Consider the following 144,179-nt stretch of genomic DNA (forward strand, 5'->3'; position numbering starts at 1 on the left):
TGACTATTTACTTACCTGTTTTTGGATACTAGTGTATATATTTTGTAATTTACTTACCTCCTAAGGGAGTATAGTTTCCAGAGTATTTTTGGCCTTGTGTCACTAAAATAAAGTAACACTGAGTATTGTCTTTCATTTGTGTGAGTACTGTGTGACTACAGTGGTATTGCAAGAGCTTTGCAAGTCTCCTAGTTCAGCCTTGGCTGTCCTGCCTGCAGCTACCTCTAGACAGCCTGGCTTCTAGACACTGACTACATTTCACAAATAAGGGATAACTGGAGCTGATATAAGGTGTAAGTACCTGTGGTACCCACTACAAACCAGGACAGCCTCCTACACCTTGCACATATCCACCCATCCCTTCTTCCATCCCTCCACCTTCCCTTTTACTCATCTAGACATTTTTTCACTCATCCACCCTTAAATCCGTCTTTTCACTCATCAATCCACCGATCTATAGATCAATCATCTATCCATACTTTCCCTCATCCGTCCTCCCTTTAACTCTTCATCCCCTTTCACTTAGCCATTCATCAACCCTTCACCCATCCCTCCATTCATCCACTCATTAATCCATTCATTGACCCTATTAATTATCCATCCTTTCAGTCATTCAACCATACTTTTTCTCATCCATCCATCCACCCTTTCACTCTTTCACTCATCCTTCCATCCATCCATTCATCCATCCATCCACGCATCCTTTTGTCCATCTACCCTCCCTTTCACTCACTCATCCATTCTTACATCTGCCCTTTCACTCATCTGTCCATCCAATCACCCTTTCACTTATCCATTCATCCATCCATCATTTCACTCATCCACCCACCCTTCCACTCACCCATCATCCACCCTTTCACTTCACCCATCCACCCTGGGTCTCACCCATCTATCATTCACCCTTTCACTCAGCCATCCATCCTTCCACCCATCTATCCACCCATCCACACTTTCTCCCAGCTTCGCACCCTTCAATACATCATCTACCTATTTACCCTTTCACTCATCCATCCTTCCAATCAGTCATTCATCCATCCTTTCATCTCCATCCATCCACCCTTTCACTCATCCATTTATCCATTCACCCTTTCACTCTCTCACCCTTTATCCATCCAGCCATCCACCAATCCCTTCTCTTACACACCTACCCTTTCACATTAATTATGAGCTGAGCCTTTGTCTGCAGAGTTGCTGACAGAAGATACCTATCAAGAACTCCACCTTCGCTGTAGTTCCTAAAGCAAGGAGGGGGGGTAGGGGGGGTAGGGTGTACAATGCCCCTGCGCATAGGCAATCAGAAAACTTGTAAATCATGAGTCATGCATGATGCACAGTGCCAGGACATGAGGTGACTGAGACATGGTGTTTTTAGTTTTATATAGCACAAACTCGGACCAAAGTCTATGGAGCGCTTTACATGTGTACCGATTACATTACAATCACTTTTTTTTTTAGGCATGGGGAAATTTAAGTGATTTGCTCAGACCCCCAGGATGTAGAGCCAACCCTTGGCTCTATTCTTGGTTCCTTAGTTCTATAAAAACTACTCCATGTGGGGTGAGGCCCAGGCGAGGGAGTTACATCTCCTGGGCATCACTAGAGTGAACAGGTGTCCTGGATTTACCGGGATAGTCCAGTTTTTTCACTAGCTGTCCCGGCAAATTTTGGGAAATTTAGCACATATCCTGGTTTTTAGAGAAGAGCATCTGAAAACTGTGGGAGTTGCATTTATTTTAGTTTTCCAAAACAGAGATAGCAGGTGTTAAAAGAAAGCAATTTAATTATCAGGCATTATACTGGCCTTAAAAATTGTATTTTATTTATATTCTTAGTGCCTCTTCTGTAATTCTATGCTGATGAGGGCTGTCATTCTGTGCGCTTGGTTGAAGTAAATTTGTAGTCCTTCTTCTATTTTTGTGCAATGTCCCGGTTTTTGGTTTTAAAATCCTAGTCACCCTAGGCTTCACAGAAATTGTGTAGCACTCTGAGGCCTAGGAGGGAGGGCCCCTTGACCTGGGCCTCGCAGCACTGGATAATGGCTTGAAGGCCCAGGGAAGGGGACCCCTACCTGGACCTTGAAGTCTGATCCAGTGCTTCAAGGCCCAGGGAAGTGTGCTTTGCTAAACACTGCTGCCATGCCAGACTGATCTTGTTGCCCCGTCTTACCCCAACCTACCTTTCCTCACCTGAAAATGTCCGCTGGTCCTTGGAACAAAAGGGATCTTCCGTTGCCTGGCAACCCAAAACAGAAAGGGCAGACAAGGCTTCAGGGCAGACTTTTAGGAGGGGGCCTGTCCCTACCATTGTGAGCATACACAATTGAGAGCTGTACTGCTGCCCACTTTCACACTCACTGTTTCCCTTCCCACTACCCTGCACCTCCAGCAATGCCACCACGCCCTGGGGCCAGCAAGTTCAAGACACTTCACTTAAAAAATACATTTGCAACATGATCGGATGGGGGAATGGGCACAGGTGGAGCAGGGTGCTGACTGCTACTGTGGCCTTTCACAGGGAACTGGGGCCCCACTTTTCTTACCTGAATGTGGGGCCCTGGGCAGCTGCCCACACTGCCCATGCCTACAACCGGACCTGGCTACATGCATAAGTTAATACCTTTAAATTTCTTCATCAACATTATTATACACTTGCACAGGTTTCCAGATTTGGAGAGACGGCCCATTTGACGTGTAAAAGATGTGGGTTCAAGTGGGCTGATTTCTTGCCTTTATCTTGGGGGTGTTTGAAGATTTTACAATACTGGCATGAGGTCTTCCATGTGCTGTGTGACATGACTGTGAATAGTGTAGGAGGCTGGCCTGGCTTATAGTGGATACCTTGTGGTACTTACACCTCGTGCCAGGTCCAGTTATCCCTTATTGGTAGAAAACAGGTGTTTCTAGCAGCTTAGGCTGTTAGAGGTAGCTATGGCAAAGCAGCTTAGGCTGAACTAGGAGACATGCAAAGCTCCTACTATACCACTCATATCATATAGCACAATATCATTAGAAAACACAATACTCAGAGTTACTAAAAATAAAGGTACTTTATTTTAGTGACAATATGCCAAAAGTATCTCAGAGGATACCCTCACTTAGGAGGTAAGTAATATACACAAATTATATGTACACAAACCCAAAACAGGTAAGTAACAGTAAGAAAAGTAGTGCAAACAATGTAGAATCACAATAGGATGCAATAGGTAGACATAGGCCTAGTGGCAACACAAACCATATACTCCAAAAGTGGAATGCAAATCACAAATGGACCCCAGGCCTATGGGAGATTGTAGAGGGTCACTGGGACTGTGAGAAAACAGTAAGGGTATCCAAAATACCCCACCCCGAGACCCTGAAAAGTAGGAGTAAAGTTACCCTACTACCCCAGAAAGACAGAATAGTCGTGATAGGGGATTCTGCAAGAAACACAAGCACCAGCAAAACACTGAAGACGGATTCCTGGACCTGAGGACCTGTAAAAGAAGGGAACCAAGGCCAAGAGTCACGCAAGTGTCCGGGGGGGCAGGATCCCACTAAACCCCGGATGAAGGTGCAAAAGGGCTGCCTCCGGGTGGAAGAAGCTGACGATTCTGCAACAACAGATGGTGCCAGGAACTTCCCCTTTGGTGATAAGATGTCCCACTGCATGCTGGAGGTTGCAGAAGTGTTTCCATGCAGAAATACTGCAAACAATCCTTGCTAGCTGCAAGAGATGCGGTTAAGGATTTTGGGTGTTGCTGGGGCCCAGGAAGGACCAGGATGTCGCCCCTTGGAGGAGGAGACAGAGGGGGCACTCAGCAACTCAGAGAGCCTCCACAGAAGCAGGCAGCACCCACAGAAGTACCAGAACAGGTACTTAGAAGATCTGAGGACAGCGGTCGACTCAGAGTCACAAAGGAGGGTCCCACAACGTCGGAGTCCAACTCAGCGAGTTGGGCAATGCAGGAAGGAGTGCTGGGGACCCAGGCTAGGCTGTGCACAAAGGAAGTCCTGGAAAAGTGCACAGAAGCCGGAGCAGCTGCAAATCATGCAGTACACAGGTTTGCTGTCTGGCGTGGGGAGGCAAGGACTTGCCTCCACCAAATTTGGACAGAAGGGCCACTGGACTGTGGGAGACACTTGGACCCAGCTCCTGTGTTCCAGGGACCATGCTCGTCAGGATGAGAGAGGACCCAGAAGTTAGGTGCCTGTGTTGGCAGAGGGAAGATTCCGTCGACCCACGGGAGATTTCTTCTTGTTTTCCAGTGCAGAGTGAAGGCAGACAGCCCTCAGAGCATGCACCACCAGGAAACAGTCGAGAAAGCCGGCAGGATGAGGCGCTACAATGTTGCTAGTAGTCGTCTTGCTACTTTGTTGCAGTTTTGCAGGCGTCCTGGAGCAGTCAGCGGTCGATCCTTGGCAGAAGTTGAAGAGGGAAGTGCAGAGGAACTTTGGTGAGCTCTTGCATTCGTTATCTGAGGAATAGCCCAGAGGAGAGACCCTAAATAGCCATAAAAGGAGTTTTGGCTACTAAGAAAGGAGGCTTGGCTACTAAGAGAGGTAAGCACCTATCAGAAGGGGTCTCTGACGTCACCTGCTGGCACTGGCCACTCAGAACTGTCCATTGCGCCCCAACACCTCTGAATCCAAGATGGCAGAGGTCTGGGACACACTGGAGGAGCTCTGGGCACCTCCCCTGGGAGGTGCAGGTCAGGGGAGTGGTCACTCCCCTTTCCTTTGTCCAGTTTCACGCCAGAGCAGGGCTGGGGGATCCCGGAACCGGTGTAGACTGACTTATGCAGAGATGGGCACCATCTGTGCCCATCAAAGCATTTCCAGAGGCTGGGGGAGGCTACTCCTCCCCAGCCCTTCACACCTATTTCCAAAGGGAGAGGGTGTAACACCCTCTCTCAGAGGAAATCCTTTGTTCTGCCTTCCTGGGACTGGGCTGCCCAGGCCCCAGGGGGGCAGAAACCTGTCTGAGGGGTTGGCAGCAGCTGCAGCTGCAGTGGACACCCCAGAAAGGCAGTTTGGCAGTTCCCGGGTTCTGTGATAGAGACCCGGGAATGCATGGAATTGTCCCCCCAATACCAGAATGGTATTGGGGGGACAATTCCATGATCCTAGACATGTTACATCGCCATGTTCGGAGTTACCATTGTGACGCTACATATAGGTAGTGACCTATATGTAGTGCACGCGTGTAATGGTGGCCCCGCACTCACAAAGTCCGGGGAATTTGCCCTGAACAATGTGGGGGCACCTTGGCTAGTGCCAGGGTGCCCACACACTAAGCAACTTGGCACCTAACCTTCACCAAGTGAGGGTTAGACATATAGGTGACTTATAAGTTACTTATGTGCAGTGAAAAATGGCTGTGAAATAACGTGGACGTTATTTCACTCAGGCTGCAATGGCAGTCCTGGGTAAGAATTGTCTGAGCTCCCTATGGGTGGCAAAAGAAATGCAGCAGCCCATAGGGATCTCCTGGAACCCCAATACCCTGGGTACCTAGGAACCATATACAAGGGAATTATAAGGGTGTTCCAGTGTGCCAATGAGAATTGGTAAAATTAGACACTAGCCTGCAGTGACAATTTTAAAGCTAAGAGAGAGCATAAACACTGAGGTTCTGGTTAGCAAAGCCTCAGTGATACAGTTAGGCACCACACAGGGAACACATAAAGGGCATACATTATGAGCACTGGGGTCCTGCCTGGCAGGATCCCAGTGACACATGGGCAAAAACAAACATACAAACAGTGAAAATGGGGGTAACATGCCAGGCAAGATGGTACTTTCCTACAAATAGGGTTGAACCTTCTCCCCAGGTGGCCCTACTGGGGGACAGGATGTGAGGCCCTCCTGCTTACAGGCACTTAGCATTGGTTTTGCTGGTCTTGGCTAAACGATGGGTGGCAATGGTCTGGATGCAAACTGGATGGCCCATTGTTGCGCAGTGGCTCCGAGATGTTGCATACTGTCGGGATCTGGAAGAGCAACATGCTGAGGAGCTGCTCCTTCTGTCATGCCCTAGAGATAACTGGTAGCCCTGCATTACCTACTTTTTCTGCTCCAACTCTTACTCACCTCCACTCAGTTCCCCGCCCCCGGATGAGGAGGAGATCACTGGCGCTGTGCCCCTGCCCCTCTTTGTGCAGTTGTTTTCTTCTATGTGCTTTATATCTGTTTTTTGCCTGCTGAGCTCTGGGGGTATCTGTCATTTATATTGCTTCATTCTATGTATGCTGTAAGTCTGTGGACATTGTTAGATGGGAGAAACTCTCAGGCTGTCAGGGCCATTTCTATTTTATTTGGCAAATCAAACTCCCACTTTGGAAATTTATTTTTGTAAACCAAAATGTTTGCATAGTGGGCTGTCTGAAATATAGTGGCCCTTCAGCAATTCTTTGTGATGTGCCTTTAAAGCCCCACGGTGGTGGTGAAACTCATGTGAAGGCACAGAGATCTCTGCCAGCAGAGATTATTAAATATTCTGGGTGGTATCCTCCAGGGAAGTGAAGGTTATTACCTCTGATTCACTGGCAGATGGTGGGCGCCCTCCCAACTCTAAACTGGGCTCTATGTTTCCAGTTGTGGACTTTCCTGTTAGAATTTATTACTGGGTATGATTCATAAAATTGGATCAAAGGAAGCAACCAATTTCCAGTGAACAATAGGTTGTTAAATGGAAGCATGGTGTTAACATGATGTTTGGACAAGGTGGCCACCCAATATCTAGTCAAGGAAGAGGGGTAAGAGGAAATTGCCATTCTACCAATGGTCTTTTGAAAATCAAGGTACAATATTATAAGGTGCATTAAAGTTAATGTGAAGGCATCATATGCCGTATTAAATTATCATACTCTCTGGTGTGCTTTTATTTTTGCAAGTTGCCAGCAATACTTCTGGTATTGCGAGAAAAAAGAATGGTGGGGAAAATGTCTTTATTGTCACTTGTAGAAAGAAGAAATATTACAGGTGATTGACTTCACCGGTTTAAAGGAGTGTTTCGCCTCAGAATAGCTTCATAAGCGGCAATGGTATCATAAACATTTTGATTGACAAGCCACCACTTTTTAACATCAATGGGTCAAAACAAATAAGGTCATCTAAATTATGATAGGTTTCCTGGCATCCCGCCAGGTCATGCGAGGCCAGCACATCCACCATCCTGGCAGAGAACTGCCTGTCATACTTAAAGATCCCCACTATGTCAGCAGTGATCATTTTGACAAAAGTGCTAGAACCAATGAGGTGGAAGCACCTTTGGCGAAACTTGACGCTGGATCGGCACTATGTTACACTGGTATGATACCAGTGTATCAAATTCTAAGTATCATGCTACAGAAATATCTTAGCAAAACATTGACAACAAAAACATGGTTGAAGTAAATAAGGATAGATTTAATCTACTGTACTTAACATAAGAGTACCTTGATGAAATATATATCTACAAGGACAAGAAAAAAGTGTGTTTGACTGACCACGCAAAATAAACCAGATTTTCTGATGCTCTGTCAAGTCAGCATCCCTATGACAGACTACCTGCCATCAGAGGTTTTCCCATGGTAGAAATGATTGAGGCTCTGCCAGAGGAAACCCAGTGGTTCCCCCACCAATAAATAAAGTGGGGAACTGTGGGTTTGGTGGGTGGAGCATTACCGATTTATGGCAGTTGTCCCTCCCACCAAATTCTAAATCACCCCCAAGCAGTCTGGTAAAAATGTTTTGATTATGTATTCTTTGCATCAATAAGACACCATACTTTAGGCAGTTCGAAGAGCTTCATCATTTTTAGGTCAAGCATAGCAGTGCTTTTCGGAAGCGTTGGTATGTATGTGGGCTTTTAACCACACCCACCTCACACTCATCCCTTTCACTCGTTCATGGGTTTGTTTTAAAAAATCCTTTGTTATCATTGGTAAATGATTTATGTTTGTCCCTTCTTGGGGTGGTTTTGTTACTGCCTTGGACACCAACCCTGTTACATGGATAGTTGCACGTTTGCCGATACATTTGACTGCGAGCAAAATCCTGTTTCCTTTTGTGTCTCTTCTTCGCACTCATTCTCAAGATGGCCGTGGCACTTTGAATTCACTTGCTTGTCTCAACTGTTTTACTTTCCATTTTCAATTTATGTGGCAAGAAAAGTCCCGTTAGGAATTTACAACACTAATAGCTCTAACTCGAGCAAACACAAGACCCATTACATTGCAAATGCTGTTACTAAACAGCTTCTGACATTCTTTCTCTTCTGCCCATACATGTAGTAAATCTTGATGGTGTTAACCTCACCATAAAATGATGACTGAGGGTCTGATTTTGATCTCGGTGGTGGACTTGAAAAGACCGTCAAGTTTGCGGTGTTCCGCTTGCCGTATTTAGATATTACAGCTCTGCAAGCAGATGGCTGGCGACAGATTGCTGATGGAGGGAGATGGCGGCGGGACCAAATGGACTTTGTACAGTGGCCGTGGCTCTGGAATCGAGGTAAGGAACACACACACTGTACCTTAGCCATATGTGTCCCCCTGCACTACACACTACACCAAACACCAAATACACACCATCATTCATCACAAGTCCAACACAACACAACCCGTACAAGCCAAAAACACACTTTGCCATACATCGTCACACCTTCTGCCACACAACAACAACAATCACCTGAAGGTCTCACATGACAACACAACATGCACAGCAACATCGGTCTCACATGCATGTGACACACATACAGACACAACCACATCACCCACTCCAGCCCTCTCCACCTTAAACCAGCCAATCCCCCCACACACACAACCACGTACAGACTCACATAACAGATAACACAAACCTACCAGTACAGGTCCCCTTGCAATGCGCACACATAGGCACCATTGTCAAGCAGGAGTCTACCGTCACTGTTGTGCCAGCATTAATTTTGCAAAGAATAATGACACCACAATGACAGTTGTGTATGTGTGCGATATGCGTGTTGTGCCAGTTTGTTCCTAGCCATGTGTGACACAATTGTGTCCTCGACATATGCATGTTTCAGTGATTTAAAAAAATTACTTTGACATGTACATGCCTGCAGTGGTCCCGACCTACTGTGCAGTGTCCACCCAATGTACCCTAGCAATATGATGCCCCTACCTTCGAGTGCGACGGGGGATGGTTGTGTTTTCTCCATGGGTCGGTTGCAGCAGTGACAGCAGGTGTTGAATCTGCTCGGTGGGAAGGGTGAGTGGGGTCCTGCCAGCATCCATTTTTAAGTCGAGCATAGAAGCACGTAAGCGCTGCTTTTCTGTCATCTTGGTATGTATCTGGGCTTTTAACAACGCCCACCTCACGCCCATCACTAACACTCATTTGTGGGTTGCCCTTCAAAAATCATTTGATGACATTGGTAAATGGTTTACGTTTGTCCCTCCTTGGGGGGGTTTTGTTACTGCCTTGGCCATCACCCCTATTAGATGGCTAATTGCTCTTTTGCCGATAAGTTTGACTGCAAGCAAACTTCTTTTTCCTTTTGTCTGTCTCTTCAGGCTGATGCCGTGAATCGACTCGCTTATGTGAAACTGTTTTACTTTTAATTTTCAGTTTATGTGGCATGAAAAGCCCGGGTAGGAGTTTACAATGCTACTAGCTCTAACTCGAGCAAATGCGAGACCCATTGCATTGCAAATGCTTGTTCTTCTCCTGTCGTTGATACAGGGGTGTTTCTTGGAGGAGACAGCGGTTCCAATGTGAGCTTTAGGCTATGGGACCACCAACATCTAAATACAGGAGGCGGACTGTAATGGTAGCAGACTGGTTTTCAGTAAAAATGTTGACGGGGGGACCAGTACCTCCTACACTTAAATTAGGCCCAAAATCATTACTACTTCATTGTCTGCTACTGCATGTTGAATCTAGTTACTTGCAAATGCTCTACAAGGTGTTTACAGGTGACGAAGGTGTGGCTTTGTTTGCTGGTACACCAGAACATAGAAGGCTCCAGATTCTCGCAGCACATGCTGTAACAGTCCAAACATCTTCTGAAGCAGTTAGCCATCACAACAAACTTTTATTTTGCTCTCAGCAATGAATATGGTCCTTACCAATGACATTCCATCTGCTGTGCAAAGCAATCTCTGGACAGTTGGCCCAAGCAAGGAAAGTCGTGTGGAGGTCACACAATCACCACAATGTCCTTGCCGTGAGATTACCAAAGCAAAATTCTAGCTTACATCAATTTTCTGTTTTTGGAGAATTTTTTTTTTTTTTACAGAAGGAACACTACGTGTCTTGAACTGCATTGATCACCATGTAGGTGAAATTACAAGTGAATTTATAAGGTGGCATGTCATGACAAGTGTAAAATATATAAGAGAGATTGCAGGGGGTAGAGAAGGCAGTGACCAGAATGGGATTCATGCTGCATCAATCATGCCTAGACAGTGCCAGAAAGCGATCTGTGCAACAGTTCTGTGCATAAATTAACTAATTCCTATCAGAGACATATTCAAACTACACAGGAATCTTCACAGCGGGAATTCAGATCAACCAAATATTTTAGCGCAGGGTGCAGCTGCATTTGGAAATTTGTGCAGTGACAAGCAGCACATGTGACTCTTCTAATACTGCTTTTAGAATTAATTCATTGCGTAGTGGGAGTGTGCCACATACCTAAATACCTGTTGCAATAGTAAAGTATGTAGGGAGCCATTGCAGTGATGTGGCGCAATTGCACATCCACGTAAGAGACACCGATAGCAGTTTCCCAATGGAAGTGCCAATATCGGCAATCATTTCTTTACAATGTGGAGATGATTACATTTGGGGTAGTGGGGTAGATTGAAGTGGGGTAAATTGGGGTAAAGTGGAATGGGGTAAATTTCAGTAGAGTGAAGTAGAGTAAAGTGGGGGTTGAGAAGGGTAGAATGGAGTGGGGTAGATTGGAGTGGGGTGAAGTGGGGTAGATTGGAAAGGGTGTTGGTTAGATTAGCCTGGTAGATTAGAGTGGGGCAGAGTGGATTGGGTGGATTGAGGTGCAGTGGGGCAGATTGGGCTGGAGTGAGGTACAGTGGAGTGGAGTACATTGAGGTAAATTAGAGTGGGGTAGATTAGAGTGTTAGGAGTAGGGTAGGTCAGGGTAGGTTTAGGAAGAGTGGGGTGGGGTGATTGGGTAGATTTGAGTGTCGTGGGGTTGACTGGAGTCAGGTAGAATGGAGTATGGTAGGTTACTGCTTGGTAGAACAGAATTGAGTGGAGTGGTGTAGACTGGGGTAGAGTGGAGTGAGTGGATGGGGGAGTGGGGTATATTGTATTGGGGTGGGTGGGGTAGATTAGAGTGGAGTAGGTGGAGTTGATTAGAACTGGATGTACTGGAGTGGGGTAGATTGGAGTAGGGGAGTGAGGTGGATTGAACTGGAGTAGATTGGGGTGAAGCGGGGTTAATTGGAGTGGAGTGTGGCAGACTGGTGTGGGGTATACTGAAGTGGGGAACATTGGAGTGGAGTGGGATAGAGAGGAGTGAGATGGATAGGAGTATGGTAGTGTGGAGGGGGTTGACTGGAGTGGAGTAGATTTGAGAGGAGTTGGAAAGAGTGGTTGGGGTAGATTAAAATGGGGTAGGATATTTTGGAGTGGAGTGGATTGGAGTGGATTACATTGGGTATAGTGGAATGGTGTGTGGTAGTTTGTGCTAGAGTGGAATGTGGTAGACTGGGTAGAGTGGAGTACATTGGAGGGGGTAGATTGGGGTAGGATAGATTGGAGTGTAGTCAAGATTGAAGTGTAATGAGATAGATTGGGGAAGAGTAGAGTGGGGTAGATAAGAGTGGAGCATAGTGGAATAGATTAGGGTGGATGAGAATAGGGTACATTGGAATGGAGTGGGGTAGATTGTAGAGAGATAATTTGAGTGGGGTAGTTTAGAGTGGGGTAGATTGGAGTGGAGTGGGGTAAATAGGAGTAGGGTAGATCGGGGTAGATTTGGGAACAGTGGAGTGGATTGGGGCAGACTGGAGTAGAGTAAGGTAGACAGGAATGGAGTGAGGTAGTATTGAGGGGAAAGGAGTGGGGTAGATATGAGTGGCGTGGATTGGAGTTAATTAAAACAGGATAGATTGGAGTGGGGAAGTGGGGTAGATTGAATTGGTGTAGATTGGGGTGAAGCGTGGTAGATCAGAGTGGGGTATACTGGAGTGGGGTAGATCAGGGTGTAGTGGGATATACTGAGATAAATTGGAGTGGGGTAGACTGGAGTGGGGTAGATTAGGATGGAGTATTATAGACAGGAGAGGATAAGATTGGATTGGAGTGCGTAAATTAGGGTGGAGTGGGGTGGAGTGGAGTAGATTGGGGTGGGATAGATTGGGTTGATTATGGCAGGGTAGATTGGAGTGAAGTGGGGAACATTGGAGTGGAGTAGGATACACAGGAGTGAGATAGATAGGAGTATGGTAGTATGGAGGGGGTAGATTTGAGTGGAGTTAGAAAGAATGGATGGGGTAGATTGGGATGGGGTAGGGTATATTGGAGTAGATTAGATTGGAGTAGAATGGAGTTGGGTGGATTGGATGGGGTAGATTAGAGTAGGGTAGTTTGGGCTGGAGTGGGGTAAGGTAGGTTGGAGTGGGATGGAGTGGGGTTGGTTGGGGTAGAGTGGATTAGATTGGACTGGAGTGGGGTGGATTTAGGAGGAATTTGGAACACTGGAGTGAAGTGGAGTGGGGTACATTGGGTGGAGTGGAATGGAGTGTGGTAGTTTGGGGTAGAGTCGAGTGTGGCATATTGGGTAGAGTGGAGTAGATTGGAGTGGTGTAGATTTCGGTACGAGAGATTGGAGTGTAGTCGAGATTGGAGTTGAATAAAATGGATTGGGGAAGAGTGGAGAGGAGTGGTGTAGATTAGAGTGGAGCATAGTGGGGTAGATTAGGGTGAAGTTAGATAGATTGGTTAGATATGAGTAGGGTATATTGGAATGGAGTGGGGTAGATTGGAAAGAGATGATTTGAGTGGGGTAGTTTGGAGTGGGTGGACTGGAGTGGAGTGGCATAGATTGAGGTGGAGTAGATAGGATTTGGGTCGATTGGGGTAGATTTGGGAAGGGTGAAGTGGATTGGGGTAGAATTAAGTGGAGTGGAGTAGACAGGAATGGATCGGGTAGGATGGAGAGGAAAGGAGTGGGTTGGGTTTAAATGGGATAGACTGGGTAAATTATAGTAGAGTGAAATGGAATGGAGTGGAGTAGATTGGGGTAGTTTGGCGGTAGGTCAACTGGGGTGACGTACAGTGGGGTAGATTGGGGGAGTGGGGTAGATTGGAGTGCTGGGGAGGGGTAGATCGAATTTGGGTGGATTGGGTGAAGTGTGGTAGATTAGAGTGCAGTAAAGTAGACTGAAGTGGACTGGGGTAGATTGGAGTAGGGTAGAACCGGGTGCAGGGGATGCATGGGAGTACATTGGAGTGAAGTGAGGTAGAGTGGGAAACACTGAAGTGCAGTGGATTGGGGTAGATTGCAGTGGAATTGGGTAGACTGGATTGGGGTAGATTGGAGTGGAGTGTTGCAGATAGGAGTGGAGAGGAGTAGACTGGAGTGGGGTAAATTAGGGTGGAGTGGGATAGAGTGGAGTGGGGTAAATTAGGGTGGAGCGGGATAGAGTGGAGTGGGGTAAACTGGAGTGGGATAGAATGGGAGGATTATGGTAGGTTAGATTGGACAGAAGTGGGCTAGATTTGGCATGGAGTGGGATAGACTGGCATGAGATAGATAGAAGTCGGGTCGTTTGGAGAGGGGTAGATTGGGGTAGGGTGGAGTGGAGTAGGTTTGAGTGGAGTTGGATAGAGTGGTGTGGGGTAGATTAGGATGGGGTGGGGTAGACTGGAGAAGGGTAGATTAGATTGGGGTAGATTGAGTTAGGGTGGGGTAAACTGGAGTGGAGTGGAGTAGACTGAAGTGGAAAAGACTGGGGTAGACTGGAGTGGGGCGGATTGGATGGGGTAGATTGGAGTACGGTAGTTTGGAGTGGAGTGGGGTGGGGTGGGGTGGGGTGGATTGGAACGGGATTAAGTAGGGTGGAGTGGGTTAGATTTGACAGGAGTGGGGTGGATTTGGGTGGCATGTTGTAGATTAGAACAAAGTGGAGTGGGGTACATTGGGTAGATTGGAATGGAGTGTGGTAGATTTGGGTAGAGTGGAGTGTAGTAGATTGGGTAGAGTGGAGTGGGGTAAAATGGAGTTGGGCTGGATTAGGGTAGGATAGATTGGATTGGAGTCGAGATTGGAGTGGAGTGAGATAGACTGAGGAAGAGTGGAGTAGAGTGGGGTTGGGTAGATTTGAGTGGAGTGGAGTAGATTAGGGTGACGTGGGGTAGACTGGGTGGATTAGAGTAAGGTAGATTGGAGTGGAGTGGGGTAGACTGGATTGGAGCAGACGGAAGAGGAATGATTGGAGTGGGGGAGTTTGGAGAGCGGTAGACAGAAGTGGAGTGGGGTATATTGGAGTGGACGACTAGATTGGAGTGGACTTGGATACAGTGGTATGGGACAGATTGGGATGGGTGGGGTGGAAAGAAGTTGAGTAGACTGGGGCAGGTTGGAGTGGGGCAGATTGGATGGGGTGGATTGGAGTAGGGTAGTCTGGGGTGGAGTGGGTAGGACTGTGAATAAGAGTAGGGTACATTGGAATGGACGCAGTCAGATTTGTATGGATTGTTTGAAGAGGGATGATTGGAGTGGGGTAGTGTGGAGTGGGGTAGATTGGAGTGGAGTGGGGTTGATTGGAGTGGGGGACAGTGGCCTAGGATAAAGTGTGGTAGTGTTGGGTAGATTGCAGTGGGGAGGGGTACAAAGGGGTTGAGTGGGGTGATTGGGGTAAAGTGGGGTATATTGAAGTGGAGTGGGATAGATTTGAGTGGAGTAGATGGGGTAGATTTCACTGGGGTAGATTGGGGAGAGGGAAATCAGAGTAGGGTAAATTGGAATGGGGTGAAGTGGAGTGGATAGGGGTAGATTTGAATGGAGAATGGTAGATTAGAGTGGGATAGATAGGTGTGAAGTGGAATGGGTTAGATCTGGGTAGAGTGGACTGGGGTGTATTGGATTGTGGCAGATCGCAGTGGAGTGGGGTAGATTCAAGTGGAGTAGATTGTGGCAGAGTGATGATGATTGGGGTGGAGCAGGGTAGGCTGGAGTGGAATGGGGTCGATTAGTTTGAGTGGTTAGATTGGGTTAGAGTAAGGTAGATTGAAGTGGGGTGGAGTGGGGTAGACTGTGGTGAGTAAATTGGGGTGGAGTAGAATGGAATGGAGTGGGGGTAGATTGATTGGAGTGTAGTGGGGTAGATTGGAGTGAAGTAGAATGGGGTAAATTGTAGCGAAGTGCAGTGGGGTGGGGTAGACTGGCATATATTGGAGTAGAGTGCAGTGGTGTTTTGTGTCGTGGAGTGAGTGGCGTATATTGGAGTGGCATGAAGTTGCGTGATGTGTCGTAGCATGTCTTTGAGTAGTGGGGAGTGGAGTGGCACGTCGTGGAGTGTTTTAGACTAGATTAGTGTGGCATAGAGTGGATGCACATAGAGTAGAGTGGAGGTGCGTAGGGTGGAGTACAGCCAACACATTTTTAAATGAAGTGATCATTACATTAGCACCAAAATACAGTTTTACTGCACGCAAACGACAATGTGTGCAAATGTCATCACCTAGTGTATTGAAGTGTTTTGATTGTATTCAAATATTTGTTTCCACCACACTTCATAATTACACAAAGAGGTGCTTCATATGAACTAATTCTGATATATTCTGAAATATCAGCATAGTCATTTTTTTGTTCTCTGCTAGAAAAATAACAGACCACACACTCTCCTCTTACATGGACAGTCAGCACGACTGTCACATAAATTCTCTCACTTTAAAGTCAAGGAAAGAAAAATATGCACCAATCTCCCTGGAAGAAAGAGTCTGACATTTGACCTCTGTCTTTGAATGCACAGCAAATGTGACAAGATAAGAACAAGATGTAAAGGCCTATTTACAGAAAGCGATTTTGTGGAAAAATACAGTAAACATGGTTTAGGCAACAGAGGGATGAACTCACACTGGACAGCCAAAAGCAAATAAAGCCAGCAAACAGAAAGCCAGAAAATGTGAGTAACACACCACAAAACGAATGGTAATCAACAGACAGAATGCATTCCTAGGTCAACTTTCTGAAAGTACTCAAGATGTCTTTAGCAAACTATAGAGCTGCATTGTTTAGTAGGATGGAGCACAAAAAGGGCTACTTGGCACAAATGAAGATAGGGCATTCAGTGACATCTTCACCAGAGAGCAGGATCCCTGGTTACAAAGGCACTGAGGGTGTACTCCAGCACCGCCAAGCAGAAGACAGTTGAGGCCAACTGACCTTCCAATGCCAGGTTCTCAGACATACACTGACACGCGCTTCTTATGCTATGTGGCAACAGATGGACGTCTCTGCCACATAGCAGATCCAGACAGAAAAAAACATTATACTGGTCAGCCTACATACTGTGCCCTCAATAGAGTCGACAGTGTAATGCTCTTCCTCAATCAATCAGGAATTTGTAAAGCGCGCTACTTACCCGTAAGGGTCTCAAGGCGCTGAGGAGGGGCGAGGGGGAGGTGCTGCTACTGCTCGAACAGCCAGCGTGCACACTGGTTTGACATTCCTTCGTCACAGGAATAAGCTAGGTACATTTTACCTAATGCAGAGACAATGGCTTTGCCATACTGTTCTAAAGTGTGCTTTTCATGTAAGAAAAAAAGCATACACAAAATATTGAAGAGGTAACGTGAACTGGATCAGTATACATTAAGATAGAGAGAAGTAACACAAGGGAAGGGAAATATGATTAGTTGAGGTAAAGTTGTAATAGGATGAGTTTTTCATATTTTTTCTGAAGGGGAGAATGTCTGGTTGTGTCCTTAGCAAGGGCGGGGGACAATTCAGGCACTGGTTGTGGCTCCCATAAAGAACTGGTTTAGGGCTGAATTAGTGCCAGACTGGCCTCAAACACAACAAACAAGAAAAGATTCCTCATACACACAGGTATTAAAAGACAACCATATGAGAATCCTTACCTGTCTGCACTGCCAACATTTCATGAAAAGCAAATGAAACAGCGCTGCAAAACCCACATTTCATAAAAATACATTGCAGAGTTTACAAATAGAAATGTTACTTGTTACTCAGGGTTATTAACAGTCTCTTCCAGTGTGTTTTTTTCTTCCCTGTCTTTTTTTTCTCCCTTTTACTGTGAAAGACGTTTATGTTTCACTTGCCAACATTTCTGCAGAACTAATGTGGGTGGATTGTGACAGATATAATTCTGCATCCTACAGTTTCATCAACTTGAGTTCTGCTAAAGCATACCCGCTGGGCTCGGCTCCTTTTAAAGTTTCCGCTTTGACAGGTAGATTTATTACTCTTGAAATTTGTACAAATCAGACGTCACTCATGGCACGCTGTCAAGATGTCAGCCTGAGGAGGCTGCATTAAGGGTTTGCTGGGGAGAGGCAGGCAAAGAGAGCCAGCCCTGCGAGAGCTTCTGCGAAAAGCCTTGAGACAGAAACTGGGAGGAGTGTTCTACCAGCCTCCCTGCCCAGGGTTTCACAGTTGTGTGTTTGTGTTATTGACTTTACGAAGCGGTAGGGCGGGAGACTCGGGAGGGACGACTCGTGGTGATTGCCTGCCAACCAAATGCGTCATGTTATTGGGTTTGTTATGTATATTTGCACAGCGTGTGCACTTGAAAAAAATAAAATACCTAAATATTAAATTAGTTTTTTTTAAGTTTGCTTACAGAAGATTTACACATGCAGATTGTTGGTAAGTCAAGATCAACTTTTGTCTTCAAAAATGAAGCGCGGGGACAAAGAGTGATAAAGGCCCAATTTGAGAAGTAGTGCGTGAAATGCGCGAACATTGCATTGTTTGCAGGTTTTTTATAAAGGGGCTGTAGTAAATTGGAAGATTAAACTAACTGGTCTAGGTTTTGGGCAGTTAAAAGCACTTCTTTCAATTCTGTTCATCAGACGCAGCTACTACATGCCACATTTCTGCTTCCCCCCAATGCTTACAGGATGTGGGTGCAAGGATGACAGGACGGTGTATTTCAAAATATTGGAGGGTGTCCAATTGTGCTAATTCACAGGATTCGGCATGGAATCCTTGACGGCATCTTTGAAGTTTTGAGTATGAATGAGAAACATTGAGGCCCGCATTTACAAGGGCATTGCGCCACCGGAACGTCACTTTTACCGACGTTCTGTAGGCACAATGCCCACAAAGTGGCAATAAGTGACATTTTGTGACTTAACGCCACTTTGTAAATACGGCCCTTTTACACACATGGCTTTGAGTGAAATGGGCGTGCATTAGCTGTTGCTGAGGGCGTTCCACTGCAACAGCCATTGCATTGTGACGCTGCCCGAATTTACGAAGATTTGTAAACTTGAGGCAGCACCAAAAACTAACGCCACCCCAGGGGTGACATTAGCATGGTGCAGAGGTCTTCAAACTGGGTGGCGGGCCCCCCTATGGGGGCCTGAAGTGATCCCAGGGGGGGGCCCCAGACTCTGGCCAAAATAAATATTATACAGATAACAGGCCTTTGTTTTAAGCAGAAGCATGTTATTGCAGTTTTAAAAAGGTAACAGTACTTAACTGCAATGTTTAAATAGGTTTAGACATATTTAAACATTGCCATGTTTATAAAATAATTGTGAAAAGTTGTGAGGGGGGCCCAATGATTTTTATTTTTCAACTGGGGGGGCGCAGCATTAAAAAGTTTGGAGACCTCTGGCATGGTGGAACAAGGGAGAAATACTTTTATTTCTCATGTTTGCTGCATTATGCAACACACAAAGGAACAGCAAAACACCAATAATGATTATTAGTGTGCAAGAAGGTGTCCCTTCCTGCACATAAACAATCATTAAATAATGACAATTTTCTACTCCTATGTGGGCTGCATTGTGCAGCACACATAGGACTAGCAAATCACCATTATTGATTGTTTATGTGTAGGAAGAGACACCTTCCTACACATAAACAATAATTCCCTGCAATGCAGACACCCTTGCACTATGGTGTAAGGGTGCCTGCATTGGTGTTAGGCAGCTAATTTTAGCACCAGGGCTAAGAAAAACACAGGGGTGCACACTATTGTGTTAAATACGGTGCATACCTGTGTCACTTCTTAGTAAATGAGGCCCTGTGTGTGGAAGCCAAGGTGACAGAGACTGGTCTTTGGCCTCTGAATGGCTGATGAGTGAGTACATGATGTAATGTGCATGGCATGATAAAGTCGTTAAGGCTGTATGAAAAGCCAAAGAAGTTTGTTTTTAGGTTTCTCTGGAACTTTAGGAAGGTCTCTTCAATTCCTAATGGAAGAGAAAGGGTGTTCTGGACAGTGGATCCCTGAACACGCAGAGATCTTTTACTAGATCTTTTGACATTGAGTGGCTGGTCGGATGGAAAGCAATGAACAGGGTAATCTCAGATGACTTGATTGCTGCTGTAGCTGGAACAATTTGACCACATAGCTTGTGACTCAGTTATGGAGGGACTTGTGCACTATGGAGGGGGTCTTTGACCAGAAGCCAATGGAGTGTTCCACAAACTGAAATTAAGGAGAAGGGTACTCTGCCCCTTCCCCAGGTCAATTTTTGCATGGGGCATCCAATCTCCAGGACCCCCATCAACAAAGGGTGGGTGCCCTGGTGCCAACCCAGGACACCCACCACAGTATAGTTGGGGGCTGCTGTGGGAGCCCCAAAGCACCTGCGGCCCCAGCAGGGAGGGTGCAGGTTATAGCTATAGTTATAGTGACATCAGGTTGTGAGTTATAGTTACTTGAATTAACTCAAACTGTAACAGGTGAATTTCTATGGTTTTATATGTGTAAGATGTAAGCCTAACTATATAACGTCCCTATAACCTTTGGTTTTTAAAGTGAATTTCTATGTTTTTTGTAAATTCAATTTCCTAACTCTAACATCCCTCTAACCTTTGCTTTGGTTTATTTCAGGACCAATGAGGGAAAGGAGCCCATTCATGAGGAACTCTTACTTCAACAACAAGGATTGGATTTGTATGAAAGTCCCAATACACAGTTCAAGCTGAGATCTACTTTTACTGCAGCACTGCCCAAAGATGCTACTGAAGAGTTCTCAGAGGTGGTGACACGGGAACTCAGATGTTTGCAGAATCATGTGGGTATGCAGTGGAAAGGAAGGAGATCATGTGAAGTGTTTAAGTACAGGCTATTAATGACTAATTTGAAAATAGGCAGGATGTGGCAATTTGGCAGGCAGACAAGGGGCGGAATATAGTCCTCTGGCCGCTCTCTAAGTATGCTGATGAAGCGCTAAGACAGTTGAACGATGAAAGCTGTTATTGTACAATAGACCTGGGGTAGTGAAGAGTGTCTACTTAGCTTTTTTGTCTGAACTTGGGAGTTGGAGCGGGTTTGGTTTGATCACCCAGGAAGAGTATCAGTTTTTGAAAACTGATCATCCCATTCTGCTGATTTTTTACATCATCCCGAAAGTACACAAAGATATTACCAATCCCCCAGGGCATCCTATTATCTTTGCTCGGGGTGGGATTTTTGAACATACCTTAAGGTTCACTGATTATTTCTTACAACCATTAGTGAAAAACCTGCCATCTTACATCCAAGATACAAGGAATTTCTTGAGGAGACTCTATGACAACAGTTGGGAGGATGATTTTGTTTTAATGACTCTCAATTAGACTTCCCCGTACACCAGCATTAAGCATGGAGATGGACTGAGAGCATTGCAGCACTTTCTGAGTACTAGACATATCGCCCTATACAAGCACACCCAGATGGTGTTAGAGATGGCACGTTGGTGCCTATGCAACAATTTGTTTCTATTTGGGAAAAGGGTCTACAAGCGGCTGAGAGGTACCGTGATGAGCATCTGCCTCGCCTCCAGCTATGCTAATTTGCATATGGGCTGGTGGGAGGAGCTCGCTGTTGAGTATAAGTCTGAAAGTGCAGACAATATTGCTTCATCAACAACATTTTTGTCATATGGAAAGGGACTGAGCAGTCAATTCACTGTTTCGTAGAGTGAATCAATTAGAACAATTTTAATCTTCATTTTACTGCCCATCTGAGTAAAGAAAGTCTGTTTTCTAGACCTCACTATTTTTGCGAGGCAGGGTAAGATACATACTAAAACTTACTGCAAGGCCATACCAGGAAATACCATACTACAAGGAAGCAGCTTTCATCTGAATAAAGTGAAACACAGCATTCCATATGCTGAGCACCTACTAATGCATAGGAAGTGCAGTGATGCAGACTAACTCAAGATGCTCAGGATGAGCTGACCAGTGGATTCGTTGAGAGAGGCTACAATGAAACAGTGATTGAAGGAGCTAAAGTGAGAGCAAATCAAAAACTGAGGGATGAGCTCCAGTTAGGCAGAAGGTATACAGAGCAGATAGAAAACCAATCATTGCAGACGATCACAGGTTACAGTATGCAACATAATCAATTGAGAGCCATCTTTGCTAGAAATTGGCATTTGATTAAGAATGACCCGTTGTAGGAGACATGGCACCTCATAGACCATTGTTGACTTTTTGCAAAGCCAAGCCCATGAAACAGGGCCTAGCAGTTAGTAGTCCTGAACCCACTCCAGGGTTAAAGAAGTGTCACAAGTGCAAGGCTTCTGAGTTTGGTGTCAATACTGCGTTTGTGTCTTCACAATTATCAGAGTATCCCATACGCATTACTGAGAGTCTTCACTGTAAGACTGAATTTGCCATTTATGTACTCAGATGCCCCTGTCCTTAGTTGTACGTAGGAAGTACAATGCTGAAAGTCCACCTCCGCACCCTACAACACATTAGAGCAATCAGGAATAGGTACCTCAATTGTCCTGTAGCCTATCATTTTGAGAAAGTCCACAATAGACAAGAGAGGGAACTCAGGTACTTTGTGCTGGATGCTGTTCCCACGAGAAAGTGAGGAGGTAACAGAGAACAGCAGTTGAGGAAGTTAGAATCCAGGTACATCCTCATGTTGGACACTAAAGCCCCAAGGGGACTTAACATTGATGAAGATCTGTATGTTCATTTGTATTGAGAGTTTAAATTTTAAACATCCTTGGCCACTGACCGGTGTGTCAGGTAATTTTGTTGTAGTATCGCATAGCTACGTCTCACATTTGTATTTCACAAGTTTAGATTTACTGTCTGATCAAGTAATCACTCAATGGGGTTTAAAATAGAGTATTTTATTTTTATTCTGTTTTGTTATTTCTATTCTCTTATTATTTTTATGTTTTTTACATTGATTCCTTTGTTTGTTTATTGTGACACAAGGGTTGTTGTATGGGAAGCACATATTTGTGGCACTTTAGCACTGCAGTACGTGTTGAAGCACCCTCTGTGATTGACTCAGCAGGGAATAGCCCACTGGGACTGATGGTTTCAGAGAAGATGGGTGCAGTGGATGAAATTGCATTGCAGTACTGGACTACTTCAATTGGATGCTTGTTTTTATTTATAAGAGGTCTTGTTAATAAGTTTTCTAATTAAGGACAATAGCAAGTGTTATAATTATTTTGATGATTTAGAGTTAACATGAATCAATTTTTGTTTTCATGTATAGCAGCAGAACCGGGCTGAGCCTGGATATTTATACTTTGTTTATGTTTATTAGTCAGGCGGAAGTCAGGCAAAACGTCATCCAGGTGGGACACGGCTGCTCAATATAATGAATTTTTAACTATGGCTGTTTTGAGAAAGGCTGCATTGTCGGCCAAAAATGGTCAAGCCTTTACTATCCGCACCATCAACTGGAATAAAGACTGAACTTTTATGATCCTGAGCGTGCTGGTGCTCGTTTGTTATTGTCAAGAGTGAGTGGTTTTATGAAAAAAATATATATATATATATTTATGTATATATGTATATATGTATATTTATATATACATATATATGTGTGTGTGTGTATATACATATGTTACCTACTATTACCTTGTGGCAGTCACCACTAGGTAGTTATGGGTAGGACCTTTTTTTCCACAGATGGAGAATTTGTTTGTTTTGCCAATAACTTTGGCGCCGTTTGATGAATCTTCATGAAATTTCACAATGCAAATTTTGGTCAGTTCAGCTGCTGTCTTGAAAGTTTTGGGGTCATCTATGAAATGGGGGCTGAAATAAAGGGGGGGGGTGTCCCAAAACACTTTTTCCCCATTTTGTGTCTATGGGGATTTTGCATTCTTTAGACACAGCTACAGCCTGAACCACTTAACGGAATTATACCAAATTTGGCAGGAAGCTACATCTTAGCCTGCAGATTGTGTTTTTTGTGATTTAGTGTAAATCCGTTCAGTAGTTTCTGAGATATTAGAGTTTTAAAAATATAGATATCTAGAGCAGGGGATTCAGATTAGCGGATTTGGGGGGAAACAAGGCCCCGATTGGCTGCCCTCAACCTGACAGAAAAGTTGTGGCTGACATTTTGTTTGTCGGATCAACTTGGGGCTGGGAAAAGAAGAGTCAAAAAACACATAAGGGGTCAGGATACAGGTATCCTGACCCTATAGGACACATAGAGGGGTCCCATAGTGGGCAAAAATTGTCCAATTATTTTTTTTGTCCATATCGCGGATCCCAAATACATTGGTGTAGCCAAGGATCCGGAATACACAAAAACACTTGTGGATCCGCAAATCAAATGGAAAAAATTGAGAAAAAAACACCAACTGCATCCAAACTCATACTTGGGTATTGCATTTTTTAAAATAGATGTTTTAAAAGTATTGCTTTAATAAAAAATGTAGTTTCATTTTAAAAAATAAAAATAATATGATTTAGGAATGGAATGCTAGTGATATAGATGTATTCCGATTGGAAGTGTATGAATACTCAGCTATTAATTAATAAACATAGGTATTCATTTTTTATAAATGCATTTATTTGAAGGTAGTGTTTTTTAAATAAATAAAATTAATGTTTTAAATTGCAAATAATAAGTTTTAGGAACAGTATGTAAGTGATATAGAGGTGCTATGTGGGGAAGTCTACTACTGCTAAGTTGTTAATTAAAATACTTGGGATTACTTTTTTTACTTGAGCATTAATTAAATAAACTATATTTATTTAAACGTAGTGTGGAAGTGTATTAATACTTGGGTTTTAATTAAAATATTAAGGTAATATTTTTAAATATATGTTTGCCAACTACTGCTATATAACAAATCTATAATTTCATATATTTAAATTAAGAATAATAAGTTTTAGGTTTGAGGGTGGGAAGGTATCCCACCCTCAATAATACCTTGGTATTTATTATTGTTTAAAATGTATATCTCAAAGCATAAACATTATTTAAAATTTAAGAAAGACTATTTTTAGAAAATTCAAATATTTTAAAGTTTGTTTCAAATATTTAGGGTTGACATTTTTTATAAGTATAATATTTAGAGAGAAGCTTAAAACAACAATAGAAAGACAAAACAATATTTATTCAAGTGAATAATTGATAAAAAGTGGCAACACAAATAAAAACATTGAAAATGTTATTTTCCCTAAATAATATAGCGTTTTTAATAGTAGAAATTAGAAATCTATTATAGAGCACTAAAACAGTTTTTTATACTTTTTCCAACACCTTTCAATAGAGGAAATTGTCCTTTTTTTAGTTTTTACTATTCAGGCTGACATTCTTGATTGTGCAGGTGTTCCTTTAATTGGTGGAGCGTCTGGTAAGTTTGGAAGCAACCAAGAGCTGCCGTCAGGCAAGACTGATATTTTGTAAGGCAAATATCATATAGGTTAAGGGCCTAGCTTCGAGTTTGGCAGTCCGAGGACCACCAAACCCGTGGTGGCATTTGGACTGCCATACTCGTGGCTGTCTGACTGGCAGATTACGACCCTGACGGGCAGACTGTCAGGGGACCACTGCCAGGATCATGGATCCCGACGGGGTGGCAGCTGTCAGAGTCGAGGTCAGCCACAGCAGCGCTGAGTTCAGTACTGCGGTGCTGACCATGAGCCCCCTTTCCGCCAGCCTTTTCATGGCGGGGTCCCTGCCATGAAAAGGCTGTCAGAAAGCCAGTGCTGGGAACTTCTGGGGGAGCCCTGCACTGCCCATGGCATGGGTAGCTCAGGGACCTCCATGTCAGCACCCTTGGAATGTGCTCTGTCTGCTCTGCACACAGTGCGCATTCCAAGGGTGCTATTGTGCCACTGCATTAGCTAATGGATCCGCAAATCAAATGGAAAAAATTGAGAAAAAAACACCAACTGCATCCAAACTCATACTTGGGTATTGCATTTTTAAAAATAGATGTTTTAAAAGTATTGCTTTAATAAAAAATGTAGTTTCATTTTAAAAAATAAAAATAATATGATTTAGGAATGGAATGCTAGTGATATAGATGTATTCCGATTGGAAGTGTATGAATACTCAGCTATTAATTAATAAACATAGGTATTCATTTTTTATAAATGCATTTATTTGAAGGTAGTGTTTTTTAAATAAATAAAATTAATGTTTTAAATTGCAAATAATAAGTTTTAGGAACAGTATGTAAGTGATATAGAGGTGCTATGTGGGGAAGTCTACTACTGCTAAGTTGTTAATTAAAATACTTGGGATTACTTTTTTTACTTGAGCATTAATTAAATAAACTATATTTATTTAAACGTAGTGTGGAAGTGTATTAATACTTGGGTTTTAATTAAAATATTAAGGTAATCTTTTTAAATATATGTTTGCCAACTACTGCTATATAACAAATCTATAATTTCATATATTTAAATTAAGAATAATACGTTTTAGGTTTGAGGGTGGGAAGGTATCCCACCCTCAATAATACCTTGGTATTTATTATTGTTTAAAATGTATATCTCAAAGCATAAACATTATTTAAAATTTAAGAAAGACTATTTTTAGAAAATTCAAATATTTTAAAGTTTGTTTCAAATATTTAGGGTTGACATTTTTTATAAGTATAATATTTAGAGAGAAGCTTAAAACAACAATAGAAAGACAAAACAATATTTATTCAAGTGAATAATTGATAAAAAGTGGCAACACAAATAAAAACATTGAAAATGTTATTTTCCCTAAATAATATAGCGTTTTTAATAGTAGAAATTAGAAATCTATTATAGAGCACTAAAACAGTTTTTTATACTTTTTCCAACACCTTTCAATAGAGGAAATTGTCCTTTTTTTAGTTTTTACTATTCAGGCTGACATTCTTGATTGTGCAGGTGTTCCTTTAATTGGTGGAGCGTCTGGTAAGTTTGGAAGCAACCAAGAGCTGCCGTCAGGCAAGACTGATATTTTGTAAGGCAAATATCATATAGGTTAAGGGCCTAGCTTCGAGTTTGGCAGTCCGAGGACCACCAAACCCGTGGTGGCATTTGGACTGCCATACTCGTGGCTGTCTGACTGGCAGATTACGACCCTGACGGGCAGACTGTCAGGGGACCACTGCCAGGATCATGGATCCCGACGGGGTGGCAGCTGTCAGAGTCGAGGTCAGCCACAGCAGCGCTGAGTTCAGTACTGCGGTGCTGACCATGAGCCCCCTTTCCGCCAGCCTTTTCATGGCGGGGTCCCTGCCATGAAAAGGCTGTCAGAAAGCCAGTGCTGGGAACTTCTGGGGGAGCCCTGCACTGCCCATGGCATGGGTAGCTCAGGGACCTCCATGTCAGCACCCTTGGAATGTGCTCTGTCTGCTCTGCACACAGTGCGCATTCCAAGGGTGCTATTGTGCCACTGCATTAGCTAAGGGAGCCGAGGCTAATGTCGTGGCACTGTTTCCGACGGTCTGACCAGTGAAAATGTTATAATAGGATTTTTCTGCCCTTCATCCCGGTGGAAACATTGTAGTACAACTGGGGTGGAGGCTGTCGGTATGATGCCAGCCTCCTCCACGTGGCTTTGGCAGTCGGCTTGGCAGTCCACCAAAGTCGTAATCAGGCTCTAATCACATTAATGTAAGTAGAGAGGGAGGGAGGTAGGTTGTTGTCAAATGGTGTTTACATGTATGAAATGTTACATTTAGCCAGTTTTACATCACAATCCAGGTTGTTTGTATGCACACGTCAAAATGGTTATGATTTTTTACATTTCAAGTTTAAAAAGAAGGATAATTAAATTGGAAATTCTTCTTTTTACACTGAGGGGCATATATGTAACCCCCTTGCACCACTTTTGTGTCAGTGTTTGTGACGCAACAGCATCTCTTTACTTGCAACCATATCTTTGAGGCCGTGCACACCACTTTGTGTGGCTTTGTATGGCCTCATAGATATGAAGAAAGGCAAGGCAGAGCAAATCTCTGTGTTGCCTTACTCGTAAAGGAAGCATTCCATGGGCGTTGTGGTGGGTATTTCCATGCAACACCCATAAATTTTTAGGCATCTCCAGATTTAGCAGTAAATATGAGGTTGCGCCAAACCTTTACACCTTCCCTGGTGAGGTGCAGTAAAGACGAATATCTGCATTTCTTCACGTTTTTTCCTCATTGTATGTGTGCTGCATTCTGCATCACACATACAAAGAGAAAAAAGCCTCCCAGGATTGGTTTTGTGCAGGAAGATGTCCTTTCCTGCAAAAAATCAATCCTGCTTTCAACACACCATGGTGCAAGGATGCCTGCATTGGTGCTAGGCAGTCCATTGTGCACCAGCACCAGAGGAAAGGACAGGAATATTAGTAATCCTTAAATACAGAGCATTCCTGCCCTTTCCAAGTGACACAGCGCAGCACAGAAAAGTGACTTACTGCACTGCACCACTTTTTCATAATTCTGGTCCCTAGATGAAAGAAACAAACTACTTTCACATTTCTTGTGTCCTGTTTCAGTATCAGCTACTAACTGTCACTGAAGAAGACAAGATTCAAGATGAGACCGTAATTTTTGGATGATTTGGATTTTTTGGGGGGGCTTATGGAAGTCGATTTTTGAAAACACATAAAAAACATTTCAGGTTTTTATGGATTTTGGTGGAAGAATTTTTTGATGCAACTAAGAAGGAGTAGTAAAATTAGTTTTGCGTTTTCTCGATTTATATCTTTTTTAGGGGGGTTTGACACTATTTACATCAACTGGATTATTGAATCATCAAAGACTCTTGATGAGTGAATTGTAAAACAAATCACCTAGAGTTTAAGAAAGAAGACTTCTATAGATTGGACATCTAAAGAAATATATATATATTTGTAAGGGGAATTTAGAAAATTCCAATTTAATAAAAATATTGAGCAAAAACAGAAGAGTAGTGCACGTTAAAGATTTGTCAGATTAATTGTGTAGGATGTAAGCAATGCTTTCCGGATAGTCTAAACCTCCTAACATTGAAACGTTTCCTCCTTTGACCTGACCAATCTAAGTATTATCAAAATAATATAAAGCACCCTCGAAATGGGCACCGATTGCTTTGTATACATTGCGCATTCCAAGGGTGTTGTAGTGCTACGGTGCCATAAGGGAGCCGAGACCAACATCATAGCACTGTTCCTGCTGGTCTGACTGGCAGGACCATTGTAATACGATGTTCCCGGCAGTCAACAAAGCAGAAACATCTTAATATGAAAGGGGGGAGGCAGTGGGTATGACGGCTGCCTCCTCCCTGCAAGTTTGGCAGGCAGACTTTTCCGACCTCCAAACTCATAATGAGGGCCATAGTGTAAATTTGGGTGACTGGATGAGGTGTGGATTTAAAGGTGCCATCATCCAAATGCCATTGTTTTCAGAGCAACTGTGTTATGAAGGACAGCAATGATTAGTATTCACTTTTGATGGTGATTGGTGTCATAGAGAAGAAAAGGTTCATGGTTGAACGTCTCTGATAAATCTGGGGGAATATTAATATCAGAGACGGTGTCAGGTGCTCACCAGGATTACTCACCTGTTTCTGATGTTGCACTATTATTTTAAGATTAGAAATTGTGGGCATACTGTGACAGAAATTAAACCCAGGCACCAATATGAAAGTGACCTCCATTAGCGAGTTCAATAGCTAAAAAAGTTGCTCATGTATTCCAATAGGGGCAGTGTTTTGCGTGATATGAAAGACTGCATGCATATGTGTTTGCTGCACGCAATGTTTGTGGTAATATCAGGGAGATTAACAGTCAAATTTGATCCAACAGACCATAAAACAGTCGTACATACAGCAAGAAAAATGTCCCAAACACGGACCTATCAGTCCAGCCCATCAGGCACTGCCTGATTGCACTATAGACGAGTCGGACCCTGCATACTACTGGCAATATATTAAGGATGTTGTGGACAACATCACTCAATATTGAGCAACACGGATCATTGGAGGAGCCATCAAGTGTTTTCATGTGTTTTACATTTTCTCTTACTTCCAACTTTGTTGCAGAGGCAGAGTGCTTATGTTTGGCGGTTCTATCAACTAAGTCCCCTAGTCTAACATTTCTGCGTTTGCAACATATTAAGAAGTAGCCTTTAGCGTTGCTACATAGCCCACACACCACTATTGACTCCTGGGTTCAGTTAGTAAGTAAAGGTAGCACCCATATTTGAGACGTTTTTTTTTGTTTTGTTTTAGAACCGATGTATGCAGCTTGCCTTGTATTTTCCATTGGAGGGGCCCGCGGGAAGCAAGAGCAACGCTCTAGTCTTCCCGCGGGTCAATTCGGGAAAGGAAGTGACGGCGAGGGACAGGGATTGGGAAAGGTAAGTGGGGGCGGGTCTAGGGGGAGGAAATAAAAGGGGTTGGGGTGGAGGGACCGGCCTCTTTTCCGCGCTTCCATCGCGCGTTTTAATTTGGAGTGGCCGGTCCCTGGGGATCTTTTCATAGTGGGAGTTTGTGGTGCAGGTAGGCTGGGGTTTAGGGCAGGGAAGCGGTATATGGGCTTCTGCCTTTGGGTTTAATACTAGGGGGCCGGGGCACGCTTTCAGCCCGCGCGGCCCCCTTCACAATTACTGGGGGTGGCCATGCGCTCCTTTCGAGCGGCTGCCCTCCCCCCCCCATTTCAGGAACAAGACGCGCGTTTGCTGGCCAGCAGGCCTGCACTCGCGGCTCCACCACAGCAGCAACAAGTGGCTGTTTTGAGCCACTGCGGCCCCCTGGGGGCCCCGACAGCAGGCTCCCCCCCTCCTCGACATTTTCAATTCATTCAGCGGCGGTCCAGACTGTCTGGCTCTGACCGCGTGGGGCTAAAAAAAAAATAATATATATATATATATATTATGAAAAGTAATAGATACAATTTTATACAGGGAGGCTATTACGCAAGGAAAAATTAACGTGCTCACAGGCCCCCTCCCCTTTGGCCAGGCTCCACGTCAAGACCCTGGGAGGCGGCAGGTTACGCAAAGGCCACGTATCCCTTATCAACACTCCCTCGGTGGGCCGCAGCAAGGGGGCACAGGCAGGCAAGTGTAGGAGGGACCCCCGCCCTGGACATGTCCGTGCCATGCGGCCGGCAGCTGGAGAGGCCAGCAGACAGTACAGGCAACGTAGGAACCATGCCCCAAGACAGAGGAAGGGGCAGCTGGGTACGGGTCCCGAGCGGAAGGGGACAGGAAGTCGGGGAGGATAGTGGTTTAGGTAGCACGATGGGAGCCAGTGGCGCACACGGCCATGCGGCGCGCGGAAGGTCAATGCCAACGCAAGAGGTTGGTAGAAAGAAGGCGATTCCAACGGGGCGCAATACGGCCCCGGCACGTTGGTCAGAAGTGCTAGAGGGGCCTCCGGCGGCCTTCTCTACTCCGCAGGATCGGGGACAACACAGAATGGCGGACGCCATGTGGGTCAAGATGACATGTCTAATAAATGCATGAGGATGAGTGGGAGTGTTTGAAAAACGGATGTGTGCGAATAGGAAGTGCTAGAACTGGACTATGAATAGGTTTCTGGAAGAATGGGAAAAGGGGGAGATCTGGGAAACAGAGGTACACAGCATAAGGGGGAGGGGAAGAGGACGCAGGAGCGGCGCAACCCCTCTCTCCGTTTCTATTTTTAGGAGCGGGACAACAGCATGGGTCCACAGGAAAGAAGGCAGGACCAAGCACGGGGCCGAGGGGCCCAGAAGGTTTCGCGGCTTTCGGCTACACGTGGAAGAGGTAAAGGGCAATGGTGGTAGGTTTGGGGGACGGCGAAAAGGGGATGTCATTTCAACTTACAAGTCCGTTGGGGTGGGGGAAGGTTCGACAGTTGACACACTGCTGCGAGCCAGAGCTACAACTGAGGGCGAGGGCGGGAACAAGATAGCAGGAGAGAAGTCAGGCACAGGAGAGTAGGAAGGGGGAGAACACAAGAAGAGGCTACCCTACATGGGTCTGGCTATGCCATTGTGCTCACACGTAGCGGGAAAAGCGAAGGCAAGAATATGGAGACCCGATTATGTAGACGTTTTTAAACTATTACATAAGGACATACAAGCCAAAGGAGGGTCTAAGGAAGAGGAGTAGGAGTTGGCCCGTAGGCCGAGGGTGCCAATTAATATGGTTGTCAGCGTTTTTAATTTTGCAAGCATTTATTGCGAGAAATACCCTGACATAGGCTATAGCGTTATTTAAATACATGGACATCATTAAGCCATGGGGGGGATGTAGACCCAGAATTATGGATGCAGGGGATGACATCATCACAATCCGCAGCAGCGACACATACGGCCAGTGGGTTACCGGTGGTATATAAGCCTTTTCAGGCACGTCCAGCCCTGGGGGGGGGGCAAAGAACAACATTTAACACGACAGGAGCGTGCGGGATTTTCACCAAGGGTTTCTGCTCCAGACATCCTTGTAAAAATGAAACAGGACTGCTCCAAGTGCGGGGGCCGTCACCAGGTTACTCAATGTTTTTCACTCTCCAGTCCCTCCGTACTGCTCCAAAGGGGGCCTACGCCAGTTAGGTTAGTCTTTATCTTACCAGGGCTGCGTATATACACGGATAGGGCAGATGCTTTGAGTTAGCAGAAGGGATTCAAGAAGGTTTGAGGGTCAGTGACCACGGCCCACGGGTGAGACACTGGACAGACAACTTGCGGTCTGCAAGGGAATTACCACAGGTGGTAAGTAAAAAGCTGGACAAGGAACGGTCATTGGGCAGAATTGCGGGCCCATTTTTTATGAGCGGCCAAGTCAGATTTTGATGATATCCCCGCTGGGAGTCGTGCCGAAGAAGGCCCCGGGTGAAATCAGGTTGATACATCACCTCTCATGGCCGGAGGGCACATCTGTTAACGATTTCATGGCAGCGGAAGACACCAGACTGGTGTATGCATATGTGGATGATGCCGTAAGATTGGTCAGGGCGTGCGGCCATGGGGCAGAACTGGAAAAATGCGATATACAATCAGCCTTCAGGTTATTGCCGATACACCCCAGGGATTTTTTGAATTGCTGGGGATGCAGCTTGAAGGGGCAATCTATGTGGACAGGGTCCTGCCCAGGGGTCGCGCGATCTCATGCGCGTTGTTCGAAGCTTTTAGCACCTTCATGCAGTGGGTCTTTGTCAAGAGTAGTGGGCATTATGCGGTGACCCATTATTTGGATGACTTCCTTTGTGGGAAGGAAGGGTTCGTGGGGAGTGCCGGACGGCTCTGGAAGATTTTCAGGATATGGCACAGCAGATGGGAGTGCCGTTGGCACCCAGAAAGACCAAAGGCCCCTCATAGGTTCTTACCTTTCTGGGTAGGGATTTAAGACTCCAGTATAATGACGGCCAGATTACCGGCACAGACAGTAACGGAGATGCTGTTTTTCTTGGTCACGGTGATAGGGAGCACAAAAAATCGATTTGAGACAGCCCAGAAGCGGTTGGGGTACCTTAACCTTGCTTGTAGGACAGTTAAAGGGGGGAGGACGTTTTGCACGTGATTAGGGTCGTACATGTCAGGCGCAGTTTTGCCACACCACAGAATAAGAGGGTCAAGGGGACTCGGAAGATGTTAAGGTGGGAAATATTTCTGAAACAATTAATTGGGGTATCCAGGTGGTTCTGGGAAGAAGAGACAGTATGGCAGGTGCAGATATTTTCAGATGCGGCAGGAGCGCATGGTTTTAGAGATTTTCGGGGATGGCAGATGGTGCCCGGAGGCGAGGCCAGCATTTTGTTGACAACTAAGGAGGAGCATTGCTTTTCTGGAAATTATTTTCCTTGCTGGTGGCCATGGCAGTATGGGGGCGCGAGTTAGCAAATAGAACAGTTTTCTTAAGAACCAACAACATGGCTGTCGTGGAGTTAGGAACGGACAGAAAGCGAGGGATGTGAAGGTTTTTTGCGCTGGTTGCGCCGATTCATGTTGCAGGGCTTATCTCGGAATTGTGATCTTTAAAGCTGTCCATATACCAGGAGTTGTCAACGAGATTGCGGTTTCCCTGTTCCGTTCACAGGGGCAGCGTTTCAGCAACCTGGCGTCGGGAACAGAGCGGACCAAGACAGCGGTCCCGGCAGACAATTGGGAATGGGGGGTATGATGATCACGGGTGGGTGGAGATGTTTTTAGCGGACTCCACTCGGCGAAGTTACCGGCTGGCCTGGTTGTGGTTTTTTCAGATTTTGAGCGGTTACAGGAAAGTTTTGGGGCAGAGTGACAAACAGCTAGAGCATCAGGAGTTTTGAGTTTTTGTACGGTGCATGATTCAGAGAGGTTATCAGCGGCTACTATTTGGGGGTAAACTGGCAGGTGGATCTTTTTATGGCAATTGTTTTTGATCACGACCCAGCAAGAAAGGATCTGTTGGAAGAATGTTAAAAGGTTGGGGCAGAATTAGAGCGGTGGGGGGGTAGAACGGCCAGGGAAGCCATTGATTTTGAGTCGTTACTAGAGTTGTTACACGAATTGTCGGTATGTTGCGCAGATGAATACGAGCTAGCATTTTTTCCGCTTAGGCAGGGTGGATGTTTTTGGAGCTTTTAGTCAATCCTCACGGTTGTCAAATAAGGAAGCCGGGGTTTTTGTGCACAGATCAAGGTCCAAGCTCACTAGTTTTCAGCTCTTACGAGTGTTGAGGATGGCGTTGGGACGTGTGGGCCGCCGGGCCATGGTTTTTTTCGCCACGCATTCGTTTAGGATTGGGGCAGCTACGGCCGCAGCGCATTTGGGTTGGGACTGGGCAAAAGATCAAGGCGAGAGTCCGCTAGCGATCAAGGTGTTGTGAACTTTAAGTTAAGACCCTGAAAGGTGGGGCGATACAGTTGGAGGGGGTTTCAGAAGGGGGGGGGTTGTTCTGTCAAAAAAAAGTTATTTTTCCATTGCAGGAGATGCGTTTGGTCCATCACAGAGCAAGATGGTTACATGGCTGGTCGGCCATTCATTTGTCCACTGGGCAGCGAAGTTCGCGGAGAAAACAGATATATGGTCGGTCCTGGGACTATCCAGCAGGCGGCACAAGGTGCTATGGTGGGAAAAGAGCAGAAGGCGGTGGGGTAACCTGCTTCCTTTCATCACTGCTAATTTATTGAACTGGGGATGTGGCGGAATTGTTAATCATACATTTGGGAGAGGATGGCCTTGTGAAATTGTCAGAACTCACGTTACTGCAACACATGCAGAGGGATTTGGAGATTCTCAAGCAAAAAATGGCATGGTACATACTTGGGTGGACAGAATTTGTTCCGCGTAGAGGGTGGAGAGGGGCAGTTAAGTATGGAGCCATGGAGCGGGCTCGAAGGAGTAAAGGTTTTTTGCTAGGCGCAAGGGCTAATAATTACTGAAACATGAGAACATTACAGAGCAGGAGGTTGCACTGTTCAGAAACGATGGTGTTCACCTGTCCACAATGGGAAACGCATAATATCTGACAAATCTGAGACTGCTGGTGGAAGATTTGTGGGGAGAAAATTGGTGGATTACAAACAAGAAATGAGAAGTACTGGGTCGCAGTAGCGTGGCTTTTGGGGGGGTGGGGCAGCAAAACGCCAAATGGGTTTGTGCTGGTTGGCAGTAGATGGGGGAGGGTGGTGAGTCAGATGCGGGCTTGGCCACCCTTCCAGGGAATAAACAAGCAGGTGAAGGCTCTGAGTGGGGGTACGCACAAACCAAATGGGGCATGAAAGGAAAAGGGGAGTGCGTAGGGGAATGGAAACGAGATAAGGGTTTGAAGAAGAAGGATGAGCGAGGAGATGTTAATAGGAGGGCGTTATTAAAGTTACGGTTACGTTTGAAAGTTAATGGTTATGTTACTTATGCAATCCTGTCCTAATAAATGACCTTTTACACTAAAACAGCTGTCACTGAATTATTTCCCGATGGAGGGGCCCGCGGGAAGCAAGAGCAACGCTCTAGTCTTCCCGCGGGTCAATTCGGGAAAGGAAGTGACGGCGAGGGACAGGGATTGGGAAAGGTAAGTGGGGGCGGGTCTAGGGGGAGGAAATAAAAGGGGTTGGGGTGGAGGGACCGGCCTCTTTTCCGCGCTTCCATCGCGCGTTTTAATTTGGCCTCCCACCCACCCGGCAATTTGAAGAGCGATTGGAGGGACGGAAGTTAGAGTCGAATAGCAAGGAGGGGAGAGAAATTGTCAGTTAGGGCAGGTTGCAGGGGTGAGCGAGCAGTAGATGGGGGAGGGTGGTGAGTCAGATGCGGGCTTGGCCACCCTTCCAGGAAATAAACAAGCAGGTGAAGGCTCTGAGTGGGGGTACGCACGAACCAAATGGGGCATGAAAGGAAAAGGGGAGTGCGTAGGGGAATGGAAACGAGATAAGGGTTTGAAGAAGAAGGATGAGCGAGGAGATGTTAATAGGAGGGCGTTATTAAAGTTACGGTTACGTTTGAAAGTTAATGGTTATGTTACTTATGCAATCCTGTCCTAATAAATGACCTTTTACACTAAAACAGCTGTCACTGAATTATTTCCCGAGTTAATAATCTGAAGGCAGAAAAAGGAATATATATTGGTAATGGGCACTGAAAATTGTTTACATTTTCTACTTTGCCCTGTGTGAAAAAAAAAAATGTGGTTGTTTTTATCTCATTGAACTAAAGAAATAAGTATTGTTTGTTGATGGAATTCTGTTGGAGAAAATATGTTAAAGGTAGTTATTCTCCTGTTGGTAGATTGAAAGATCATTAATGTTTTGCAATAAAGATGAAGAGGATTACCTCCTGGACTGTAGTACTGTTGTTCGGTTGAGGGATCGTGTTATGACGAATTCTTGTATTCAGTATTCAAGGTGTTTTGTCTTCAATATTTAGGATGTGACTTTCTGGAAAGTATTGAAATTAGAATGTTAAACGGTTTTGCAGATTTTTCAAAGATGCTAGTTAATCTTGTAAAATGAAAAATCATTTTCTTAATGTAAATCACTTTCTATAAAAAAACTATTTGGAATTTAATTTTGCTTTGAGAAAGAGAATAATGGTAATTGTTCACATAATGTGAACTGGAAAAGATGGTTAGTATTTCTGGGAACGTTTTATGATGTAGATGACCTGAAGATTTAGCTTTTTGGTTTTGATGTGAAAACTGGTTCCTTACATTGGATTTGCTAACGTTTTTCTTGATGAAATGCTGTCAAACAAAAAGATCGGTGTAATTTTACCTTTACTAGTGTCCAGCACCTTCCCAGAGTTGACAAAGGGTGATGTTGGGAATAGTAAATCTCACACCTCCCAGTGTCCACCACTTACCCTGCATTGGTACAGGGTGGACTTGGGAGGACTTAAATCTGTCAACCTCACAGTGCTCAGCACCATCCACAAGTCACCACAGGGCACAGTTGTGAATATTAAACCTGCCCACTCCTAGTGTCAAACACCTTCTCAAAGTTAGCAAGGGCAAAGTTGGGAATAGTAAATCTGCCCTCCTGCCAATGTCCATCACCTTCCCTGAGTTGGCACAAGGCAGAGTTGACAATAGTAAATCTGCCACCTTCCCAGTGTCAGCACCTTCCCCGACTTGTTTTAAATTTTTAAACGTTTTCTTAAACTAAATTATTTTTTTTAAAAATCTATTTTACAAGTAATGTATTTTAATATTAATAATTGTATTCTTGCTTTTTTTTCTCCCGAAATGTTTTCTATCTCAGTGTGATTTAAAGTTTTAGGCAAGTTTAAAAAAAATTGGGAAAAAATTGTTAATAGAATGGGTTTCTGAAAATGTTTTCTTAATTTTTTTTTTTTTTTAAGTAGTAATTACATGCATAAAGTAGTGGGCAATCTGAAACTGAAGTCAGCCAGGTTGCAGCTGATGTTTGCTCAAGTGTGTGTGGTCACCTCAGCGGTTAATGGTACACTGATCATAAAATGATGGACAAAAGTTTATATAATATTTTTTAGATAACACCTAAATTATTTTTAAAAGAGGGGGCAGAGATTTTGAATTGATTTCTTTTAATACTTGACCAAATATATAATTTAAGTGACAGATTGAAGGACAAAACAGATGAGAAAAACCCTGGCACCTTGTCTGCAATTGTGAATAGAACACAAAGGTAGTTGCCAACTGCCTGAGTCATCCTTCAATTAAAATGTGTGTGAAGGATGGGCATGACAGCTGTCATCTACTCCTCAACCCTGTTCACAATTACATATGGGGTGCAGGTGTCTGCTGCCACATTCCTCCATTGCCCACACTTTTCTGAGACCCATGACAGCCCAGGACAGTTGATATCTGCTGCAGCACCCAGTTTAACATGGTGAAGTAGGCACTGATCCAGCTGTCAGCAGTCAAATGCCTCCTTCAACATCATTAGAATGGGGTTTAAAAGGTCAAAGACAGTTGCCAGCTGCTTTGTTCTCCCTTGCCTGAACCACTGGGCAACTGTACAGGTAGCAGCTGTCCTCATACCAGGTTGTGAACAAAACAATGGGGCTGCTCTGAGCTTCCCCAAACATTACACAGCCCCCAAAGTGCAATCAACAACACTTCCACCAAATAAATATATTTTCCATCATTTTCAAAATCTTTAGGAACATCAGGAAAACCAAAAATAGTGGGAACCTAGTTTATGGAACTAGATCAAGACCAACCATCTCCTGACTCCGTTGCCTCCTCTTGGTCCTGGTCGCCATCAACCCTGTCATCACTCAGGAAAAACTGAAGACTAAAGTCTGTGTGTGTGGGGGGTGGGGTGCCTGGGTTTGACAATTTGCTCTTGGAATGGCAGCGGCCTGCAATCAGTGATAAACAACAGTGAGATCATTCATTATTTTCAAAAGTATGATCCACTATCCTGAGACATAGGCACTTAAACCAAAGCCATTAATTGGATTTATTGAATTGTGTAACCCAGAATTAAAAACAAGCTCAAAGCCAGATCAAAAGGAGGAACCTTGACCTACATCTCATCTAGATCAGCCCTAAAAATCACCAAACTAGAACTAGAAGAATCCTGGCTGCAACGTTGCCTCAACGGTCAACCTTCAAACTGTTAACAAGAAAGGTCTACATGAACCCAGTGAGATAGTTAAAAAAAGACCTTGTATGCAATTTAGAATCAATCATTATGGCAACTATAGCAGAATACACAGACTCTTGTCTATCGATTACAGGTGACTTAATCATGAATCTGTTTGCTACACCCATGACTGATGAGATAACAACTCTTATGATACCCACTGGGGGATACCACACCATACCTCACCAAGCGAAGCCAGAAAACAAGAAAATCACTTGGGCAAGTTATTCATTACCACTGTGCATTTCCTACCCTTTGATTTCTCAATGGCTGACTAAAAGAAGGACCAGCCACTTCATCGCACACATAGCACGGCATGTTTAAAGTCAATACTAGATTATACACTTGTGAATAGGCCATTGTTTACCCACATTGAATCATTCAGAATTGAACACTGGACAGAAAGTGACCACTTCTTACAAGGCATCAAAATGAATCTCGATATTACAACTTACACTGTAGTTCAGCTTTTGGAAGCCTCGCCCCACTCAATGAACCTGAAGAGGTTATTCTGGAGGCATTCCCTGGCAAACTCCATTTGGGTCAGTACTTGAAGCCTTTTTAGCCAGATCTCTAAAGAATCCCCCAAATCCATTTCATGCATGGGAGGACTTAGTAACTACAATACTCGCCTGTCAAACAGCGGCATGTTGCAAAGTTCACCAACTGACTCTTAGTCCAGCAAGGCCCAGCAGTCTCCCTCTAGCCTTTAGGCATTTAAAATGGGCTCTAAATAGGGAATTACGTCTGCTGGCTTGCAACCATTAGAAAGAAGACCTCATCAAAAAGGTCTGGGGGAGCACAAGAATAACCACGCCAACACATTTTGGGCCAAATTGTTCGCAGCTAGTAAAGGTAGTAACTCCAAAATATTCTGGGAAATAATCAATCACCTTTAAAAAAGGTCAGGTAGACACCATCAATGCCAACTTCTCTGAATATGACTGGGTCACATACCTTTGATCAACTTAGCCGTCTACAGAACCTCAAGCAATAGCTGTAGCAGACCACCAATAGGCCTGAACCGCTAAGTCTACCTTCCGCTCTGAATCAAGAATAGAGTGTATTATCATTGAAAGACGGAGCACCCGGCCTCAACGGTGTTCCCCAGGCACTACTTAAACAAATCTGTCTACATGGGCCCAAATCCTAATACCACTCTACAACCAAGCAGTCATTAAAGGTAATTTCCCAGACTCATGCGGAGGGGCTATTATACACCCAATATTCAAAGGTGTAGACCCTCCAATGCTGGGAAATTACAAGCAAATCTCTTTATTGGACAACTACACAAAATACTATGGGGGGCCCTCCCCTTAGAAGAACTTGAGACCTGGGTATCTGAGAATAACATCATGCCAATATATCAGACTGGATTTAGAAAAAGAAAGGGCGCCTTCACCTTCCTGAAGACCATCTCCCTTATGTTTGTTTGACAAAATTAAATCAAACTGCTCCCTTCTCGATATCTGTTTTGTAGAATTTGGCTCGGTCTCAAGACCACTCTTACGGGCAAAATTGGAAGCGCTCATTTTGTTAATCTTGTAAGGATAACAGCTAAATTAAACCAGCAACTGGAACGTCACTTGGCCAGGTTTAATAATTTACAGCTTGACCTATTTAGCTATCTCTTGTCTTTGTATGTAAAAATTTAAAATCTAATGATTTGAATTCCTGAAACACTGGCAAAACACAAAGTTTTAAAAGAGTAGTATTTGTATGAATTAATTATTTTAGCGACTTTGTATGCAATGGTTTTTAATAACTGAGCATCTAAATAAAATAAAATAATAACAAAAACAATAATAACAATAATAATAATAATAATAATAATAATATGTTCAACATTATAAACACCTATAAATAAATAACAGCAAAAGAGATTCCCTGAAATAATCCTATTGATATGAGGATGTTTAATGTTGCTGGTGGATTAATATTGTGTACAACAAAAAAATACAAACATTTACCACTTATGGTATTATTTTAGGCTTAAGTCACAAAACTACACAGATGTGGTCATGCAGGATCAGGGCTCAGCCCACACTCTGTGCCATGCCCCTTTTACCATAGAGCCTCCAGCCAATCCCTGTGCATAATCCCTGTTTGTCATGACCCAATGTGAATGGTCTTTGATGTTACTTACTAGGAGGAAGATGTTTAATTTGAATTGGGGAAAAAATGAACAAATAGATGAATTCACTTAAGAATTCAATTTAAAGAAAGAATCCATACAGCTTCCATACGTTGAAGATTAAATAAGCAAATCTTTATTTGTGCTAGCGAGAAGCCCTAAAATGTACGTTACAAAAATGTAAAAGTCTATGGTATAGAAAAGTGCACGCAGGCCAGGCCCTGTGGCCAACTCTACTCCATGCATGACTGAAGACTGTGAGCAGCAAGGTATGGTGGGCATATCCAGTAATTGAGGCCTGCAGGCCACCCACTGCTGCTCATGGCAAATGCTCTGCTCAGTGGGGGAATTGGGTGAACAAGATACACAAACTGAAATTAAATGAAAAACTAAAGGTTATAGTGACCTATAGTTAGCTATGGAAAAACCCTTATAAATTCACTGAAAATAAAACTATCACAAAATTCTTAGAAACGGCATCGGCATGAAAGTAATAAAGAAAACGTCATAACACAAAATATCAATATTCAACTTTATACATGCAAATGTAGAGATACAAAGCAAAAGATAGAATTCCTTAATTTTTTATACTTCCGAGGAACAAGATTGTATTATACAAAACATGAAAAATTCCTCAGTCAAAAAACATTAGGCTTCCACAGCCAACACATGTTTCATGTATTCATGCCTATCAGGGGGGGTGATTTGGGAATCTTGCTTTCACTTTTAGGATCATCCCTCCAAGGATAAGCACCAATATCTAAACAGAATCCCACAATTCGATAGGCTCCAAAAGTATATATAAATCCATAAAACGATTCCTTTAGTCAAACTACTCCCAATCTTTAGGCTTAGTTCACAGAATTACTTTCAAGTTGAAAAGTAAATCTCTGTGAATAGACCTTGCTTTTTCACAAATGGCCGTGCAAAATGAAAAATATCTCAAATGTCATTCTAAGCAGCACACATCTCTTTTATTGAGAAATCATAGAACAACTATCATAAAACAAAATATAAATCATAGGTGTTAACCCTGTCAAATCCATCACTCTGTCTAAAACCCCAGCTTCTTTTTCACTAATGCCAAAGGTGAAAATTATATGAAAGGAGCCTCTTCCTGATGATACTGCCTTAAGGGAAATTAGGGGCATATTTATACTCTGTTTGCACTGGATTAGCATCATTTTATTTACATAAATCTGGCACAAACTTAAGTCCATATTTCTATTTTGGCGCAAGACATGTCTAGCGCCAAAATATTGGAGTTTAAGTCCTTTTTTGCCTGTAGAAAACTAAGTTGCATCAATGAGATGCAAGGAAGGTGTTCCTGTGCAAAAAATGACTCTAAGGCCCTAGCGCCTTATTTAGCCTCCCATGCAAAAATCACGCACGGGGAGGGGGTCAAGAAATGGGGCAAAGCTTGCTTTGCACCATTTTTAACACCTAGGTCAGGGCAGGTGTTAGGGGACCTGTGGGCCTATTTCCATGCTGGAACACCATGGAATAAGCCCACAGGTGCCCTCCCCAGACCCCAGGGACACACTCACCCACACCAGAGGGACAGAAGAAGATGGGGGACCCCATCCCAGGTAAGTATAGGTACGTGGCTCTGGGTGAAATGGCCATGCCCAGGGGACCCTGGTCCCCTGTGCTGGTCATTGGGGTGGTGGGCATGACTCCTGTCTTTTCTAAGACAGGAGTCATGTGGTATGGATGGTTTTGCATCAGAAAATGACTCTAGGCAGGCAAGAGTCATTTTTTTACTCTAACCTGCCTAATGTAATTGTTTGGTGCAAAACCCCCTTCTACCATACCGCCACCCATCTAACGTCATTTTTGTACGCTAGCCTACCCTTTGCACTCTTGCACCATTCCATAAATATGGTGCCCAGCTGGTGCTCAGAAATGGTGCAAGCCGGTGCTAAATGTTTTGGTGCAAAACTGCATTGGTGCAGTTTTGCACCAAAAAGTATAAATCAGGGCCCTAGAGTCACTGTAGTTATGTAAAGAAGCACCACTGCCTCCTCCATGCTTCTCAAGCTGCACATGCTCGCCAAGTGTCACTCCTTACCATGAAATGCTTCCATTCATAGTTCCTATCCCTTCTTGGTCCTACACAGCTTGAACATCTCAAAGTCTGTGTTCACTTCTGGCTAAACTGAGTTGAGAGTGTTAGTCGCTGTAGCTTAGTCATATGTGCAGCTCTTGTTGAAAATTATAAACTCCAACCACTTCTTCTCTGGTATAGAGCTCGAGCAGCGAGCACTTTGCCGCAAATTGTTTCTCTTGGGGGACATGAAATCATCAAAAAAACTGTCTAACTATCTGGTCCTTTGAGGACATGGATGATACGTAAACACCTGCTGCCCAGTACCTGATTGACTATCAATACAATTGGCAGCGCTGTGGGTGAAGGCCTTTTCACTTTATTTGTTCCTATGGGTCAGGCGCGATAAAGAACAGACAGGAGGACCTGAGATCACCACCATCTACAACTGGTGTTGAGGCTGATTTGTAAATACAGATCCAGTTGCTGTTAACAAGTGTGCTTGTGAATAATAATCTGTGATTCTTAGCACTTAAAGAGCCTGAAACTAGTAGTACTTATAGATCACACCTATATTTGATTTTGTATATGTTTTTAGCACCTTTGTCTGTATATTTTCCCAGTTTTGATTCCGTGTCTTTCCCCCCAATTTCCTATTGTCTCTCCATGTGCTCTCTCTCTCTCACTAGGCTTGCCTCTATCTGCTTTAAACCTAGGTTTGCTTATATGTTTTATCCCTCTTCCAGTTTATGTGAATATTTTCTCACTATGATCCCCTCTGGGTTTCTAGTTATTGCTTTCATGCCTGTTTATGAAGACTAGTTGTGCCTTTCACCACAAAGAGTTAGTTTCACTGCCTATTCTCTACTGAACGGCTTCTGTGTATCCCACATTCCCTATATTTGTTTGTGTGTCTGCTCTTTCCCAAATTATGCTTCTGTTTCAGCTTCTTCATTTGGTTCATATATGTATCATCCTTAGGCCTGATTCATCCCTGGGTTCAGATGATCCCTGTGTATGCTGCTTGCTGTGTGTGTGTTCTCTCATCATATTTGCTTTAGAATCATGATTTGGAATAATAATGTTTGTGTTATCTATTCTGCCACTATGTTTACCTTGCACCTGGAATTCTTGTCATGGTTGCTCCAGTCTCTGTTTTCTAACCAAGTATGTGTTTTTGTAAGTTTGCTTGCAAGTTTTTTTCTTGGTATTCGTTGTCTCTAAAGGCACTCTAAGTGTTTTGATAGCAGATATGGCCTCCCTCGTTTATTCAAACTCATATTCAAATTAATTGTGGACATCGGAGTCCAGACTATGTTTTTAACATATTTGCTTGGTAATCCCAATAAAAATTGTGATCATTGCTATCATGCTGACAGTGTGTATAACATCTCCCATTGACAACTGGCTGACTTGAAATATGTTCATATCCTTTGACAGATAACACAGTCTTTTAGTTCTCTGAAATGTTGATGAATCATTAAAAAAGTCAAACGCTAAATATGAATGAAGTAAGAACAATATGAAAGACTTAACAGGCCTAGATATTCTTTAATAGGAATTATTAAGTGACAGCGATTGAAACATGATGTATGTGCATGCAGTTAATGTGTTGATTCACACCCGGCTTCCTCACTTGCTGCCTTTCCCTTCCATGTCTGTACCCAGTAAATCTAAAATGCAAAACAGAATAACAGAATATCACAGTCATGAGCTTTCATTGGGTGTGGCCAGATTAAGAAAGAAAGAAAAACAAAAAAGTGTTTGGTGTAATGCTTCAATTAATTGCAGCCACTGGTAATTATGCAGTATGCAGTATTGCATTCCATTCCATCAGGTTATTGTCAACTATAACACATCTGGCAGAAACCAACAATAAGCAAATCAAACTCTGTCCTTCTCCAAGAGGAATAGTCCAGCCTAAAACCTCCAGGCCAGGTCACCCCTAAAAGGGACCAAAATCAATACCAGACTGGTTTCACTCTTTTTGGGTCTCAACAGTGAGGTGCAGCTAGAGTGTACAAGCATGACACCCATATCTAGGTTTGCTGGTATCTCACTTAGAAAAATATAAATTGATGGGTGGAATTCTTTAACTTTTCTCAGACACTGGTAACTACTCGAACCACAATCCAGTTCAAATTTTTTTGCACTCTATGCCACAGAAATTATCCATATGCATAACATAGTTTGTCCCATCCCACTGTGAACAATTCTACTCTGACAAGACAATGTTAAATCACTCATAGCTTCCTCAACTTTTTGGATGGAGTTGTGACTGTGTCCAGAGCTAGAGGTCAGTCAGGTGAGCTCATTCAGCATTTTTTCCTTTTCATAGCAAGATTTAATCTTACTAACAGTGGGATCAATCAATCCCCTGATTGGGCATTCAGGTGCTTGTTGCAGATGTTTATTTGAAAACCCAGGTTTTCAGTCCCTTTCTGAAGTGGGTCAGAGAGGGTGTGGTGTGGAGGGAGAGGGAGTTCCAGGCTTTGGTTGCGAGGTAGGAGAAGGAGTATCCTCTGCCTCAGCAGGGACATATATGTGATATCTTTGTGTGGGTGATGTGTGCTAAGCAGAGGTTCCTGGTCGGTTGGTGGGGGTGAAGGGGGTGGTTCAGGTTGGCAGGTACTTGGTTATAGAGGGCTGTATAGGCATGGGTCAGGAACTTGAAGTGGCATCTCTCGTAGATCAGGAGCCAATTACGTCCCTTCGGATGCTAGGTGATGTGGGTTCTCTTGGGTAGGTTGAGGATCGGTCTGGTAGCTGCGTTCTGGATCGTCTGGAATCCTTGCATGACCTCGGTGGTGGTGCGTACATAGACTTCGATGCCGTAGTCCAATCAGCTAGTGATGAGGGCCTGCGTCACTGTCTTCCTCATGCCAATGGGGAGCCACTCATGCAAAGTGTGTGGAAGCAGGCTGAGGAAATGACGTTGATCTGGCGTTTCATGGAGAGTTCACTGTCAGGAATGATGCTGAGGCTGTCGGCGTGATCTTTTGGTGTGTGGGTGGGTCCGAGCTCTGCAGGCCAATAGGAGTCACCCCAGAGGGTTGAGTGTTTGTCGAAGATCAGAACCTCCATTTTGTGCTTGTTGAACTTCAGACATTTGTCCTTCATCCAGGTGAATATGTTCTTCAGACAGTTGTGGAAGTTGGTCTTCGTCTTGGTGGGGTCTGTGGAGAGTGAGAGGACGAGCTGCGTGTCATCAGTGTAGGAGATGATGCTGATGTCGTGTGATCTCACAATGTCTGCAAGTTTTGTCATGTAGATTGAAGAGTGTTGGGCTTAGGGTGAAGCCTTGGGGGATTCCGCAGATGGTGTGCTTGACCTGTGTGGTGAAGGGGGGAGGTGGACTCTCTGGGTGCATCCCATGAGGAAGGCGCACTGTCTGTGATCCCAATCTGGCATACTCGGTTGATAAGTGTGTAGTGAGAAATGGTGTCAAAGGCGGCAAAGCTTTCGAGCAGGCTCAGGGCTGCTGCTTCTCCTCTGTCGAGCAGAGCACAGATATTGTCTGTTGCTGTGTTCAGAGCTGTCTCTGTGCTGTGATTGGCTCTGAAGCTTGATTGGGAGGAGTCTAGCAGGTTGTTTTCCTCATGTGCTCAGTGAGTTTGGAGGTTGATGGCCTTCTCCAGGACTTTGGTAGGGAACGAAAGCAGAGACATTGATCAGTAATTCTGGAGCTCGCTGGGGTCTGCGCAGGGCTTCTTGAGAAGGGGTCTGATCTCTGCAGGTTTCCACGCTTCTGGAAAAGTGCCAAAGGTTAATGAGGTGTTCAGGATGGTGGTGAACTGGTGGCTGATCTTGTTTCTTCTGAGGTTGAAGAACCTGTGGGGGCAGGAGTCGTGGGTGCTCCCGAGTGGATGCAGCTGATGAGTGTGATCGTGTTCGGTGTGCTGAGTTGTCCTCATGGGTGAGCAGGTGGTCGTGGTGGAGGTTCATGGGATGCTAAGGAAGTCAGGAGGTTGGGGATCGTAGTTTCTGTAGTCTTTTATCTTGTAGTGGTCAGTGAGGGCATTGCAGAGTTGTTTGGGGGGGTTGAGTTTTTGATAGCTGATGGGCAGGCAAACTCTCTGATGATAGTGAAGAGTTCACTGGTTTAGTTGGTGCTGTTTTCAATCCAGTGGGTCAGGGCCTCTTTTTTGTGGCTTCGATCCAGCAGAGGTAGTCGTTGAGGGGCATTTTGAAGGTGGCTCAGTTGGCGTGGTTCTTGCTGGTGTGCCATCTTCTCTCAAGTTGTTTGCACCTGTGTTTTTTTGGTGGTTCTGTGGGTCTTGGCTGGTATGGTTGGGCGACCAGGTTGGCGATGCTGATGATACAGTTGTTAAAGTTCAGTAATGCCTGATCCATGTTGGTGGTAACGTTGAGCTGTGAGATGCTGAGGGTGTCAGTCCATTGTGGCTGAGTGACCTTGGTGCAGCCGTGGGAGGGGGCAGTGTGGCAGATTAGGGCGGTGCGGGGAGATCCGGTAAGGGGGATGTGTATGATGTAGTGGTCCAACCAGGTGAGTTGCGTGGTGTGGCTGTAGCTGATTCTGTTGTGTCCTGCTTTGTGCATGGGGCCCGTGACCAGATGCTTGAGGCCAATGTTGTCCAGTCTTTTCAGTAGGTCGGTGTAAGTTGCTGTTGGTGGGGTCGTCAAGGTGGTAGTTGAGGTCTTCTTGAAAGATGCAGTGTTCAGATTCAATGGTAAGCTGACTGATGAATTCAGTGATGGCATCGCTGAGGCTGGTTCTTGGTCCTGGTGGTCTGTATGCAAGGGTACCTTTGATGGTGGTGTTGTCGTCGGCATGGAGTTGAAAGTTTATTTGTTCCATGGTGGGCATGGTTTCATCATGGGTGATAGTGCAGGCATTGATTCCTTGTGTATGATGGGGATGCTGCCTCTGTGCCTGTTGGTGCAGTCGCAGTGTTTCATTTTGTAGCTGGGGTGTGTTGCCGTGGCGATGTCTGTGGCCGAAACAGGGGTGAAGCAGTTCTCTGCGATGAAGGTTACGTCAGGGGCGAGAGTAGAGCTGGTATCTCAGACTTCGGTTGTGTGTTTGCAGAGGGATCTGTAATTGAACAGAATGCACCTGAGTTGTTCTAACGCCATCTCGGTTGGCGGAGATGGCGAGGCATTGGTGGCAGTGATGGAGGTCAATCCTGGGATGGAGAAGTATCAGCAGTGGGTGGAGGTGAATGGTACTGCTGTGTGGTTGGGTGATGCAAGGCAGCAGGTGTTGTTGCGTCTGAGGGAACGAGCACGGAGATCCGTGGAGGCGTATTTGTGGGGGTGAGTAAGGTCAGGGTTCCTGATGCTGGGCGTGGTCCAGGCATGGACGGGCACAGCTGGGCTTGCCTTTGGCACGCCTTTGTGTGGAAGTGGCGTGGCCGCTGGGCAGTCGCAGGACAGCCGCCATAAGGGTATACAACATTGCCTCTCATTTTCTCTCATTCAGGAGTGTATGTGGTTCAAGAAACATGGGTTGCCAGCTTTGATCTGACCTTTAATTTCCAAGTAGAAATGGATTTGATTGTCACATGCAGATAGGATGGTATTGATAAATTAGTTGAGTCAGTTCACACATGAGAATTTGCACGCACAGACTCACACACACTCTCACGTGTTTGCATGTGCTTGTGACATCCCAGGAAGCTTGTGTTACCTATGGGAATTGTTAAACCTTGTCCTTGGCACAGTAGTTTTGTCAGTCTATTTTTTATTTTTTTATTTTTTGGGTGTTCATTGTTATTCAGTTTCTGCTTTTGTCTTGTCCTGTCTTTGTTTTTGTTATAGCTTGTTGGTTGAATTATGTCTTCTTGTGCATGTTACTTTGTGAGTTTTGGGCCTATTCTACTTTATTTAATGTATCTTTTTCGTTAAACTTTTCTGAACTTCTTTGGCGCACACTTTAGGCTATTACATGTTATCTAGCATTTGTATAGCACACAAATGTGACAACTGTGGCACTGTAGCACCCATAGATGTCCTCATTCTGGTCGTATTGCAGTACACTCGTTGTTGCTGGTATGAATGAGCACTAATAAACGGTCCGGGTCCACTCTCCTTTCTCAGTTTTTGGTGTTCCATGGTGTTCTTGTAGTGTAATGACAAAAACAATTAGGTTCACCATTTTGCTTCCACATCAACATTTAACATTGTCTTGCAGGGCCAAATATTTCCTGTTGAGATGCTGTAATTTAGTTTAATGTCGTGTGACCTAATTGCATAAATTACATTGGCCCAAGAGATAGACTGCTCACCAAAATATGTAATTCAGGCTAGACGAAGGAGCCTTTGTAATACTTCGAATCCTCTTCCGAGTTTCCATTTTCTGCCACTGCTCTTTGTAACAAGCCTTAACCCTGCCAGCAGAGAGAGAGAGAGAGAAAGAAACCTTCTTGGCAGCCGTTCAGAACTCCCTCCAACTCACACATCTGGTTCTTATATTTCAAAGTTAATTAGTCATATTGAGGTTGTCCGAAGATAAATTTATCATCCAGAAAAAACACAAACAGTTTGAAAAATGAAAGGATGTGAGGTGACATAACTTGACGTTTAAATAAATCATTTTAACATGATTAAAACAGCTTGTCCCGCCTGACACCCAGCGGTCGGATACTCAGTAAAGATTTTTTTGTTTTTACAAAGACGGGTCTTAGTTTGGCTTACAAAATCCCAGCCTTTCAATTACACAGAGTAATCTTTGGCGGAATAATTACTTCTCTGAGAGACTACCATAGAATATACGTACACAGCAGTGCCTGTTTCTGTACTGATTGGAAAGACTTTTGACGGAAGTGAACTGCGTGGGCCACTGGAGGCTGGTTGACTGCGGATCCTAAGACCCAGCACTTAAACTCGGCTAAGTGGGAAATAAGCCCACATTAACTAAAGCGCGTCTGAAATACCAAGCCCTCAGAGTCAGCCATGGGTTTCCAAGTGAAAGCGAAGTCCTGTTTCAGAGGTACATGACCTCGCATTAAATGGCTGATGTTTAGGGAGAGTGTTTTTTTCATCCACGTTGCTGCTTGCAACCCTAATGATTGAACTATTGAGCTTTTAGAAGTCGATGTTCCTTTAGCTGTTCCTGGGGATAGTGGGTGGTTGTTTGTCTCCACTACCTCGCACTCTCTATTGTCTGGTTGTTTCTTTGAGTTTTCATCAATGAGTGTTTAAAATGTATAATTCAAGGTAGCAGATGGTTGTGCTGCATTTGCAGAACTCTCGCATGGATGAAATGCACACGGTTTTGTGGGATGTTGAACATGCACTTACTTTTTTGGAACCAGGGTTCACCTGTTCTTTTTGGGGTTGAGGGAGCTTGGTTATTACATAGCATTTCATTGGGTTATGCTGCCTGCCCTGTCTGGAGATGCCACTTTATAGTTAGCTTATTGGTCTTGCTGGATGGTGAAGTCTTTTTAGCCCTCTTAATAATTGTTGTTGATGCCTTCCTACAAGCACATAGCACAGCAGCTCTCTACTCTAGAGTAGACTAGCTGGACCCTACCCTAAAAATCAGTTATCACACTGAAGTGTCTCTCATTGGTTCGGATTTAGCATCTGGGTGAGTCCAGCACAACTCAGACATGAGCCCACAATCCAACATTGGGGTCTGCCCCACGTGTGCCATTGGTGATGCCAATATTATGGACAAGTAGAAGTTTCATGGTTTAATGAGTGTGGACTCTCCATGTGGCGGTCACTCGCGGTGCCTAGTAAGGAGCACATCATTTCCATGTGTATGAGTTTGTCCATGTGCTCTTAGAAGCACCACCTACAAACCAAGGGCCACATCCCTCAACATTTCACGCAATGCAGCAAGCCACCTTGCTGCACTGTGTGAAAGGGAGAGGGAGGTAATGTGCCTTATTTAACATTATATGTCGCTTTCCTGCTATCTGTCTGGATTGGAGCACAAACTGCTTCCTAGCACCAACACTGGCACCCCTACACCATGGTCCAAGGGTGCCTGCGTTACAGGTGGGATTGTTTTTGTGCAGGAAGGCACATCTTCACCACAAAAATCCTATGAGGCTTTTTCCTCTTTCTGTATGCACTGCAGAATGCAGCACATGTAGAAATAGGAAAGGACAAGGGGAAATTATATTTTTTCTCATTTCGCATCCCATGTGGAGGCATAGCATTCTGACACATTCTAAGGTCTACCAGTATTGGTAAATCAGGGAATGCTTCAGAATCCATGGGTGGATGCATGAGAACAACCAAGCCCCACACATGGAATGCCTTCTTGGGGCACAGTAACGGAAGGAAGCTACTTGCACTGCCTAGCATTATTCCAGATTTAAAGTCACACAGGGCAATACAAGTTGGTGTTGTGTGGCTTGGTACATCTTATCTAGGTTTTGCTTAGCCCTTGTGCCCCCCTGAGTTGTGCAAGTGCAACACAAAACATTGGTAAATATGCCCCCAAATACGTTTGCACCAAAAACTGGGGCACCCTGCAGTCCCAAGAACAAGGATAATATAGTACAAATGAAAAGGTGTTCTGCCGGGAATTCTTAGAATACAATTATCAGCTAGTGGGTCAGTCTTATCAAAAAAGACCAAAGCTCTACCTACATGAGGATTATTGATTTTATATTCCAATTATGAAATGGAAATAATTGGTGAACATACTGCAGTCAAAAGTATGTGCTCCAAGTGACAACGCAGTACAAGTGCAATACAGTGAGCCATACAAATAACAAGTAGGGTACAAAAATGCAATAAGTACATTGGTCCAACACTCATAAGATACAGTAATGAATCAATGATACAGGCATTTGAGTTTGGAAGGCCTTCAAACATATGGATAGGCCCATACAGTGCTGATGTTTAGAACCCATGGAGCCTCGGTGAAGCCATGGTCTGTCAGATTTTGTGTCCGGCACCATTTTGAATTTGTAGTGATTCATGTTGCTACTTGGCCATACAGCGAGTGACAATCATTTTCTTTGCGACTTAGGGCCAGATGTAGGTAGGAAAACAATTGCGACTCGAAAATAGCGACTCCATGCGAATCGCTATTTCCGACTCGCATAACCAAATTCCAGAAAGAATCACTATTCCAAATAGAGAGCCGCAGAGGAGTCACACCGCATTTTGCAACCTCGTTTTTAGCGAAGTCGCAATTTGTGACCTCACTGAAAGCGAGGTCGCAAATTGCATGAAGGGTGTGGTCCGGTGTCGCAAATTGCAACTGACTCTCAAATTGCCTGCAGGATGGAACAAAACAGTTGAAATACCCACTTCCTGTTTCTCGGTGATGACATCAGAACCAGGAAGTAACCAAATGGAACAGGGAGGAGGGAGGAGGGAGGGGCCCACCCAGCCCAAACTGCAGAGCCACACCCAGGTGAGAGGAGCTGCAGCAACAATGGCTACACAGGAGAAGGAGACACCCAGTGGAGGCAGAAAGCGAAAAATCTAGTTTTCTGACAAGGTGTTGGAGGTGCTAACTGAGGAGTGCTGCCTGCACCATGAACAATTATTTGGCAAGCCAGCAATGAGTGTCCCTGACACCCAAAAAAAGAAGATATGGCAAGACATCCAGGACAAGATCAATGCTATTGGGGTAAGCCACCGCACCCTGGATGAAATACGGAAAAGGTGGTATGACCTTCGCTCCAGGACCAAGGAGAGAGTGGCGGAGCGCATGAGGGAGATGCAGTGCACTGGATGAGGCCCATCCACTGTTCCACCCCCTACAGCAATAGAAACCATGGTGGAGACAACTCTGGAGCCGGAGGCTGCACTGGGATTGGAGATGTGGACAGTTCGGCACCTGGAACATCGAAAAGTAAGTACCAAAATATATGCTTTCACACCCACAAATGCACTATACACACAATCCCAGTACACATCAGCAGGCACCTCCAGACTAGCTCCATTCCAGTCTAGCAACCTCTAGAATAGTGCATTATGGGCAATGTAGTACAGTAGTCCAAACATAGGTTAATGTTTATTTTGAGGCAAAACACATATGTGCGAGACTGACAGTGTATCCCTTATGTCCCACAGGTCTCCCACAAGGACCCCCATCAGCGCCAACGTGCAGGGAGAGGAATATGGCTCAGACCCACAGGAGGAGGCTGCCACAGACACTGCAGGGGAGTGCAGGACAACACCACCCATGGAATTGGCACCAGAGTCCATAGATGATCCTGTGATGGGTATGGAGGCAGCTGTAGAAACACCAGGGCCAATGCCTATAGAAAGGCACACACAGCCATCATCAGGCGCATTGCGTAGACGCCGCCGCCGATTGCAGTCTGTGCACAGTGAGAATGTTCCAGATGTCAAGTTTGCGGGACTTGAGGCATCCTTATTGCAGGGTCAGCGCCTGCAAAATAGACAGATGAGGTTAATGAACCGGAACCTCACAAGACTGCAGACCACTGTCACACATGGGCTGGCTAATGTTGACAATCAGTTCACAACAATGAACACACATCTGGGGAACCTGACGACCTCCATTGACAATTTGGTCAGGGAACTGGTGTCTGACAGGGCACAGGCACGGCACAGGGAGCGCAATACTGCAGCCCGTTTAGACAGACTTGCTGCATCCATAGGGCGCCTGGCAACTAACACAACCTGCCTGTCAAGGCGCACTGTCAGCCTGCAAATAGAACTGGGGCATTTTGCAGGAGATGTGGCACGGGGACTTGGCCGCATCAGCCATGTGGTGGATCTGCTGGAGACCAGGCAGGCTGCAAGGGGTACAGGGGATACCCCGCAGGACAGTGAGGAGGTCTCAACAGTCAGTAGTGTGTTTGCCACTGATGCACGGGTGCTGCGGAGTAGCAGTGCACGGCAGGGCTCAGGGGACCAAGCTGGAGTGAGCCATGGTGGCCGCAGTCGCAGGAGGCTCTGAGCCACTGACATGTACTGGTACAGAGGCACATGAACATAATGTGTCTGATTTGACTGTTTCATTACCATACTGTTGCATAGTGCACAATTATATCAACATTATAATTTTGCAATAACAAGGTTTGGTTTGTTTGACTACACAACTGGGCTATGTGTGTCTGACATTAGTGAGCATGGTCACGGTTGCCACTTACCTGCCAAAGTAGTGGGTTGTAATGTGGTTTCGTCTCTGTCTGCCCTCATTTGCGATGCTTCTATCCCCAGGCTGGCGGTGTGGTAGCTCTTGCTCCTCATCCTCCGTTTCTGTGTCTTTAGGGTGAGATACAGCCCATGTCTGGTGGCAATGTTGTGTAGGATGGCACAGGTGGCAACTATCTTGCATGCTGTTTCTGGGGCATACTGGAGTGCTCCTCCACTTTTGTGGAGGCATCGGAATCTTGACTTTAACAAGCCAAACGTCCTCTCAACAACAGTTCTGGTCCGCCGATGTGCAATGTTGTATCGCCTCTCGTTCTGATTGCCAGGTGTTAGGTATGGGTTGAGTATCCATGGTCTCAGGGCATATGCACTGTCACTTGTTTGACAAAAGAGGCTAATTTAGCAGGGCATCACAGGGTTACACAGTGACCTGTATGTTAGGCTTCAGAGTGTAGTCACCAATACCTAGTAAATATCCTTCTCCAAACGCCCCACGTTCTAGGCGTTGGTGTATCCCACTGTGCCTGAATATGTGTGAGTCATGTGTACTCCCTGGATATTTAGCTACAATGTCAGTAATGACATTATGGGCGTCACATACCACCTGGATGTTTAGTGAGTGGGTACATTTCCTATTGCGGAACACATATTCCAGATCTGCAGGTGGACAAATTTGTATATGTGTCCCGTCCACACACCCTATTTCATGGGGGAAGTTGGCAATTCTGTAGAAGTCCAACTTGGTGCTGCTCATTTCTGCCTCATTTCTAGGTAGGTATCTATATCTGGACATGTGTGTGAGTATGGCATCTAGGAAACATCTGAAGAATCGTGAGAGTGCACTTTGGGATACCCCGCCGGCCACTGCAATCACCCCCTGATAGCTACCCGAGGCCAAGAGGTGTAGTGAGCATAGCACTTGCACATGTGTGGGGATGGCGCTGCCGCGCATTGTCTGTCGTTCAAGCTGAGCTTTCAGCAGTTCAATAATCTCTAAGATAACAGCACTGCTCAGTCTGTATTTGCCAATATCTCCTGTATTGTTGAAATAGTGTCTGCCTGGTTTGGTATATCCTCTCCTGTCTCTGCCTCCTCCTCCTCTGCTGGGCAGCCTGGACTCTCCTCCTCCATGCAATCACGTATGGTGCAGCCATTTTGAGTAGCCCAGATGCCTTTTAGGTCTCCTTTTATACTTTGGTTCTGGTTACCACCTGCTCTGAATCAGTGGTAATCTGGGTGTGCAAAACGGGCTTTTTGCGACTAGTCGCAATTTGCGACTGGCTTTTGCATACGGTTTGCGACTCACAATTTGCGACTTCCTGATTGCGGGTCGCAAAATCAGGTCACAAATTCTGCGAGTCGGTAACGTGTTGCATCGCTATTTGGTGATCGGAAATGGGATTTTTACATCCCATTTCGGATTTTGCGGGGTCGCAAATAGCGATGCGAGCCGTTTGCGACTCGCAATCCTTTGCTACATCTGGCCCTTAGTGATCCAGATTGATTTGGTTAGGTTGTTACCAGTTCTTTGTCCTCATGAAGACCCCAGATAATTGGTCTTGAACGGAGCTGAGGTGTCTGTATACATTTTACAAGTTAGAAACTGGTTGACTCTCTCACCAGCAGTGGTTTAGGTAGATAAAGAGACCCATGTCCCTGCATCTGCAATCAGCTACAATAAACTGCCACTAACTGTCAGTTTCTGTATAATCTGGTATCAGCTAGTATTAGTCACATTCAACTATGAGTGTGGGTACCATTGGAGTTTACTACATAATCATTGTAAAGTATATCCCACTAAAAAACGCTAGAATAAAATCACGCCACTCTCATGTGAACCCCTAGGTCAGTGGTTCTTAACCTTTTGACTTCTAAGGACCCTCACTTAATCATTATTGGAACCCAAGGACCCCCATTGAATAATTATTGGATCTGAGGACCCCAATGAGTCGTCACTGAAAGCTGGAGACCCCAGCCTAGGCCTTTTTGATGATATAATACGCAAAACAATACACAAAATGTACAGAAACAAGCATTTATCAAACAAATTCACAAATGATTAAATATTTTAATTAACAAGCAGTAATAAAAAAAAACAAATATTTTATCTTAATAGGACTGTTGGAGAGTTTCTAAATTCAATTGAGGCCACTCTTCATCCACACAGTATTCTGTTTGATGCATTTGCACTGCTCCCATGAATCAATATGACAATACTAATTTAAATTTTAGCTCCAATTTCAAATTCCTTCTGATTTACAGAACATTATAAAATGTTTAATTATACATTTTGCGTCTTTATGTAAATTACCCTTAATCTGTTAATATAAGTTAATTTTACAAGCATTCACGGACTCCCCTAGAAGAGTTTGTGGACCCCCAGGTAACTTGGACTACAGGTAAAAAACCACTGCCCTAGATTGTCAAGCCCAGTCAGGAAACATAAAAGGTAGGCTAGATAAAAGTTGAAGTGTGCGTGGGTGACAGTTGTTCACCAGGGGTGGGCGAAGCTTGCTGAGTTTCACTCCACAGAATTCCGCGGAGTTACAGAAAAATTATGAGATTCTGCAGAATACCACCGAATGACAGAAAATATTCAGCTTGCATTGCTTGCTCCGCAATTTAGTGTCTGTAGCGTGAGCAGTGTTAAAAATAAGTGCAATTGGCGCTATGTGTTGTGCAAAAACATGCAGCTATTTGAGTTGATTTTGCTGCCCCGTTGAGCAGAAAATCTATTCAGGCAGTATCAAATCTACTCGGACAGCAGCCATCTGACCCCAACCACTTGTGAATGCCGGTGACTGCCTGCGTTAGAAAATCGTGCTGAGGATGCCAAATCTTGCTTGCGATTGCTAGCTCGCATATCCTGGAGTCTCGTGGGAGAAAAAGACCAACACGCGGAAACAGGCAGAATTTGGCCACAACTCTGTGTTAAAGAGCATCACAAAGTGGCCAAAATTCCACCAGTCTGGCAGCCAGAATGGAATATCTCATCCACCCCTATTTTTCACAACACCAAAAGAAAAATATGTCTCTTCTGTGATTTAAATACCTACATCGCCCCATTCCCAGATGCCATCAAGTCTCTCCTACCATATGTATAACTGACTAGAAGATGTGTTTTAGCTGCTAGAGCTGCCAACTTTGGAACTGGAAAAACACGTTTGAATCCCAGCCTCAGCTCAACGTTGTGTTTTTGGGCGAATCATTTAACCTTTGTATGTCTAAAAAAAAAACACCTCTGATTCTCACATAGAGTGCTCTAAAGCCCTTTGGACAAGTTTGCTCTACATAAAACTCTGCATACAGAAACAAAGTCAAGATTCAATGGCGCACTCTTCTAAAAATAATAACTTTTAATTCAAAGCCTACTTCAGACTACAATCTGTTCATGAAGGATCTAAAATATATTCTACTTCAAACCACTTTGAATTGTAATTTAGAACTTATTCCTGCCACATTGTCAGTCCAAATAGCACTGAGACACTGATCACTTTATCTCCCTTGCCTATTGACAAGTTTCTCTGACCTAGCGAATTAGCTACTTTGTTTCTCAGTCATGCTTAGAAGCAGTATCCAATCTGCACCGTCAAATTACAAATAATTACAAAAAAATAATCAATAACTCTTTTTGACATAAGGCACACTGGGCTAAATGAATACTTCGCACACCTTCATCACATGTTTTAATGCATACCTATGGCCTTGGAAATAATGAGAAGAAATTACCCCATAACATCTGATGCCTGGCAGTAACCAGCTTCCTCCCTGCCTCCTCTTTGTGATTTGGGATTTCATTTGTTTTTCTCTCTGTCACTCAAGTGTCCTGCTCTTCAAGTTACAAATCTTTTCTGCTGGGTCAGTTGCAGCATTTGGCATTTTTTTACAACTGTCTTTATGTACATCTAGAGCAGAGGTCTTCAAATGGAGGGTGGTCAGGCAGTTTGAAAGCCACTGCTCTAGAGATAAAAACAAGGGAGAATCACACTATTTGAATAAAAATAATAACTAAAACCAACAGGCACCTCTCACTTCAATGTTGGATTTCAATGTGCCAATACAATGAACTTGAGTTTGGCATTTCCATAGCATCTAAGAGGATTTGAAAACACCCAAATGCCAGCAACTCGGTGGTGAATAAACCATTTAAAACTGACCCCATGGAATTGTCAGTAGGTGAGGGTGTGGTTAAAGGAGGGTTTAGTTGCTACCACCACTTCTTTACGTTTCTTGGAAAAATGCATTTTAACTCAGTAGACATACCCTTTGAAAGATTTGCAAGCTGCAAGAGAACTGCTTTTTATAGATATGCCATCATCCATGTGCCCTCCTTTCATTCTCCTATAGTTCATGTTGGGTGCCACAACAGCATGTTATCACAGAATATAAAAAATGGTTCCACGATTCTGCTTCCCTTGGACTTTATCAATATAGTGAAAACATCTTCAAGTTACCCATCTCATAAAAAGAGTGAAGAATAAATGGAATAGAACCAGGTGTTGAGTAGTTGCTAGCTATTGTCTGAGCTGCGATTTTCTGGTAGATTAGAACATGCTGGCACCCTAGATCGCCAATGAGTACCCACCAACTCCATCTGAGTTTTTTCAATCATAATATCTGAGAAACTGGCATCCAAGCTTCCTTCAGACAAGATTAAATGACTAGTTCTGCAATACCATTCTTATTTGAATGAACGTGGTTTACTCCATTAATAATAATGAAAACCACTTGGCCTCAGGAGACAATAATGTCTGCTAATGGCTAGTTGTACTAAACATTTAACCAAACTGCAAAACCCATGAAACCCACCTACAAAAACCATTCTGCTCACGGATGAATTCACCACTATTTTTGAGAATTTGTTCACCACTGGCCAATTAACTTTTGTGTTCTTTGTGCAGGTGTGGAAAACCACAACAAAGGTGGTGTGTGAAAACAAGAAAGTAAATTGTGCCCCCAACTCATTTCTACAATGTTGACCTTTGCTGACGCAGATGTCTTGATTAGAAATTGTTAATGAGTGTTTATGTATTTTGAATAATGACTTATGCAGAAAATGAATAACGTAGAAAAATAATGTGCATGTTTGAAATTGTGACGTCAGACAATGGCCACTAGTATTCATGAAATGTACTAAATAAATGACTAAAACGTAGGAAATATAGAAAAATTATTAGATTAATGTAGGAAATATTGAAAAATTATTAGATTAATGTAGTAATATGTCATATTTAGAGTTATGAAATAAGTTTGTGCTTATTCATTGTAGGCCTTAACTTAGCAGGTGTCTCGGCCTAGTTTTGCCAGGCCTCATGCAGAAGCTGTATTTCTTAGAGTTTAATAGAAAATGCTGACAGAGTGAACTAGCTGTGAAATGCTCTTTGTTTTAATAAAATGCTTAGCTGAAGCTTTCCATGAGAACCAACTAACCGAAGATATTATTCTTAAAATGTATCATACTGTATGTAGTGTGTGCTAGATGTACTTTCCCAGGACATGAACAATGAAGACACTGACTGGAGAGGAAGATGCAACAAAGTTGATACCTGACGAACCGGATGATGAGAACAGCGTAAGGCGAACCAATCAACATCATGAGTAAGAAAAAAAATTAGAATTCATAGATTTGGGACAGTTAAATCATTGGATAGTGTAATAAGGTACGATTGCTTAACCAATTGGAAATTAGGGGATAGTTTGCGTGCATTTGATATAACAACGTGACAGAGGAGAAAGATTCAGATTAGAACTTTGCAGATTGGAGAGAAGAAGAGACTGTAGAAGAGACTTGAGATTCTGTCATTGGGCTCACACTCTCTGACAGAGAGCCTGATGTGATGCTGATCGATTGATGACCTGAGGACGAAGACTGATTCTGATTGCTGACCCATACCGTGGATAGGTAGATATGACAATATGACTGAAATGTATTTTTGTGCCTTTTCTTTCTAGGTATCAAATGCGCTGTCTTAGTTAGTTTTCCTTAGCTAGATGTTTTCTAAATTCACGTTCTAAATTGTTTTGCATGAAGCCCCACATGCTGATGCTAATCTGGGTTAGATGAAGTTTTGTACTTGGCAACTGACAAATTGCAGAGACAAATGTTTGACCGACTATTTTACTGAAATCTAAGGATCGTGTTGAAATATTGAAATATTGAAGCTGTCTTTATTAATGATCTGCACTACTGCTTTGGAATGTATTGTGATACGAGCCTTGATTAGATTGTGTTTCTGGCGACTTTGGGCTAATTAATACTGTTCTCACATGCATTTTGAATTGATTTTGAGTTTAATCCACATGAATTTGTTTTGTTAATATATGGGAAATACAATTACTAATCTTTTACTAAAGGTGTGGTTATTTCATCACTGAAATGTCATGGTGTGTGACGATTACTGACTCCATTGATTATTGAATATTGATCTGACTAATGATTATTGATTGTTGTGTATTGGTTATTGTTTCCTATACTGGAGCTATGGTAAGATCATTTTAAACGAGTCAAAAGGTTCATCGACATATACGCATCCCCTTGTAAGTTTACTTATTAAGGACCAGCGTGTTAACACCTTTGAACCCGCAGACATGGTTACAATCTCAGGTTTGGTACACCCATGGCTAGAGGAGCATTTCAAGTTTCTTAAAAAGAAAATCCCAAAGAAGGAAAAAAAAGAAAACAGGTGCAGGGCTCTGTCATTTTGTCAAAGCCCTTCACCAAACTGCAAAAAGCATTGACTGGAATCGCTGTGACCACAGGTCCTGGCAATGCTTTAAGAAATCACTGCCTCCTTGGAGGTCATATCTAAATCTGGTATAACTCCCCCAGTGCGACTGAGGGAGGAGAAGCATGCCGTCCACCGGATTATAAATATGGCCCATAATTCTGAAAATGGGAAACTGATATCACATCTCAAAACATTGTTTAAAAAGTTGCGTGCGCATGAATCGTCTGTGCACAGGGTGGTACAGAGGAAGAAGGATGATTACACACTGAAAAGAAGGATACAGCACTGAAATTTTTTAAATCAAGACCTAAATTGACCACTGTTAGAATAAGTACCGTTTCCTGAGCATGATGTCTTTTGTTTCAACTACGTATTAATCACATCGTTTTAACACTATTTATTGTGCATTTAAATCTAGGTGAAAGCAGTGGCTCCCGAAAGGCAACTTCCTGACGGCGCAAGCATAGAAAATGTTTTTTATAAAAATGACAGGCTGAATTTCAATTGAATGATGTACGAAAGCTGCAAACATTCCATGCCACTTAACACCCCCACCTCTTTCTGGTGACATGACTGTTCACTTTGCATGGCACTAATTCCCCTCGCTCCATGTTTCTGCTTGCCCTTATTTGGCACCCTCGGGTACAATCTGAGATTGATGTAAATGAAATGTGAATGTTTTGTCCCATCAGCAATTTGGGCACGTCACTTTTGTTAATAGGATAACAAAAGGTTCTGGTAACGTTACTCGGAGTCTCATCACCTCCTTCATTCTGGTTGTAATACATTAGTAAGGTGTCAGTCCTCGTTTGGGCAGCGCCATGTTGGAATGGCTCAGAGACTCCCTCTGATAACCAGAAGTGAGACTTTTTGAAGCGGTACGAAGACGGGAGGCAGAGAGGGAGGAAGAGAGTGACACTTGAAATGGATAATTTTGATGTTTAATGGAATCAGATGAATATTCAAATTAATTTCTGCAAAGGAGCCATTGACTGGCGGCCGTAATGGCGAGGTTTTAGATTTTCACTGTCAAAACCCTGCCACTTATTGATCAAAGAATGGCTGATCTGCCTCGAAGAAAACTGTGAGTTGGCTTTGAAGCATTGCCATCGCCTCCTGACAACGCCTTGTTAAATAATAAATATTAAAGAGACCTTTTTCGCAACTATAGACAAGGCGTCTTTGGAATCATAAAAATTAACTGGAGAGGGGAATAAAGAGACTCTTTTTATGATGCAATCTGTATAGCAAAAATTGCCACCAAGCTTTCTCAGATGGCTTCAGTGCCCCTCAGTATGACAGTTTACAGATCAGAAGCCAGGTATTAAAAGAGGGAACACATTGTTCTGTTATGAGAATCATGAATTTAATATGGTTAGAGACAGAAGGCACTTCTTGGAAGAGAGTTTGGTTTCCAACAGGCAACAGGTCTACCTCTCTGCCATTATTATCCCAGTGGTATAACGCAAAAGAATGTAATGAGGGGCCCCAGAGTCTCATATATCTCATGGATATTCATTGAACTTCAACTGAATTGGGGCCATCCTTAAAGCGTGGAAGTCCCACTGCACCGCAGGGGCTGGAGGGGCCTTCATTACACCCCTTTCATATCCTGAACTGCACTATATATGCCCTTTGATTAATTGAATTGCAATGCATGTATCCTGAAAAAGCGTGTCTGTGCCACCACGTCTCTGGAAAAAGGATGTGAAAGGGCGGTCATTTTCTTGGGGTCACAATTTGGTTGTCACATTTTGTATAGTATTTAATATGATTGATATAATTTCTGCACTGCAAAGCATATGAGTGGATGTAATAGCATTTAATCAATGTAGTATGAATATCTATTCAAACTAATGCTTTAAAGGTTTTATTTTGCATAATCGTTTTGTATGCTCTTACATGTAGTGTTTAGAATTCATTTGATCTGTATAACATTAAAGTAATTCAACAGGTTGCGGAGAACATTACAACCAGGTTTTGTTTATTGTGATTAACACCCCGGCCAGCCCGCCTTGCTTCCTTCATCTCTTGCTTCCATCCGTCACCTGTATACCTTAAGACGAGATAACTAATCTGCATGTCAGTCAATAGATCAATAGCTTCATCAATATTCACAATAACAAATCAATAACAAATCAATCGAATTAATCAATAACATCAATAAAATTGAAGCACACCATGACCTTTCAGTCATGAATAACCACACAGAATTTAGTAAGATTTATGATATTTATTCCTTATTGGTTACACTCTACTAGCAAGTTTATTAGTCTCAAAACCAGAAAACACATCAACACTGTTATAATATGGCAACTCGAATAAGATTTCATCAAAGCAAAAATCATAAACATTAGAACAAAGCACAACGTCAACATGGGTTAACTTTCACAGAATATCATTAGCGCATTTTTCAACAAAGCATAGATTCAGTCATTTTTCTATTTGCGTTAGTTTAGTGAATTCCTGAACTAACTTTGAACCAGCATTAGCATGTTGGGCTTCATGCAAAACAATTTATCAACACAAATTTCGAAAACGTCTAACTATGGTCTCTACCAAAAGAAGCAGGTGGTACCTAGGAAGAAAAGGCAAACAGACAATTACAATTTCATCATCATATAATTACCCTCCGTAATGAGTCAGCATACAGAGTCAGTCTTCGTCCTCAGGACAGCAGTTGATTTGCCATCAGCCAAGGAACCACTGCAAAGTTCAGCAAGCTGGGTAATAAGGGACACTTCCCTCATAAGGAGGAAAAGTACGAATCGGCAAGGCAAAACACGGATGGTTTGAAGAATCTAACCGCAAAGTCAGTAAGACAGAGTGGCAAAGTGTCTAGGCAATAGCAAAGGCATGTAATGGCTATGGCAAAGGAATGGCATATAATGGCTCGGAATGGCTGCTTACTCCTTGTGTCCTACGATTATATCAAAATTGTCGAACAAGTCTCTAATTTCCAATTGGTCAATATTTGGTGCATCATTATCTCCATCCAATAGTCCAACGGTCACCCCATTAGAGCTTTCCACTTTTGACAGTTCTCACGCAGCTCTTTGGTTCCTGGGTTTGACATCTCCAGCAGGTAGAATGTCAGGTGAGGAATAAGTGACATTTGTTACTCAAGTCAGTAGTCCCATTGTCTTCCCTAGTCTAAATGACCTTGTACCTGTTGCGATTACACTGTTGCGCTCCACAAGAATGTCTCCTTGAGCAAGTCGGGTTCTCATGAGAAAATTTACTATGGTTACATACACATCTCTAACCCCTGGAAAAGTACAGCTTCACGTCCTTCAGCAAGTCAGCACATTGCACGTTAGAAAGCGCAGTTAATATGAAACCAGACAGCTAGGCCCGACTCATGCTAACTAACGCCTAGTGATTAATTAGCAGGTCTAATACATAATACCTAACATTAATACAGAAAAATCATAAATTAATACATTAGTAATTCGTCATTAGTCAATTTAATTAATCATCGAATACACATCATACACATGCGTTAACGTTTACATTTTCTATGCTATTTCACTAAGCATTATATTGCAAGCTTTTCATGTTAATTATTAGATTTCAATCACGCTCCATCAATCCCTCCTCTGATGACTCTTGTCATCACACAAATCCTTTCCCTTCACAACATTTCACTTTCTTAGTTCGTTCATTTCAATTTGTTCCCCCATTTTTGACTTTTCGTATTTTGCTTTGAATATTTTCTCCCTTTTCTTTTCTTCTCTCCTCATATTGCATTTTGCCAATTTTTTTTAAATTCTTTTACTAATTTTACATGATAACCATAGTCCGAATAAACAAGCTAAAACAATCAATATTCCCTCTATTATTTTTGCAAATATCCCATGCCAAATATTACTAAACCAACTTCCCACTTTAGCAAGTCCCTTTCCAACCTTTTCCCAAACTCCGGATTCTTTCAGCTCCTTCAAATCTGTACTATCTCTTGTTAGGTTAGTAAGCATACTTCTAATCTTATTACTATTATCCGGAATATAAGCACAACAGTGGCGCTCATTAAGCATCTTACAGACTCCGCCACTTTTCACGAATGAATGTCTAAAGCAAGCCTATTTTGAAGAGTCATAGCCCTCTCCGCAGCAAGTTCAGTATCCATCAGGAGTATAGCCCCTGTGAAGTTTGTCAGCATGTTATCCACAATAGTAGACAACTTTTGAATCTTTATGGAGTTTAAGATAACTCCCACTGAAGGAATTATTGCTCCAAATATATCACCCACGACAGCAGCAGCTGTCTCTCTTTTCTGTCTAGTATAATGTAATTCAGACACTTTAGGAAACTTCCTTAAGTCATCAAATTGGTAAATCTTTGGAAAACTATTCCCAAATAACATGTCCCATACCATCCCTTTGGAAGACGATAATAAGCATTAAGACCACATATGTAATAGATCCCTGGGATCGCTGGATCCTGTCCATTCAACATAAACGTCCACTTACTCTGAAACAAAAATACATGTCTGCACTCACTCGTTCCCACAAATAAAGTGTCATTGTAAGATTTTGGCCTAGATATACAAAGCTTTCCTACGTGTAATGCATCTAAAGCTAGTTTGCCTTGTGTCTTTATTGCACTATAAGCATAATCATTTGCAAACGTTCATTTCTCTAATTCCTTTTCTAGCTTTTCTTTTAATGCTTTTCTTCTATCATCAGTGTGATCTAAAAAGCTCTTCTCTACAGGCGTTAGTAAGCAGGTTAGATTATTGCGATGCGCATAAGCTGTTCCAAATGTCAGTGTGGGCTCAAAGAGACCCCTAACTATTTTTATACTATGATCTCTAGCTACCTTACTCAAATATTAATTTATAGGCACAAAAGAAAACACTACATCTAGATTAGAATAGAAGTACTGAATATATTCTTGATCATAAAATCTTGTTAATAACAGACTACAACTTATCCAGTATGTTAACGGCAAACTATGATAGGTAACCTCTTCTTGTACTGACGAAGGAATTTTTGTGCACACATAACAATTCTTCGCATCCATTGTTTCAACATACTCATTCAACAAGCGATAGAAAACATTAGTAGATAGTTGCCCTTTTGTGTTAGTTACCTGATGCAAATATTTCGTATCCTGCTCAAATCTCTCCCATGGTGTTAGTGTAGCAGTCTCAGGAATTGTAGCATTGTTAGTCTCACTCTTATCCACCAATGGCATTCCCACAATCACAGCTATTATTACTATCGCACACACAACACCCAAAATAATACCCAAACATCTACAAATCCTACTCCCCTTATTATTATCTCTAGTGTTAATCAAGATCTGTAAAGAATCAGAAAGCAAAACAATATAAAGGCAAACATTCAACTGAGGAAGGTCTAAAGCTCTTTTTTTTTCTCAAGCAAAGTCTTTCTTTAGCAAGTATTTACAGCGTTTCACTCACTCCCAGGATCCTTGTCAAATCAGGTTAGCAGCTTGTCAAAATCGTTTTTTCAAGTCAATTCAGATTGACAGTTTCACATCCTGTAATTTATCAGTCTCTTTTTCTCTCAGCTTTTCAGCTTTACTTCATATTTAACACAATCTCTCTTCTCTGTGGTCAAGTTCAGGTGCCGTAGTATTGACCTGGAACCTCTCGATCAAAACAGAATGCCAAGAATTCTTGTTGCCACTCAGCTGATGTTGCATACGCCCACTCAGGACCTGCGTACGTTCTGTTGGCTATCCTCTTTCTTTTCAGCTTTCGCTCGCCCTGCAATTCTCCATCACTAAGATCTTCTTTCCTGGTCGTATCGACTTCCTCTTCTATACTTTCGTTAACAACCACCTTTCCTTTGGTTACTCGCGATTCTGGCCACTTGTCTCCTTTCAGTACCTTTTCAACTTTTCGTCTTTCTTGTGGATGTTCTCCGCCCTCCTCTGATTCTGTGGTGTCTTCTCTTGATGGACCTGCAATTTGCTCAGGAGTCTGACCGCTTTGCTTCTCTCCTGACTCTTCCCCTTCGCCTTCTGGGGTTGTCACGGGCTCTACTTCAAACCTGTATCCGTCTGCTTCTGGGAGAACCTCTCTTTGTGTCGGTTCCCCTGGTGCCTCAGTTGAGATAGGATCACCGTCACCCTTCAGGATCTCGTTTGCTGGTTGAGTGACCAAGCCATCCTCAACGGGCTCTCCTTCTGTCTCACTTCTCCTTTGATTCCTCTCCGGCCCTGAGACTTCCTTTTCTGTAGTTGTTATTTTCGACAACTCAAGTTCCTCATCAGTTGGACACGTCACCTTCTTTGTGTGACTGGCATGGATCCAGTTTGGAATTCCCGCACATTTCACAGCAGTAGTAGTTGTCAGTATTACTTGATACTGCCCCTTCCATCTTGGCTCCAAATACGACTTCCTCACGTGTTTCTTGACAACAACCCAGTCACTGGCTTTCAGATTGTGACCTGGATCATTTATCGGTGGCAGTGTGGTGGCTTCCACCTGGTGAGAGAAAGAGCGGACCACGTCAGCCAGACCCTTGCAGTAGTCCAACACCATATCATCTGTGATATTCACAAGAGCATTTGCAGGCACTGCGGGCAGTCTCATGGCTCTGCCCATGAGAATTTCATGAGGATACAGTCCTGTTTTCTTGTTGGGTGTATTTCTCATTGACATTAGCACTAAGGGCAATGCATCTGGCCATTTCAAATTGGTAGCTGCACACATTTTTGCCATTCTCGACTTCAAGGTACCATTCATCTGTTCCACTAGTCGTGAGGCTTCGGGACGGTAGCTACAATGCAACTTCTGTTCAATGTTCAGTGCGGCACACAAGAGCTTAACCACCTCATTGTTGAAGTGACTTCCTCTATCTTATTCTAAAGAGATCGGAAACCCGAAACGTGGTATCAATTCCCTAAACAGCAACTTCGCTACTGTTAGACTGTCATTCCTACGTGTAGGGTAAGCTTCAATCCATTGACTAAAGATGCACACAATCTCCAATACGCATCTCAGACCTCCACACACAGGCATCTCAATAAAATACATCTGCATCCTGCTAAATGGACCTCCTGCTCTCTCAATGTGGCTCAAATTCACCACTATCCCTTTCCCCGCATTCATCTGCTGACAGATGATACACCTGTGACAAATTACTTCTGCTGCTTGTCTGAATTTTGGATTGAACCAATCGATTTTGAACAGCCTGATCATGGCATCTCTAACAATATGTGCTTGTCCATGGTAAACCCTTGCAAACTGTGACAAAAGACTGTTTGGCAAAACCATTTTTCCCTCATCTGAAACCCACAAGTCATCAGGTCTTTGTACACATTGCATTTTAAGCCAAGTGCATTTCCCCTCTCTGCTGGCACGCACCTGCAACAATTTTAACTCTTCCATTGTGTCAACCACCCTCAATGCATAATCTGTGCATGTCTCATTTTCAATTCCCAATGATCTTTGAACGATATACAGTTCAATGCACAAAACCTTGCAACTTGATCTGCATATTCGTTTCCCATTGACACAAAGTCTTGCGATTTAACATGAGTGCTGCATTTCACCACGGCAATTTCAAGAGGTAACTGAATCACGTGCAACAACTCCTTAATTCTTTTGCCATTTTTCTCCAGAGAACCAGAAGAGGTCAAGAAACCCCTCTGGGACCATAATTGGACAAAATCATGGACAATTCCAAAACCGTATCTGCTGTCAGTATAGATAGTCACTTTTAGTTTGTCAGCGGCAGAGCAACCAATTCAGCCACTTGAGCATAATATACTCTTTCAAGCCAAGATGCTTCCAGGATACCAGTGATTGTACACACAGTGTATCTGGCTCTTCGTACTCCCACTGAGTCCCTCAGGCATGAACCATCAACAAAGATAATGTAATCATTTTCTTCCAATTGTGTATCTTTAATGTCAGGTCTTGGTTTGGTGCACAGTTCGGTTATCTCAAGACAATCATGTTCTACTTCCTCAGCATCTACAACATCTGTATTCTCATTAGGAAGTAAAGTTGACGGGTTCAACAAAGTACATCTTTTCAGTGATACATTAGGTGACCCCAATATAATTGTTTCATATTTAGTGAGTCTCGCATTTGTCATATGATGGGTCTTAGTACGAGTCAACAAGATCTCGACTGAGTGTGGGACCATGACTGTTAAAGGATGTCCAATCACTATGCCTTCACACTGAGTAACGCTTTGACCAACTGCTGCAACTGCTCGCAAACAACCCGGTAAGGCTGCTGCGACTGGGTCCAAAGTAGCTGATAAATATGCTATTGGTCGGTTTGCACCTCCATGGACCTGTTTCAGGACAGACAAAGAACAAGCATCACTTTCATGACAAAACAGTACAAAAGACTTTGGGGGTCATTACGACTCCCGCCGGACGCGGTGACCGCGAGCCTGGCGGGAGCCGCCAAAATACCGTACCGCGGTCGCAAGACCGCGGCGGGTATTTTGAGTTTTCCCCTGGGCTGGCGGGCGGCCTTCAAAAGGCCGCCCGCCAGCCCAGGGGAAAACGACCTTCCCACCATGAAGCCGGCTCGTAATCGAGCCGGCGGAGTGGGAAGGTGCGACGGGTGCTACTGCACCCGTCGCGTATTTCACTGTCTGCTATGCAGACAGTGAAATACAAGCGGGGCCCTCTTACGGGGGCCCCTGCAGTGCCTATGCCATTGGCATGGGCACTGCAGGGGCCCCGCGACACCCCCTACCGCCATCCTGTTCCTGGCGGGCGAACCGCCAGGAACAGGATGGCGGTAGGGGGTGTCAGAATCCCCAAGGCGGCGCAGCATGCTGCGCCGCCTTGGAGGATTCTGACGGGCAGTGGTTTTCCTGCACTGACCGCGGCCAAAGCGCCGCGGTCAGAATGCCCTAAGGGGCACCGCCAGGCTGTCGGCGGTGCTCCCGCCAACCGTGAGCCTGGCGGTCACAGACCGCCAGGCTCGTAATGAGGGCTTTTGTGTAGTCAGGCATACCTAAAGCTGGAGCCCTGCACATGCACTCTCTCAGTTCAATGATTGCCCTAATTTCTTTCTCAGACATAGTTAGGGTATCTGGGCCATCCTTAACCTCTTTGACAGTCAACCTCACCAAAGGCTTAGAGATAATTGGGAAGTTGGGAATCCACTGGCTACAGTAGCCCATCATTCCCAAAACCATCCTCACATCTCTCTTGGATGTCGGGGGACTCATTTGTAATATGGATGTCACTCTTTCTTTGGATATTCTCCTTGACCCCTTTTCAATCAGGTGGCCTAAGTACTTCACCTCTTTCTGACAGTACTGTAGCTTCTTTGGGAACACTTTGGGGGTCATTCTGACCCTGGCGGTCAGTGTTAAAGCGGCGGCCAACCCGCCAACAGGCTGGCGGTCCAAAAAATGGAATTCTGGCCCTGGCGGGAACCGCCAATACAGGCCGCCGCTTTAACACTCCGACCGCCACGGCGGCACAAACAAACAGCGCGGCGGTCACCGCCAACAGCCAGGCGGCAGACAATGTACCGCCCACCCTATCACGACTCACCAATCCGCCACCTTTTCCGGGGCGGGAGCCCCGCCGATAAAAACACGGCAGAAACAGACATTTCCAATGGAAAACGCTCACCTCGACACACTCCACGTGGAATCGGGACAGCATGGAACCGGAACTCCACATCCTCCCAGCCATTGCCTTCCTGCTCTTCTTCCAGGATCACGAACGTCGCCGCAGACGACAACGGTGAGTACTGCACCTACGACACAGGGTAGGAGGAAAGGTTACGGGCACACACATACGCCACACACCCACCCCCACCCTCACCCCCACCGAAATACCTACACACCAATGCAGATTAAAAAGTCAGAGTGACACCCCCAAACCCCCAAAACAAAAATGCAAAGACAAAAGGCAATGATTGTAAAAATAGAACTATATTATAGCAATAATTAAGTATAGCGAACTTAGCAATATGTAAAGAATTATTACACATCTAGAACTATATATATACAAGTAGCAAAAGTCTGGCACAGTTTTGCAAAGTTCAAATGTCCGTGGGCCAATGTGCAGCAACACATGGGCAAAGCCCACACACGAGATCGAGTCCATTGGAGAGAACACTGCTGGGGCATCACAAAAATAAAATACTGGCACCTCAGGGGGAAGAGAAGGGGGGGGCACCTCAGCCACATGAGTCCACGACGCCAGATCCACGAAGGGCCTCCATGCCCACTGTGCCATCCTGGGGAGTGCAAAGCCACAGTCTCTCAAGTCTCTACAGTGGGTGGATTGCCCACTGTGCCATACTGGGGAGTGCAAAGCCACAGTCTCTCAAGTCTCTACAGTGGGTGGATTGCCCACTGTGCCGTCCTGGGGAGTGCAAAGCCACAGTCTCTCAAGTCTCTACCCGCTCAGTCAGCATCGGACCTTTCCGTTGCGGGGCCCTCCTGTGATGGAGTCCTGGGGCCCTGGGTCTCCTCCGATACCCCCGGAATGGGGCTGGTGGGGCCCTCATGGCCAGGTCGGCTGCTCCCTGCCTTTTGCGCTTTGCTGCCCTTGCCCTCCTTGGCAGACTCTCCGTGGCCCTTGGCTCCCTTACCCAATGTGGCAGGTGACGGTGCAAGGCTACCCTCCTTGGGGGCAGGCGTATCAGGCCTGTCGCGCCAGCCCTTCAGTTTTTTGCTCCTCTTCCCAGGGGGGGGGCTGGCTGTGCCTTTGCTGCTGGCCGATGTCCCTGCCCAAGGAAAGGGCGGACTCCAAAAACCAGGCACCACGTTCTTGGGAGTTGCTGGGCTGGTGGTGGCTGAGGTGTTTTTGGAACTCTTACGAGATGGAGGGGGTGGGTCAGGTGAGGAAAAGAGGTCCAGTTTATAGAGGATTAGTTTTTTAGGAGCCATGGGAAGGGTAGCTGGAGTGGGTATGGGAGTGGAGGAAGAGGATGTGGTTGTAGGAGAGTCAAGTCTGGTGTCTTTGGGTGCAGGTGCTTGGGCTGGAGGCTGACGTGAGGTGGATGGCTGTTGGTTGGGTGCCTGCCTGCGTTTGTGTGGTTTGGAAGCGGGGGTGACAGACACACTGGGAGACGACACAGGGGACGTGTACATGGCAGTGGGGGTGGTGACTGCACGTGTGCGGACTGGTCTGGAGGGTGTGCTGGTGATGGGTGTACTGGCTGATGGTGGTGTGCATGCAGGTGTGAGTGTAGACGTCACAGGGAGGGAGGAGGGAGACGAGGAGGTGGGGGACACAGAGGAGGTAGTGGCTGTTGGCATGTCTGCATCTGTATGTTGCTTGTGTGAATGCTTGTGTGTTCTGTGGTGCTTATGTCTGGATGAGCTTCCCTTGGGTGTTGAGGTGTGTGCAGGCTGGTCTGTAGGTGTGGATGGGATAGGCAGAGGAACAGGGGAGTGGGACTGGGTGGAGGGAGTTAGAAGAGGGAGGCTGGAGACAGGGACAATCGCTGCCATCAGTGCTGAGGCCAGAGCGTTGAATGATCGCTGCTGGGCAGCCTGACCCGAATGAAGGCCCTCCAGGTATGCATTGCTTTGATGCACCTCCCTCTCCACACCCTGGATGGCATTCAAAAGGGTAGACTGCCCAACAATGATGGTCCTCAGGAGGTCAATGACCTCCTCACTGAGGGCAGCAGAGGTGCCTGGGGCGAAGGAGATGGCCGCCTTCCTGGCCGTGCAGGCACGGGCCGAAGGCCGAGGGGCTGCTGGGAGGGCGGAGCTGGTGCGCTGGGTGGCGGCTGTACCTGTAGTATCGGTGGGCACAGATGTTTCCGCCACCGCAAGGGAGCTCCCATCCGAGGACGTGTCGGTGTCACTGACGTCTGCACGGGTCCCCGTGGTGGAGCCCCCCTCGCCCTCCGTCTCACTGGTCATGTCGGAGTCCGTTGCATGGCCCTCCGGGGCCATGTGAGATGCAGCTCCCTCTTGCGCCGATGCCACTTCTCCTCCGCCCGATGATGCTAATGCACACATTCACAGAAAAACAAAGAAAATGGGGAGGGGGGTGGAGAAATAAAGACAAGTTGAGTGCATGCATTGGGGACACCGTTGGCGGAGAGGACAGACACAGAAGCCCCCTGCACTACGCTGCGCACTTGGGGTACACTACTCATTCACTGGGACATGCCCTACAAGCCTATGGGCGACAACTGCCCACACAGAATACACAGGTCCATGAATAGCATTACTAGGCACCCTACAGAGGTGGGGGGCGGGGCACAGGACCATACCTCACGGAGGGGCCTAGCCTACAGAAATCACCCTGGCCTAGGGATACCCACAGCCCTCCTCCCCCACCCAGGCACCTCCACTGCACGCAAATATAGCTGAATGTGCTGGTACTCACCCCCTTGTGTCTGCTGTGATGTCCTCAAGCGCCCATCTAGATCGGGGTAGGCCACCGCCAGGATCCGGGACATCAGGGGGGTCAAGGTACGACTGGCACCCCTCCTAGGTTGGGAGGCCATCCCCAGCAGAGCCTCGGCGGTCTTCCTGCTCCCGCGGCGGATGTCCTCCCACCTCTTGCGGCAGTGGGTGCCCCGTCTGTTGTGGAACCCCCAGGGCCCGGACGTCCTTGGCGATGGCACGCCAAATATCGATCTTCTGATGGGCGCTGACCTATGTGACATGTACAGGGGGGGAAAAGAAACATCATCACTTTTCTGCATGCTCGACGTGAGTGGCCCCCCCTCCCCAAACTTGCCATGTGGCACATGCTCTCATCTGTCGTGCCATGCATTCGTAATTCGCTCCCCTCCCCTCCATCGTACATCCACCCCACTCATCACAGGCATTGCCCACTATGCATTGGCCTCCGTGTACTCACCTGTTGGTCTGGAGGACCGTAGAGTAGCGCATACTGGGGGAGGACCCTGTCCACGAGCTTCTCCAACTCTTCGGAACTGAAGGCGGGGGCCCTTTCCCCAGTCGCAGCAGCCATTGTCACTTCCAGACCGAGGTCACAGCAGCACTTGCAGTATAGGTCCTCTCCTGTGGATGCTCAGGTCTCGTGTGATTAAGCAGAGAGAAAATGGCGGTCACGCCCGCGGCGGTGCGTACCGCGGCGGTGCGTACCGCCGGCGCACATCATCATTGGCTCCTGAAACCCATAGGGTTCAATGTTAACCAATGCTGCTTTGCGCCGCGGTCTTCGACCGCCTACCGCCACGGCGTGCCACGCCAGCGCAATGACCTCACTTCACATTGTCACACTTCACAGGTCAGGCAGCCGCCATTTCAAGGGCCCACATGGCTTAATTCCTACTGTGTCACACATGGCTAGGCCTTGCATCGACACTCATACAAGCCATTCAATCCAGAGAGATTTGTGTACTGTGCAGGCTGTGGGAACTTACCTGTGGGTTGATTGACTCTGTGCTCCATGTTGTCCTTCCTAGGCACCGTCCGCTGGGACTTGCGAGGAGACGGAGGAATGTTCCCGTGTACAGACCGCTGGTGGACCTGTCGACAATGGAAGAACGACATGTCATACTCACCTACAGACTCAACAGTGCCACTATACAGGAACTGTGTGCCCAGCTGGAGCCAGACCTGATGTCACCCATCCGCCAACCCACAGGGATTCCGCCTCTAGTGGAGGTGCTGTCAGTACTCCATTTTTTGGCTAGTGGATCATTTCAAACTACAGTGGCCATTTCATCTGGGATGTCTCAGCCTATGTTTTCAAGGGTATTGTCCAGAGTGTTGTCTGCCCTGATGAAATACATGCGGAGCTACATCATTTTCCCTGAGGTGGGTGACTTGCCTACAGTGAAGGGTGATTTCTATGCCCTTGGACACATTCCCAATATCATTGGTGCCATTGATGGTACCCATGTGGCTTTGGTCCCCCCAAAAGACAATGAACAGGTGTACAGGAACCGAAAAAGTTATCATTCGATGAATGTCCAGGTGGTCTGTTTGGCTGACCAGTACATCTCCATTTAAATGCCAAGTTCCCAGGGTCAGTGCATGATGCGTACGTCATGCGAAATAGCAGCATCCCTTATGTGATGGAACATCTACAGAGACAGCGTGTGTGGCTAATTGGTGACTCTGGTTACCCCAACCTGCCTTGGCTATTGACCCCAGTGAGGAATCCCAGGACAAGGGCAGAGGAACGGTACAATGAGGCCCATGGGCGTACTAGGAGGGTGATCGAGCGGACCTTCGGCCTCCTGAAGGCCAGGTTCAGGTGCCTGCATATGACAGGTGGATCCCTAATGTACTCACCAAAGAAGGTGTGTCATATCATCGTGGCCTGCTGCATGCTTCACAACCTGGCTTTGCGACGCCAGGTGCCTTTCCTGCAGGAGGATGATCCAGATGGTGGTGTTGTGGCCGCTGTGGAGCCTGCGGAGAGTGAAGAGGAGGAAGACGAAGAGGACGACACAGACAACAGGGACAGAGTGATACTGCAGTATTTCCAGTAACACACAGGTAAGAATCTACTCCTGCATTTTATTATATCTGTAACAGTACTGGCTCTCTACTGTCTGACCTTTCACCCCAATGTACAGTAACTTAGTTGTGAATTTGCCTTCCTATTTCAGTGATCTGGTCCCCACGGAGTGCCCTCTGGTTTATTTCCCCATGGACTACCGCTGTGTGACACTGGTATGTTGTCATCACAATGTAATTGGACATTTTTGGTTGGTTATATCGAATACATTTGGTTTAAAAAAATAAATAGCAGACTCCAGATGGTTTTTGTGCAATAATTGTGTTTATTGAAGTGCAAAAAGTGGTGTATAGTTCAAAAAGGGTGATGGGTGATGGTGGAGGGATGTCCATGGCAGAGTCCAGACTCTCGTTCGCACGGGTGCATTGTCCATATGCCTGTGGAAGGTGGAGCAGGGGCAGTTCAAGGTTGGACAGGGTGAACAAGTGGGACAGTGGGATGACATCCGGGGGGATCCGTGCATGGCGGGGGTCTTGACATCCTACTCTGTCTTCTTCCTAGGTCTCAGGCCTTTCTTGCGGGGTGGTTCATGTTCTGCAGGGGGTGGGGTCCGGGTGGCCCGTTGCTGTTGTGTCGGGGCCTCCTGACCACTAGCGCCGGCGGAGGTGGTGGGCTGTTCTTCCTCCATGCTAGTGGCAGGGGCCCTTTGGGGGGCCACATGGTCCCGCAATGTGGTGACAATCTGGTTGAGTGCCACCACGATTGTACCCATTGCGGAACTGATGCTGCGCAGTTCTTCCCGGAACCCCATGTACTGGCCCTCCTGCATGGCCTGGATCTCCTGGAACCTGGCCAGGACCGTCGCCATCGTCTCTTGGGAGTGGTGGTACGCTCCCATGATGGTGGTGAGGGCCTCTTGGACAGTGGGTTCCCTAGGCCTGTCCTCCCTCTGTCGCACAGCAGCCCTCCCAGTTCCCCTTTGTTCCTGGGCCTCTGTCCCCTGGACGGTGTGCCCACTACCACTGCCCCCAGGTCCCTGTTGTTGTTGGGGTGGTGGGTTGCCCTGGGTGCCCTGTAGTGGTAGACACACCGCTGCTTGACCTGTCCTGGAGACAGAGGCATGGGCCCGCTGGGTGGGTGCTGTGCTGGGGTTTCCAGAGGGGGGTAGGTCTGCTGTGGCCTGTGGCTGCCTGAGGGGAACCGACTGTCTAGAGGTCCCCGATGGTCCGGGCTGGTCATCAGGTTCTAGGTCGACAGAGCTGCTGTCATCACTGGGGGCCTGTTCCGGGGGTGGGATGGACATTTCTGGACCCTCCGGGCCGGTGTGTTGGCGTTCGGGCCCTGCAGGGGTAAAAGAGTATGGTTATTGCTTCTGTGTGTGCCATGGCGTGCGATTTGTGGGTGCCCTTGTCCCCCAGTGCTGGCATTCCCTTGTGGGAGGAGTTGTGAGGGTGGTTTGGGGGGGGGATGGGTATGTGCAGTGGTCATGCTTAGGTGATGGGTGTCCATGGTTTGTGTTGGCATTCATGGGTTGGTGTTGGTTTGGGTGGGTTGTGCTGGTGAGACATTAGCAGGGAGGATATGTGCTGGGGGTGAGGGTGGGGGTGTGGGTTGGCATGCTGGTGGTTGGGGGGGGTGAAGTAGTTGAGATTAGACTTACCAGAGTCCATTCCTCCGCCTACTCCAGCGAGGCCCTCAGGATGCAGGATGTTCAAGACCTCTTGCTCCCATGCTGTGAATTCGGGTGGAGTGGGTGGGGGTCCGCCGCCAGTCTTCTGCACAGCGATGTTGTGTCTTGACACCATCGCCCGCACCTTCCCCCGTAGGTCGTTCCAGCGCTTTCGGATGTCTTCCCGATTTCTGGGATGCTGTCCCACAGCGTTGACCCTGTCGACGATCCTTTGCCATAGCTCCGCCTTCCTGTCTATTGTGGTGTGCTGCACCTGTGTGCCGAAGAGCTGGGGCTCTACCCTAATTATTTCCTCCACCATGACCCTGAGTTCTTGGTCCGAGAACCTGGGGTGTCTTTGGGGTGCCATGGGGTGGTGTGGATGAGGTGTGGGGTGGTGTTTGTGGTGATGAGTGTAGTGGTGTGTGGTGTTTTGTGCGTAGATGTAGTGTGGGGGATGATGTTGGGTTCCTGTGTGTGTTGTGGTTTGCGTTCCCTGTGCTCTCTCTCTGTGTATTGCGCCTTGTCTCTGAATTTCGATTTGTGGGGGTTTGTGGGTGATGTGGGTGTGTGTTTTATATCGTATTGATTGTGTGGGAGTGGTGTTTGTATGTGGATCAGGTGTGTGTATTTGTAATTGTCCAATGTGGCAGTGTTTTGTAGATGTGTGTGTATTTTGAGCGCAGCGGTGTGTACCGCCAATGGGATACCGCGGTTGAAAGACCGCCGCGTGGATTCGTGGGTCGTAATGGCATGGGCGTATTTCTGTTGGCGTGACGGTGGAGGTTTGGTCATCTCCAGTTTATCGCTGACCGCTGATGTGGCGGCCTTCAGTGGAGGTCGGGTTTTTGGCGGTTTGGCTGTTGTGGGTCAGAATGACCCTGTCGGGTTACCGCGGCGGTGTTATGGCGGTCTTCTGACCGGCGGTAACTGCCTTTTACCGCCAGGGTCAGAATGACCCCCTTTATGTCAGTTTTTTCCCAAATGATTCAGTAGGGCAATAGTATCATACCTGCAGTCATCTTTTGTTTTGGTTGCAATCAGCAAATCATCAATGTACTGTACTAGAGTTGAATTAAAAAGCAGTTCCAATGATTCCAAATCCTTCTTCAATATCTGATTGAAGATGGAAGGTGATTCTGAAAACCCTTGAGGAATTCGACACCAACTGTAAACCTTGTCCAAGAATTTAAAACTGAATAGAAATTGTCTATCCTCATGAAGAGGCACCAAAAAGAACGCTTGGGACAAGTCCACAACCGTGAACCACTCTGCATCACATGGGACCTGAAACATGATCACGTCTGGATTTGGCACTATGGGGCAACATTTTACCATTATCTCATTAATTTTTCTCAGGTCTTGGACAATTCGAACTTTCCCACAAGGCTTTCTCAGTCCCATTATTGGCGAATTACATGGGCTGCTCATCACTTCTTTTAAGACCCCTTGCTTCACAAAGTCTGCAATTATCTGCGTCACTTGTATGAGGACATCTTGTGCCATGTGGTACTGTGGTACCTGGGGAAACACGGCATTTGTCTTCACATCTACTTTGACTGGTTCTACTTCTTTGATCAGTCCCACTTCCTTTCCTGTCAAGTCCCATACCTTCTCTGTCACTGTTCCCTGTAATTCTGTTGGCAAATCGGTCACTGAGAACATCGGGAAGAAGCTTATCAAAGGGTATCCCTCATCTGTGGTCTCCGTCTCTGGCTCTGAGATCTGACCATCGTCCCCTTCATCATCACTGTTTGTCTGCACCTCAATCCCTTCATTGGAACAGGTGATTGAACACCTCGTTTTACACAGTAAGTCTCTTCCCAGTAGGGATACGGGACTCAAATCACAGACTACAAACCTGTGTAATCCCTGAAAGGTACCAATCTCAACTTGGACTGGATCTGTAATCGGATTCGTCAGGAGCTGATTTGCTACTCCTACCACCTTTAAAGTACGCCCTGAAAGTGGCAATTTTAGAACCTCTGCACTTCTGACTGTAGAGCGTGCAGCTCCTGTGTCAACCAGGAATGAAACCTTGTGACCCATCACCTTCCCTTGCACATCAGGTCCCCTCTGATCTACTTCTAGGGACGCTGCAAGCCTGCACTCCTCACTATCTGAACAATTATCCGACCATTCATCGTTTATTCCATTCTCACCACGCAATTGGAACTGTTGTACTGTATTATTTTGACTCATTGTTTGACCTGTGACCTGTTGAGGAAGCATCACCTGTTGCTGTCCCATCGGAGCTAAAGGCAACTGCATTTTCTGTCCAGGTACCATGGGAATCTGCTTGGGAATCTGCTGTTGTATTTGCTGCAACTGTGCTGGTTGACCGCGTGGCATTTGCATTTGTTGCATAGGCTGGAGGCCCTGCATCTGAACCATATTATTCTGGAAGTTCGGATTTGGACCCCTCATTCTTGGACCCCTCACATTTTGAAATGTACCGACATCATTGCTTTGTTGAACAACACCATCCTGCACCATCATTGGGCACTCCCGCTTCCAATGTCCCATGCCCCCGCACTCATGGCATGGCAACATCTTTTTCATCCCTTGCACGTCATTTTGAACCACAACAGTATTCAAGTCTGGACCACGGTTCACAAAACCTCCCCGACCTCTGCCTCTTGTTTGCGGTTGGAACATTCCGTTCCCTTGAGGCTGCTTCTGTACCATCTGCTGTACTCCATTTCCCTGCATCCCTGCCTGAGCTGCCTTAATTTGCATCACCATCACCTTCTCTTTCAGCTTTCTCTGCTTCAATTCAATCTCATTGCTACAGTATTTCGCATCCTGCAACACCTCAACAATCGGCTTCGCTTGCCAACAGATCAAATGATTCTTAATCATCTGGCTAATCTCTGGCCTCAATCCCTCAATGAACCTGAACACAAGGGGATTCATGTCTTTCGGCTCTATGACCTCCGTGCCACTGTAATGTTTGAATGCTTTTAAGAATCTCTCATAGTAAGCATGTATCGACTCTTCGCCTTCTTGTGCCGTTCGATCGATCTTCTGCCAATCAGTAACTTTCAGCGACACCTTCTGTTTTAAAAACTCAATCACTTTATAGTAGTACCTCATCACACCAGGAGACGGTGCTCCAGTAATCTTGTCCCTTGCCGGTTCCTCTGTCGGCTAATCCACACCCCTCTTACACTCAAGCCACAAATCAGCTGGGACTATAATCGCAAACAGGGTATTCAAGTCTTCCCAAAGACATTTTGCAAGCTTCACAAACCTGTCTGTCTGCTGATACCACTCTATTGGCTTTTCCCTCAACCTGGGATAATCATTAGTGAATGACAAAATGTCACCTCTAGACCACGGCACATGAACTAGAACCCCCCCAGCTGTCTCCCGTATTGGTAACATCTTTATTGTTCCTGTGTCTGGTGCAGCTTTCGCCTGCTGCGGTTCCAGGCAGTCGCTTTTCCTCTTATCTCTCTTCTTCGCCCATCTGCCTTCCCACTTCTCTAATGCTCCCCAAACCTGCGCGCTCTGTAGAATTTCTTTAAGGTGTGCCTTCATTCCAGTAGATCTCATGCGATCAAAATCTTTAGGTTCGAAGTCTAACCTATAACTCCTTTTCAGATGCTTAGTATTGTCTAAGTCTATACCATATTTGTCTGCTACGTTCGCTAACCTCTGGTGCACCTTACTCACTTCTTTGGTTATTTTCGGGCACAGGTACCTCAGTTCTGCCTCAGTGTATGATTCTAATCTGTTCACTCCCATAGTCCCTTCAACTAGCTCTGCTGCTTCCACACCCAACCTCACAAAATTCAGGTATTCCTCTCTCTCTGACCACTCTGCTGTTGCAGGAGTAGTCTGTGGAGTGTTAAGCCTGTCTAACCACTCAGTCAACTGTTGCGCGGTTAAGCCTTGTAACAAGATATTTCCAGCCTGCATCATTGGTGTCTGTGACGTATTTGCTCCCAATACCTGTGGTGTCAGTAGACCCAAACCTGCTTGTGTCATTGTCTCTAAAGGAACCCCAATCGGACTGAAGTCCAACAAGGATCTAGATCCCTCGACTGTCTGTTCTCCCGGTGTCATCTCTTGGGAACTTCCCGTGAACCCTCCTCTTATCACCTCTTGAGTCATTACTCCTTGGTCACATACACTAGGCTTGGCCTGCGCATATAACGGTACTGGCGGACCAACGGTAATTGGCAATGATATAGTGGCTGGTGCCCGTCTGTTTCCCAATCCCAGTGGAGCGTTAACTCCCATAGCTTGATTCATCATAGGTGCTGTAACTGACTGCGGTCCTGCGACCGAAGTGTAATTTGGGACCACCTCTTGCTGCGGCAGCAATTGTGGAGTTGGCTCAATCTGCACTAATTTTGATCTCGTGTATACTGGATCTGGCGGCACCATCAAACTCGTAGTTGTCTCTAATACTGGGACATCAGGATAGAGCCTCTGAACTGGTGGTGGTTGCAACCGTATCTGCGTCTCGGGTGCAGTGGATACACTAGCACCATTCTTTATCAGGACTGATGTGATAACATTATTTGCCTGTACTGTATTCGGGATCCCCTGATTCTGTGACGTATTTTCAGGACCTGCACTAGTACTCGATCTATTGTCATTCATGGCATATGGTGGCGGTCGATCATGTAACAACTGATTTAGAAACTCATCATCATGAGAATCGTCTGCATCTACCCAAGACTTCTGAGTCTCCTTCTGCTTGCTAGAGCCCTTGTCTGTTTTACAAGTGGCCTTTCTTCCCTGTGTTTTGGCTTCTTGAATTATTGCTGGAAACATCCTAACTCTGTCTATTATTTCCCTTCTCCACATCCCGGTCTCACTATCCCATCTGGCTTCTGCTGAGGTCCTTTCTGCTTTCCTCATTCTCCTCTCAAATTTCTGTTGCCTCTGTCGTATATGGCCATTAATTCCCAAATCTCTAACACCTCAAACTAAGCTGGTCTCGGAGGCGGCTTCTGCTCATTTAGCGGTTTCCGCACATTTTCTAGAACACCTATGTTAAATGTTCCATTCTCTGGAAACGTCAAACACCCACCTATCTCTGTTAATTTGCACCAATGCTTTAGCCAAAGACATTACGCGACTCCCTTCTCCTCCATTATGACATAAGCTGGGGTGTCTTCTGGTGGTGTAGGCTCCCCCACACTCGCTGTGATGTACGCATACCCCCTCAAAGCACTCTTTAAAGCCTTGAAAAAATAAGTTTTTGCATCTTTTATTTTGTTTAGAATCTAATCAGGAAGTGACTTTAGTTCCCAGAAGACTCTTCACCTACCTTCTCAACCAATTGCCTCTCACGGACCGCTGCCAATCCGTGCGCGACCCCTCTCGGCAACTATACTATCCCAGCGTGGCTCCAATGACGTCACACTCACACACACTGCGGCTGACAAAGTCTTGCAGCTTGTCTTCCTCACTCTCTATCCACACAAAAACGAATGCAATATATTGCGAGCACTTTAACAACAATACCCAAATTTTCTGGTTTACTACAGGAAGGGTAACACAATCACTTCAGAACTTTACAGAGATTTCACTTGAAGCCTTGGCCGCTACTCTCTCCTTCTCAGATCCCGCACTCGCAAGCAAAATTTGACCCACAAATTCTACTCTCGACTTGTCAATGGTTCGTCCTAGTGCACTTTAGAACTTGCCAAATCTCCATCGAAGGTTTCCACTCACACAACTTGACTCAAACTTGACTCGCCAACCACGCCCGATTGACCGATTAAACCGCGCAAATTACAACATAAACCAAGTGTCTCATACACTTATCAATATATTCCGGAGTCTTAGACCACGCCATGTCCGTACATCACCAACAACCACGTGGACAATTTTTTAGCACAAAGCGCCACACTCACATGAAGTTCGCCGACTTCCCTACTCTCATACTGCGGAGTACGCCCACTCCTACTAAAACATCACCTGGCCTAAATTCTCACAAACCTCACAATTCACCTGCGATATGCATAAGCTGGGCAAGCGCAAATTCTACCTCACTCATACTATCCCTAGAACGTCGAGAACATACCCAACTCACTTCGGCAAGCTCCGAGATTCCTGGAAAGTCATTTGGGACTTAGGGACACATCATACCTCCAATTTGCATTATCTCAAAAAAACAATTCCAAAACAATGGTCCCTCGGCCTAGGGCCCCAAAGGGCCAAAACGTCCTCTGCTACCAGAACTGATAACGCGTCCCACTCTAGATAATTTATTCACTCTGGGACTCGTTTTAGGCCGATTAATCTTTTGACCCTGATTAAAGACACCTTAAGACGAGATAACTAATCTGCATGTCAGTCAATAGATCAATAACCTCATCAATATTCACAATAACAAATCAATCGAATTAATCAATAACATCAATAAAATTGAAGCACACCATGACCTTTCAGTCATGAATAACCACACAGAATTTAGTAAGATTTATGATATTTATTCCCTATTGGTTACACTCTACTAGCAAGTTTATTAGTCTCAAAACCAGAAAAAACATCAACACTGTTATAATATGGCAATTCGAATAAGATTTAATCAAAGCAAAAATCATAAACATTAGAACAAAGCACAACGTCAACATGGGTTAACTTTAACAGAATATCATTAGCGCATTATTCAACAAAGCATAGATTCAGTCATTTGTTTATTTGCGTCCGTTTAATGAATTCCTTAACTAACCTTGAATCAGCATTAGCATGTTGGGCTTCATGCAAAACAATTTATCAACTCAAATTTCGAAAACATCTAACTATGGTCTCTATCAAAAGAAGCAGTTGGTACCTAGAAAGAAAGGGCAAACAGACAATTACAATTTCATCATCATATAGTTACCTCCGTAATGAGTCAGCATACAGAGTCAGTCTTCGTCCTCAGGACAGCAGTTGATTCGCCATCAGCCAAGGAAACACAGCAAAGTTCAGCAAGCTGGGTAATAAGGGACACTTCCCTCATAGGGAGGAAAAGTACGTATCGGCAAGGCAAAACACGGATGGTTCGAAGTATTTAACCGCAAAGTCTTTAAGACAGAGTGGCAAAGTGTCTAGGCAATAGCAAAGGCACGTAATGGCTATGGCAAAGGAATGGCATATAATGGCTCGGAATGGCTGCTTACTCCTTGTGTCCTACGATTATATCAAAATTGTCGAACAAGTCTCTAATTTCCAATTAGTCAATATTTGGTGCATCATTATCTACATCCAATAGTCCAACGGTCACCCCATTAGAGCTTTCCACTTTTGACAGTTCTCACGCAGGTCATTGGTTCCTGGGTTTGACGCCTCCAACAGGTAGAATGTCAGGTGGGGAATAAGTGAAATTTGTTTCTCAAGTCAGTAGTCCCATTGTCTTCCCTAGTCTAAATGACCTTGTACTTGTTGCGAATTACACTGTTGCGCGCCACAAGAATGTCTCCTTGAGCAAGTCGGGTTCTCATGAGAAAATTTACTACGGTTACACACACATCTCTAACCACTGGATAAGTACAGCTTCACGTCCTTCAGCAAGTCAGCACATTGCACGTTAGAAAACGCAGTTAATATGAATCCAGAGAGCTAGGCCCAACTCATGCTAACTAAGGGCTAGTGATTAATTAGCAATTCTAATACATAATACCTAACATTAATACAGAAAAATCACACATTAATACATTAGTAATCCATCATTAGTCAATTTCATTAATCATCGAATACAATGGTGCCCACTCCCCGTGGGCACATTTCATACACATGCGTTAACGTTTACATTTTCTATGCGATTTCACTGCAAGCTTCTCATGTTAATTATTAGATTTCAATCACACTCCATCAAGCTCCTACATAAACAAACATGTTTATAATACATTCCTGTTGCCTAATTTAAGATTCTTTTGGCTTTTTACTTTCCAACTACATAGTCTTGAAGAAATGAAGGTGATCTTCACTCTCTCACACTCATCCTCCTTTCACCTTCTCTCATGACAGTATGTCAAGGCCCAACCTGCGCATCATCCGCATGCGCTTTAGTTAATTCTTTCAACATTTTATTATCTGCCACAAAGTCTTTTGTTATGTTTCATTTATTATCTTGTGTACTCCCCACCTTTACAACCCTGTTCAAGTTCCATATTCTTTCATCAATTGTTTCGATGACATTTTTAAAAGTCTTCACCACTCTTTTTGCAGGTGTAAATTTTGACTATGATGCATTTCGAACAGGTGCTCTGATTTTTACATCACAAACTCTAATAACAACTCTAATAACATTATCTTGTTTCCGCTCATCAAAATATTACTTTCTTTTTATTTGAGTTTGTAGCTCCTTCTCTCTCCAGTCCCCAGGGCCATTATATTTCACTCCTTTGTCCCACATCATCCAGCTCGGGCATAGCCTAGTACTTGTAGAACATCCTTTAAATAATTCAAAAAGTGACCTTCCAGTGGATGAGTGCAGAGTCATACGATATGCAGTTATGCAATCTTGTAGAACCTCCTTTCAATTCAAGTTATTACTTCTAGCCAACTGAATACTCTCTTTTAATGTCTTATTGAGTCTCTTCACCGCACCATTAGTTTCAGAATAATAAAATGACACATTTTTGTGCTCAATCTCACATTCTTTCACATACGTCTAAAATTCATTTGAACAAAATTGAGGCCCACTATCCGTTAAAATTGAGGTTGGAGAACTCTTTCTTTTGAAAACCTCACCTAAGAATTTTATCATACTGTTGGAAGATATGTCACTTACACTACTTACTTCTGCCTGCCTGGAGTACAAATCCAGTAGTACAATCAGATAGGGATATTATGTTTTTAGCGCGTCATACCTTAATAATTATACGTACAAGGGGACGCGAATAGGTCGATGAACCTTTTGACTCGCAATTAAGAAGTTCTTACCATAGCTCCAGTACATAATCAATAATCAATACACAATAAGCAACAATCATTAGTAATCAATAAAATCAATAATCAATGGAGTCAGTAATTGTCATGCACCATGACCTTTCAGCCATGAATAACCACACCTCTATTAAAAGTTTAGAATGTTTATTTGCCTATATTAACAATGCTAAGGTCATGTAGATTAATCTCAAAATCAGACAAAAAACATATAAAAACAACACTGGTTGTCTAAAGAGGCGGAAGAAACACAATCTAATCAAAGCTTGAACTACAACACATTCTAAAAGTATAGTGCAAATCAAGAGCAGAGTCAGCTGCGTTAACAAGATGCAATACATGTAGTTAAGCAGAGGAATCCATCAAACACTACAGTAGTCTCTTTCGTCATAAGTCAGAATCCTTAACTAACACCAGTTTAGCATCAGCATGTTGGGCTTCATGCAAAACAATTTAGTAACACAAATTTGGAAAACATCTAGCTATGACAGAGCCATAGACAAAACAGCGCAGTTGGTACCTAGAAAGAAAAAAACAAATAGGCATGATAATCACAGTTTTATCGCATTATACCTATCTTTGGTATGGGTCAGCAAAGCAGAATCAGTCTTTGTCCTCAGGACATCAGTCGATCAGCAAGGCATCAGGTCTCCGTAAGGAAAGTATGGGCAAAGTCATTTAGCATTAACGATAAACGCGCCTCGCATAAGAAGGAAATAACCTCTCCTTCAGAAATGTGGGCAGAGAATGCTCTCCTCTCTCGGAATGAGCTTTGTTATATTAAAGTCACCTAAACTATCCCCTAATTCCCTATTGGTCAGTTAATGTTATGTTCACTTTGTCCAATGATACTACTATATCAAATCTATGAATTCTAATATTTCTACGTTCTCATACAGTTGATTGGTCCATTTTACGATGTTCTCATCATCCGGCTTGTCAGGTAACAATATTGTTGCAGCTTCCTCTCCAGTCAGTATCTTCATTGTTCTTGTCCAGGGAAAGTCCATCTCACACACATTACACATTTGTCAAAATCAGGTTTCAAAAGTCAAGTCAGGTTATCAATGTCTCTTCCGGTTACTTTCAACAGAAATGTTCAAAAAGTCTCTCAGATTGTTTCAACAGTTCAGTTCATTAGCTTCCTTCACGTACCAAAATACTGACCGGAACTTCTCTATCATAACAAAAAGACAAAAACCCCTGCTGCTATTCATTTGTAGTTACATACTCCCATGCAGGACCTGGGTATTTTTCATTGCTACTTTCTTTCTTTTCAATTGTTGATCACCATTCAATTCTCCTTCACTTAGATCTTCCTTCCTTGTGGTATCTACTTCTTCCTCTATAGTTGGTTCGACAACCACCTCTTTCCCTTTTTCCACATGTGATTCCGCCCACTTATCTCCTTTCAGTGGACCCTTTGTCAGTATTCTCTTCAAGACTGAACTTGAACCTTTTCCTTGTTCTGTTCAGAAACCCACAATTCATCTTGTCTTTGAACACATTTCAATTTGCTCAATGAACGCTTTTTCTCCCTGTCAACATTATTCTGCAAAGATTTTAATTCTTTCAAAGTGTTAATTATTTCAATGCATAACTTGTACAAGTTCTGTCTTCTTCAGGTAACAGTTCCCACTTGTCTTTGAACGATATACAGTTCAATGCGCAAAACCTTGCAACTGGATCTGCATATCCATTTCCCAATGACACACAGTGCTGCGACTTCAGATGTGCACTGCATTTCACCACAGCAATCTTTTCAGGCATTTGGATTGCATGTAACAATTCTTTGATTCTCTCACCATTTCTCACTAGTGAACCAGAAGAGATCAGGAAATTCTTTGTGACCATAATTGACCAAAATTATGAACTATTCCAAATCCATACTGGCTATCCATATAGATAGTAACTTTCAGCTGAGCAGAAACATGGCACTCTCTAGTAAGGGCTACCAGTTCCGCTACCTGGGCAGAATACGCTCCTCAAAATCAAGAATCTTCCAAGGTACCTGTAATTGTGCACACAGCATATCCTGCTCCCAATCTCCCTGTATTGTCTCTCAGACAAGAACCATCAACAAAGATAATTTGGTCATTTTTTTCCAGTCGGGTGTCTCTAATGTCACGTCTTGGTTTTGTGCACAAATCAGTTACTTTTAGACAATCATGTTCAACATCCTCATCTTTTTCAATTTCAGCATTTTCGCTCGAAAGTAAGGTTGCCAGGTTCAGCACTGCACACCTTTTCAATGTTACATTTGGTGACCCCAAAATACTTGTTTCATATCTAGTCAACTTCGCACCGGTCAAATATTGGGTTTTCGTCCTTGTCAGTAAAATCTCAGTAGAGTGAGGGGCCATTACAGTCAGGGGATATCTCATCACCATGCCTTCACATTGTGAAAAGCCTTTGACCAACTGCGGCAACTGCATGCAAACAGCCTGGTAAGGCTGCTGCAACTGGGTCCAAAGTAGCTGAAAAATATGCTACTGGAAGATGTGCGCCTCCATGGACTTGTGTCAAGACAGACAATGAACATGCATCACACTCATGACAAAACAATGTGAAAGCCTTCATGTAATCAGGCATACCCAACGCTGGAGGTCTGCACAAACTCTCTCTCAACTCAGTGAACGCTTTCATTTCGTCCTGGTCTAACATTATGGGATCAGTGACTTCCTTATGAGTGAGTTTCTGCAATGGTCTTGAAATGACTGAAAAATGTGGAATCCATTGGCGACCATAACCCATCATTCCCAAGAACATCCAGACATCTCTCTGTGTGGTTGGGGGACTTATCTGCAATATTGTTGTAATCCTTTCTCTGGATATCTCTCATGAACCCTTCTCAATCTGGTGACCCAAATACTTCACTACTTTCTGACAGTAGTGCAATTTCAGCGGATAGGCTTTATGACCATCAATGTGCTGCACCAAAGTTGATCAGAAAGGCAATTCCAACGACTTCAAATTCTTTTTCAAGATCTGATTGAAAACGGAAGGTGAGTCTGAATACCCTTGAGGAATTCTGTACCAGCAATAGACTCGATCCAGGAATTTGAAACAAAAGAGAAATTGGCTATCCTCATGAAGAGGAGGAGAAAAGAACACTTGTGACATATCAATGACCGTGAACCACTCTACATCACATGGAAATTAGAACATTATCACAGCTGGATTGGGCACTACGGGACAACATTTGACCACAATCTCATGTATTTTTCTCAAATCCTGAACAATCCAAACCTTCCCACAGGGCTTTTTCAAACCCATTATCAGTGAGTTACATGGACTGCTCAGTACTTCCTTCAGAACCCCTTGCTTCACAAAATCTGCAATTAGCTGAGCTCTTTCATCAGAATGTCTTGTGGCATGTGGTACTGCGGAAGTTGAGGGAATACTGCATTCAGTTTTATGGTAACTTTGGTTCCACTCCCTTAATCAGACCTACTTCTTTTTCTGTCAAATCCCACACCTTCTCTTTTACGTTTCCCTGCAAATCAGGAGGGAGCTCTTTCACAGTGAACATTGGGAAAAACTCAATCAAAGGGTACTCCTCATTGGTAGTTTCACACTCTATTTCTGGGGCTTGGTCTTCCTCATCATCACTATTCTTCTGAATCTCAATTCCATCATTTGAACAAGTAATCAAACGTTTTGTTTTACACAGCAAGTCTCTTCCCAATAGGGATACTGGACTTGAATCGCAGATTACAAATTTATGCAATCCCTGAAAGTTGCCGATCTCGACTTGAACTGGGTCTATAATCGAGTTTGTCAAATACTAGTTTGCTACCCCACAGCATGTACTATTCTACCTGAAAGGGGAACATTTAGAACCTCTGCACTTCTCACTGTAGAGTGTGTAGCTCCTTTGTCCACCAAGAATGAAACTCTGTGACCCATACCCTTTCCTTCACATAGGGTCCTCTCTGATCTACTTCTAAAGAGGTTGCAAGCACACATGGCTCCTCATCTGATCTGTCACTTGTCCATTCATCATTTATTCCACCGTCACTGTGTAACGGGAATTGATGCACTGTGTTACTACTTCTGTTTTGCCTCTGTCCTGTGACCTGTTGAGAAAGCATCATCTGTAGCTGCTCCATCGGGGCTTGAGGTATTTGCATTTGCTGTCTAGATACCATGGGAACCTGCTACTGCATCGGCTGCAAATGTGACACTTGTCCACGGGGCATTTGCACCTGCTACCTGGGGTGAAGATTTTGCATTTGGTTCACATTATTCTGAAAATGTGGATTAGGACCCCTTACTCTCGGTCCTCTCACATTCTTGAATTAATTGATGTCATTACTCTGCTGAACAACACCTTCCTGCACCATCATTGGACACTCTTGTTTCCAATGTCCCACAGCTCCACAAATGTGACATGGCAATAGCTTCTTCATTCCCTGCACATCATTCTGAACCACTACAGTATTCAAATCTGGACCACGATTCATATTAACTCCACTACCTCTAACTCTCATCTGTGGCTGAAACATGATGTTTCCCTGCTGCTGTGGCATTTGCTGTGAAAAATTACCTTGCACTCCTGTTTGAACTACCTTAATCTGCATCACCATCGCTTTCTCTTTGAACTTTTTCTGCTTCAACTCAATCTCATCACTGCAGTATTTCGCATACTTCAACACCTCATCAATCGGCTTCGCTTGCAAGCAAATCAAATGACTTAATCAGCTGACCAATTTCAGGCCTCAATTCTTCCACAAATCTGAACACAAAATATAGCATGCCTTTCGCCTCAATTGTTTCTGTACCACTGTAATGCTTGAATGCCTGCAAAAATCTCTCGTACTACGCATGTATTGACTCTTTTGCTTCCTGTGCTGTCCTGTCAATTCTTTGCCAATCAATATTTTTGGGCGAATTCCTTGATTTCAGAAACTCAATCACCTTATAGTAATATTTCATTACTTCAGGAGAAGGTGCACCTGTATTCTTATCTCTCTCCGGTTCACTTGTTGGCCAGTCTACACTCCTCTAACACTCGATCCACAAGTCAGCTGGAACCACTATCTCTAGTAATGTGTTCAAGTCCTCCCACAAACACTTCGCAAGTTTCACAAACCTGTCTGTCTGCTGATACCACTCTACCTGCTTTTCTCTAAATTTTGGATAATCATTTGTAAATTACAGAATGTCACCTCTGCTCAAAGGGACGTGAACAAAGTTTCCCCCTGGAATCTCTCTCATTGGTAAAATCTTTACTGGATCTTTATCCGGCTGCACATTTTCAGTCAGCTCCAAAGAATCTCTTCTTCTCCTGTCTCTTTTATTTACCCATCTGCCTTTCCATTTGTCTAATGCTCCCCAGGTCCGAGCACTCTGCAGTAATTCTTTAAGATGTGCCTTCATTCAGGCCGACCTCATGTGTGACAGTGACACAGTCAGACATGACTCCGATGATGAATCAGAATATGGGAGTTACGCTCCCAAGGAATGTAGGTGCCAGAGCAGCCCCGGATGCTATATCGCTACCAATTACTGTCGGTCCAGCGATAAAATGTTGCATTAGCAAGAACATCATCTCCTAGCAGTAGGTTCTCACGAAAAGCTTCTGTCAAGCACATTTAAACAATACAATAGACTTCTCACAGTTTAATTAACTTGGTCAGCATTTTTATTAAACGCTAAGAAATACAGCTCCTGCATGAGGCCTGGCAAAATAGGCCAAAACACTCGCTAAGTTAAGGCCTGCAACTAATAAAGCTAAAGCATGCATCATAACCATTAATATGACATATTACTGCATACATCTAATACCCTTTCAACATTTCATATGCATTAATCATTAATTAGTACATTTCGTGAACATTAGTGGCCATTCTTCGAGGTCACATTTTCAAATGCGTGCATTATTTTCCTACATTAATTCATTTTCTACATAAACTCATTATTCAAAATACATAAACACTCATTAATAACTCTAATTAAAGCACCTGTGCTAGCAGTGTTCCTCTCTCAATGGGCCTACAATGTCCATGGCAACTTTGTCCCTGGATGACCTGGTAATTTTCTGCAGGGCATCAGAACCTGTTTGGTAGTGAATCCTTTATTGTTGTTATCGCACTCCAAATAATCCCTCACAACTCTTTCCACCTCCTTAGTCATGCCTAGCCACAAAAAAATTGCCGTAACAGGTGCCGCTCATGAGCAAGGGAAAGTAAGTTTGCACCTTAAGCTTGTAAGCGGGACAAGCCTTGTTCCCCTCAACAGCACTCTTTTGTCCACTGGCAGCTCATTTTTTAACAAGGACCAGGGTTTAGTTAGAGATACTCATTTATTATTTTTGATGGCTTCCATTACCTCCGTTATTATGTTATCACTTTCCATTTCACTTAGCCAATCATACTTTGAGATGATCCTTGCAATGACTTCACACAGTAATTTCCTCATCCATCAGTTCATCATTAACTTCTGCCTCAACACTTGTTTTTACCAAAAGATAAAGACAGTCTGCTGAGTAATTCTGTGCCCCAGGTAGATACTCCACAGTAAAGTTAAGATCTTGTAGAGATATAATCCACATTCTTATCCTTGCCAAAATTGTATCTCAGCCCTTTTTTATAGTGACTTCTCTCAGGGTCAGATCTTACCTTAAATGTTGTTCTCCATACAAAATTTCTGAATGTGTTCAATGCTGAAAAAATGCGTAGAGCTTCGCGCTCAATGACTGAATAGATATTATCAGCCTCTTTCAGTCCTTTTGAGGCACAGGCAATCAGTTCTTCTGCCCTTTCTTTTCTATATCAGAACAATCCCCAATCCTTTCTGACTTGCATCCGTACTCATTATGGTTTCAACTCCTGGGATGAAAGCTTTAAAACATGGCACTTTCATGAAATCAGTCTTTACCAAATCAAATTCCTTTTTCCAATCCTCATTCCAAATACGCTCTACCTTCCTCCCTAACAGAGCTCTTAATTTGACTGTGGTCCTTGCATAGTTTGGGACATATTTACAATAAAACACTGTAATTCCCATAAAAGACACCAGTTCATCCCTATTTCTTGGTTTTTCCAATTTCAAAATTGTCTCAACTAAGACTGTTTTGGCAGGATTCCTGACCCTGTAAAAGATGATCTAAATAATTCACTTCTTGCAAGACAAATTTGCACTTACTTCTCTTGAAGTTAAGCCAGCTTTCATTAATCTATCTAAGACAACTCTAACTCTCATGTCGTGTTCTCGTTCATCGCTTCCATAAATTAGCAGGTCATCCTGATAGTACCTGACCCCTTGCTGTTCTTTTAGCACATCTGACATTTCACTCTGAAATACCGATGCTGCAGACACAAGTCCAAAAGGTTGTCTTCTGAACTTGTATCCCCCATAGATATTATAAAAGCTGTGAGATCTTGTGAGACTGAGTCTGATTTAATCTGGTGGTATGCTGCTTTCATGTCTAGCGTTGTAAAAATATTTGCGCCTGCCAGGGTAGATAATAACTTTTGAATGTTAGGAAGTGGGAATTTGTCTACTACAACCTCACAATTAAGTGCCCTTAAGTCCCACAAAGTCAAATGGCCCCGTTTTGTTTCCTTGCCACAACCACTGGTGCCAACCACTCTGTAGCTTCTACGGGCTCTATCAACTCCAGATCAATTAGTTTTCACAATTCACATCACACTTTTCCTGGTACACTTAATGGCATATATCTCAATTTGTCCACTACCGGAACAGCAATTTTCCTCAAATGGATTTGGTGTTCATACCCCTTCAAACAACCAGGTTTTTCCTGAAATAAGTGAGGAAATTCCTCCAGAAACTTTACTGGTCGACTTTGGATGTCTTTTACAAGTACTTGATGTACTGCATTTAGATCTATCTTGACCCCTAGTTGTTTTGGTGAAACCAACCAATTAGATTAACTCCCTTGTGTGCAACATAAACACTTCCATTACACTTATGTCCTGCAAATTCTATTATAGCATTGAATCGCCCAGCCATTTGAATCAGTGAACTACTGTAACCACTCGGATTAACATCCAAATCTGTTTGTAATTCTTGATTTACAAAACACTCGTCAAACACTTTTTTTGAGACTATAGTAAGTTGAGAGCATGAGTCAGATTTCACTTTCAGTTCAATATTATTATTTGTAACCAGTACAGAGGGATGCTCATGAGCAACCGTATTGTTTATCTGAAACACTATGGCCCTCATTATGACATTGGTGGTAAATCCCACTTGCCGCAACGCTGACTGCTGCCAACATAATGCCGCAGTCGTGGATATCCGTTCACCATATTGTCACAGTACCCTTTCCTCTGGATCTGCATGTTGCTGAACAAAAGTCCCACCTCCCGGCGTCACCAACTCAGAAAGCTATCAGAGCACTGAGTTATGATGAAGCCAGGCAGGGGGAAGGGAATAAGGGTAGGGAACTGCAGGGAACGAGATCTGAAAAGAAACGGTTAGAACAATTATGCATATACTAATTCATAACAGTATAAACTCACCCCTAGCCTCTTGAATAAAGGCGCCTCCGTGATATCAGATTGAGACCCTTTGTGAATTGGGCTTAGCCCCTTCTTTGAATCATGGAACAAGAACAAACTGCGACCTCTGAACCTAGAGATGGCAATAGCTTTGGGCTATGGTCATGCTCTGAATATCAATCGTGTAACAACTATGCATTCATAGCATAAACGTTTGATCTCAGCCTAGAAATTCTCAAAGACTTAAATATGTATCTCACATATAATGCATCCCAAAAAACAATGAAACTATAATTTGCTTATCTCCAAAACGTTTTCACATTTACTACTAAGGCCTGAAAGTTTTACTCATTGAACTTGAAGCGGTTTGTTCGTTGGGCAGAAGCGCCTTGTTTGTTGTTCATGAAGCACTTTGATCAACATACATTCATTATGCCATAGAGCGCTTTTACTTGCTTTGTCTGAAGCGATACGCTCATTGTGCTAAGGGGCACTTTACTCATGTGGCCTGAAGCGTTTTGATCCTCGTGCCAAGACCGCTTTACTCATGTGGCCTGAAACGCTTTGATTGTCGTGCCAAGGTCACTTTACTCGTGTGGCCTGAAACGCTTTTGATTGTCGTGCCAAGGGTGCTTTACTCGTGTGGCCTGAAGCACCTTGATTATCGTGCAAAGGGCGCTTTACTCATTTGGCCTGAAACACCTTGATTATCGTGCCAAGGGCGCTTTACTCGTTTGGCCTGAAGTGCTTTTATCGTCCGTGCCAGGAGCGCTTTACTCTTTGGACTGAAAACGCTTTGCTCGTTGTGCTAAGGGGCGCTTTACTTTTGGTAGTAACAACTCCCTTTAAGATTGGGCTCATCAAGACCTTACTGCTACGAGTACGACCTACTTGTATCTGAATTCACCATGGAAACAAGGATACTCCGATTTGCTGTCAATCTGCCATGCAGGAAATCTGCTCTTCTTCAGTGGAACCCCCACGAGGTCTGACTGCATCGAAGTCTTCAAAATAGTGAGCAATGTGCTTGGGTGTGGCTGGGCTTTATAGGCCTGTAACACCCCAAGATAGCCGCTGCCTCTAGAAACCTGGGAATTGTAGTCCATTCATAGAATAGCACTGATAAGTGCGTCTTATCCACCAATGTCCTGACCCTGCAGCTACATGAGTTTTACCACAGGGCAGGCGACACTGATCACCATTTCTAGAACAAGAGGGGATGACTAGTGGTGCGCATGAAGCACCAAAAATACACGCAGTGGAGTTTCGGGTGGGACCTGGACCGCGCACAGCCTTATTCCTGACAATATTATGACACACACAAACCAATTCGTTACTATTCAGCCACATGCATAATTCCGCCACACCAAAGGTCAGCAATAAACTGGTGGTATCAAAACCCACACCGTTATGCCAACAGAACTACGCCCTTCACATTATGACCCACGAATCATCACGGCAGACATTCAATGGTGGTAAATTATTGGCGGTACATACCGCTGCGTTCAAAATACACACACACAAACAAAACAGCACCACATTGGACAATTCAACCTACACACACCTGACACACATACACACACCACACCCACACCACTATAAAACACACACCCACACTACCCACAACCCTTTATGAATACAAACCATTGGCACAAGACAGACACCACGACCACAGACAAGACCAGAGCCACACACCACCATCACCTATACACCACCCACACACCCCACATCATATACCCCAACACATCACCCTACACAGCCTCACCCACACTACTCACACAACACCCATGGCACCACAAAGACACCCCAGATTCTCAGAGGAGGAGCTAAGGGTCATGGTGGAGGAAATCATCAGGGAAGAGCCTCAGCTATTTGGAGTACAGGTACAGCAGGTATCCATTGCTACAAAGATGGAGATATGACGGAGAATCGTGGACAGGGTCAACTCGTGGGACAGGACCCCAGAACAAGGGATGATATAAGGAAGCGGTGGAACAACCTACAGGGGAAGGTATGTTCCATTGCAGCAAGACACCAACTCGCTGTATAGAGAACTGGCGGTGAACCCCCACCTCCTCCCCCACAACTAACAACATGGGAGGAGCAAGTCTTGGCAATCATGCACCGTGAGGGCCTGGCAGGAGTAGCAGGAGGACTGGACTCTGGTAAGTCAACTCTCTATTACTATCACCCCCCTACCTGCATGCCATCACATACCCCCACCCTCACTCCCATCACTCCACCACCTTCCACACACCCCACCATCACATATCACCCATTCCAATGCCAAGCCCTGCATGCACCACCAATGCTTGGACATCACTCACAGCCCTGCATGGACACCTAGAGAGAATCAGCTAGCCACATACCAACTCACACAAGTGAAATCTGCCAGGGCACATACAACCAAAGAGGGCAGCCTACTGATGCACAGTATGTCACACACAGAAACAATAACACTGCATTTACATCCCCACAGGTATCCCAGCCAATGTCAGTGGCGAAGAGGTGCCAGCACTATCCAGTCTCCCCACAGAAGAGGCCCACAGTGATGACAGCGACTCTGGTCGCCTGGATCTGGATGACCAACCTGGCCCACCAGGGACCTCCGGACAGTCGGTTACCTAGGCACAGCCACACATCACCACAGAGCCTCCCTCCTCAGGAAACACCACCACAGCACCCACCCAGCGTACCCATACCTCTGTCCCAGGACACGTCAATCAGCAGTGTGTCCACCACTGCAGGGACCCCAGGGCACACCTCGCTCCCAAGACAATCAGGGTCCTGGGGTAAGTGGCAGTGGGTACATGGTTCAGGGGACAGAGACACAGGACAACAGGGACACTGGGAGGACTGCTGTGTGCCAGGGGGAGTTTAGGCCCAAGGAACTGAGGGCCTCATTCTGACCCTGGCGGTCATGGACCGCCAGGGCCGGGGACGGAGGAAGCACCGCCAACAGGCTGGCGGTGCTTCTGGGGTAATTCTGACCGCGGCGGTAAAGCCACGGTCAGAAAAGGGGAACCGGCAGTTTCCCGCCGATTTTCCCCTGCCCCAGGGAATCCTCCACGGCGGCGCTGCATGCAGCGCCGCCATGGGGATTCCGACCCCCTTCCCGCCAGCCTGTTCCTGGCGGTTTACACCGCCAGGAAGAGGCTGGTGGGAACTGGTGTTGTGGGGCCCCTGGGGGCCCCTGCAGTGCCCATGCCACTGGAATGGGCACAGCAGGGGCCCCCTAACAGGGCCCCATCAAAATTTTCAGTGTCTGCAAAGCAGACACTGAAAATCACGACGGGTGCAACTGCACCGGTCGCACCCCAGCAAATCCGCCGGCTCCATTCGGAGCCGGCTTCATCTTTGCTGGGGCTTTCCCGCTGGGCCGGCGGGCGATCTTTTGAAGATCGCCCGCCGGCCCAGCCGGAAAGTTAGAATGCTCCCCGCCGCCATGGGGATTCCGACCCCCTTCCCGCCAGCCTGTTCCTGGCGGTTTACACCGCCAGGAAGAGGCTGGCAGGAACTGGTGTTGTGGGGCCCCTGGGGGCCCCTGCAGTGCCCATGCCACTGGCATGGGCACTGCAGGGGCCCCCTAACAGGGCCCCATCAAGATTTTCAGTGTCTGCAAAGCAGACACTGAAAATCGCGACGGGTGCAACTGCACCCGTCGCACCCCAGCAAATCCGCCGGCTCCATTCGGAGCCGGCTTCATCTTTGCTGGGGGTTTCCCGCTGGGCCGCCGGGCGATCTTTTGAAGATCGCCCGCCGGCCCAGCGGGAAAGTTAGAATGCTCCCCGCGGTCATTTGACCGCGGGCGGTGTTTGGGCGGTTTCCGCCCGGCGGGCGGCGCCCGCAGCCCGCCGCCCGCCGGGGTCGGAATGACCCCCTGACTCTCCAGGGGGCACTCACCGAGATCCTGGGAGCATACCAACATTCCCAGGAGACGCTGGGCCAGATCGTGGCCAACGTGCAGGAGAACAGGTGGCTTCAGGAGGGACAGTACCAGGGGATCAGGGAGGACTTGCAGGCCATCAACACCACCCTGGTCTCCATAGCAGGGGTGCTGGCAGACATGGCCAACATTATGAGGGAGGCAGTCTCACAACAGCGGGCCCCTGCCACTAGCCAGACATCTGAACTACCTTCCACCTCCGCTGCCACTAGTGGACAGGAGGTCCCGCCACAGGACCAACAGGCCACCAGCACCCCTCCCCCTGCAGAAGGTGAAATACGCAGCAAACGTTCCCTGCAATCCAGGCAGAAGCCGGAGATTATTGCCAAGTCCTCCGACAGGCAATGAGACACTCCTGTTTGTCACCCTTGTGTCCCACTCTGTCACCTTGTCCACCTTGAACTGCCATTGCTCCCCTTCCTATGTCCCCTTGGACAATGCAGCTGTGCTACCAAGAGACTGGAACAATACCCTGCACTTTCCTCCATCATTACCCCAGCCCATTGCACTTGCCCCTCTACTTCTTAGCACTTAAATAAACACATTTAAAAAAAAATACAAGTATGGAGTATGTGAAACTTATTCTAGTATGTATTGGTTTAACCAGGTTCAAACATTGCAATTCAACTGTACAGTAATGTTCAAATAGAAAAGACCTGTAGTTGGCTGCAGTGATCACACAAGAAGCGATATTGGGGCACCAACATCTGCAAAATGATTTGCCAAATGGTACAGTGAGTGGGCATAGAAGTGGGAAATAACAGCCTGCCAGTGACAAAGATAAACAAAAAAAGTCAATGAAATATGAAGTAACACTGTGTTACATGTGTGTCATTGGGAGTATTGTCGAATCACTGCAGTTCTGTGGTCCTCATCCTCATCATCTGCCTCCTCATCCTCACTGTCCACAGGGTCCACTGCTGCCACACAGCCATCTCTAGCCTCCTCCTCCTGCAGAAAAGGCACATGGCGCCTCAAGGCAAGGTTGTGCAACATGCAGCATGCTACGATTATCTGGCAGACCTTCTTAGGTGAGTAGCACAGGGATCCACCAGTTAGATGGAGGCACTGAAATCTGGCCTTCAGGAGGCCAGAGGTACATTCAATTATCCGTCTTGTTCTCCCATGTGCCTCATTGTAACGTTCTTCTGCCCTTGTCCTGGGATTCTTCACAGGGGTCAGTAGCTATGATAGGTTTGGGTAACCAGAGTCACCTGCAAATATCGAGGGACAACATTTAGCCACACACCATCCCATATGGCCCACACTATACCCATACACCAACATCCACTGGGTGGGAACCAGGGCTCACCTATCAGCCACACCCTGTGCCTCTGTAGTTAGCCCATCACATTTGGGATGCTGCTATTCCTCAGGATAAAGGCATCATTCACCGACCCAGGATACTTAGCATTGACATGGAGATGTACTGGTCCGCCAGGCACACCATCTGAACATTCATGGAGTGAAACCTCTTTCGATTTTTGAACACCTGTTCATTTTGCCGGGGGGGACAAATGCTATATGAGTTCCATCAATTGCCCCAATGATGTTGGGGATATGTCCCATTGCATAGAAGTCAGCCTTCACTGTGGCCAAGTCCTCCATCTGGGGGAAAACAATGTAGCTGCACATGTGTTTAATCAGGGCAGACAACACTCTGGTCAGCACGTTTGAGAACATTGGCTGTGAAATTCCTGCTGCCAAGCCCACTGTCACTTGGAAAGAACCAGTTGTCAGGAAATGGAGCACAGATAGCACTTTCACAAGAGGGGGGATACCAGTGGGGTGACAGATAGCAGATATTAGGTCAGGCTCCAGTTGGGCACACAGCTCGGTGATTGTGGCCCTATCTAGGCTATAGGTGAGGATAATGTGCCTGTCCTCCATTGTTGCCATGTCCACCAGGGGTCTGTACACGTGGGTATGTTTCCATCTCCTATTCATCCACAGTTGAAGCAATCGATGGGACAAAAGAGTGAGGAGAAGGTCACAAACTGAACATCGTAGCCACAACAGTACAATGCGTGATGTCAATTTTTAATGTATAAGTGACATTTGTCCTGTATGTCCAATTGTGTACTGTGACGCAGTTATAATTAAGGGCTTCCCCCCCCCCCATGAAATGGCGTCCTCCTGTCCTGTGTGGAGGGACAGGTGGAAGTGAGTTAATTCCGCTGAAGTTATGCGCCGTTGTGGGAAGCGGTCTGGAATCGCTGTGCAATGCCTCATTGGATAATACTGGGCCGTATGGGGTACAGTGGCCAATGGTGTTGTACGCAGGCGGTGACGGTATGCACTGCCACAGACGTGACTGCCATTTTCTATCTGATCACTCACTTGCTACCTGACCTTCAACAGGAGAGGACCTACAATGCATGTGCTTCTGTGACCTGTGTCTGGAACCTACCATGGCTCGTGTGACTGGGGAAAGGTCCCCTGCCTTCACCTCGGCAGAGTTGGAGCTACTGGTGGATAGGATCTTACCCCAGTACCAACTGCTGTACGGGTCTCCAGACCAACAGGTGAGTACAATGTGGGCATGATGCATGGGGCATGAATGCATGGAGTGGTGTGTGTGAAGGCCTCATGTAGGGGGGATTGGTGGATGGCCCCTGGGCAGCGGGCAGCTTGTGTGCTTGGCTCTGTGTGTGCAAATGGCAATGTGAAGGGGTATGTTGGGTCAGGAGTGTAACAGTCAGGATGGTCTGACTAATACCTTTCCCTGTGTGTATTTCTCTGCAGGTCAGCACCCATCAAAAAAAGGGTATTTGGTGTGCAATCGCCAAGGACGTGTAGACCCTGGGGGTCTACGGCAGGTGGAGCACCCACTGTCGGAAACTGTGGGAGGACCTGAGACGCTGAGCATGGAAGACGGTGAGGGCCCAGCTGGGGATGACCTCCCAACGAGGAAGGGGTGCCTGTCGAACCCTGACCCCCCCCTTATGGCCTGCATACTGGCGGTGGCTTATCCGGAGCTGGATGAGCGCTTGAGGACATCAGAGCAGCCACAAGGGGGTGAGTACAGTTCCCATTATTACAACTTACGCATGGCAGGGGGGTACCGGGTGGGTGATGTGTGTCAGTGGGTGCCCCTAGGCCAGGCCTGACTTTGCAGATTAGGTCACATGTTGGGCAGGGTTCTGAAGTGATATTCCTGCTTCCTAGCTTGTAGGCATCTACTACTGGGCAGGGCTGTGTGGGTCCTAGGTATGCTGCAGTTGGCGGTATGTGTCCCTCCCCATACCCGGGTGGCTAGCATTATTACTGGTAGTGCATTGTATTGTGCGTAGGGCTGTTCCCTGTGTGTGAGGGGGGTGTAGGCCAACAGTGGAATTGGTGCAGCCATTGACCCAGTGTATCCTTTGTCTCTCCCCCCCTTTTTGTCATCCTGTCCTTATGTGCATTAGCATCAACTGGCGAAAGAGCAGAGGCACCGGTGAGAGAGGGAGCTGCAGCCCACAGGACCCAGGAGGCAGAGTCCACCGACGCTGAGGGCACCAGTGGGATGAAGGGCAAGGGGAGCACCACGGCAGAGACTGGAGGGGACAGTTCGGACACAGATACGTCCTCCAATGGAAGCTCCCTGGTGGTGGCAGACACTTCTGTGACCAACCCAGATACAGGTACAGCTGCCACGCCCATACCAGCACTGCCCTCCCAGCAGCCCCTCATCGAGTTGCCTGTGCCTCCTCACCCAGGAGGGTGGGCATCTCCTTCCCCCCAGGCATTTCAGGCCCTGCCCCAGTTAGCCCTGCTGCCCTGAGTGAGGAGGCTATTGACCTCCTGCGATCCATATCCGTAGGGCAGTCAACCATTGTGCATGCCATCCAGGGGCTGGCAGCCCAAATGCAAAAGACCAATGCATTCCTGGAGGGCATTCACACTGGCTTGGCGGCCCAACAGAGATCAATCGAGGCTTTGGCCTCCTCTCTGATGGCAGCCATTGTCCCTGTTTCCACCCTCCCCCCCTCCAACTTCCTCTTCCCAATCCCATTCCCCTCAACCCCACCTATGCCAAGCACACAGGCACACGAGCATGCACACAGGACAACACACAAGAGTGGCATACACAAGCACCACACATCATCCCACAGGCCCTCACACAAACACCATCCAGATGCAGACATACCAACATCCACTGCCTCGACTGTGTCCCCCTCCTCCTCGTCCACCACCTCCTTCCCAGTTGCGTCTACACTCACACCTGCATGCACTACACCATCATCCACTGCCAGCATCACCAACACACCTAGCAGAACACACACCTCACTGGCAAACACCACCACAACACCCATGCACACGTCCCCTGTGGTCCTCTCCCACTGTGTCTGTCCCCCCTCCCAAGGTACACAAACGCAAGCACTCAGACACTCAACAGCCATCCACCTCACAACAGTATCCAGCCCATGCACCTGCACCCAAACACAGCAGACACCTTCCACAACCACTCCCTCTTCCTCCACTCCCAAACCTTCTCCCTCTCCCCACCCCAACGTCCCTAAGCAGCTTTTCCTCTCCATCATTGACTTCTTCCCTGCTCCTCCCCGCGTCCGTCAAGTCTGGCCAGGGTGGCAAGAACCCAGGCAAGTACCTCAGCCACCCAGTCCACGGGGCCCAGTAGTTTCCATACCCACTCGTGGTGGGAAAGGATCCAGGTCACCAGGCAGCCTCAGAGAAAGGGTGCCTGCCCCAAGTGCTGCCCTGAAAGGCAAGTAGCCATCCCCAGCAGCTGTAAATAAGGACAAGGAGCAATCCCCAGTTGCTGCCAAGAAGGGCAAGGAGCCATCCCCAGCTGCTGCCAAGAAGGGCAAGGAGCCATCCCCAGCTTCTGCCAAGAAGAGCAAGGAGCCATTCCCAGCCTCTGCCAGGAAGGGCAAAGGGCCTGCACCAGCAGGCTGGAAGGACAAGGGGCCTTGTGCAGGGAATCAGTCAGAGCCCCCACCACCAACCATGGCTGTGCAGCTGCCCGAGGTTTCAGGGGATGGGCTGAAGCCTCCCCCCACCTCCACCACCAGCACCACCAACACCAGTGGGCAGCCGTCCGACGCTGCAGGGGATGGGCTGGAGCCTCCCCCGCCACCAGCAGCAGCATCAGGAGCACCACCACTGAGCAGCTGTCACAGCCGGCGGACGGTGTGTAGTCCTACCTCCATGGGCTGTTGTTTGGCCTGCCTGCCCCCTGCAAATCCTGTGGGAATGACACCCATCTGGGAGACTTTGGCCTTGCACTCCCCAGGATCTGAAGCACAGGACACGATGCCCCCTCCAGAACCAGTGGGTATGACAGCCATTCATCTCATTCTCCCCAGGATCTGAAGCACAGGGCACGATGCCCCCTTTAGAACCAGTGGGTATGGCATCCACTCACCCCATCCTCCCCAGGATCAAGAGCACATTGCTCGATGCCCCCTCCAGAACTGGTGGGCAAGTCACCCACTTGAGAGACTGTGGCCTTGCACTCCCCAGGGCCAAGCACAGGGCATGTTGCCCCCTCCAGAGCCAGTGGGTAAGTCACCCACTTGAGAGACTGTGGCCTTGCACTCTCCAGGACCAAGCACAGGGAATGTTGCCCCCTTCAGAGCATGTGGGCAAGTCACCCACTTGAGAGACTATGGCCTTGCACTCCCCAGGACCAAGCACAGGGCATGTTGCCCCCTCCAGAGCATGTGGGCAAGTCACCCACTTAAGAGACTGTGGCCTTGCACTCCCCAGGACCAAGCACAGGGCATGTTACCCCCTTCAGGCTTGAATTAGAAAACCCCATTTTCAACACAATTTTGACATTTTACTGGGACATACCCCATTTTTACTATTTTTTGTGCTTTCAGCCTCCTTACAGTTAGTGACAGAAATGGGAGAGAAACCAATGCTGGATCCCAGACAGCTAAACATTTCTGAAAAGTAGACACAATTCTGAATTCAGCAAGGGGTCATTTGTGTAGATTCTACAAGTGTTTCCTACAGAACATAACAGCTGAAATAAAAGAATATTGAAATTGAGGTAAAAAAAGCAATTTTTCTCCATGCTTTACTCTGTACCTTTTTCCTGCAATGTCAGATTTTTTAAAGCAATGTACCGTTACGTCTGCTGGACTTCTGGTTGCAAGGATATATAGGGCTTGTAGGTTCATCAAGAACCCTAGGTACCCAGAGCCAATAAATGAGCTGCACCTTGAAATGGGTTTTTATTTTATACCGGATATACAGCAATTCATTTGCTGAAATATAAAAAGTGAAAAATAGGTATCAAGAAAACCTTTGTATTTCCAAAATGGCCACAAGATAAGGTGTTGAGAAGCAGTGGTTATTTGCACATCTCTGACTTCTGGGGTGCCCTACATACTGTCTTACATTTGGAAGGAAAAATGTAGAGAAATACAAGGGGCAAGAACACTTGTTTTGCTATTCTGTGTTCCCCCAAGTCTCCCAATAAAAATGGTACCTCACTTGCGTGGGTAGGCCTAATGCTCGCGACAGGAAACGCAAAATGGACACATCACATTTTTACATTGAAATCTGACATGTTCTTCGCAAAGTGCTTAGCAGTAGATTTTGGCCTCTAGCTCAGCCGGCACCTAGGGAAACCTAATAATCCTGCATAGTTTTGAAAACTAGACACCAAGGGGAATCCAAGATGGGGTGACTTGTGGGGCTCTGACCAGGTTCTGTTATCCTGAATCCTTTGCAAACCTCAAAATTTGGCCCAAAAAACACCTTTTCCTCTCGTTTCGGTGACAGAAAGTTCTGTAACCTGAGAGGAGCCACAAATTTCCTTCCACCCAGTGTTCACCCAAGTCTCCCGATAAAAATGGTACCTCAACTTGTGGCGGTAGGCCTAGCGCCCGCAACAGGAAATGCCCCAAAACACAACGTGGCCACATCACATTTTCAAAAAGAAAACAGAGCTGTTTTTTGCAAAGTGCCTAGCTGTGGATTGTGGCCTCTAGCTCAGCCAGCACCTAGAGAAACCTAGCAAACCTGCACAGTTTTGAAAACCAGACACCTAAGGGAATCCAACATGGGGTGACTTGTGGGGCTCTGACCAGGTTCTGTTACCCAGAATCCTTCGCAAACCTCAAAATTTGGCCAAAAAACCACTGTTTCGTCTCATTTCGGTGACAGAAAGTTCCGGAATCAGAGAGGAGCCAAAAATTTCCTTCCACCCAGTGTTCCCCCAAGTCTCCCGATAAAAATGGTACCTCACTTGTGTGGGTAGGCCTTCTGCCCACGAAAGGAAATGCCCCAAAACACTATCTGGACACATCAAAATTATCAAATACAAAACGACCTGTTTATGCAGGGGGTGGGGGGAGGGGCACCTGCGTTTTTGGCTCAGCAGCCATGTAAGGAAAACTACCAAACACAGGCATTTCTGAAAAATAGGATCCCCCAATGTTTTCTTACCCAGAATCCTCAGCAAACCTCAAATTTTGCTATAAAATCACATTTCTGTGTGGGATCACCGCACTGGGAATTTTTTTTATATCACCCAATGTTCCCCTCAGCCTCCCGGTAAAAATGATACCTCATTTGTGTAGGTGGGCCAAGTGCATGTGACAGGGAAGAGCCAAAAACATGTCGAAATTGAGGGGGAACCAAAGCGGGTCCAAAAGGGCAGTTTGAAAAAAGACATTTTTAGGCTGACAAGTGGGGCAGAAATTTTATAGGTATAGATGAGACAATGCTGGGTGGTAAGAATTTTGTGGATTCCTGCAGATTCCGGAAGGTTCCATCACAAAAAGGTGGGGAAAAATGTGGGATTTCCAGCAAACTTGGAGGTTTGCAGGGCATTGTGGGTAAGAAAATGGTGTGGGGTGCATGTGAAACACACCACCCTGGAATCACCCAGATGATTAGTTTTCAGATGTGTCTAGGTCTTGTGGATTTTTCTACATGTCAGTATCCCAAAGTCCAAAAAGTGCAGCCCTCACCATTCCAAGTAGGATGATTTTGAGTTAGCCAATCTCTCATGGCCGGAATGTAAAACCAAAACCCAAAATAATCAAATGTCATCTTGCTTGCTGTGGGATAAGATGTTTTAGTGTGTTGGGGAGAGCTGAAAGACTGTTACCCCCTTCAGTTGGGTTGGGGGCATAACCAGGCCCATATTGGCTGGTAGCCACCACCCACTATTTTTTTTTTTTTTTAATTCCCTGGCATCTAGTAGACTTTCTGCCCCCCAGGGGTGCTGATCAGGGGTAATTTCCCCATCTGCCCACTAGTGGGCAGAACAACTTTGGCCTCATTTATTTGGGGTGGCGGTATGGCAATACCCCCACCCTCTTATTTTGGAGAAAAAAAAAACTTCCCTGGTCTCTGGTGGGCTTTCTGCCCCCCTTGGTGGCAGATGGGCCACCCGAAAATAGGCCTATCTGCCCCCAAGGGGGGACAGATATTGCCAACAGTAATATGCCCCCATGGAGAGCTTACCCAAGGGGCTGCCCCCCTAAAGAAAACACACACATACACACACAGCAATCCCTGGTGCCTAAGTGGTTTCTGCCCCACCGGGCTGATCGGCCTAATAGAAATAGGCTGATCTGCCCCCAAGGGGAGCAGAAATGGCCTAAAATAAATTTGCCCTCCCCCAGGGGAACGACCATTGCCTAAAGGGTCGCTCCCCTTATGTGAAATTGGCACAAGAAAAAAATCCCCGGTGCCTAGTGGTTTCTGCCCCCCTTGGGGGCAGATCGGCCTAATAGAAATACGCGGATCTGCCCCCAAGGGAAGCAGAAATGACCTAAAATAAATTCCCCCCACCCGGGAGCGACCATTGCCTAAGGGGTCGCTCCCCTTGCGTGAAATTGGCGCAAAAAAAAAATCCCCGGTGCCTAGTGGTTTCTTCCCCCCTTGGTGGCAGATTGGCCTAACAAAAATCAGCGATCTGCCCCCAAGGGGGACAGAAATGGTCTATATATAATTTGCCCCCCATGTGAGCGACCCTTGCCTAAGGGGTTGCTTCCCACCTCTAAAAAACAAAACAAACCCCCCCAAAAAATGATCCCTGGCACCTAGAGGTTTCTGCTAACAATAGGCCGATCTGCCCCCAGGGGGCAGAAATGCCCTAAAATAAATTTGCTCTCCCCCCCCCCCCAGGAGCGACCCTTGCCTAAGGGGTCACTCCTCTTGCTTGAATTCACCTTAAAAAAAAACCTCCCTGGTGTCTAGTGGTTTTTGTCCCCCTCGGGGGCAGATTGGCCTTATAAAAATAGGCCGATCTGCCTCCAAGGGGGGCTGAAATGGCCTAAATACAATTTCCCCCCTAGGGGAGCGACCCTTGCCTAAGGGGTCGCTACCCACCTCTAAAAAACAAAACAAAACAAAAAAAATGATCCCTGACACCAAGAGGGGCAGATCGGCCTAATAACAATAGGCTGATCTGCCCCCAGGGGGTCAGAAGAGGCCTTGAAAAAAATTGCCCCCCTTGGGAGCGACCCTTGACCAAGGGGTTGCTTGCCTTATGCCAGTTTCTGTTCCAAAAATAAACCCCTTGTGTCTAGTGGGCATTTCAGAAGCCGCATCGTTTCACGATCCGGCTTCTGAAATGCTCTGAGAGACTTCAAAGGGAAGGAAATTCCTTTCCTTCCCTTTGAAGCCTCTCAGGCCCCCATCACATGATCGGAAGAGAAATGGAAAGGATTTCTCTTCCTATCGCGCTGGAAGCTGAGCTTCCAGCGCGATTGGGAGGTGGCCTCTGATGAGGTCAAGAGCGCAATTGCACGCTGACGTCATCAGACGTCATCAGACGTCACTGAGGGGGTCGGGTGGAAGGAGAAGGGCTTCCCCTTCTATCCCTGCCTTGGGGGGGTGGGATGGAAGCCCACAAAGGGGGCGCTAGTGCTCCCTCTGAGCTCCAGGCCGAGGACATAATGGTTACGTACTCGGCACAGGAGCACTGTGCCAGTGGACGGAACCATTACGTCCCCTGCACAGAAGGGGTTAATCTGAAATTATATTCGTGTTTTATTAACTTGGTTGGAGTGAAGGCCTACACAGATCATTTTCTTTTTACGTTCAACTTTCAATGTGGAGTTGTTTTTCTTAAATGTTTCTTTCGAGATGCAGGTGTTGGAGCGGAGACAGAGTCAACAAGAAGCTTATGGTGTGTGAGCGATAAGACAGCCTGAGATAAACTATGAGAGAACAAAGATAGGAGTGTTCTGAAAGATTGGCTATCGTAACTCTTGAATTTGCTGAGACCAAAGAGTATCAAGATGGGATGTGTCTGGGATTTGGAAATTGTAACTTCCCAATAATTTTAATTAGGGTTTCAATCGAGTAGCTTTAACTGTAATGTCATCGTCTTGGGAAACTGTGATTTTAGGAAGGTTTAGTTAGTGAGGGATTCAGACCCTTTCCTATCCTTAGAGCTGAATGGACCATTCAGAGTACCAACCTTATAATTTCTACATGGCTTCATTCTATCACTCCTTTCTTAGCAGAATATTCTGCTGAATTTCTGTTTCCAACCCTTTCTCAAACAATCCTTTAATAATAGAATAGTTTGGTTTTACTTTAAATGGTTAGACAGGAAAACTTGGTTCTAATGACCAAGTATCACGTGTCTTAGACCAGACAGCCTTAGGGTGGTCATTCCCCAACCTTTTGCCTGCCTCCCTCCACTTTTCTGACATTGTTTTGCTGATTATAGGACTCTGTACACTTTACCACTGCTAACCAGTGCTAAAGTTCATATGCTCTCTCCCTTAATCATGGTGACATTGGCTGACATTGGCTGATACCCAACTGGCATACTGAATGTTCTTATAAGTCCCTAGTAAAGTACACTACATGTGCCCAGGGCCTGTAAATTAAATGCTACTAGTGTGCCACCCACATAAGTAGCTCCTTAACCATGTCTCTGGCCTGCTATTGCAGGCCTGTGTGGGCAGTTTCAATGCCATTTGGCATTTAAAAGTTCTTCCAAGCCCTAAACTCACCTTTTTCTACATATAGGTCACCCCTAAAGTAGGCCCTTGGTAACCCATAGGGCAGGGTGCTATGTGTTATATGTCCTGGTAGTGAAAAACTCATAAATTAGTTTTCCACTACTGAGACCTGCTGCTTTCATAGATTAGCATCAGGACTGCCCTCATATCCTTTTTGAGTGGTAGATTGTGATCTGAAAGTGGTAACCAGGTCATCTTTAGTATGGCAAGAATGGTAATAGAAAATCCTGCTTATTGGTGAGGTTGGACTTTATATTACTATTTTAGAAATGTCAATTTTAGAAAGTGAGCATTGGTCTGCACTTAAAACCATCTGTGCCTTATAGTCTGTCTCCAATCAACGTATGGTCTGTGCTGGTTGACAGCTCCCTTGTGCATTTCACCCAGACAACCACAAACAGAGGACACTCAGTCACATCTGCATCCATCTGCATACTGAATGGGTCTTCCTGGGCTGGAAGGGTGGAGGGCCTGACACTTACATTTCAAAGGCCAGTGGCCTGCCCACATACAAAGGACTGATAACCTCCCACAGGGACCCTGGCAGACACGACTGGGCTGAAAGTGCACTTCAAAACCACTCTTTGAAGTCTCCCCCACTTCAAAGGCATTTTGGGGTATATAAACTGGGTCTCTGACCCCCACCAACTCAGGCACTTCTGGACCTGCACCAGAACTCTGTCAGATGACCTGCCTGGCTGTCCAAATGACTCTCTGGACTGCTTTGCTGAGAAGGACTGCTGCCCTGCTGTTGCCCTGCTGCCCTGCTTCCCTGCTGGGCTCTGCCTGTGCTGGAACAACTATGCCTTACCCCTAAAGTTGCTGTCCAAGAGCTTGGATTGAGATTGCCTCCTGTTCTGAAGTCTCAGAGACAGAAAAGACTTCAACTGCTAGCTTTTTACTAGTACCGGACTCCAGCGACTCAGAAACGACTTCAGTGACACCAGCAATGCTGCAGTCTGCTCCCACTTCATGGACCTCGCTGCACACAATAACAGTGGCCTGCAACACAAGTCAGATGTTGCCGCAACTCTGCTGATGTCACTCAGGGTCATCGCGACACTGCAAAGTCGACACATCACATCCTTACAGACCGGAACCAGCAACCCCGCCGGATCACAAGAAATTGACACATTGCGGATGACGCCGCATCATCTCTCCCTGCATCTGGACGGTACAGACGCCTCACTTCCACCTGCTTTGCAGCGTGGAACTGATGCCTCTGTCCTCAGAAGCCATAAGGGACTGATGCCGAATCGACTCAAGCGACACCTCTTTCCGACTGAATGCAACGTCCTTGTTCTTCGCTTTCAAAAGGCACTGTACGTGGGGTTCTGTGTGACTCCGTGACCGGCACCAGTGGTGTCGGATTAATGGGAACGATTCCGTCAACAATGCTGTGATGGCCCCAGTTGGAGCTACTGTGTTTTCTAGGCGCTTTAGTTGGATTTAATCTTTAGACATTCATAACTTTGTTTGTGTACATTGGATTTTCATTGTTTCAACAGTATTTTATTCAGATAAATATTCTCTGTTTTTCTAAACCTGTGTGGTGAATTTTTGTGGTGTTTTCACTGTGTTATTGCGTGACTTTTTGCACAAATACTTTACACATTGCCTTCTAAGTTAAGCCTGACTTCTCAGTGTCAAGCTACTGGAGTGTGGGCACGGATAATTTGGATTGTGTTGTGACTTACTCTGACATGGATTGTGGTCCCTATTTGGACAAGGGTGTATGCCTCTGCCAACTAGAGACCCCATTTCTAACTACATGCTTTTTCTAATCTTTTGCAATGTGGCAATCAAAGTTTAGTCTTGTAAGTGCTAGCTAAGCTTAACATTGTATAAAGCTTTAATCCTCCTTTGGTGATTTTATATATTTACACTGTGGTTTTGAGATTCATATATGTAACGTTGACTTTGAGTCTATAATAAAACTCTTTTAACCCTATGAATTGACTCTGAATGTTATTATGTGAGATTTGGGTTGTACAGAAACCATTTAATGAATTTGATAACTGTTAGTCTTCACCCCTCGGAACTGAGAAGCAAAGATTCATAGGACCCCAGAGTTAGTGAAAGGACCCCCGGATCTATCAGTCCTTATGGGTCCATTATGAGATTGGTCTGAAATGGGTGGGAATCTGGAAATCCCACACAGAAATATTGATAGGCTTGACATTAGTAACTCTGGAGGTGTCTAATTATTCCCTGTTACATGTATTAGTAAATTAACCCCTTGGATGCGGGCGTCGGCCACTGGCCGACGCCCGCACTACCTCCCTGGTGCCGGTCACGACCAGTGGGCGACATCCGGGAGGGGATTTATAAATCCTCGGGTGCGTCGCATCCGAGGACTGTTTTTTTTTTTTTGTTCCCCGGGAGACACGGAAGCTCTTCCGTGTCTTCCCCCACCCCCCACCCGCCCCTTTGTGACGTCAGCGCGCCGCGAGGCACGCTGACGTCACTTTGTGGATTTCCCCATCGGAGCAGGAAGCGGCCTTGCGCCCGCTTCCTGCTTCGATGGGAAAAACGGCCAGAAACGGCCTTCCCCACGTTCGGGAAGGCCTCGTAAGAAAGGGGAGACTCTCCATCTACATGGATATATCTATAGATTGATCTATAGCTATAGCTATAGATATATATATGGATATATGTATATATATATATATATATATATATATAGATGTATCTATAGATATATCTATGTAGAGATATATATATATATATAGAGAGAGATAGATCTATATATATATATATATATATATATATATATAAATATATATATAATATATGTATATATATATCACTTTTGTCAATACGTGTGTGTCAAGTAAGTATTGTGATTATGTTTCTGCTACAAAAGGGTCAGACTTGTCTAGTGGCAGTTTTAGTGCCATAAAGACGCGCAGAAGGTGTATATGCTTACTGCAAAGGACAAATCTGTATTTTATGTAAATAGCTGAGTACATTAGTAAAGTCAGCCATTACCTGCGCTACAATACAAATGAAATGTATGTGCGGGGTGGAGGGCGGCTATGGAGAGATGAAGGGCACTTTTGCTGGGTGGTAATGAGGGAATCCGAGGAGGAGGGAGTGGGAGCACCAATAATGATTGTTGGACTGGGCGCAGGAGGTGCTAAAGACTGTGACGAATGGTATGTGACAAGGTGTTTTTTTGAGTGTCTTGAAAGAACGTGCTGATTGAGGGAAGAAGCGCAGGTAAGGTGGCCTCTATTGTTGCACGTATCTCACACACACCATCGATTTTGTGACTGTCTACGTAGGCTAGTGTTTTAGAGCAACAGTTTAGCCAATAGCAGAGATGGCATCTTGATGGATGACTGCTGCCGTCACTCGGGTTATAGAGGACAGCTCTGACATAGGATCAGAGACTGAGACATCAGATACTGAGACAGCATCTGAGGGATAGGACAATGGCGCAGACTCTGGGAGTGATTTTTCAGTCGGAGGAGTCCCATTCGATAACTCCTCTTCCAGTAAATTATGAGGGAGGTGATGAGGACAGTCCTGCTGTCCCTTCGCAAGCAGTCTGTGCAACGGGGTAATAGTGGGTTTGCCCAACCCAGAGAGCAGGTGAATGCGGCGGTAAGCAGAGAGAGAGAGTGCTCTCTTGGGAGCTCCCCAATTTAGTTCAGACCCAAATTCCACCGCCCAAATTGTATTGTGGAGACATCAAAATTATCTATCGCAAAACAAACTTGTTTTGTAAGGCAGGTACCTGTGTTTTTGGTCCTGGATTTGGCGGCCATATAGAGAAACACACTAAACCCAAACATTTCTGGAAACTAGACATTCGGGGGAGTCCACAGAGGTGTGACTTGTGTGGATTCCCCAAAGTTTTCCTACCCAGAATACCCTGCAAATCTGAAATGTTGAATAAAAACTCTATTTTTCTCGCATTTCTGTCACACAAACTACAGGAATATGCTGGGATCCACAAAATTCGTACCACCCAGTGATTCCTCACCTGTCCTGATAAAAACACTACCCCACTTGAGTGCCTACACCTAGTGCCTGCGTCAGGAATGGATCACCCCAGGGTCAACAGCTGCCTCACGTAAGGACCAACATTGACAGTTGTGTGATCTATTCCTGTCGCGGGCACCAGGCCTACCCACACAAGTGAGGTACCATTTTTATCCTGAGACTTGGGGGAACGCTGGGTGGAAGGAAATTTGTGGCTCCTCTCAGATTCCAGAGCTTTCTGTCACTGAAATGTGAGGAAAATGTGTTTTTTTAGCCAAATTTTGAGGTTTGCAAAGGATTCTGGGTAACAGAACCTGGTCAAGCCCCACAAGTCACCCCATCATAGATTCCCCTAGGTCTCTAGTTTTCAGAAATGCACAGGTTTGGTAGGTTTCCCTAGGTGCCAGCTGAGCTAGAGGACAAAATCTACAGGTAGGCACTTTGCAAAAAACACCTCTGTTTTCTGTGAAAAAATGTGATGTGTCCACGTTGTGTTTTGGGCCATTTCCATTTGTGGGCGCTAGGCCTACCCACGCAAGTGAGGTACCATTTTTATCGGGAGACTAGGGGGAACACTGGGTGGAAGGAAATTTGTGGCTCCTCTCAGATTCCAGAACTTTCTGTCACCGAAATGTGTGGAAAATGTGTTTTTTTAGCCACATTTTGAGGTTTGCAAAGGATTCTGGGTAACAGAACCTGGTCAGAGCCCCACAAGTCACCCCATCTTGGATTCCCCTAGGTCCCTAGTTTTAAAAAATGCGCTGGTTTGCTAGGTTTCCCCAGGTGCCAGCTGAGCTAGAGGCCAAAATCTACAGGTAAGCACTTTGTAAAAAACACCTCTGTTTTCTGTGAAAAAATGTGATGTGTTCATGTTGTATTTTGGGCCATTTCCATTCGTGGGCGCTAGGCCTACCCACGCAAGTGAGGTACCATTTTTATCGGGAGACTTTGGGGAACGCTGGGTGGAAGGAAATTTGTGACTCCTGACAGATTCCAGAACTTTCTATTGCCGAAATGTGAGGAAAAGTGTTTTTTTGGCCACATTTTGAGGTTTGCAAAGGATTCTGGGTAACAGAACCTGGTCAGAGCCCCACAAGTCACCCCATCTTGGATTCCCCTAGGTCTCTAGTTTTAAAAAATGCACAGGTTTGGTAGGTTTCCCTAGGTGCCGGCTGAGCTAGAGGCCAAAATCTACAGGTAGGCACTCTGCAAAAAACACCTATGTTTTCTGTCAAAAAATGGGATGTGTCCACGTTGTGTTTTGGGGCATTTCCTGTTGCGGGCGCTAGGCCTACCCACACAAGTGAGGCATACATTTTATCGGGAGACTTGGGGGAATGGTGGGTGGAAGGAAATTTGTGGCTCCTCTCAGATTTCAGAACTTTCTGTCACCGAAATGTGAGGAAAATGTGGTTTTTTTAGCCAAATATTGAGGTTTGCAAATGATTCTGGGTAACAGAACCTGGTCATAGCACCACAAGTCACCTCATCTTGGATTCCCCTAGGTGTCTAGTTTTCAAAAATGCCAAGGTTTGCTCTTCAAGACTCTTCAGGATTGCAACTCTATATGTATTGAGGGCTTCTGAAGAGTGTTTCATTTTGTGAAACCCACACCCTCTGACACTGTCATCTGTACAGAGGGGACAGATGGAGCCTGTGCCCTCATCATCACAGCTGCTGTATGTGCCAGGAGGAGTCAAAGAAGAAAATAAAGAGACAATGCACCTTGCCACACACAGTAATTTGTCCAATTACCTTGAATTGCAAACAGTGTGTTATATATATATTTAAAAAACAAAGGTTACCAGGACATTATAAATACGAAATAGAATTTTAAAAAACATAGACATTCACTTACAAATCCAAAGGTTACAGGGGCGTTATAGTTAGGCTCCCATTTTTAAACGTTCAAAACCATTGAAATTCACCAGTTATAGTTAGAGTTCTCTCAAGTAACTATAACTCGTGCCCGTAAGGTAACTATAACTCGCGCCCCCGCCATGCACAGCTTTTTCGCCAAAATGTTTACTGCAAATAGCACATTGGTATTACCAAAGATGCTATCGAAATGTCATGAGGGCCGTAATTTATGGGGTAATTACCAGTGCATGGCGAGGGCGAGAGTTATAGTTACTTTAGGGCACGAGTTATAGTTACTTATAGTTAGGTTCTGAATTTACTTGCAGAGAACCAGAGAAATTCAGCAGTTATTGTTAGAGTTATTTTAAGTAACTATAGCTCGCTGCTTAAGTTAACTACACCACGCTCCCCTGCCATGCTCAGTTTGTTCTTCAATAATTTGACTTCTAATGTTTCATTCATATTTTTATTGATGTTATAAAAGTTTCCATGAGTGCTGTAATATCTGGGGTAATTAGCAGTGCATTGCAAGGGCGCGAGTTATAGTTACCTTAGACTGCAAATTATAGTTACTTCAAATAACTTTAACAATAGCCACTGAATTTCTCTGGTTTTGTGTGAGTAAATTCAAAACCTAACTGTAATGTCCCTGTAAACTTTGGATTTTTCAGTGAGTTTCTATGTTGTTTTTTAATGTAAAGTAATTTTCATTACTATACATTAATCAGACCACCAAGGCACACAACCACATGGCCATGTGCGTCGGGGTTTGGCCAATGGGCCTAGCCTGCAGCCTGGCCCTGCGGCCCACCCCCATAACCATCCAACCCCTCAGTGTGCAAGGACTTTGGGTGTGAGAATAAGTGTGAGAGGGCGTCTCTGGGTGTGAGAGTGTCTATCTGGGTGTAAGAGTGGGTGAGAGTGTCTACGTGGGTGTAAGAGTGCGTGTGAGAGTGTCTGGGTGTGACAGTGGGTGTGAGAGTGTCTCTGTGAGTGGATGTATGAGTGTCTGTGTGGGTCTGTGAGTATGTGTGTGTGTGAGTCTCTGAGTGGGTCTGTGAGTGGGTGTGTGAATGTCTGAGTGGGTCTGTGATGGGTGTGTAAGTCTCTGAGTGGGTCTGTGAGTTAATGTGTGAGTCTTTGAGTGGGTCTGTGAGTATGTGTGTGAGTCTCTGAGTGGTTCTGTGAGTGGGTCACTGAGTCGTTGAGTGGGTCTGTGAGTAGGTGCTTGAGTCTTAGAGTAGGTCTGTGAGTAGGTGTGTGAGTGACTAAGTAGGTCTATGAGTTGGTGCTTGAGTGTTATAGAGGGACTGTGAGTGGGTACATGAGTCTGAGTGCATCTGCGAGTGAGTTCAAGAGTCGTCTGTGAGTGGATGCATGAATGTCTGAGAGGGTCTGTGACTGGGTGTGTGAATGTCTGAGTGGATCTGTGAGTGGGTGCATGAGTGTCTATGTGGGTCTGTGAGTGGGTGTGTGAGTGTCTGTGTGTGTGTGTGTCAGTAGCTATGTGAGTGACTTGGGCACAAAGGAACCTCCCCGGCCCTTTTATCCAACAAAAGTCCACAACTTTGCACAAAATATCTACCCATACAGAGTTCTTTCTGTCTCCTTGGCTAAATGTCCATTATGTACTACAACTGTGTAATGAACCACAAGGTAATGTCACCAATGACCTTGTGTGCCTTTTGGCAACATGATTGTTCCTGTTGCCTCGTTCTCTAGAATTCTGTGATAACATGAATAATCCTTTAGAGAGGCCAACAAGACTACAAAGACGCAAATCTCCACCAAACCAGGGTCCTTCCTCTTATCTATATGAAAAACGTGCTTCTTTGTTTTGTGGAGATGTCCTCATATTCCTCAGCATCAAGAACGTGCCATCAAAACTGGCAGGAAATGCACTGGGAAGACCTTTGCATACCAATAAGATGGACAGTGAAGGGCCAAGCGGGCAGTGCTTCCAGGTGATTTGTATATTTGCATACTCGTAGCAATTTGAAGGGAGAACCACGTACTCTCGGGGAGGGGGCTGCGTGGCCCGCTCCACAGGCCGATTTCGGCCACAAGGACAACATCCCCTGAGACCGGGCCATAATTAAATGGCAGAGGGGGACCGTGTGATTCTCCTCCACGTTCTGAATTTGACCCCACAGACCCCATCCCCGGGACACGGCCTTCATTTAATAGGGGCAGAGGGCCATGAGTCCACCCTCCCCAGACCAATTCTGGTCTGGGGACCCCATCTCCGGGGCCTGGCCATGTCTCCTGGGTACCCCCCAGGCCAATCAGTGTACAATGGGACCATGGGAGGAGTCTTAACACCCCTGCGGTCCCAGCTGGCCCCCTACCGCCTGTGGGAGCTGGCATTGTCCTGCACACTGGGAGCTGCTCAACAAGCAGCTTCCTGTGTGCAAGAGCAATAATTTCATCTCTTTTCCTGCTCTTAACTCTGTGGGCTATGGAAAAGGAAAAGTTTAGGTTGTTTTTAAGCATTTTCAAAGCTTCAGTTTTGTAGTGCAGAGACACCCTTTTAGATGGTTTTACGTTTGCTTTATGTGGTTGTCAGGTTTGAAGAATGTGACTCTTACTTTAGGAGCAGCGCTGTGGCTTTGCAGAGACGATATGAACCCAATTCCATATGTCCTGCCTTTCTGATTGTTGCTGCCTGTATCCTCGAGGAAGATTAGTGGGATCTAAGGAAGAGGGGCTTGTCAAGAACTTCATATTTCTTCTGCCCATCTACCTCGATAGGGGGAGGGGGAGAAGTTAACATGGTATCAGGGTGCTATGGTTTTAGCAGAGATACGTGGAATACCAGATGGATTTTTCATGTTGGGGGCACTGTACGTTTTATCACCACTAGGCTCAATATTGAAAGCGCCGAGAAGGTGGCCTATGGAACATGGTAGCAGTTTCTTTTTCCCTCTTGGAGTCAAATTCGGAGTTGAAAACCATACCTGATCACCCACGGAATATTCTGGTTCTTTTTACAGTGATGGTCTGTGGTTATTTTTTGGGCCTCTTTGGCAGCAGCCAAATGGAAGTGGGTCTTCTGTAGTAAGGTTTGTAAATGAGTGTGATATTCTTGAACCTTTGCATGCAATGTTTTATCTGAAGGAACAGCTTTTGATGATAACCTTGAGCACAATAGATTGGTGACATACCCAAAGAGGCATATCAAGTAGGAGTCAACGTATGTATTGCACCATGGTTTGGTTAGAACTGCCTGCTAGATTATCAGTTTGAGGATGGTAGCTAAGGATAAACACACCTCCATATCCTATGCATTACACAAGGAGGTCCAAAATTGTGAAACAAATTGTGGTCCTCGTTATGTAATTAGAACAGAATGTAAACCGTGTAGTCGTACTATATTGGTTGTTAAAAACTGAAGCTAGTTCTGGGCCTGTAGGAAGTTTCTTTAACAGTATTAAATGTGTCATTTTGGAGAAATGGTCTAGAACGGTTAACACAGTGGTGAAACCAGTCTTGGTTTGGGATAATTCCACCACAAAGTACATTGAAACCATGTGCCAGGGCCTGGGTAGTGCTGGAAGAGGATGTAATAATCCTCTGGGTGGTGAATGGGGTCACTTGCTGGAGCGCAATGTCATCAGACATGGATGGCCACCGAAAATGTCTTTGTGCAAGTAGAAGAGTTTTCTTAACCTCACAATGTGTTGCTAGCAAGGTGACAACATAATTTTATAGATAGTATTTTCAATTTCTAATTTGGAATAAGCATTGGTTAAAAAATAAAAGTCAAAAAACAAATATTCTCAAAGCCTTTGCTCATGGGTCTTGTTTTGTATTTGGAGTGTCAAATCATTGAGAATTTATTAAGAGAAAACTCTGGCTCGAAAGCCTGCTGCAGGAAGAATTGGTTTTGGATCTGGTTGTGTTGACGTTACTTCAGTTTCACTGGTGCAAGAACAGCATCAGCTTTGGCATTTTCTAACAGCAAATTTATGATCACTAAAAAACAACACCCATCTGAACTGAAGTGCAGACAAGGCACATATTAATCATAAACATTGGAAGTTTCTGTAGTCAGTATAAATGGTGATTGGATGTTTGGCTCCAACCAAGTACTGAATCCATTCTTTAAAAACTGCTTTTATGTCCAGAAGCTCGTGGTCAGCGATTGGATAGTTATTTTTTTGTGGGTAGCAGCTTTTGAGAATAGAAAGCTCTTGGGTGCATCTGACCTGTAATTTTGCCCGTTTGAGAAAGGATCCCTCCAATGGCAAATTGTGAAGGGAGAGCTTCCAGTATAAATGAACTAGTCTAGTTAGAATGACTCAGTACAGGGGAAGTGGTGAACTTATGTTTTAATTCTTGAAAGGCTTTTTCAGCAATTGGGTCCCATTTGAACTTCACTTCCTTACAAAGAGGATGAGTGAATGGAGTGACAAAGTTGTCTATAAATCTATGATAGATGCTGGCAAAGACAAAGAAGCTTTGGTTCTGTTTAGTGGTAGTTGGACTGAGCCAATTAACTACCACTTCTACCTTCAGAGGGTTTATGCCAACTCCTTCTGGGCTGAGAATATATCCTAAGAATTCTACTTGGGTAGTGTGAAAGGTACTTTTTCCAGTTTAACACAGAGAGAATATTTATTCAGCTGTTGAAGAATGGCTCAAACATCACATGCGCTGACATAGATCTTGAATTAATTAGGATTTTGTCTATATATACCACGCAGCAAACATCAATAAAGCCTCTCAATACTTCATGAAGGAAGAATTAGAAAGCTGCAGGGATGTTGTAGAACCTGAAAGGCATGACCTGGTATTTGCACATACCAAATTTCATTTGGAAAGCTGATTTCCGTTTGACACCCTTTCTAAGTCGTACCTGGTGATATGCTACTCACAGATCCAACTTTGTATAGATTACTTTTCTTTTTACCTGATCTTAGGAATCAATGGTACTGAGTACCTGTTTTTTACAGTAATATCATTCAAGGCACAGTAATCTATATAAGAACAAGGCTCCCCTCCTTGTGTAGGTACAAAGAACAGAGGAGATGACACTGGTGACTTAGAGTGCTGAATAAATCCATTGGCTAGGTATACGTCGAAATATTGTTGAAACTGATTGTTTTCCTTTTCTGTGAGGGCATAAATTCTACTGTAGGGAAGTGTTGACCTGGGAATTTAATCAATCCTGCAATCGAGAGCTCGATGTGATGACAAAGTGTTAGCTTTTGGCTTCTCAAATACATCTGTCAAATCTACATAGACTTCTGGTAGACCTTCTAGGGCCAGAACACTAGTAACATACCTTGGAAAGATGAGACCTGAGATTTGAATAAGATACACCACCAAACGTGTGGGACTGTTGATAACATATGTATAAGGTGCAAAATGTGTTGTGGAAGGAACTGCAGTGTTACAAAGTGTCATGGGAGCTTGAGGCATGACAGTGGCCTGAGGTGTGTAAAAGGAAGTTTCTGACATGTTTAGTGTTGTTTTGAATACAAACGCTTTATTTTACCCTTTCGCTGCCAAGGCTTTTCCCCCTCAAGTGCCAAGCCTTTTTTTGGCTATTTGGAGCAGTTCGCACGTAGGCCCTCATAACTTTTTGTTCACATAAGCTACCAATGCCAAATTTGCGTCCTTTTTTTCCATCATCCTAGGGATTCTAGAGGTACACAGACTTTGTGGGTTCCCCTGAAGGAGACCAAGAAATTAGCCAAAATACAGCGAAAATTTCGTTTTTTAAAAACAAATTGGAAAAAGGGGCTGCAGAAGAAGGCTTGTGGTTTTTTCCCTGAAAATGGCACCCACAAAGGGTTTGCAGTGCTAAATCACCAGCTTCCCAGCTTTCAGGAACAGGCAAACTTGAATCAGGAAACCCCATTTTTCGAAACAATTTTGCCATTTTACTGGGACATACCACATTTTTACTATTTTTGTGCTTTCAGCCTCCTTCCAGTTAGTGACAGAAATGGGTGTTAAACCAATACTGGATCCCAGAAAGCTAAACATTTCTGAAAAGTAGACAAAATTCTGAATTCAGAAAGGGGTAACTTGTGTAGATCCTACAAGGTTTTCCTACAGAAAATAACAGCTGAGCTAAAAAAATATTGAAATTGAGGTAAAAAAACGTTTTACTCTGTAACTTTTTCCTGCAATGTCAGATTTTTTAAAGCAATATACCGTTACTTCTGCTGGACTCTTCTGGTTGCAGGGATATATAGGGGTTGTGGGTTCATCGAGAACCCTAGGTACCCAGAGACAATAAATGAGCTGCACCTTGCAATGGATTTTCATTCTATATAGGGTAAACAGCAATTCATTTGCTGAAAAAAAACCTTTGTATTTCCAAAATGGGCACAAGATAAGGTGTTGAGAAGCAGTGGTTATTTACACATCTCTGAATTCTGGGGTGCCCATACTAGCATGTGAATTACAGGGCATTTCTCACATAGACATCTTTTTTACACACTGTCTTACATTTGGAAGGAAAAAATGTAGAGAAAGACAAGGGGGAATAACACTTGTTTTTCTGTTCTGTGTTTCCCCAAGTCTCCCGATAAAAATAGTACCTCATATGCGTGGGTAGGCCTAATGCTCGCAACAGGAAATGCAACAGGGACAGATCACATATTTACATTGAAATTTTACGTGTTTTTTGCGAAGGGCCCAGCTGTAGATTTTGGCCGCTAGCTCAGCCGGCACCTAGGGAAACCTACCAAACCTGTGCATTTTTTAAAACTAGACACCTAGGGGAATCCAAGATGGGGTGACTTGTGGGGCTCTCACCAGGTTCTGTTACCCAGAATCCTTTGCAAACCTCAAAATTTGGCCAAAAAACTATTTTTCCTCACATTTCAGTGACAGAAACTTCTGGAATCTGAGAGGAGGCACAAATTTCCTTCCACCTAGTGTTCCCCCAAGTCTCCGGATAAAAATGGCACCTCACTTGTGTGGGTAGACCTAGTGCCCGCGAAAGGAAATGCCCCAAAACACTATGGGGGTCATTACGACCCTGGCGGAACAAGTCCGCCAGGGCCGTGGGACGCGGTGGCACCGCCGACAGGCCGGCGGTGCCCCGCGGGGCATTCTGACCGCGGCGGCTCAGCCGCGGTCAGAGAAGGGAAACCGGCGGTCTCCCGCCGGTTTCCCGCTGCCCCAAAGGAATCCTCCAAGCCGGCGCAGCATGCTGCGCCGGCATGGGGATTCCGACTCCCCCTCCCGCCATCCAGTTCCTGGCGGTTCTCCCGCCGGGAACCGGATGGCGGGAGGGGGAGTCGCGGGGCCCCTGGGGGCCCCTGCCGTGCCCATGCCTATGGCATGGGCACGGCAGGGGCCCCCGTAAGAGGGCCCCTAAAAGTATTTCAGTGTCTGCAAAGCAGACACTGAAATACGCGACGGGTGCAACTGCACCCGTCGCACCTTCCCACTCCGCCGGCTCTATTACGAGCCGGCGTCATCGTGGGAAGGGAGTTTTCCCCTGGGCTGGCGGGCGGTCTTGTGAAGACCGCCCGCCAGCCCAGGGGAAAACTCGGAATACCCTCCGCGGTCTTACGACCGCGGAGCGGTATTTCGGAGGGGGGAAGCCTGGCGGGCGGCCTCCGCCGCCCGCCAGGCTCGGAATGAGGGCCTATGTGGACAAATGTTTTCTTACCCAGAATCCTCAGCAAACCTCAAATTTAGCTAAAGAAAATCAAATTTTTCACACATTTCTTTGTGGGATCACTGCACCGGGACAAATCTCCTACCACCCAACGTTCCCCTCAGTCTCCGGGTAAAAATAATACCTCACTTGTGTAGGTGGGCCAAGTGCCTGTGACAGGGAAGAGCCAAAAACATGTCGAAATTGAGGGGGAACCAAAGCGGGTCCAAAAGGGCAGTTTGAAAACAAAAATTTTTAGGCTGACAAGTGGGGCAGAATATTTATCGGTATAGATGAGACATTGCTGGGTGGTAGGAATTTTGTGGATTCCTGCAGATTCCGGATGGTTTCATCACAAAAATGTGTGATTTCCAGCAAAGTAGGAGGTTTGCAAGGCATTGTGGGTAAGAAAAGGGTGTGGGGTGCATGTGAAGCACACCACCCTGGACTCACCCAGATGTTTAGTTTTCAGATGTGTCTAGGTCTTGTGGATTTTTCTACATGGCAGTGTCCCAAAGTCCAAAAAGTGCAGCCCTCACCATTCCAAGTGGGACGATTTTGAGAGTTAGCCAAGCTCTAATGGCCCAAATGTAAAACCAAAACCCAAAATAATCAAATGTTCTCTTGCATGCCATGGGATAAGATGTTTTAGTGTGCCAGGGGAGAACTGAAAGACTGTTACCCCTTTCAGTTGGGGTGGGGGCATAACCATGCCCATAATGTTTGGTAGCCACCACAACACTATTTCTTTTTTTTATTCCCTGGCGTCTAGTAGACTTTCTGTTCCCCCGGGAGTGGATCAGGGGTAATTGCCCCATCTGCCCACTGGTGGGCAGAACAACTTTGGCCCCAGTTATTTGGAGGTGGGGGTGTGGCCATACCCCCACCCTCTTATTTTGAAAAAAAAATCTTCCCTGTCTCTGGTGGCCTTTCTGCCCCCCCTGGGGGCAGATGGGCCTTCCAAAAATAGGCCGATCTGGCCAACAGTAATGTGCCCCCATGGAGAGCGACCCTTGCCCAACGGGCTGCCCACCAAACAAAACAAACACATACACACACACTAATCCCTGGTGCCTAAGTGGTTTCTGCGCCCCCGGGGGCAGATCGACCTAAAAACAATTTCCCCCCGAGGAGCGATCCTTGCCTAAGGGGTCTCTCCCCTTATCAATGTAAATAAAAATGAAAATATCCCTGGTGTCTAGTGGCTTCTGTCCCCACCGGGGGCAGATCGGCATAATTAATATAGGCCAATCTGCCCCCAGGGAGGAGCAGAAAACGGCCTGGTAAAAAAATCCCTCCCCTTCCCTGGGGAGCGACCCTTGCCTAAGGGGTCGCTCCCCTTATACAGGGGGGGGGCAGAAAAAGCCCCCCCGGGCAGTGACCCTTGCCTAAGGGGTCTCTCCCCTTATCAATCTAAATTAAAAAAAAAATCCCCCCGGGGGCGGAACAGCCTAATTAACATAGGCCGATCTGCCCACAGGGGGTCTGAAAAGGCCTAAAAAAAAAATTGCCCCACCGAGGAGAGACTGTTGCCTCTCGTGTCACCCCACCTTATCAATATACATTTTTTTTAAAATCCCTGGTGTCTAGTGGCTTCTCCCCTCCCGAGGGCAGAGCGGCCTAATTAATATAGGCTGATCTGCCCCCAGGGGGGCAGAAAAGGCCTAATAAACAAATTGCCCCCCAGAGAGCGACCCTTGCCTAATGGGTCGCTCCCTTTATCAATATAAATAAAAATATAAATAAATCCCTGGTGTCTAGTGGCTTCTGCCCTCCCTGGGGTAGATCAGCCTGATTAAAATAGGCCGATCGGCACCCGGGGGGGCAGAAATGGCCTTATAATAAATTGCCCCCCTTGGGGAGTGACCCTTGCCCAAGGGGCTGCTCCCCTTCTTTGTTTACCTAAAATAAACAAACTCCCTGTTGTCTAGAGGGCATTCCTGCAGCACGATCGCTATACAATAGTGCTGCAGGAACGCACAGAGAGACAAGAAAAGGGAAGGAAAAGCCTTATCTTCCCTTTTCATGCCTCTCTGCCTCACCTGCCCCCCGTACCGAGGAGAAACTAATCAGTTTCTTCTCGGGTCGCGCTGGAAGCAAGACAGGAGTTGACCTCTGATGAGGTCAGCTCATGTTGGAGCGCTGATGTCATCAGACGTCACTGGGGGGGGGGGGAGTCGGGGTAGAAGTGGAAGCAATTCCCCTTCCAGCCCTGCCCTGGGTGGGTGGGGTGAGGCCCTCGGGGGAAGTGCCAGCGCTTCCCCCAAGGGCCTATACCAGGACATAATGGTTACGTCCATGGTGCCTCAGTGCCGCACCACCGGACGTAACCATTACGTCCATGGCCGGAAAGGGGTTAAATGTCTGTTGAAAAACATTGCAATTCATCCCATTAATCCTTAAACTTCTGAGGTTCCCGCCCGAAGTGTAGATCACATTTTGGCTATTTGGGGAAGTGAGTGCTTAGGCCTCCATGATTTTTGTTCAAATAAGGTATCCATGCCATATTTATCTCCTTTTTACAATATCCTGGGGATCAAAAAGGGCCCTAGGGTTTGTGCATTCTCCTAGAAAGGACCAAGAAAATAGCCAAAATCTAAGTAAATTTTGAATTTCTTTGAAAAAATAGGGAAAAATGCGCTCAGTAAAAAAGTGCCTGTTTTTTTCCTAACAAAGGCATCAACAAAAGGTTTGCTGTGCTTAAATATACACCTAGGGGAATCCGGACTTGGGTGACTTACATGGCTCCTATCAGTTTTTCTATCCAGAAGCCCTTGAAAACCTCAAACCTTTTTTTTCCCCCACATTTGTGTGATGAAAAGTTCTGGAATCTGTAGGTAGCCAAACACTTCCTCTTCCTCTTACCTAGCATTCACCCAAGTATCCTAATAAAAATGGCACTTCACAGGAAACTGGCCAAAAATCAACATGGACCCATCACATTTTTCCACTGAAAAATATCCTTTTTAAGCAATTGGGCTCTAGCTGAGCCAGCTCCAAGGGAAACCTGGCAAAACTGTATATATTTGAATACTAGACACCTAGAAAAATCCATTTGGGGTGACCTCTGTGACTTTCCTGAGGTTTTCTTACCCAGAATCCCTTGCAAACCTCAAACTTTGGCTGAAAAAAAAATCTTCATACTTCTGTAATAGAAAGTTCTGGAATCTATAGGGAGCAACAAACTTTCTTCCACCTAGTATTCCCATAAGTCTCCTGATGAAAACGGTACCTCACTTGTGAGGGAGGGCCTAATGCCTGCAACAAGAAAGGGTTCAAAACGCAACATAGATACATCACATTTTTCCACTGAAAACATTTTTTGCAAAGTTAGTAGCTGTGGATTTTGGGGTCCAGATCAGCCAGCACATAGGAAAACTTAGCAAAGCGAAACATTTTTTTAAACTAGTCACCTGGGGGAATCCAGGGTGGGATGACTTGCATGGCTTCCATGAATCTTTTGCAAACCTCAAACTTTGTCTAAAACATATTTTCCTCACATTTCTGTGAGGGAAAAATCTGGAATGTGTCGGCTGACACAAACTTCCTCCCACCCAGCATTCCCCCAAGTTTCCTGATAAAAATCGTAACTTACTTGTGTGGTTAGGCCTAGTGACCACGACAGGAAAGGGTCCAAAACATGGGATGGACACATAACTTTTATCCACTCAAAACTGACCACCTTTTTGCAATGTAGGTAGCAGTGGAGCGTGGAACTAGCTCAACTGGCACCCAGGGAAACCTAGTAAACCTGTACATTTTTTTTAAAACTAAACACCTAGGGAAGTCCACTTAGGATAAAATCTGTGGCTTTCCTGAGGTTTTCTTCCCTGAATCACTTGCAAACCTTGGGGTGACTTCTATGGTCGTCACCAGGTTTTCTTACCCAGAAGCCTCTGCAAATTTCAGACCTTGACTAAAAACACTTTTTTCTTCACATTTATATGGAGAAAAATTTACAAATCTGTTGGGATCAATAAATGTCATAACACCCAGAGGTCCCACACATCTCTGAATAACAATGGTAACCCACTTGTTTGGGTGGGCCAAGAGACCACCACACAAAAGACCCTAGAGCTCTCTTAGAAAGATCAGTGATAGTTGTAATTACTGTATTTGGAGCTGTGTTGGGCTACCAGCCATGAAAACCTACCAACCACACACAAGGAATTCCACTGTGGTGTGCCTTGCGTGGATCTCACAGGTTTTCTTACCTACAATGACCAGCACATCTCAAACTTTAGAAACAATAACATATTTTCCTTACATTTCTCTGATGGATACTTGAAATCAAGAGAATTCCACAAGATTCCTACCTCCCAGTGTTTCTCCACTTGTCCTGTGAAAAACACTGCCCCACTTGTGTGGCTGGGCCTAGTTCCTGCAACAGGAACGGAACAAACCAAGGTCAATGGGAGTTCCACTATGGGACTTTTATTGAGCTTTATTTGATCGTTTACTGTCACGTTCTCCAGGCCAGGCCACACATGTTGTTGAACACTGTTATCAGCACAAGTGTTGGCATGCTAGGTGGTAGGAACTTTGTGGATCCCTGTGGATTCTGGTAAATTATGTTACACAAAGGCAAGGATGTTTTGTGATTATAGGCAAAGTTTGAGGTTTGTATGGCATTGTGGGTAAGAAAACATCATAGGATCCATGCAAGACATACCACCATGGATTCCCCTCAATATCTACTGTGCTGAAATGTCTGGTAGTTTTTCCAGGTGGCAGCGTACCCATCCCCAAAAATTGTAGCCTTTCCCTATGGCAAGTGGGACGATATTGGTGTTTAACCACACTCTCCTGGCCCTTATATAAAAGCAATACCCAAAAGAATCATATGTCCTCTCACTTCACTTGCCAATAGGATGGTATGTTTTAGTCAGCAGAAAGACTGTTGAGGCTTTAGGGGTGACGGTGGGGCCTGTTGTCAGAGTGGGCGAGAGCCACCCCATTATTTTAAATGAAAAATAGTTCTCTCATTCAATGGGCTTTTTGATCCTGGGACCAAACACTCTCTCTACCATCTGGAGAGGCCAAAATACTGGTTTGTCCCCACTGGGGTAGGTATATGGCCTAATATCAGAGTGCTAAACCCGAGCTCCTTCTTTTTGCCCTAGTTGCAAAATCCCTGATATTTAGTGGGCTTTTTCCCCCCAAGGGGAAGATTAGGGACAATCTCCCCAGTTGTACCAAGCCTCCCATCTGTCCACACAATGGCTGATAGACATTATTGCTCCTACTGGGCCATGGGTATGTCTTGATACCAGGACTGGGTGCCCAATCCTTTTCCTAGTTTTGGCACTATTTTGAAATCACTGGTGTCTAGTGGCCTTTCTGCCCCCCTCAGAGGTAAAACGGGGGTAAACCTACTATTTTCCCCTTGGGGGCAAAAAGACTGGCTTGTCCCTTTTATGGAAGGGACATGGCCAATGCAAGAGTGCAATGCCTGCACCCCTTTATTTGCACAAAGGCAAAACCTGGTATATAGTAGGCTTTCTGTCCCCAGGGTGGGGCAGAAAGACTGCCTTGTTTTGGGGTGTTGGAATGGCCATGACCATGTTGGGCTGCCACATTCCTATATTTGTTTTAAAAAAAAAATGTTCTCTGGTGCCTAGTGGGCTTTCTGCCTCCCAAGGGTAATTGGGGGTAAGTACTCCAACACTGCCTTTTATTCACCGTCTGTCACCGCACCCTAATCACCCGCCTCCGCTCCACCGGGATCCAAGGCCAGGCCCTGGACTGGATCGCCTCCTTCCTCTCAAACCATTCCCAAAGAGTTTACCTCCCCCCGTTTCGCTCAGAACCCACCGAGATCATCTGCGGCGTACCCCAAGGCTCATCACTCAGCCCGACACTCTTCAATGTCTACATGAGCCCCCTCGCCAACATCGTACGCAAGCACAACATCATCATCACCTCCTACGCCGACGACACCCAACTTATACTCTCCCTCACCAAGGACACCGCCAGCGCCAAGACCAACCTAGAAGAGGGTATGAAGGACGTCGCAGATTGGATGAGGCTCAGCCGCCTAAAGCTGAACTCTGAAAAAACGGAAGTCCTCATCCTCGGCAACACCCCGTCCGCCTGGGACGACTCCTGGTGGCCCACGGCCCTCAGCACCGCACCGACCCCCACAGACCACGCCCGCAACCTCGGCTTCATCTTGGACCCTCTTCTCACCATGACCAAGCAAGTCAACGCCGTGTCCTCCGCCTGCTTCCTCACCCTCCGCATGCTCCGCAAGATCTTCCGCTGGATCCCCGCCGACACCAGAAAAACCGTGACCCACGCCCTCGTCGCGGGCCGCCTGGACTACGGCAACACCCTCTACGCCAGGACCACAGCCAAACTCCAAAATCGCCTGCAACGCATTCAAAACGCCTCGGCCCGCCTCATCCTCGACATACCCCGCAGCAGCCACATCTCCGCACACCTGAGACACCTGCATTGGCTCCCTGTCAGCAAAAGGATCACCTTCCGACTTCTCACCCACGCACACAAAGCCCTCTACGACAAGGGACCGGAATACCTCAACAGACGCCTCAGCTTCTACGTCCCCACCCGCCTCCTCCGCTCTTCTGGCCTCGCACTCGCTGCTGTCCCTCGCATCCGCCGCTCCACGGTGGGTGGGAGATCTTTCTCCTTCCTGGCGGCCAAGACCTGGAACTCCCTCCCCACCAGCCTCAGGACCACCCAGGACCACTCCGCTTTCCGGAGACTCCTAAAGACCTGGCTGTTCGAACAGCGATAACCCCCTCTTTTTCCCCTAGCGCCTTGAGACCCGCACGGGTGAGTAGCGCGCTTTATAAATGTTGATGATTTGATTTGATTTGATTTATTTGGGTGGTGCTTAGTGGGCTTTTGCCCTCGCACCCTCCCCCAGCGGGAACAGAGTCGGGGGTAATCACCCCATGCACTATTCGAGGGGGCGGAGAGAAAGATTATCTACCTTTTTTTGGGTGGAAACAGGTCCGTGCCGATGGTAGGCAGCCCCATCCTTTTATCATTTTTATTACATTACCCTGTTGTCTAGTGGGCTTTCTGCCCCGGGATAATTATTCCAATCTGCTTGTCTAATGGGGGCAGAAAGACTGAAATTTTAGGGAGATGGGGGAGCACAAGCCCTTGCCTAAGGTGCCGCTCCCCCCAAATCCCTGGTGCCGAGTGGCAGGGCTCAAGTTATAATGAACTCTGCTAACTATAGCTGATAAATTTTTGTGGCTTTTCGAGTTCAAAACATTATGTTGGCACTAACATATTCACATAACTATAATGTTATTTTAACCTTTGTTTCCTTCATTGAATTTCTAAGGATTTGTTAATATAAAGTAAAATATAATAATTCCTAATTATTATGTCACGTTAACCTTTCTTTTTCAGTGAATTTCACATCTTGTAATCATAAGTACAGCCAAACCCCACCATGCTTGGCCTTTGGTTGTGCATTGCAGGGAGTTGGCTGCAAGGCCTTGTCTGTGGCCAGGCCCTGCCCTAAACCCACCAGAGGCAGCCAACCCCATGGTGCACACAGATGTTGGTCGTGTGTCATGTGGGGTTAGCTGCAGGACCTGGATTGCAGCCAGGCTCTGATGCCAACCCCCTGTAGGCAGCAAACCCCTGCAGGCAGCCAACCCCATGCTCGACACTGCCCATTCTCCAGGAGCCAAATAATATTAGAAAGTGGAGGGGCCATGCTCCCCTCCCCTGAGCCTTATTAGGCCCGGACACCCCAGCCTGTCACACTCTCACCTGTTTCTAACAGCAGAAACAATGTAGGACCTCCAATCCCAGCTGGGGCAGCCTAGTGATACAAATAACTACTGTCTGGTTCCAAAAACTTCCCTCAGAAGTAAAAGGGGAGGGGAGAAAACAAGAAAAGATGATCTTGCACACTGAGGTAACTGCTTAGATGTCTAGGGCACTACCTAGTGGGGTTAGGACTCCCTGGACTTCGTATCCAGGTGTGATACACTAAAAACAACAAGAGGCAATGTTACCCATAGGTTCCTAACTCAAAATCGTCTGTGTGGGAAGTTTGCTCTGGATATACTATCTCAAAGTGAGAGATAGTGTGCGCAGAGTCCAGGGGTTCCCCTTAAAGGCTGATAATAGATAATACTAATGCTCTATTTGTGGTAGTGTTAGGCTTATCAGAGGGTAGTGTTAAGTATTTGTTGTGGACAACTAATGGGAACACACACTCAAAGACTTAACTCCAGGCCAATAGGTTTTTATACAGAAAAATATTCTTTTCTTAGCTTATTTTAGAACCACAAGGTTCAGATATCAAGTAAATACATAAATTGTAAGGTACTTGGCATAGGTAAATATAGAACTTTGAATGAAAACAGCAATGTACACAGTTTGGCATAAAAGGACAATAAGGTATTTTAAAAGTGAACCCTGCAAAATTCAACAGTTCCTGGTGGGGGTAAGTAAAGGTTAGTTTGTCAGGTAAGTAAAGCACTTACAAGTTCAGTCTCCGGGGCACAGGTAGCCCACAGTTGGGGGTTGAAGCCAGCACCAGCAACACAGGGCCGGTCAGATGCAGAGGTCAAAGAGGAGCCCAAATAGTATAGGCATCTATGGAGAGTAGGGGTGCTCCGGTTCCAGTCTGCTAGCAGGTAAGTACCTGCGTCCTTGGGGAGCAGACTAGGGGGGTTTTGTAAAGCACTGGGGGGTCTCAAACAGGCACACAAAATACACCCTCAGCGGCACAGGGGCGGCCTGGTGCAGTGTGCAAACAAAGCGTTGGGTTTGTGATTGAAGTCAATGGAGAAACCCGGGGGTCACTCTGGCGATGCAGGCAGGGCGCAGGGGGGCTTCTCGGGCCAGCCACTGAGTGGGCAAAGATGAGGGCTGCCTGCTGGTCATTCCTGCACCAGTAGTTGGTTCCTTTTCGGCCTGGGGGCTGCGGGTGCAGTGCTTCTTCCAGGCATTGGGGTCTTTGTTACCGGGCAGTTGCGGTCAAGGGAATCCACATGATTCTCTCTGTGGGCGTCGCTGTGGGGGTGCAGGGACGTCGTCTCATGGTGGACACATCGTGGGAGTTGCCTGGGGGTCCTCGCTGCAGTGTTGGTTTCTCTGAACACGGGCCGAGGGCGTCGGGTGCAGAGTGTTGGGGACTCACGCTTCAGGAGTGAGGTGGGAGTCCTTTAAAGATGTTTCTTCTTGGTTGTTTTGGACAGAGCCGCTGTCCACGGGTGTTTCTTGGTCATTTGGGTTGCAGGGCAGTCCTCTGAGTTGGCAGAGGTTGCTGGGCCCGCTGGATGCATCGCTGTTGCAGGTTCTTTGAATCTGGAGACAGGCCGGTAGGGCTGGGGCCAAAGCAGTTGTCGTCTCCTTCATCTCTGCGGGGTTTTCAGGTCAGCAGTCCTTCTTCTTGTTAGGTCATGAGGAATATGATTTCCTGGGTTCAGGGTCGCCCCTAAATACTAAATTTAGGGGTGTGTTTAGGGCTGGATGGCAGTAGCCATGGGCTACTGTCCCTGCGGATGGCTACACCCTCCTTGCGCCTCCTCCCTTTGGGGAGGAGGCACATTCCTAATCCTATTGGGCTAAATCCTCCATGCCAAGATGGAGGATTTTCTAAGGAAGTGGTCACCCCAGCTCTGGACACCTTAGGGGCTGTCCTTGCTGAATGGTGACTCCTCCTCATTTTTCTCATTATCTCCTCTGGACTTGCAGCCAAAAGTGAGGGCTCTGTCCAGGGGGTGGGCATCTCCAGTAGCTGGAGTGCCCTGGGGCGTTGTAACACCAGGCTTGAGCCTTTGAGGCTCACTGCCAGGTGTTACAGTTCCTGCAGGGGAGGTGAGAGGCACCTCCACCCAGGACAGGCTTTGTTCCTGGTCACAGAGTGCACAAAGGCCCTCACCCCGTGTGGCCAGAAGCTAGTCTGAAAGTGGCAGGCTGGCAGAGACCAGTCAGCCAAGTACTAGCAGTTGGGCTGGCATGCAGGGGGCAGCTCTGAGATGCCCTCTGTGTGCATTTATCAATAACTCCTACACTGGCATCAGTGTGGATTTATTGTGCTGAGAAGTTTGATACCAAACTTCCCAGTATTCAGTGTAACCATTATGGAACTGTTGAGTTCGTGTTTGAGAAACTCCCAGACCATATACTATTTATGGCTACCCTTCAATGTCTAAGAATTGGCTTAGACACTGTATGGGCATAGTGCTCATGCAGCTATGCCCTCACCTGTGGTATAGTGTACCCTGCCTTAGGACTGTAAGGCCTGCTAGAGGGGTGACTTAACTATGCCACAGGCAGTGGGTTGTGGGCATGGCACCCTGAGGCGAGAGCCATGTCGACTTAGTCTTTTTCTCCCCACCAGCACAATCTAGCTGTGAGGCAGTGTGCATGTGCTGAGTGAGGGGTCCCTAGGATGGCATAATACATGCTGCAGCCCTTATAGACCTTCCCTGGCCACAGGTCCCTTGGTACAAGGTGTACCATCTACAAGGGAATAATCTGAGTGCCAGGTATGTGCCAATTGTTGAGACAAAGGTACAGTTTTAGGGAAAGAACACTGGTGCTGGGGCCTGGTCAGCAGGGTCCCAGCACACTTTCAATCAAAGCTGGCATCAATAAAAGCAAAAGGTTAGGGGGTGACCATGCCAGCAGTGGCATTTTCCTCCAGTCTGTTTATTGTTTACATTAATTGTACACTTACAGACTTCATCATAAATTTTGCATAAGAGAGACCAGAAACCATTTCAAGAATAAAATGGAGATTTTTCTGGCACTCCAGATCACTGATGTTTCCGATTCAAACTTGAATACAACTTCAAACTCTAGAAGTTTCTCCCAAAGTACTAGATGCAACAGTGGAAAACTTTTATTTCAGATTCAGTTCAATGCTGCAATGAAAGAGTCCAGAGTGCTGGGCCTCTTGGGGGTGAATACTCAAACAATGCCCAATATACGAAAATGTGCTCACGCCTTCAAAGGAATCAGTCTTTGGATAATTTGCTAACCTATGGATTAGTGCACACTAACCTGAGGGGGAGGTACATAGCCATGACGGTCCTTGAATTATTATCTGAAGACAACAGGAGACTTGGTGCATGACGCTCAAGAGGAGGGAGAATCCTAGCTCATGAAGGAAGACACTGGGATCGTCGGAGACAACTGGCTCATAAGATCATGAGGAAGCCTTGGAAGACTAGAGCGCTGGGTATTCTGGGTGACTCAGGAGGTGCGTAAAGAGATATTGCTTGTGCAAGACTGGAAGAAGGCCAAGGGCCGATGCAGGTTTGGAGGGGGTATTTATACTGGAAGAAAAGAGTGCTTCAGTAAGGCACGTGTGGCACGTGGAAGAGTGGAAAATGCCAATAAACCTGGGGAAGATCATGTGTTACATCCAACGGTTATGCGGCTTTGCAGGTGGCAGGTGCAAACGGTAATTGGCAACAATAATCAAGTACAACGGAACTCCAAGTGCATGGTGGTACAATTCAGTGTTTTACAGTGGAAATGTAACTATCATAAATAGACAAGTGATATCTGCAGGTGCACGATAGATACAATCTGCATACCACTAGAACAGGAGGGTCAGTGGTTCAGGCTTCCTACGAGGGAAGTCATGAAGTGCTCTAGACTGGAAGGTGCCACAAGGGAAGCATGACTGGGAGTACTCGGGGACTGGAGGTGCCACAAAGGAAGGGTGACATGGGCTTATAGAGTAAAACCCACCGCACATAGGGCACAAGATGGAGTTGTGACACTGCCCCCCTCCCAAACCTTATTAGGCCCAAGGAACCCCATCTCCTGGGGCCAAATTCTATAAAAAAGGAGAGTGAGGCCATGCTGCCCCCCTGTATGAACCTTAGTAGGTCCCAGGGACCCCACCCCAGGGCCATATTACATAGTTAAAGAGAAGGGGCATGCAGCCCCCCTTCCTGACCCTTCTTGGGCCCTGGGGATCCCAATCCCGGAGTCACAGGTGGGTGGGCGGAATTTCCTCTTTCTTCACTTTCAATGCCTCTTCCGCTTTTTCCAGTTTCACTTTTAGTTTATTAAATTCCGTCTCAAATGCCTCTTCAGTACATTTCTTTTTCAACAGTGTTGTGAGTCTCTCAATTTCTGACAGGAGCTTATCTCTATCTTCCCAAGTTTATATAACCATGGTTTTTAGTATGGTTGTCGAGCATTTGTGGGTGTTGGCAGCAATTCATCTATCATTTTAGGGTCTGGATTACTGTAAGTAGGAATTGTAAAAATACTCAGCCACCTGGGTACATGGCCACAGTCAATATATTTTTGGAGCATGACTGCCTCCCACCATTTGGACTGCTCCTGTTTTATGGATCGCCATAGATTGTTCCATAGTTGTTTTTTACAACCAAATTATAAGTTGCTTCCTCTGTTTGGGCAATCAAGGCCACTGTGAACAATTTGTCGGCTGCCTCTCGTCTCCTGGAGTCACTAATTGCTGCCATAAATATATTAGTCCTGGGCTGGAATAGCACTTATTACTCAATTACAGCATGTGGTGGCCTTGCTTCTACCTTTACTGTCTTACGTTAATAACAGTAAATAGCTCTGTTTGCCTTTATGTTTTCCCAACTCAACCTAGCACCATGCACACTGCTGCCTCTTACCTGGCTCGAGGCAAATTGCAGGAGCCCTCTGACTTGTTTGTTTCCTTATCCGAGTTTGTGGGCATTTGGCTGCTACCGGTTCCGATACTGCCTTTGTTGCTTCCTCATTGTTCACCACCAAGTCACATGCTCAGGGCGGCCCAAGGACCACTATTCATGTGCTGTCACCAAAACACTGCAGCCTCTCACAGCAGCAGTCTCTGGCCCAGTTGCAAGCCCCTATTTCTCCATTCACAGGTTTCCATCCAGCCGTTTCTCCATCCATGGAGAACCCTTGTAAGTACCAGCCGTAGTCCAATGTACAAAATCACGGTCGTGATTGGGTATATATTCTTTGTAAAACCAAGGGTTAAAGTGATGTTATAGTTAGGTCAAAATGTCAGATATTACTAACGACATTGATTACATTAATGACATGTCGAAGTGGTGCTGTCATCACAGATGTCAATTAAGATGTTGTCAGTGATGTCATCAGTAATGTCATTGAACATGTCATGGGTGATATAATATGTGAGGTTATAAAAAGTGCATGGTGGAGGCACCAGTTACAGTTAGCTCAGTTAACTATAACTGGTGAATTTCAGTTTTTTTTTGTTTAAAAAGTTACATTTTAACTGACATTTTCACCTAACTGTAATGTCACTTTAGCCTTTGTGTTTTAGTGAATTTCTAAGGTATTCTAAACATAAGTAACTATAACGTTACTTTAAACTTTGCTTTTTCAGTGAAAGTCCAGAGTGTTTTTTTTTATGTAAGGTCACATCAATTAATAAAAGGCAGAGCTGTTGGCTTTGTCAAGGGATGACCAGAGTCTGCTGGCAAAGAAGGCATGTCAGCCGCCACCTGGGGGGAGCTTTGAAAATGGCCCTGCTGAGTGGGAGCGGGCATATGTTTTACTGCTCGGCTGGGCAGGCGGTAGTGCATATACTGTGTCCTGGGGTGGGCTTTCAAGGATACAGTGTGTAAACCAGCCCTGCGAGATGTGGTCCCCCGAGACTTTGGAGGCTCAGGAAACGGGGGTGTCTGCAGCTTTCCACCTCTTTTTATGTATTATTCATCCTCGGGTAATGGGTCCCCAGGGCCTAGGAAGGCTCAGGAAGGGGAGCCATGCATTCGTGGCAAAGTATCACCACATAAAAGGATAGGACAGACCGATATTTTTATGTATGGAGTCTCCACCATGGATGCAGCTGTAAAGATACTACTCATAAAATACCTTTGTGAAAAGGAAAATTTTTAAACTTACACAAAAATGTAAGTTTACCCTTGTGAACTGGCCCCTCAGTGTTCCTAGTAAGTTGAGAAAATAAATACCAGTGCCCTTTTAAAAGTCTTCCACACAAAGCCAAAAGATATAAATATTGGTTAAAAAAATATTACTCCAGTCAGTGCAGATCTTTTATTGTTAACTCTAGTACTACAATATTTTTAATATTAAAATAATTATGAATATTTATGACACATTATTTTGTCAGGCAATATTTAGGGCACAAAATTCTGCTACCACATCATTAAATCAGAGGGTCCAAAGTTAATACAGAATGGTTATATCCATGAAAGTTTTTAGGATAACGACTGACTATCTAGATGATTTCCATTTAGATTCTTTGTATGCAAATTTATTGTATGAGGATAGCCTAAATTCTGACATTGATCTAGGCCTCCTGGGACTATCTAGGAAATCTCCTAAAAGAGGAACAGAGGAGGAATAATGGAGGTTGTTCAATTAGAGAGCAATATTCCTCCAAGTGGGTAATTTGAGCCTCTGATATTTCAGTGTATCATAGATGCAAAGGGTTTTTGGATGGCAATTTGCAATAGGTGATTAACACTTAGTATAAGCTTCTTAAAGAATTGGATATGTATTAGTAGGATTTCACATTGGGTACCCATCCATGAATAACTTCCTCCAACAACTATGAACAGGAGTACCCATATACATTCCCTTACATGCCCAAACATTAGGTATTGAGTTTGACCAAGAGCCAAATTTCCCAAGATACAAGAAATATACACTAGCAAATGTACATAGAAAAGATTTATTAACACTTCCCTTAAACAATATTAAATGACTATGAAAAGCGTATTGAGAATTTTCCCCTCAAGAAACAGTTTAAGATGGCAGTGGCAAGGGATGCATATTTTAAACATACTGTATTTGATTCCATAATTAAGTCAAAAGTGGTGAGGTTTCATTGAAAGTGGGGTTCTGGGGACTTTACACCAGGAAACATTCAAAACGTTTACATATGAAATATCATTGATCAAGAATCAATTTGTCTTTAAAGACCACTGAAAAGGAATGAGGGGTATATGTTGTAGGTGCTCACAAGACAGGCTCATTGGGTAATATATTCAAGCAGTGGTTCTCATTGGTATAATTTAGATAGTTTCCAATAATTGGTGAACTGACTGTTTGCATTCAGGGCTATTATATTGCAATGTAAGACCAACACTCAGTTAAGTCAGATAAGGACACTAAAGGCCTGATTCCGAACTTGGCGGGCACTGTTCCGCTGTTGAGTTTTTAGCGGTCAGACCACTGCCTACTCAGCGGTCCGACCACCCAATCACAAGTTGGGCAGGTGACACCACTTCAGGACCCCTGCCACTGCTGACATTACTGCTACCACAGCGGTGGCAGTAGAGGCGGTCAGTGGAGGAAGGCCCGCAACATCAGCCACTGGGCTGATCAGGACCTGCCTTTCTGGCGACCTTCACCTGGCGTGGTTTCCCCCGGGTGAAGGTCGGCAGAGAGGCAGGGAAAGGGCCACAACATTGGCCTTAGGGCATTTAAGCCCTCCTGAAATGTGATGTATTGCTCACTCTCAGCCCCCCCAATGCGGCTGGTGGGGTGCATGCACTGTGCCACTTGCTAGGGATACTGCAAGGACACAGTGCGCCAGACTGGCTGGTGGCCACGCAGCATGGCCAGCATTGACTTAAGGCTCTTAATAGGACTGAAGCATGCTACTGCCATCACTGTGGGGCCAACACACTGGCAGCCCCGTGGGAAACTCAGAATTCGGCATTCGGGATGCCACCAGGTTGGCAGCCAGTTCTCGACTACTGCTGCAGTGGGCTGGCAGTGTTCCTTTCGGAATTGGGCCCAAAGTTTGTATACTTTTCAAAGTACACAAACAAAAAACAAGAAATCTTATAGGCGCATGAACAAAAACAAAGGAGTCTATTTCAGTGCAGAGAAAGAAAGAGAAACACAGCCAGAAAAAAACTGCATCATAAGTGAAACAAATATGAAATTGTGTGCACATAACTAACAGCACTTTAAATATGAATAGCCCATTTGGTAGATTGGGTTGAATTGTTTGTTTGTTATTAGTTGTTGGCAAAAACGTTTCAATCTCCAGTGAGAAACAGAGGTCTCATCAGGACATTAGTAATGGGGGAACATAGTGGAAAGCCTTCAACTGGAATGATAAGCCAGTGCAATATGTAAGGACAGTGAAAGAGGAACAATAATTCTCCAACTTGTGGTAAACAGTATTGTCATAGTCACGCAAGGATGAGAGCTCTCAATAGTCAACCAAGTATTGCAGCTGGGAGGTAGCATATTATGAAAGTCAGGCCACGCTGCAGGAGAGTACTAGTTATTAATGTCAACCAGCAAATTGTACACATTACCTTGTTACCTTCAGTGTGTTCTTTTCCTACAGTTTCAAAAGGATGCAGTAGCAATGACTATCAATGTCCAAATAGTGAAAGAAAACTATGGGGGTCATTCTGACCCTGGCGGCAACGACCGCGGGAGCACCGCCAACAGGCTGGCGGTGCTCCCATGGGCATTCTGACCGCGGCGGTACAGCCGCGGTCAGAAACGGCAAACCGGCGGTGTACCGCCGGTTTCCCGCTGCCCTGGGGAATCCTCCATGCTGGGCTGGCGGGCGGCCTTCTGGCGGTCGCCCGCCAGCCCAGCGGGAAACTCAGAATAACTGCGGCGGTCTTTTGACCGCGCAGCGGTATTCTGCCGGCGGGACTTTGGCGGGCGGCCTCCGCCGCCCGCCAAAGTCAGAATGAGGGCCTATATGTACTTTACAGGACTTCCCAGCTTAAATACTTGCATGCCAATTGAGTGTGTCTGTCTCTGGGATGTATCTCTTCCCTGAATGTGAATCTATTAGGCTTTCAAGAACTGCTGATTGTGGGCTAAAATCACTTTGATTTGCTTTCGCCCAAATCTTCACATTTAAAGGATACATTGCCAAGAGTACTGTGGCAGCATGTTACCAGCTTGCTTTTTCTTTTCAATAGGGTGCAAGCTCTCATTCTCTCCACTTTGATGGAGGCTATGCTCTCCTCAACTGCCTCCCCGGTACCACCTTAACACCCATGAAAAGTGCCCTACACAGTGTGCCACATTGTTGAGCAAACTGCAAAATTTTCCAATGATGGGCTAAGCCAATGGGCATGACGTTTGACCTTTAGGACATCAGTGAAACATGATTTCATCAGCAATTATGCAGTATTGAGGAAGCCACTGGACAGATTGAAAAGGAAATTGAACGCCTTAGGGCAATACACAAAAGGCCTTCAACATCAGTGTATAATACATGATGCTCTGAAGCTCTAAGATGCTGTTATTAAATCCTTCTGTTTCAGAAAGCCACAACCTATTTGCAGTTGATATTGCAGTTGATATTGCCTGCATTAAAATTCTCACAATTGGACACATACTCACAAATAGTGAAGGAGGATATACATCTGAAATACTAGACAATTTCACAAAAATCAGAAGGGTTGGTCACTGTACTTTTGACCAGAAGGTGAGCATAGTAATGTTTGTTTTTATCAACTTTTATAGAAAACATTAGAGTAAAGCATGTTAATATATATAGAACAATACCAGGCACAAATAATCACATAGTAGAGGAACAACTGAAGGCATTTTCTTGAACTAACTAAAAAGAATTGGTTAAATCATGAAAGATGCAAAACTGCCCATTCTGCTAGCCTTCTAATTGCTTTGCAACTGCTATGATTCAATCTAAACAATCTGGCTGGTGCTAACTTAAAGGATGATTTCACCTTTTGACTGTCCACTTGGAGTGTACAAGTGAACCTGCATATATGAGCATCATTATCTGTCTGCAGTAAAACGTTTCCCCATAACATGTTAGTCTACTAAGTTTAGGTTGCCAAAAACACCATTTGCTGTCAAGTAGATCCATGCCAAAACCACCACCAAGCCCTGGTAGTTTATCCAAAAGCATGTGACATTCTGGGGTGTAAGAAATTGGGTTATTATTTAAGGGGGTACATCCCACCTCAAGTAATAATCATAATCCTTGTCAGGGTGAACCACTAATGTCACTAAATAAACCTGAGCTCAACCCGCTGATAGCAATTGCACAGATTCAACAGGCATAACTTAGAGGCAATGTGAAAGTATTTATACAGTACTAAATAAGAAAAAAAGTCGAAATGCTAAACAAGAAAAATCCGAAATTGAAACAGAAAAAGAGACTAAAATCTAATACACAACATTACACAAAAATAACCAAAATCCAATAAGAGGAACAGGAGCTATGATTCTTTAAATGTTTTATGTAGAAATAGCACCAAGAGGAACAACGTGGCAATGGTAGTCATTAAGCACAGTAGAACAGGACCTAAGCACAATTTGATGCTACACACATTGAGCATGGGTCAGATACACTAACCAGGTACATCCTGGTCAAACATTTTACCTTTTGAATTTAGCCCTATAAGTAGCAATCCACCAGAGAAGAACACTTCTAAAGCCCCCTAGAACTTCGGTGGCAACATTTAGAGATTCAGACAATGTCAGGCAGAGTCCATTCCAGGTCCAGTCACCACTTGTATCTGTACAAGTGCAAATGTATCTGTACTGTACACCGCCTGTATCTGTAGCTTGAATAGGAGATCAGCCTTATGACACTTGGAGTCTACTTCCTAGTCCTGGGTTTCAAGAGGGAGAACAGGTTCAGTTTTCTAGTCCCTTCTCAGGTCTCAGACAGCAGAATCAGTCTGCTTCTGATCAACTACACATCCAGGAGTTTTTTCTAAGTGGGTGCCTGGAGATGCCACATTTATGCCTGGCATGAGTTAGTTGGTGGGAACTATTCCAGTTTGTGGCCTAAGTGGTTAAGGGCTCCAGGGGCTAACCCTAACTATTTTTGGCATTATCAAGATGTTGGGAATCTTCAAACACAGTAACTCTGGGTTCTGTGGGGTGGGGATTACTATGGCAGTTCCAGTGTCCTCACATTTCTAACACTAAAATCCTGTTTGAGAAAGGTCCTGTATCCACTACAACGTCAGCGATAGAAGTCGGGTAGACAAAAGCTGAATTTTCAGCAGCTGGGCAGTAGTACACAAAAACTGTTTTCCTAACCTGTTTTTTCCCTTTAAGTGTGCCTCCATTTGTTAAATGTAAAACCCCAACAAACCTGTCAAGCAGGTCTTGACACTCCAGTAGGGTTTGACAGTAATGTAAAACAGAAGCTCACTGTGATTGTAGCCTGCCTGGCTGGGGGACAAAAGAAGGGCCCTGACCAAGTGTAATATTTTCCTATGACAGGGGAGTCCTCTCTGAAGTGCACCCTAGGTACCATATGAAAACCCCCAGCCGACCTGTCAAGAAGGATTTGACCCTCTAATGTCAAAAATTATGCTCACTGCACCATCCTGCATAATCTGTCAGGTTAACAGGGGTCATCTCTTCTCATTCAGGTCAGCCTATTGTTTGCTTCTGGAAGGCACTTCACATCCATTCACACCAACTCAAATGATAATTACTGGCTGGATGAACTGGGAGAAAAAAATGCAGATTAGCCTCCAGCAAGTTCAGACAGGAACAAGGTGATGTTATAAAAGTTACTTTTCTGTAATATTTAGAAAACATCAAACTTCACCATTGAATTGGAGTTTTAATAACTTTAAAAACAGTTGTTTAATAATTTGGCGAACTAGTCCTATTCCCAAAATTCAATATTAGTATATAATATTGTATCTTAGAGTTTTCCTGTGGAATAGTCAAACTTGAAACAGTAAATCGCTTGAAATGCTATTTGCTGCAAGGAAATGTTTAACATTAAACTTTTACATGTCCAACTTTTAAGTAATAGGCTCCCGGTCTTATGGGCAACAAGGTTTAGTGGTGACATAAATATTTAGGGCCATATTTATATTTTTCGACGCACAACTGCGCCAACGCAGTTGTGTGTCAAAAAATCTAACGCCGGCTAACGCCATTCTGAAGCGCCATGCGGGCGCCGTATTTATTCAATGACGTTAGCCGGCGGAGCTGCCTGGTGTGCGTCAAAAAAAATTACTTACACCAGGCAGCGCCGGCGTAGGGGAATATGGAGCTTGGGTGTCAAAAAATGGGGCAAGTCAGGCTGAGGCAAAATTTTCGCCTCAAACCGATTTGCGCCATTTTTTTTGACTCCCAACCCCCATTGAAATGACTCCTGTCTTAGCAAAGACAGGAGTCATGCCCCCTTGCCCAATGGCCATGCCCAGGGGACTTATGTCCCCTGGGCATGGTCATTGGGCATGGTGGCATGTAGGGGGGCACAAATCAGGCCCCCCTATGCCACAAAAAAAAATAAAAAAAATACTTACCTGAACTTACCTTAAGTTCCCTGGGAAGGGTCCCTCCATCCTTGGGCGTTCTCTTGGGGTGGGCAAGGGTGGCAGGGTGTGTCCCTGGGGGCATGGGAGGGCACCTCTGGGCTCCTTCCGGGCCCACAGGTCCCTTAACGCCTGCCCTGACCAGGCGCTAAAAAACGACGCAAAAGTGGCTGGACGTCATTTTTTTTGACTCGCCCACTCCCGGGCGTCATTTTTGCCCGGGAGTGTAAATACGGCGCACATGCCTCGGAGTCATTTTTTAGAAGGGAACGCCTACCATGCATATCATTAACGCAAAGTAGGTGTCCACGCTAAAAAATGACGCAAACTCCATGAACTTTGGCGCTAGACGCGTCTAACGCCAGAGTATAAATATGAAGTTCGTTTTGCGTCGAATTTGCGTAAAAAAAAAGACGCAAATCCGGCGCAAACAGAGTATAAATATGGCCCTTAGTATGCAGGTTCGGCTGTCAGAAGGGGTTATTTTGACAGGTAAAACTGTAAAATCAGACTACAGAGAGTAGGCCTGTAGTTATGTTTACACTGTCATTGTAGTGAATGGCACAATGGGTGCTGCTTTCCACTTGTGACATTTAACTGAAAGAAATGGACTGCCTCAGCTCGATACTGAAAGTCTCAGGATCCTCTGCATTCTATTTGCCTCCTGAAGGGGGAAGGAGTGGGATCCAGGAACGAGTAGTGCTATATAGTGCTCCAAGAAGTCCTGCCACATGGAATGAGACTATCTTTGCTGAGGACTCAAGGTCCAATGATCCTCTGCTGCCTGTCTGCCACCTGGATGGGGAAGGAGTCACCCGAGGACCAGCTAGCACTATATAGCACTCCAGCGAGTCCTGCCATATGGCACCAGACTGCTTCAGCTGGGGACTTAATATATCAAGATCCTCTGGTGCCTGTCTGCGACCCGGAGGGGGACGGAGGCGGACTTAGGACAAACTAGAACTATATAGCACTCTAGTGAGTCCCATCACATGGGACGTACAAGGCCGCTCAGGCAAAGCTCTGTTCAAAGGCAGGCCCATCAGACCCTGAAAGAAGCTAGGTTGGGACACACCTCTGAGGTTTGTCTACCAGCAAGTCTGTTTCCTCTTTTGGCTGTCTCCATTTTTCTAGACTATGGGGAAAAGAAAATCACCAACCACTGCAGAAAGCAATGCACAACCACAGAAGAACTCAATTGTGAGTTTTTTGTCATGTGCAATTGGGGGAATTAATAAAGAATTTACTGAGGTGGATGAGATACTTGAGGCTGCCCAGAAATCTGCATCTGAGTCCCACATAATACAGGGAGTCCCTCCAAGAGAGGAAAAAGGCGGTCAGACTCAGAAGGAAAAAAGTGGATTAAGAAAATGGAATAATCCTTGTGTATTGGATGCAAGTCTAGAAATCACTGAATCCTCAACCTCTCCCTGATCTAACCACCCACCTGGTAAGAAAAAGAAAGGGAGCTGGATCCCAACAGAAGAGCCAAGAAATCCATGTAAATTCTGATTACTACACAGAAGGGGGACTGCTGAGAACGTATACCGAAACAAGATCCAGAGGACCTGTAGACGAATATCACTGATAAAGTGAATTAACTTATGACTTCCTTTAGAGGGAAGCTAGCAGATTCTATTGAGCATATCCACAATAGCCTAAAGACAATGGAGAATATGTTATCCAGCAGATGGGTGGGATTTTAAAGCCCATGTGTGTCCGTTACCTGAAAAAATAGTTTTTGGATATGTGGTCACTAAAGAGGAAGGACAGGCACATTTCTGACATGATGGCTGTGAGGAAGCTATTGATATTTATTATTAATAATATATTATTT

This window comes from Pleurodeles waltl, chromosome 11, assembly GCF_031143425.1.
Source record: "Pleurodeles waltl isolate 20211129_DDA chromosome 11, aPleWal1.hap1.20221129, whole genome shotgun sequence".
NCBI classification, from domain to species: domain Eukaryota; kingdom Metazoa; phylum Chordata; class Amphibia; order Caudata; family Salamandridae; genus Pleurodeles; species Pleurodeles waltl.